The 144,179-nt window shown below is 33.9% G+C and overlaps 8 protein-coding genes and 3 long non-coding RNA genes across 22 annotated transcripts in view; 8 read left to right on the forward strand and 3 right to left on the reverse strand.

Annotated features, from left to right (window-relative positions):
• Positions 1 to 11,576, forward strand: part of LOC128189706 (arginine-glutamic acid dipeptide repeats protein-like) — a 67,478-nt gene extending 55,902 nt beyond the window's left edge. For 6 of the 7 annotated variants that reach the window (XM_052861422.1, XM_052861423.1, XM_052861427.1 and 3 more), the window contains 13 exons: positions 1,872 to 1,970; positions 3,656 to 3,852; positions 4,608 to 4,742; positions 4,903 to 5,070; positions 5,330 to 6,405; positions 6,810 to 6,972; positions 7,137 to 7,305; positions 7,437 to 7,551; positions 7,872 to 7,987; positions 8,147 to 8,350; positions 8,578 to 8,907; positions 10,037 to 10,200; positions 10,323 to 11,576. In XM_052861422.1, coding sequence (XP_052717382.1) covers positions 1,872 to 1,970; positions 3,656 to 3,852; positions 4,608 to 4,742; positions 4,903 to 5,070; positions 5,330 to 6,405; positions 6,810 to 6,972; positions 7,137 to 7,305; positions 7,437 to 7,551; positions 7,872 to 7,987; positions 8,147 to 8,350; positions 8,578 to 8,907; positions 10,037 to 10,200; positions 10,323 to 10,409 — 3,023 coding nt within the window. In that variant the 3' untranslated portion in view covers positions 10,410 to 11,576. Of the gene's footprint in view, positions 1 to 1,871; positions 1,971 to 3,655; positions 3,853 to 4,607; positions 4,743 to 4,902; positions 5,071 to 5,329; positions 6,406 to 6,809; positions 6,973 to 7,136; positions 7,306 to 7,436; positions 7,552 to 7,871; positions 7,988 to 8,146; positions 8,351 to 8,577; positions 8,908 to 8,959; positions 9,143 to 10,036; positions 10,201 to 10,322 lie in introns of all 7 variants that reach the window. The other variant, XM_052861424.1, reaches the window with a different exon arrangement.
• Positions 11,577 to 18,253: 6,677 nt separating this feature from the next.
• LOC128190295 (neprilysin-1-like) lies at positions 18,254 to 49,048 on the forward strand. The gene is made up of 21 exons (XM_052862311.1): positions 18,254 to 19,228; positions 31,647 to 31,691; positions 32,497 to 32,658; positions 32,820 to 32,903; positions 33,859 to 34,064; positions 34,932 to 35,111; positions 35,394 to 35,480; positions 37,526 to 37,650; positions 37,743 to 37,845; positions 39,732 to 39,851; positions 40,001 to 40,099; positions 40,181 to 40,258; positions 41,397 to 41,497; positions 41,756 to 41,814; positions 42,285 to 42,336; positions 46,299 to 46,366; positions 47,131 to 47,261; positions 47,408 to 47,473; positions 47,576 to 47,671; positions 48,318 to 48,394; positions 48,741 to 49,048. Exons 1-21 carry the CDS (start codon positions 18,970 to 18,972, stop codon positions 48,838 to 48,840), a joined length of 2,298 nt encoding a protein of 765 aa, XP_052718271.1. The 5' UTR covers positions 18,254 to 18,969; the 3' UTR covers positions 48,841 to 49,048.
• A 4,074-nt stretch (positions 49,049 to 53,122) lies between these two features.
• LOC128188806 (uncharacterized) lies at positions 53,123 to 61,464 on the forward strand. Its single transcript, XR_008244191.1, has 2 exons — positions 53,123 to 53,761; positions 60,497 to 61,464. It is a non-coding gene; the product is annotated as an uncharacterized LOC128188806 (long non-coding RNA).
• A 2,239-nt stretch (positions 61,465 to 63,703) lies between these two features.
• Positions 63,704 to 66,343, forward strand: LOC128189440 (uncharacterized). Its single transcript, XR_008244238.1, has 2 exons — positions 63,704 to 65,429; positions 65,996 to 66,343. It is a non-coding gene; the product is annotated as an uncharacterized LOC128189440 (long non-coding RNA).
• Positions 66,344 to 68,757: 2,414 nt separating this feature from the next.
• Positions 68,758 to 82,256, forward strand: LOC128186646 (uncharacterized). Its single transcript, XR_008243971.1, has 3 exons — positions 68,758 to 68,983; positions 78,083 to 78,770; positions 81,870 to 82,256. It is a non-coding gene; the product is annotated as an uncharacterized LOC128186646 (long non-coding RNA).
• A 5,110-nt stretch (positions 82,257 to 87,366) lies between these two features.
• Positions 87,367 to 93,046, reverse strand: LOC128188001 (coiled-coil domain-containing protein 63-like). 3 transcript variants are annotated; one of them, XM_052858755.1, is made up of 11 exons: positions 92,921 to 93,046; positions 92,585 to 92,756; positions 91,872 to 92,002; positions 91,539 to 91,720; positions 91,189 to 91,370; positions 90,875 to 91,062; positions 90,513 to 90,727; positions 90,206 to 90,374; positions 89,931 to 90,094; positions 88,819 to 88,913; positions 87,367 to 87,850 (listed from the first exon to the last, which is right to left on the reverse strand). In XM_052858755.1, the coding sequence occupies exons 2-11, from the start codon at positions 92,740 to 92,742 to the stop codon at positions 87,664 to 87,666; spliced, it is 1,671 nt and encodes a 556-aa protein (XP_052714715.1). In that variant the 5' UTR covers positions 92,743 to 92,756; positions 92,921 to 93,046; the 3' UTR covers positions 87,367 to 87,663. The 3 variants fall into 3 exon arrangements, with proteins under 3 accessions (XP_052714715.1, XP_052714714.1, XP_052714713.1); XM_052858754.1 differs by lacking the exon at positions 88,819 to 88,913 and adding an exon at positions 89,075 to 89,169 and having other exon boundaries at positions 92,930 to 92,955; XM_052858753.1 differs by having other exon boundaries at positions 92,930 to 92,953.
• A 3,241-nt stretch (positions 93,047 to 96,287) lies between these two features.
• LOC128188002 (uncharacterized) lies at positions 96,288 to 101,247 on the reverse strand. The gene is made up of 6 exons (XM_052858756.1): positions 101,089 to 101,247; positions 100,024 to 100,146; positions 99,674 to 99,820; positions 99,258 to 99,407; positions 98,969 to 99,089; positions 96,288 to 97,859 (listed from the first exon to the last, which is right to left on the reverse strand). The coding sequence occupies exons 1-6, from the start codon at positions 101,143 to 101,145 to the stop codon at positions 97,711 to 97,713; spliced, it is 747 nt and encodes a 248-aa protein (XP_052714716.1). The 5' UTR covers positions 101,146 to 101,247; the 3' UTR covers positions 96,288 to 97,710.
• Positions 101,248 to 104,580: 3,333 nt separating this feature from the next.
• On the reverse strand, positions 104,581 to 114,177 carry LOC128187959 (uncharacterized). Of its 4 annotated transcripts, none has more exons than XM_052858683.1 (5): positions 114,071 to 114,177; positions 107,422 to 107,519; positions 106,882 to 107,280; positions 105,963 to 106,772; positions 104,581 to 105,636 (listed from the first exon to the last, which is right to left on the reverse strand). In XM_052858683.1, exons 2-5 carry the CDS (start codon positions 107,423 to 107,425, stop codon positions 105,581 to 105,583), a joined length of 1,269 nt encoding a protein of 422 aa, XP_052714643.1. In that variant the 5' UTR covers positions 107,426 to 107,519; positions 114,071 to 114,177; the 3' UTR covers positions 104,581 to 105,580. The 4 variants fall into 4 exon arrangements, with proteins under 4 accessions (XP_052714643.1, XP_052714644.1, XP_052714642.1 ...); XM_052858684.1 differs by having other exon boundaries at positions 106,882 to 107,297; XM_052858682.1 differs by lacking the exon at positions 114,071 to 114,177 and adding an exon at positions 113,661 to 113,704.
• Positions 114,162 to 116,650, forward strand: LOC128187960 (CKLF-like MARVEL transmembrane domain-containing protein 4). Its single transcript, XM_052858686.1, has 5 exons — positions 114,162 to 114,260; positions 114,609 to 114,740; positions 115,405 to 115,599; positions 115,722 to 115,820; positions 115,929 to 116,650. Exons 2-5 carry the CDS (start codon positions 114,609 to 114,611, stop codon positions 116,112 to 116,114), a joined length of 612 nt encoding a protein of 203 aa, XP_052714646.1. The 5' UTR covers positions 114,162 to 114,260; the 3' UTR covers positions 116,115 to 116,650.
• Positions 116,651 to 116,804: 154 nt separating this feature from the next.
• LOC128187962 (CKLF-like MARVEL transmembrane domain-containing protein 4) lies at positions 116,805 to 120,206 on the forward strand. The gene is made up of 4 exons (XM_052858687.1): positions 116,805 to 118,238; positions 118,589 to 118,783; positions 119,455 to 119,553; positions 119,652 to 120,206. The coding sequence occupies exons 1-4, from the start codon at positions 118,107 to 118,109 to the stop codon at positions 119,757 to 119,759; spliced, it is 534 nt and encodes a 177-aa protein (XP_052714647.1). The 5' UTR covers positions 116,805 to 118,106; the 3' UTR covers positions 119,760 to 120,206.
• A 4,814-nt stretch (positions 120,207 to 125,020) lies between these two features.
• Positions 125,021 to 135,722, forward strand: LOC128187963 (T-box transcription factor TBX18-like). The gene is made up of 11 exons (XM_052858688.1): positions 125,021 to 125,332; positions 126,022 to 126,216; positions 126,326 to 126,424; positions 126,556 to 126,728; positions 131,763 to 131,962; positions 132,219 to 132,447; positions 134,263 to 134,536; positions 134,630 to 134,791; positions 134,885 to 134,961; positions 135,072 to 135,175; positions 135,288 to 135,722. The coding sequence occupies exons 1-11, from the start codon at positions 125,111 to 125,113 to the stop codon at positions 135,518 to 135,520; spliced, it is 1,968 nt and encodes a 655-aa protein (XP_052714648.1). The 5' UTR covers positions 125,021 to 125,110; the 3' UTR covers positions 135,521 to 135,722.
• Positions 135,723 to 144,179: the final 8,457 nt, after the last annotated feature.

The following is a 144,179-nucleotide window of genomic DNA, read 5'->3' on the forward strand; positions in this document are numbered from 1 at the left end:
ACGAAATGGAAAAGCTTAAAACTATTGCCACAGTGAATGTTGTAAAGTAATGGTATTGGGGAAAAAAAAGGGATTACACAGGGCGGGATTTATATTTAAAATCAAATAACACAAATGCAATTGCTTTTAAAAAAAATGACTATCTGTAAGAATAAGCCCTATTATATGAAATGAATTCAGTAAAGTACTGGTATCTCACTTACAAACACAAGCACAGGATGGAGAAATGAGTGCATAGTTTTTAGAAGTAACTTTGAAAGTGGTCTTTTTGAAGTACAAGTACTAGAGATTTTGATACTCATCATTTTACACACTGTGCCATTAATATCGCCTAACATTTTTCACAAGAGCCACAGTACTTTGTAAATTCATAACCACTTTCTAGAGGAGGAAGATCTGACTTTAATGTAGAAATACCCCACAGGAAGAGCCTGAGCTCTTGTGAATTATGCATGTCAGGTCCTGGTGATACTATGGGATTCTCAGTGGGATTTTTCTTTTTTCCATCCTCAATTATAATACAAGTTTTGAACATATTGTTTAATGTTGAAATGTAACAACAGATGTGTTGCGTGTTGTGGAAATACTGTATTATGCAGCTGTTTCACATGGAATCCTGTGTTATTGCTAAAGATAAGGTTTAAAAGCAACTGATGCAATGCATGATGGGTATAAGGTCTCGCGCCAAAGCCCTAGGTACAAGCCCACAAGAGCATAAATGTCTAGTGACGGCTCAAAGGTTTTTGTGAGACAGAAACTTTACCTGCTTACAGAGGGATTGCTTTGTAATCAAGATATCCAATTTCTTTCATTGTATACAAATATGGATATAAATCTGTACAAGTGCAGTGTGGAATAACACCCTATGAAACTAGATCCCTCCTTGACAAGGAGAGGGTTGCTTCAGATATTAATGATCACATACCCCCACAAATTCAAAAAAAAAAATTGTTTTTTATTTTCTGTTAAATAAGAAGATTTTGACAAGAGGATGATATGGCTATTCAGCTTAATTTCAAGGCAAGATACATTATCATATTCCTAGTATAATCCCAGTGCTGTCCTCTCACCATTGTTCAAACTCTGATGATAACTCTGCCAAAGCACGCAGTATGCGGCGCTGGGTGAAATAATTGAATTCTTTTTTGTACTCTGCGTTGAAAGTTGTTAGTCTGTGTGATATGTGCATCAAAGTAAGCTATGTGGTAATTCATTACGGTATTGATTTGCTGGTGTATCACATAACAGCTCCTCTCAAAGCTGCTGCATTTATTAAGCAATGCTACACCAATCAGACGAAACACCTAATGCATCATAATTATCGCGATATCTTTACTGATGTGCGAGGTAAAAAGCCCAATCTTCAGAACAACCCCCTGTTTTTGATGCCTTCCTTTCTGCTAGTGCCGCTGGTAAATTGGCGCAAAGGGTAATTTCTGATATTCCAGTAAATGCTGTATTGATCAAAGGATACTTTATAATTTGTTGTAAGTGTATTGTTTTAATAATTTATATATCTGGCGTACTTAGGGAATAAAATTGCCAACATCTATCACGTATCAAAATGCCTATTTCACGTCTTGTCCATTGGATCTAAGAAAGATCTGCTATCACAGTTGTCTGTAGAGATCTCTGAGGGCTATGTGAAAAGAGCAGCTGAATTATACAGTGAACAAACCTGAAAAACAGCAGAGCTGTATAAAAATGGCTTTTTCTGAAGGCCTCTTAATTTATTCTCTCTAGTCCATAGAATAAGTAAATAGTTAATTAATTGAAGAGCTAAACAAGAATGAACTCATTTTATGAGTGAAACATTTAACACTTTCAAGTTTTCGATGCATGTTAATTTTGAGACATTTTGTGTTTTGTAGTGGAGCAGAGTTCAGCCAGTGAGTGCTCGGATGATTCGGATGACAGTGGAGGAAGTCGAGACCTGGCCAGATACACATGTAGACACTGCCTAACTACAGGTAAAAAATAAGTACATAAGTATCTCATGAAGTCAGTCTTGATGGCTGTACTTACAAATGTGCTTGCATACAGGGTTTTATTTTTGTAGCTATATAGAAAGATGATGGAGCTAGTTTATGAAGTACAAATTGAATAATTTAATCAAAGAGTTGCCCAAAAACGCTATTCAAAAGAAGATAGGAGTAGGTGTGTGGTGTTTTCTATTGTTAGTCTATGTATTATGTAGGACAGTGCACCTAGGGTTTCTAACAGATATTTATATCATAACAGGTGCACACTGTTAGTTGTTTTGCCAGCATGCCCACAATGTAAATTGATCTTTGGCTCATAAATAGGAGATACTAAACATGAAATAGTTTGTAAGGTCACTCTAACTATGTTTGTCCCAGTAGGGAAACATCTCCCTCAATGTGCAGGTGTGATTCCGAATGTGGTCTCTCTCTGGTAACATCTCATTTTACACAGGAGAAAAACTCCCATCATTTTCCATACCTACGTGGAAGAAAACAAAGGCAGAAATCAAAACCAGCTTAACGCTGGAATCACTGTCAGAAATGTGCCCTTGTATGTTAGAACAGGTGTGCAGGTCCACCATTAGAATCCCAAATCAATAGAATACCTCCAGGTATGCAACAAAAGGGATTTACCCTCCCCAGCTCAGAATGACCTGTGGGATATGTGTTTTCGAGATGAGTGATGAATGAAATGCCAGGGGTTACATTCAAATACTGGGACAGGTAGCCGGGAGAGCCATCGCAAACAAGGGGATGACTGTTGAGGCTGTTTACATTTCATGCTTTTAATATAATTTTTCATTTCCTGGGGACACACCATCCCAAGTAAAGAACCACTGGATTTCTGTCTGAATGTCATTTTTCCTCCGTGGGGTTCGTAAACACACCGGTTAGAACCCTTCTACACCCCGCTCTTTAGTGGTTGGAGTGCATGCTGGGATAGTGTTATTTTTACACTTAATCTGTCAGTTGTCAGCAAATTCACGGAGGTGGAACTGATTGAAGCTTTGTCGCACCTCAAGCGAAAACTAACTGATTACACACATGAAGGAAATTGATAACAGACAGTTTTTACTAGGAATTTAAACTCTTAACTTGGTATTAATGATTTTGAGCTGACTGATAGCATGGGCTTAGATAGAGAACAGATCAAATGAAGTAGTCTTTATTGCACAGAAATTACCATCACAAAAGCATCTTGTGATGTTGGTGTGCCTTGTTTTATGTGATCCACGAGGTGCAAGGCCTATAAAGAGTTAGTGTAGCAGAGATGGAGGTATTAAAGACAGTTGATGTTGACTTTTATTTCTGCTTTGCCTTTCCCCATGTGTGTGGTAGACTGTTGCAAGATTTTCTGCACATTAATGTTGGCATATCAATTCTTATGGATTCTGCTAGTATTAAGGTAAATAAACCTCTAATGATACCCTGGATCAGCTATCAATTTCCATGATGGTTTGACTTCAGAGAAGCGTTAATAAAACTATATCTCTCTCTCCTCTTTTTCATTTAAATAGATATGATATTTATGATCGTTTTCTGCACAGGAATGCATTTTTGGCGTAAAAGCTTTTGAAGCATATGTCAAGAGCTATCAATGGATTTTTTATTTAATGTTAAAAAAGATTTGTTGTGCAGTTTCTGTAGGACAAGGGTTGTTGTGATTTCAGATTCCAAAGATTGGCACCATGCTGGAAAAGACAAAAGCCTCCGCTGCACCCAGTGTCGCCTTTATTACAAGCGGCACGGAGAAGAGCGCCCCCTAGACAGCCCAGAAGATCCACCCTTCCTCTTTAAGCCTGTCAAAGAGGACCCGGATGCTTTGGGAGGTCGTCACAATATGCGAACACGGCAATCAAGAGAAACAGTAAGCACAGTTCCTTTAGATTTGATTGACTTCTGTTGTTTATATCAAAACTTTGAGGTTAATTGGGATTTTTATGTACAGATTTAGTTCAGATTAAGATGCATGTATATTAACATGTATATTATTTTTGTTTCCTTTGTTTCTCCTCGTATTGCTTTGGCTACATAAGCTCTTTAACTTTCTACCACTCTGAACCATTTTCAATGATCCTCAAGGTCATGCAGTGTTAATGACCTATAAAGTTCAAGGTCATTCAACAATGTTAATGTGATCATAATGGATGGATTGATTAATACTTGTTGTTATTTGTAAATTCAAGGATTCAATCTGATTGAAAGGCGTAATCTTACTCACATTTATTTTTTGGTCAGATTTTTATGTTCCAAGATAAACTTGAAAGAAAAAACTCAGTTTGGATGTCAAAACTAAAATATATTAAAGTTTATCTTCATTTTGATTTTGTATATTTTGGAATCTTTCTCCAGGTTTTTTTTAAGCATAGCATGATAAATGAATCTGGTCAAAAAATCATCAAAGGATGATTCTGTGGTGAAAATACATTTTTAGTAAAGATATCACAGAGATTTTTAACTTTTGAATGAGTATTGCATGAATTGAATATTATCACATTTTCTCTTTGCTATGTTCTGGTATAAGAGAAGTGTCAGTGCTCTTGGCTGTCTAATAGACAAATTTTTCTCAATTCTGAAAAAAAAATACACACGAGGATACTGAAAAATTGATTTCATCTCCAGGGAAAGAATAAAAAGAAAGAAGTCAATGGTATAGATACCGAAGATAATCAGAAGAGTGGAAATCCCAAATCTCCAAGTAGCAACAGTAGCTGTAGTACCAGCAGCTCCGACAAAGACTCCAAGCGTGACATAAAGGTCAGGGTCAGACGGCCATCTCCAATAAAATAACTTTATTCATATTTTTTTTGGCAACAATAATATTGTTCATAACATAATCCACACATTCAGATCACCCACAATATAAATGTTAAAATGATTTCATATCCTTATGCATGTATGGACTTCGAATTCATAGAAAGAGGAACCCAAAGCTAAAGGGAAAAAGAGACAGGCAAATTCTGACAGTGACGATAAGTCTATAAAGAAGAAGAGGGCTGAGGACCGTTCAGACTCAGACTCGATCTCAGACAGCAGCAGTAGTCTGGAGGAGCTCAGTAATGAAGGCGAGGCTGACAACAATCAGGCAAGTCAAACACCTTAATTAGATTAGATACAGGTACAAACACCTGCCCAGGTAGTCATTTCATACCAAGGTCAGGTCAGAGTGCTATTAGTTTACAGAGAGGAAGAAAAAAAGAATGGAGAGGAAGAAATTGTTTGAAAGAGTGAAAATCTTCATTAGATTTGATTGAATTAATAATTAACTAGAATAATCATAACAGTGAAGATTTGTATCGAACAGATCTGTGTGACGTAACTAATGGTAGACTTCACTTTTGTAGGATGATCTGAGTTCCTCGTCCCCACCCAGCACACCTCGGTCTGAGGATACTGAAGTGAAAGCCAGTCAGTCCAACAAGTCTTCATCTGGAAGTTATAATGACAGTGTACAATCCAGGGCAGCAATAGTCCACCCTGAACCTGTGATTCCTCCCTCCTCTAGTCCTAAACCCTCATCCCCCAAATCTCTCTCCTCCACCCCTCCTATCACCCAGCACCTCACCAAAACCAAAACTCCACTCTCACTGCCATTGAGACCTTTCTGTTCCCATCCAGACCCCATTCGTGTGAGTTCCAACTCTTTCTCCCACTCAGTATTTACGTCAGTGAATTCCTTGTCATCTTCAGACAGTCCAGTCTCACTTTCAACGGCCACATCAGTTACATCATCTTCATCAGCCATTTGCCCGGAACCCACCCTGCATTCACCTAAAATTGGCAATAATAAGCAGGAGTCATTCAATCAACCCGGCCTACATAAACCAGTATTTGGGGCAACTCAGGAGTCCAAAACTTCATTATCTGTCCCGGATTTAAAGTTTTCTTCAAACTCCAGTTTCACCCCTGTGTCGAGGTCTCCGTACGTGGAGCAGCAGACAACCCTGGCGTCTACTTCAGTGACCCCTGTGTATCAAAATGCCATCAGCTCCTCAGGTGTGAGGGACCTAACTACAATCAAGAAGGAGAGAATCACACCTCCACCACTGGAGAGCTATACAAGCACTAGCTTCAAAACCAAAGACTTGATTGAGACAGACAATCGCAAAACAACAGAAAGCATTCACTTTGATCTCAACAATGTGAAAACAGAATCTTCCCTGGATTTATCTATAGGGTCAAAACAGTTCCCCTCTATGCTGGAGCTCTCTGGACAGAACAAGTCCTCAGAGAGGCAGAGGACTGAGGAAGCGGGAACAACCCACCCTGAGGTGAAGGTGGAGAAATTCCCAGAAATTGACATGGAGGAGGAGGATAGTGATCGGGAGGGAGGTGTTGTGACACGCGACCCCACCCCTGAACCACCTCCTGTACCGTGTAATGTGGAAGTTCATTGTGGCAGCAAGGAAGCAAAATACCGGTAATCACTGATAATTTGAATTAGATTTATATGCATTGGACATCCATTTTGTTTGCCTTTATAAAAATGAAAAAAAAAAACATCTATGATGGCACATGGTAAGAATATTAATGTTAATTTATGTAAAATTTGTCTTAAAGGTACTGCTGTGATGCTTTTTTTTTTCAACTTTTTAAACAAATTTTAGAGATATTAGATATCGATTCGATACTATGCATACTTCCACCATTCAAAACATGAAATCCAAGTAGATTTATGATATAGTAACTTGTTCCATCTTATTTTGCATGTGATATTCTGTATTAATAATTAAAACATATTTTATGATTAAATAAAGGACAAAAAGTAACTTTAAACATATATTTCACGTATATTGAAGCATATATCTCAATTTCTTTTTTTAGGTTAATCAAAGTGTTTGACAGAGGTTCAAATATCTGTTCTCGGTGTGATATTGTACTGAAGGGTTTACCCGAATCAAAACTGACTCCAAAACCACGGACCAGTGGGTCAGTGTCATCCAGCCACCCCCCTCCCCAGCATACACCAGTCAAAGTGGAGGATAAGGTAATGTTTCCTGTACAGCCATGCAAGCATTACTGATTTTTCTCACTGACAAGAAGCATTTTTGTTGTCGACATGTTGATGTGAAAAAATAAATAATAGATAACACAAACATTCAGCTAGAATCTAGATAAATGATGTGTGTGTTATTTGTTTATTTTATTTAGAAAAAACCAGAGACTCCACCCCCCAACTCTACAGCTGATGCACAGATAACCAGTAGTCTAAGCAATGTCCCTCATCACTATGACAGACAGACGCCCCGCTCCTATCCAGACACGCCTGCTCTCAGGCAGCTCAGCGAATACGCCAAGAAACCCACCATCAGTAGTATGGGTAAGTACATGTATGCTCATCAAAAAGGTGGACGTGTATTAAGCATCAAATTCATTATGTGAAATTGTGAAATATGTGTGCAAGTTGCAAACATGTGGCCTCAGGCTTATGATTCATATATTGCTGTTCAGGTGGTGACCACTCCCCCATGTCTCACCCTGGGCCCTATGGACCTTACCATCCACCAGGAATGGACCACCTCCTGAACTACAGGATACCCATGTACCCTCCGGGCTCCAGGGAAAGGTTTGTAACACAACAGTAACACAATAGGGGTGCTACACAATGTTAACTAGATGCTACACAATGGTATCTCAATGTTACATAATGTTAATTCGACGCTACACAATGTTAACTTGATGCTACATAATGTAAACTCAATGCTACATAATATGAACTCAATGATACAGAATGTTAACTCAATGATACAGAATGTTAACTTGATGCTACACAGTGTTATCTTGATGCTACACAATGTTAACTCAATGATACAGAATGTTAACTCAATGATACAGAATGTTAACTTGATGCTGCAGAATGTAAGTTTAGTGGTATTTTTTTTGCAGACTTGAGCTAGAACTTGAAAGAGATAAACGGGAGAGAGATGCCAGGGAGAGGGAAATCAGGGAAAGAGAGATCCGAGACATGGAAATGAGGGAGAAAATGGAAATGAAAGCACCTGGTAAGCTTTTATTGTGAACTGAAGGATGGTGTTATAAATCATGAAACTTTTGTGAATATTTACTGAAGTCTTCAACTGAATCAGAAAACACCATATATGCAAGAAGATATGGTTTGCATTTGATATAATGGATGAGAATTTTACCCAATGAATTGACAGGATTGGAGCGTTTACTTCCACCCCATGGACCAAACCCTATGGATCCTCAGTGGTTAGAATTCCAGAGGCGGTATGGCAATCTCCCCCCAGGGGCTCTTGGTCACCATGGCGGTCCATCAGGGTCCCACATCCCAGGGGTTTACCCTCCAAGCAGCATTGCCAGTGACTTGATGCAGAGGGAAAGAGAAAGGCTCGAGAGATTGGGTAATGAGAAAAGAATTTCAAAAAGAACTGTTTAAGATACCAGATTTTTAAAATTCTTAATTTTGTTGGAAATGAATAAGTTGTCTTATATTCAAATAATTTTTTTTTTTCAATATATTGATACATCAAGAACTCGAATAAAACTCCTTATTGATATCAGTCAGCCACATGTATACGCTTTGATTGTTTGGATTGCTGTTGTCATGCCATTGCTATGTTGAATTTAGGAGTACCCCCAGGCCCTCATTTTCCATCCGAACTTTTCCATCACGGATCTGCAGCCGTGGCAGAGCGCTTATCTGCCGAGCGTCTCCATGCAGAGAGAATGGCTCTGTCAGCTGACCCACTGGTCAGGCTACAGATGGCCAGCCTCGGACTCCCAACCCCACCGGTGGGGGGCATGAACCCAGGGGCCCACACTCACACACACTCGCATTCACACACTCATCTACACCTCCACCCTGGAGAGACCAACGCTGGAGTTCCGCCTCCACCCCCTTCACCTTTCCATCCTCTCGGGGGACCCCCTCACTCCCTTCTGAATCCTTTTGGTCCAGGTAAGAAGAGTGAGAAATTCATTTCTATTGATGTAAACCATTTCCATTGCAGATATTCTGCGTAGTGATCAAATGACTGGAAGAATGATATACCAAATTTGTACGCAACGTCTCACTAATGAACAAATCTACATGCAGAGGGTTACAAATGAGTGTATCCTCCGCTCCAAACATGAATGGGGGGCAGGAGGAGTTATCGACCCTGCTGCCTCACAATTGGTTTATCAGTTTAATAGTAAGTTTTCATTTGAAACAAAAAAAAAAAAATTTCAAAAATCAGTGCTCGAAGAAATTGATCAAAAAGACATACATTTAATGAGCCTAAGAAATTTGTAATGATTATTTGCTTGTTGCTTTTATATTCTGTGTTGGTAGGAATAATATGCTTCTTTAGATTGTGTCAACAAAATTCTAGCCTTTAAAACAAATCATTATTGTGTTTTTCAGGTAGCATTTGTAAATCTTGATCTAGAACTTGACTTTAAATAGGTTCTAGACTTCTAGCACTGAAGTTTGAGTTACTTGTTGTCTCTAGTCTATTTGCTTCATCTGTAGTTGTGAATTTGTTGCTTTTAGAGAATTAATGTATGCAGTTGATAAATGGCTCATTAAATGTATTTCAAATCAAAAAAAAAAAAAAGAAAAGAAAGGGGTGGAGAAACCTGTTCTTTGATTTGCCAGAAAAGTTGCTGTACAAATTTTGGAATACAATTCTTGCCATCTGATTGTGTTTTATTCATAGACTTTTTGTTAGATGATCAGAATGTCATTTAATATTAGAGCCTTTAAATGTTTATTTTTACAAATGTATTTGCTATTTTAGATATTAATGTATTTAGTCTTTGAGTGACTTTAGTGATGAAAAATGATAAAATGTATCATGAATGAGATTACTCAAAACACAAAACATTCTGTTACTGCTGTTCAAACAGTATTCAATAGGTCTTAAATACTATCCAATAATAAATACTCAGTGATATTCCTAAAAGTAAATATACAAGCTTTTATTAAAAAAAAAAAAAAATTGTCGAGACTTGCAAATGTATATCAGATATGAGAAATCAGGTATCGGAAGCGCCTGATCATACATGCTTTCAGTAGATTTGACAATGGCTTCTTAATTTCTCAGGAGCTGACCCCTTGGCAGTCAGTGCTGCTTCAGGCACACCATCACACCTACCCTCTCTCCCCCCGGGTCTCCCCCCTCATGCCGGGCTCTTGTCCCGCGAACAGGAGATGTTACAGAATGAGTTCTATAGGAGAGCCTACGCAGATCCTGGGCTGGCCCATCAAGTGAGTTTAATCAATTTTCAGGAATTTTTTTGCGGATTTTATTTTATGGATAAATTTTTGCAACAGTTATTCTACTTTGTTGAGCCAATTTGAGATTGATGTGCTTGTATTATCTGTTGCAGCTCTCTGCTCAGGCTGCACAACATGAAGCCATTCAGAGACAGCTAGCAATGGAGAGGGAGAGGTTCGGACACATGCCCCCACACTGAGGGGAGGGTCCGAGACATCCCTACCCCCACACTAAGGGGGACAGAAAAATCACAGAATAAAACCTGTAGTTATGTGACATTCAAGTCTGTGCTACGTTAATAATCCCAAGGAAGGATGTAAAAGATCAGAAACACTCGAGGGAGGAAGTGCTGGCTAATTTTATCAAACCTAGTGTCGAACACTTTGTTTTTATGCTAGAATATCTTTTACTTTTATATCTTATGGGTTCTGTGTACATATTGTGATACAAGGATCTCAAAAACATTTCAAACCAGGTTTGACAGACCATGGTTTACTAGTGGAAGAGTCCAGTATTTGCAATCTAAGGTGTTTTTTCTCAGTGAAGGCAGCTGAATAAGGATTCAAAAATACACAATCAGCAAACATTTTCCTATGTCTGACATGTTACCCAAGAACATTACAGTTGCTTTTTGCTGTAAAAAAAAAGGTTTGCCATCGATTGTCAAGTTGTGAGTAAGATTGACTTGAAGCATTCCGATGAAAAGTGCTAAATTATTGACTATGGAAATCCGCATTGTATGTATATATATGTATATGTACGTTTGTGATATACGAACCTTTTGAGTCCTTTTGATTGCAATGTTTTATATTTTAACTCCTTCTAGTTAGTGTGTGGGCACACTCACGGACCTGGGAAGGACACTGTTGCTGTCCGTAGATTCAGAATCCACAACAGCAAATTATTTCATACAGCTGTAAATGGATGAGATTATCAATACTTATTAAAACCATTAATATAATTTCATTTAAAAAAAAAAAACAAACCCCAAATATGAAAAATGGCAAATGAATTCTGGAATGTTAAATTTGTATTGACAGTGTTATAAGTTTTTAGGAATTATATTGTGTGAAATACTGAGATAGACTTGCACATGAACGTTTCTTTGTGAAACATCACATTATTTTAATGGCAATAATTTATCATACAAACATGTGGCTGTAGCATGAGTTAACATGGAAATCACTGGTCTTGTGAAGTAGTGCTGAATATACTAAAGAATCCATACAATTTTATGTCATATTTTGTAAAACTTGTATCTTGTGTGTGTGTGTGTGTCATAAATATATTATTATATACAAAGTATCAAAATGAAAGTTGAAAAAACAATAAAATTAGATATTCCTCTGATTGAGGATATAATATTTATACAGAGTAGTGTTTTTTTTTATACCATGTAAATAAGTTTCCATTGGCAGACAGAACCACACAAAGAAGCATTTAAACAATAGGTACTCACAATTAAAGAAAACAAGCTGGATAACAGTTAATAAAGCTTTTGAATAGATTTTGAAAGGTAATAAGATACATTTCTCTGCACATATGCCTTTTGCAAAGCACCATCTACTTATGATAATGTGTACATCAGTCATGTTCCTAATGACAAGTAAACGATTTATTCAATGCTGGGAAATCTATGTGCACCTACATTTTCAGTTGGACAGGTCATTGGAATAAATTTAAAGACAGTATCAAATTCATTCATTAAAATTTGGAACTTAAGGTGGAATAACACACCTGAAAAAAGTCACTCAAATGAACAGAACATTATTTGATAATAAAAGATAAAATGATAAATAAACTGTACATATGTCAAATAAGCGAAAAATTTGCAGTTTGGGGATAAAAAATGAATATCTAAAATAATTATTTCAGTAACAACAAAAGCCCCTGCAGGATTCGAACTCGGGATGTACAGATCACAAGTCCGACTCATCCACTCGTCTATGGAGTAAGTTACATGTTGAAGTCGATAAAATCCTTTTAATAAAACGAAATGTCGTTTCGACCAGCGGTCAGCCATTTTGTGATGATGTGTTATTCCACCTTAAACAGCGATATATGATGTCAAATTGGACAGGTTCTCTGCTGTTCATTTGTAGTAAGTTTTCTCGAGTTATTTCCCTTTGATAAAGTTTCTTATACAGACGAAGAGTGAGAGAAAAATAATTGAAATTATTTTCAGAAACAAAATGAGATGCCAAAAACTGCTTTGTCTTTTGAAAAGGAACAATTCTGTTTCAACGTTTATAAAAAGTTTACTTTGCAAAATCTGTAGAAACAAACTGAAAAATGACCTGTCTAAATTGAGATAAGAAATAAGATCGGTCTACTGTTTACAACGAACTGCAAGATAGCAAAGACAGAAAAAGATACAGAGGTAGATAAATAAAAATGTATACTTAAACTAGTAAATACAATGAATACCAAAAACATATATTGCCGGAAAACTTGATTAAACTGTAAGCTAACCGATATGCAGACATGTCGAAGGTGGCTGGTCTGTATTCAGGCTGTGTGTATGTGTACTTCACTAGAACACAAGGAACTTCACAGCAGTCTGATTGAAATTCACGTTCACGGATAAAGCTACAGAAGGTGTAGCGATCTACATGAGAGATCTGGTTTTCTTTAGAATGGTTTTCATATTTTGTATACTATGAAGAGTTTTGATCAAACCTTGACCCTCGAGAGACACGGCGATGTCATGGTAGGTGATGAGAGTTTCATAAAGGGAGAAATACTTTTTGAAAATATTTTTCAAGGTGAGCAATAGGACCACTGGACCTATGTTCTACGTCATGGTGAAGGTATTCCCACAAATGATACATGTTTGCAGTTCATCTTGCTTAATTTAAAAATGAACCAGTTGTACTCTTGTGATAATTCAAGCTGTAAGTTAGATATGTTAACATAGACATTTTTTTTATTTCATTAACCTGAATTCGAATAAAAACGAAACCTCTTTCCCTCACGTGATAAAACTGTTATGCTCTATAATTCAGGTGGTCTTTCCACGTGTGTTGTTTAATGGAGATTGACATATTGACAGTACAAATTACAATATGGAACTATAATTAAGCACGTTGTTGGGGATATTTGATGCAATCTAATCATGAATTGAGTCCAAATGGGTAAAATGACCCAAAGTGTTGTAGGACAAGCTCCTGCCCGAAAGGTTAATGACAATGTACTATCGAACTACACAAACTGTTAAAAAACCATTACACAGCTTGCATATTGCGTAAGTCTATTTTTGACGCGCATAAGGATGGAGCAAATCTAAACCTATACTCATACAGAACGAAAACTTTAATATTACATTTGTGATGTATTTTTCTTCAGAAGACATTAAAATATTTTCATTTCCAGTGCCTTTGTCTGTGATAACACTACGAATTCATTTATCAGTGACGCAGATGACATACTGCTGAGGCGTGCTCAGGGTGTGCATAATTAAAAGAAGTGAAAATAACGTAAAATGTCAACATTTCAATATTCAATCGTACCTGTACAATTGCTGAAAATGATATCAGAACAGTTCCAGTTTTCGATTGCTTCTTGCATATTCACAAGTTATCCCCCTTATGACGATTATCTGTTTAGCAAACAATTTATGTGGGGGTATTAATATATATATTAATAGTTATGGAGCTGTACTCTTATTCTTATTAACCAGTACTTTTTTAATATTGTAAATATTAAGGTAGTACAAAACACCTAGGAAATTGTGATTTAAGTTCTAACACAATTAAAAAGAACGATGAAACTTTACTTAGTTATTTATCAACGAATTCTCAAATAAACCATTACCAACTATATAACATGTATTTTTTTTAATTACAGAAAAAATAGAGACATCCGATATTTGGACCTAACATTTAAAGTACATGCAAAATGTATGAAGAATCAAAAAAGGTATCTTTATTTATCTGGAGCTCAAAAGTAAAAAAAAACAATGACATCGAATGGTGATATCTTTTAAATATTCTTTTAAAATCTCCAAAATATTCGAAATCTCGCAGTCAATTTCATCATTTTTAATTTTTCTTTCATATCAATTATTCTAAAAATCGGCGACACATGGAATATTCTGCGTGTGAAATTGAAAAAAAGGGGGGGGGGGTCAGAAAAGAACCCAAACATTTGATCCATACAATGCTGAAAATATCAGTAACAACATGGCATACCGGACTATTACATGATTATTTCCGCTTTCAGGCAAAAGACTATGATAAACGCAAATTTTCTGCATTAATGATTTGCGCCTGTTTTATTGATAAACTGTCAAAGAAAGATGAAACACATGTTTACACAAGTAAATTAAGCTAACGACCCATCACAAGTATTTTAACAAACACCAAACTAAAGAAACATTTGATTTTATCGGATATCGGATGTCTCTATTTTTTCTGTAAGCAGTTAACAGACAACACATCTAAGTATCTATTGAAAGTTGTCAACACATTCACTGAGGAATAAGCAGTTAACAGACAACACATCTAAGTATCTATTGAAAGTTGTCAACACATTCACTGAGGAATAAGCAGTTAACAGACAACACATCTAAGTATCTATTGAAAGTTGTCAATACAGCCACTGAGGAATAGACAGTTAACTGACGACACATCTTAGTATCTATAGAAAGTTGTCAACACATTCACTGAGGAATAGACAGTTAACTGACGACACATCTTAGTATCTATAGAAAGTTGTCAACACATTCACTGAGGAATAGACAATTAACAGACGACACATCTAAGTATCTATAGAAAGTTGTCAACACATTCACTGAAGAATAGACAGTTAACAGACAACACATCGAAATATCTAAAGAAAGTTGTCAACACAACCACTGAGAAATAGACAGTTAACTGACAAAACATCGAAATATCTAAAGAAAGTTGTCAACACAACCACTGAGGAATAGACAGTTAACGGACGACACATATAAGTATCTATAGAAAGTTGTCAACACATTCACTGAGAAATAGACAGTTAACAGACAACACATCTAAGTATCTATTGAAAGTTGTCAACACATTCACTGAGGAATAAGCAGTTAACAGACAACACATCTAAGTATCTATTGAAAGTTGTCAACACATTCACTGAGGAATAAGCAGTTAACAAACAACACATCTAAGTATCTATTGAAAGTTGTCAATACAGCCACTGAGGAATAGACAGTTAACTGACGACACATCTTAGTATCTATAGAAAGTTGTCAACACATTCACTGAGGAATAGACAGTTAACTGACGACACATCTTAGTATCTATAGAAAGTTGTCAACACATTCACTGAGGAATAGACAATTAACAGACGACACATCTAAGTATCTATAGAAAGTTGTCAACACATTCACTGAGGAATAGACAGTTAACAGACAACACATCTAAGTATCTATAGAAAGTTGTCAACACATTCAATGAGGAATAGACAGTTATCAGACAACACATCTAAGTATCTATTGAAAGTTGTCAATACAGCCACTGGGGAGTAGACAGTTATCAGACAACACATATAAGTATCTATAGAAAGTTGTTAACACATTCACTGAGGAATAAACAGTTAACAGACAACACATCTAAGTATCTATAGAAAGTTGTCAACACACATTCACTGAGGAATAGATAGTTAACAGACAACACATCTAAGTATCTATAGAAAGTTGTCAACACATTCACTGAAGAATAGACAGTTAACAGACAACACATCTAAGTATCTATAGAAAGTTGTCAACACACATTCACTGAGGAATAAGCAGTTAACAGACAACACATCTAAGTGTCTATAGAAAGTTGTCAACACATTCACTGAGGAATAGGCAGTTAACAGACAACACATCTAAGTGTCTATTGAAGTTGTCAACACAACCACTGGGGAATAGACAGTTTACAGACAACAGATCTAAGTGTCTGTAGAAAGTTGTCAACACATTCACTGAGGAATAGGCAGTTAACAGACAACACATCTAAGTGTCTATTGAAGTTGTCAACACAACCACTGGGGAATAGATAGTTAACAGACAACAGATCTAAGTATCTATTGAAAGTTGTCAACACAACCACTGAGGAATAGACAGTTAACAGACGACACATCTAAGTACCTATAGAAAATTGTTAACACATTCACTTTAGAATAGACAGTAACTAGTAACAAGCGACACATCCAAGTATCTATCGAAATAGATACTAATGTAATCCTCGTTACATTTTACATGTACGAGGCCAAGTACAATTTGAGCGTGCAATTTGTGAATAATTGTGTTTTATACAGAATTTTCATTACCTATAACGTGTTTGAGTTGAGAAATTGCGATTTTATGACCTTAATCGTGTAATATATTTAATTGGCGCTTATGACAGCATCGTTTTCCGGTATTTTAAACTAACATTACGCATAACAAGTTTCGAATACTTATAAAAAAGGAATTCCTTGGGCAGAAATACAACTTTAAATAAAAAAATGTGAATATTTGGCGCATTTCTAACAAATTATCACAGGATTTAATAGTAAAAATTTATTATTATTTTCGAGACGACCCCATAGGAAATGGGGTGGTATTTAAATTATTTTAGAATCATAACATAATTGACATAAGAAGTAAAGCTACATGCAAGAAATTTCATTAAAATGCTACTATCTTGGGTAGAAATAACTAATCGTGGCCTGGTAAGATTCAGGCATACAAGGAAAGAAGATGGATCTACCTATATATCAACTCATTCAAAAAACTGTTTTCATGCGTTTTGAACTAAAAGTCGCTCTAACACAGAGGCTTGCTCTCAAAGCAAAAAACGGCTGTCTTCTCTGGTAATCTATTTTAAATCAACAATGTAAGATCTGAGTGTTGTACACCAAAATAGTCTGTCTAGTTTATTTTTTGTTTGCCCGGTTACATACTAGTATGAATCCATATACCTATAAACGATAGATTTGCACTGGGGAAAAAAAGATTAAAAATGATACGATTTATTTCAAGGTAGGATAAAGATCACAAATCAGGTTTAATTATATCAAAATGACATCGTCTTATTTGCAAATCCTTTAATTTTCTTTAAAAAAAATCAAGATGCCAATGCTTCATAACTCCAACAGCAAATGAATCTCCAACCTTTTATACCTTTGTGATCTCTTTACCTGTACGATTTTGATATGGTTTTCCACAATCCCGATCATAAACATCAATGCACTCTCCAGCTCATCAGCTATAGACTCCCACATACAGCTGAGAGTCGTGCAATTGTTTGGTCGAAGCCTCAGGAATCAAGGAAGAAGCTTTGATGATGTTTGGATCAGAAGAGAAATCCAATTTATTGTATCTTATATGATTCAGAAATAACAACCAAATCTAGTTAATTCGCTCCCCCAATAATCACGAAACTATACGATAAGGAACTTAGAAAGTAAACTTGAAAGGTAAATTGGTTCAGAAGTAGATGACTTGACTCACGATTTTATTCTTGTACAAAAGAACCAAAGCACTGACAAAGAAACCGATGTTCTGATATGTTTGGTGATGAGGAGTAGGTTTTGGTGTTTTATTTTGTAGTTTCGGTGGTTTTTTCACTTTTGATTACTTCCTAGCCCATTGTCTTGGAGTTTTTGTGGTGTAACTTAAAAAAGGATCCTAGTAAATGATTTAAGTTAGCAATTTCAGAAATATAACATGCATTAAGTAATCAAAATTTGAACAAGAAATACTTTGGTGAAAGTAAATATTGAGAACATTATAATGAAAAAATGTCAGTTGGAAAGAAACAGTGAAATAATTGCAATACGATAAGTTCGGTAGAATGTACATTAAAAATCGGAGAACTATAAATGAATTGATACGGTTTTAATCAAGGAATCGGACTGACTTAACACGACTGATACCAATGTTTGCAATCATTTTGAGTTTTGTTAAGAGCGCCTGTGAATTTTACATTTATCATGGACAAGTTAACTACGACTTTGGTCCTAATGGTAATAGAAACTGTCGGATCGCGCTCAGCAGCGGCGCGTATCACTCTACTTATGGTACCTTCGTGTGTTGCATTAGAAAAAAAATACTCGCGGTGAAACCTCAACTTCGTTACTCGTCACTTCCAATCGATCGAGCATTATATGGCGCTTTTTCTTAGATTTCTTGTCGACTAAAACTGAGACTTACTGGAGCAAGAAAATGAGAAGTCGGAAGGCCATTGTCGAGGCTTTTACTGTAGGTCAGCTTACTCCTCAGTCATCCCAACAGTAACGATGGAAACCGGACTTCTTTAATCGTATGAGTCGTGCACGAATCTCGCCTGTGTAGTGGAAGTGAGATTGTCATTTCAATACATACCTGAGACGTAATCATTGATTACTTGTTCAGGGGAAATATCTTTCTCATTAACGTCTAATATCATCGCGGTGTTACAAACTCGCTCACCGATATGTACTTTTCTAAAAAGTAAGGAGGACTTATAGAATTTCACCAGAGAGACTAGACTTAGAGCCACTATACCTATCTCCCGTATTGATGTGGTTGTGGCTGTTCATTTTCATTCATTTGAAATTCAGCGAGGGACAGGTAGGGTCAATCCCGCCGGTGCCGCGAATAAACATTCTTGTTAATCGTTTATGGCTGTCATTATGAATTCGGGAAGTTGATTTAGCATAATTATTCGTCCCCGAGTTGTGAATTTTGGAATACCGCAGAGTACATGTGGGAGCTATTTTGATGTGCTCTGTGATCTTCGGATTTCATTGTTAATCCTTTAATTAAAGGAATGGAGCATCCTCGTAAAGATTTTAACTGCAATGGTGCTGTGAAACATAGCCCAGAAGAACGCGCACCTTGTCTAGAACCTACTATGAAAACTAAGAAGAATTCTTTGGACAAAGTGGATGTGACAGTACATTTATACAATAACACGGGCTGCTCCGGCCAGTGGACATCCCGGGAAAAGTACCTGACCGCTGTCTGTGTGCTGCTGTTTTGTGCCTGTATTGCGTTTGTTGCTGTTGCTTTCATCCGGGACCGTGAAGGTACGTACTTAAACAGGGGGCTGTAGGGTCGGGGCTATTTTAGACTGTATTTATCTCCTTATGAAGAGGAGCTCTGTTTAAAATGATATAACAACAAATTCCAATTTCAATGCTAAAATGTATGGATTTTTGTCTATATCAAATGAAAGTTTACAGCTAAACAAAACATATCAAAAACTTTATGGAAGATCCAATGATAATGTATTGACTACCGAGCCCCCTTAACCATAACCTGTAACTCCGCGAGGAAACTGTTAGAGATGGTTAGGGGTGACCGCTACCTTAGTTTGGTTAACCACATTGTTCCATCAAATATGACAAGCATATAATGCGCGTGCAGATGCAAATGCAGTGTGTAGGTTATTTCAAATTGCATCATGTAAAATGTATCTATCTCTCCTGGCTTGACGTGTGAAAAACATCGTTTTGATGTAATATGATGAATTGTTGGGCATTCTGAATTTTACTTACCTGTGAACTAATATTGTAAACGAACGATAATATGATCATATATTTCATCCATCGTATGTACAGTGTGGCCTCATATAATAAAAAAAAAAACTAACGCCCGTTTGATTATTTCCTCTTTACAGAAGATTAGGAATTAATTAAGGTAATCTATTCTATGCCGGAAGAGATCCAATCTTTTATGATTGCGTGTATGCTTTAATGAATGGTTTCTTGATGGCGACATATGTTGTGATATGCAAATTTTTGGGAACCGTAATTTACTATCGGTAATAAGAGAATGTCTTTATTTCTCCATTTCTCCAAGTAAATCAATAACCCTTGGATCAAATACATTTTGTGTTGCAGCTCCTGTAGACATAAGTTAGAGATTAAATTCGCTTTTATTGTCACTTCTTTGGAATTTGGGTTATTCAAAGAATCGTTCAGAGAAGAGTTTTTATTGATAAAAAAGGAAGATCAGCAAAAGTATATAAAATTCGTTACTACACCTTTAAATTTTAGCTGTGTTTTGTATAGGCTATAAAGCAACTTGATTTAACTGGATGCCTATAAGGCATGCATCCAATTTGATTTAGCATAAATTATCCCTCTTGTGCATTCTATGTGCTTAGGAACCCTGACCAACTGTTCGGTATTAAGCCTTTTTTAATTTTCTTTCAAACGTGGTATTTGTGATTTTTATGTAACCATACATGACAACGCATTTCTGGATTTGCCTGTAGATTCTGTGTAATCCTTTTAACAAGCAAACCTACGCAAAACGTACGTGCTCTGAATTTCCTCTGTAAAATGCTGGTATCATATCACTACAAACTCTCTTTCGAAGACTGGAATTTTCCCCCGTTTGCACCGTTTAACAAAGACGAGAAGTGTTTTTTTTTATTTGAAAGCAATATTAACACATAGTTTCGCAATTTCTGATGTGTGATATTGAAAGGACAGCTGTTACTAGTTGTTTACGCCTTTTGTTTCTCAAAATGAGGTTACATAAGGTCGCTCATAATTTATATGAATTAAAAAGAACAAAGACAATATGCGTTTTATGTCATTACTTATCTTGAACACTGAATGAAGACCCATTTCTCACGACCTCATTATACTATAAACCAAATGATTTAAACAGATTTTGACTTATGTTTAAGGCGTATTCGAGTGTTTTTATAACAAGCCAACGTATTGAGAATAAGTTTGAGCACAGTGTACAACAGTTGCTATGTTACACATAAGAATTAAAACTTTATTTTGAGCGTTGAGATTATATTAATGAGATCTGAAGATTAGAATTTTTACGGGAGGAAGCTCCTTCTCCAACTTTTTGTTGCAGCAAACACTTTTCTTAATTTAACGTATAAAAAGTGAATTACATATGTATAATGTTTTTCATATCACATCCTACTTTGATTTATGTTAAAAAGGGAAAATCTATAAGATATATGTCTTTATTCATCATCTAGCGGTTATTGAAACTAAACGATAATTTTCAGAACAGAGTTATCGTTCGTGTTCAACAACTCTACACGTGGTTTAAGGTCAGACGACACGTTCCTCAAAAATCTTTTTTGTATCTCCTCGTAATAAAGAGTTCCAATAAAAAATATTAATTTTATAATTACTTTAAAAATGATCAAAATTTACTTGGATTGGGTTCTATGTCTAGATGGTCGGGTGGTTAGAACCGTGGCCGCTCACTGCCAAAAGCGTATAGGTTCTAGAGCCGTGAGTTCAAAGCCCCGCCCCGGTGGAGATATTGTTCTTATATAGTGAATTTCGCTGTGCTGTAAATGTATTTATATCAGCAATTCAAGTCTATTTTCAGGAAGATGATATAGGATATTGCATACTCTAGTATTTTGCAGAAATGCCTGGTAAGGTACCCTAATTTTTTGCAAGAAAGCTTGTCAGAGTAATAGTAAACCATTAACAAATACATGGAAAAAGTTATCTAAAATTAAGGAACGTGTCGTCTGACCTTAAATTATAAACATTGGGTTGCCTAAAAAAAAATCATAGCCTTGTTTGATGCTTTTGGTGTTCAATAACAGGTTTTAAAACAAAACAATGTGGGTCTGTTTTGTATAAAAACTTAGTATATTGAGTAGTTTTCAAGGAACATTCTGCATAAAATAGTATAGTCACTATTGATGCTATTGCTAGGTAAGGCGCGGATCGACAATAATCCTTAGGGGGGATCGCTACTAAGCATGTTTAATTGTTGCAACAGCAAAAAAACCGTATATTTTCTATTATCACATTTATTTCTAGAACTCATTTTATCCACCAATTAATGAACATTAAGTTTAAAATCAATAAACGTTAGATTTTATATTTAACTAAAAGTACCTAGATTCCAGGAAATAGACTATAAACACTAGGTTCGATTTTGACTGCGAAACTGTAAGGGTCAAATAAAACCACGTGTTCTAAAATATTCGCAGGGGTGATATTGTAAATATGAGAGTTAGTGGCCCATGGATATAACAATTCTCTGTATAGAGAATCGACGAAGTCTATTAAAAAATGCATTAATTTTTAACAATGGTAAACTTGAATAGGACTTACATTTTAATCAAAAATGTATTTTTCTCCCACACTACTGCTTCTCTAAAAATTAGATTAAGTAAGTAATTTTAAAAAATTCGATAAAAAATCAGAGCTTACAAGGACATTTTGAAATTTCACAAACTTTAACACTCTGTAGTCATGGAAATCCCGCGGGATACACGGAACTATCCCGGGGATTTTGCAATCCGCTTTCTTTATAGTTAACTGGAGCGATAACACTTCAATATAATTATCTCTTTTCGACTTAATGATACTTTTTATGAAATAATTTTTAAGACTGATTTCATTTTACTGCCAATAAATGTAGCCATATAGCCGGTAATAACACATTCTTCTTATTACACCGAACAGGAAACGGCCACTGGGACAGAATGATTACATTAATTCTTCCATTACATGTCAAATGATTTCATTACAGCCATTATCTAGATCACGGTCTGCTTACGCTACATAGCAGCAACACACATTTGTATTGCTTTGTTGACTTGCTTGTAAGACCCACGTAGTGCATAAATCCATTCTTAGAGTAAATACCAGAAAAGATGACATGGCTTTGGGTTTGTGAATTAAGGGGGTATGAGACACCTCTGTATTGAGACGTGCTTCCTATCAAAATAAACAGTAAAAGTCAGTTTAATTTTATGTTTTCTTTCACAAGTATGTTACGTAACAGCGTAGAGAAATAGGTTACGAGATTGTCGGTTCTACGTCATAAGTTCAAATTCCGCCGGGGCTTTTAGGCATTTTATTTTTCCAAAGAAAAAAATCAAACGCATTTTTTTGTATATTATCATTGTTATTATCGTAAACATTAAAAATTCTAATTCGGTGAAGGTATTTTAATTTTAATGTACTTAAATCCACATTAATATCGACATGTGTCCCATACCACATTAATTTTGATTAGGTTGTTTACTGCTGCGTCATTAGATTTCGTGGTGGATCAGTCTCCTTGGAATTCGTGGGTACCTCTCATCCACGAACTAACATCATCCACGAAGTGATAGATTATGGTTATGAAGTCACATTTCCCTTTGTCGGTGTCAGAGAATACACGAAATTGCGAACCTGTAATATATAAGCAAACCACGAAAATTGGCCCAGGCGAATTTTAATGATTCAACAGTTTACATATCATTTTCAAAACTTTTGAAAAGCGTCTTAATTGTTTGTGTTTATTATATGTAAAATGAATGTGTATTAAGTGAAAATTTTTACCGTCTTCAGAATCTACGGGCGACACTATAGAAGATTTGCAATGTCAAAACTCTAGCTGGGTGGTTCGTAGCCGAGATAAAAACTTGTTCGATACTCGGTATAAAGATGATTAACTTTATACTAGTAAATACAGTGAATTGCTTCTATACCGAGCATCCAGCCTGTGTACAGTGAAGCGCCTCCATATCGAATGTCGAACAAGCCTTACAATTCTAGTATTTACAGTGAATTGCTTCTATACCGAATCTCTGATAAATATTACAATACGTATTTATAAAGTTAATGGCGGCTTTACCGAATGTTCAACATATCTTACAATACTATTATATACAGTGTCTCGCCTTTATAACGAATGTCCGATGAGCCATACAACACTCAGTAATGCATACACTGAATCGCTTTAATAAGGCCTTCAATACTTATATATACAGTGAATCAATGGCCTCCTATTTTTGTTTTGAATTTTGGTTATGCCGTATGTATGTATATTTATACAAAAATACTCTACAAAAAATACATTTCATCGCAGGATCCAACCTCCTTAATCTTAGTGCAATACTAAGTAATAAATTTTACTACGTACCGGGTTTTTTTTGCTAATGCGATAAAGCTTACTTTACAATACCTGTATCAGTCCTAGAGACTGATAGGGATCATGCATGTCTATGACTATAGATCCTCATGGCTGATATGGATCCGTATTCAACCTCTTTCGCAACACCTACATGTATGTTTTTAAGTCGTTAATTCGCAAACGATTTTTAAAATATGTTCGTGCTACATTCGTTATAAAATTATTTTGGTGTTCGAATTCGAACACGGATAGAACTGTAACTGAAGTTTATACATGTATTTCAGTTGAAATGATAGAAAACGTCTAGTTTTCAAGCAATCGACTACATTAACGATTGCTTTGTCAAACACCATGTAGAGAGGTCTTTGGTGTTTTTATCATAAGGACGTACACCTGATATCATACCAAAACAAAATAACTACGACCAAGTCGTCATTCTTGAGTTAGTCTTTATTTAATTTTAAGATGGGTCATAAGAAAGTCGACAAGTCGTATTGAAATGTTCGAACTGGATTACATGTCAGTGTGTGACCTTAATTTACTGTTACATTCAAAAAACGTCGTTACTAGCAACTTAGTGTGTGTAAATACGATAGCAAAATAGTTTTTTTGGGTTCTTTTAATTTTTTTATTTATTTTTCATTCATTTACACTTTTAACCACATAAGCCATGCTTCCTTATATATATTTGTTGATTCTAAAATCCCTTCAAGGTCGTCAATTGTGGTTTTTCCCCATTTCTAGGAAAATCTGATTACTGTGTGTAAAGATCTACTCATGAATTTTTAATCTTTGCACCTCGGTTAATAAGTATTATCAAAATTGATTTTTTATACGAATGAAAACAGACCTTGGTCTTAAATGAGGCATTCCAATATTCTGACTGTTTCTGGGTTTTTGTCTAATATTTTTCAATATCAACGTCACAGAAAACTGTTGTACTGAATCATCATCTAGTGTTAAAACTTAAAGCCATTAAACGAAAATCTCTCTCTCTCTCTCTCTCTCTCTCTCTCTCTGGTGCCAACTTTCTGTCAAAACTGTTTTAGATCTATAATTTGATTTCGAGCTAATAAGTTAAAATAAAAAAAAATTAGGTTAAGTTATGTTGTTGCACCTAATTTCTTCTCACGTATGTTATGCAAGGAGTAACTATGTAAAAAAATCGGTCTCCTATTATTTGTGCAAGTAGGTTGCTTCAAAAGATGTTTGTTGCATTCTAAATACTAGGTATTTCAACACTTTCTTAAATTGGAAGACATTTGTGTTGAATAAAAGGCTATGAAAGCCAAAATGGAAATAAGGTTTCTTTCACTAAAGAGATCGTTTTCAGGAACAATGCGATCGCAGCAGAAAAAAAACCCCTCTAGATTTGTTTGAGGAGGGAGTTTGTTATCGACAACAACTTATTTGGTCATCAATCACTGGAATTCTTAACGAGAAAATAACACTAAACAAATTGGCAACAAGAATCGATGGTTTTAATTCTACCTAGCTATCCGCCGACATAAATTAATGATGGGGTCCGACCCTGGGATCACAGGTGACGTCGCCGAAGCAGGCCCTTCAATCATTTCTAATTAGTCGGATTGAAATCTACTCACAACTAGATAACATCTGCGGAAGCTATGTAACGTATTGCGTTTTTCATTGCACGTTGCTATCGGAGACGTCCATGTACGTGTATATATGAACATTCATAACAAAAAGTGGTAGACAATGATAGTCAGAACATAAGATTAGCATAAAATAATCAGGAAAGTAAATCTGATTTTTTTTTAAACCTTGCAATGTATAGTATTTAGTATACAAATGACTACCAAAAAAACGAAGTAATATGATATATAATATGTATATGTTCCCAAAGATATTTTGAGACCCGACAGTTTCTTTTGGCAATATGTATGTAACATTTCACATTCTTTGTACAGTTTTAAATAAAAGAAACACTGCTGTGACGTCATTTCTTTATTTTTTCAGTCTTTAAAAGCTTACACTTTTGTCAGTCTGTTAAGTGAACTTACCTCAGTATCGGTCTGACTATACACTTGATATCAGACTGTCGCAGTACTGATGAACTGTCTCAGAAAACTCAACATCTCAACTGATGACATTTAAAAGCAGGATTTTAAATTTGAGTTTCAAACTATATGATTGTTTAAAATATAGAACTGCATCTAGTGTATATATATATATATATATATATATATATATATATATATATATATATATATATATATATATATATATATATATATATATATATATTGATTTGCGTTTGATTTATAAACGAAGCGTCTTGGGCCGTAAGTAATAATGGTAAGCATTCGCGTCTCTCCTAGATCGATAGCAAATTGTGAGAAACGGAAATTTATTTTATAGGACATTAATATCATATTGCTACTTACAAAAACGGAATTCGTCTATAGTGACACATAATAACGAAATTCTTAGTATTGTTTGTACTAGAGAGTGGACCAGGTCTTGATACAAAATGGATTTCTTATGGTTCATAATTGTTTGCCATTCTTGGGAATCAATGCACTTCTCCTCTGACTTTGGCGTACTGTTCAACTGAACATTTACCTTTACTGCATAGCAGTGATTTTGTATGATTATTAAATAAAAAAAAATTAAACATCTAAGAAAAGGAAATGTTTTCCATTTTCTGGTACTAGATTGCGTATTTCGATTAGCTTAATGTCAAGATGTGATCTTGAAATATCTGTTTATTGTGGATCGAACTTTCTTGTAAGATCAAAACCATTAAATCATTAATTTCTATAATTCTGTAAAAGTCAACCGGTATTTAAACTTAAGTCAAAGAATCAAACTGACAATGGCAGAAAATAATGACACAATAGTTAGGTACTATCACAATCATAGCATTGATTGTACGTGTCTTACAAATGTTTGTTTAAAAGGGTCGTTTGACCAAGTAATACTTGTAATCAAGAAAAAGAAAAATACCGATTGTGACATTGAAAAATCTTTCAAATAATTATAAAAAACATTATTGTTTTCAATGCTATTCTAAAGGCGATGTTATACTAGTCCCTGAAATTGATTATATACTTACATGTATCCAAAATAATCTAATTACGATTATCTCTCACACACACACACACACACACACACACACACACACATATATATATATATATATATATATATATATATATATATATATATATATATATATATATATATATATATATATATATATATATATATATATATATATGACAGTATAGACAAAACAATGTATTTAGATATATTTAGGACCTTGATTTTTTCTTACAAAAAATATGCAATCTAATCGGGCACTACAATCTGTGCACACGTTGCCTCAATTTTCAGCAGAACGTGTAATCTCGTATAATATAACGTTTTCTGTATGAAATGAATGCAAATTTATCAACTTACCATTTCATTGTTTATTATAGCTTTAATTTCATGTGTCACTCTCTTCTTTCTTGTCAAACAGGTTTTCTGTTTAAATAAACAGATATGGCGTTATTCTTTATTTAAACACAAGAGCAATAAATGTAAAAAGACATAAAAAGTAACAATTATCAACTTTGATATTGTAAAAGAAGAATACGGTCATTTGCTTGACCAGTAAAAATAAGGTATGCATAAATTAGGCCCAGATTCTCTCAACATCAAATGATAGTTTAAATGATTTGAATCATTTATTATGAGTTTGAAGAAAATGATTGTAGAAAACACTTTGGTCGTCACTAGCAGAAGTAATTAATTTCCCATTTCAGTATCCCCATGTGTTCGAGGCTTCTTGCTTGATTGAAAATTTACAGGAAAGAAGCATGAATAATAAAACAGGAACCATGTGAGCGATTATAAATCGTCCATATAACTGCCTTTAGTTAAAGTAAACATTAAACATTAGATCATTTATGAGATGAATTAGCAACAACTTCGGAAGATACCAGTCGACAACGATTGCATAGAAATGATGACATTTTTTTCAATGAAACATTTGTATTGACACTTTACTGAAAATAACTTTGTTGTAGTTGGTATTTTTTTTTCATCGTAAATGTTGTTTGCTTTATCGACATTTCGAGCTTTCATTTTTTACCTACATATATATTAACCCAAAATTATTTATTGAATCATAAATCAATGATTTGCAAATGTGTAATGCGTCTCAAATGTTTGTGGATAGTGCAATATGTTTTTATGAAATATTATGAACTACTAGACTTTGACCCGTGCGTGCACGCGTTGACATATTGCATATAGCGGGCATTTACGAAATAGATACATCGACACACCGTATTGTTGACATGTACATAACCAAGCTTTAAGCCTACAATAATGCAATTAATTTTAATACACTCTGCTTTGTTAGAATAATCTAACTGTGTATCGGGAGAGGCCTTCACCACAGTTAAAATGCCTCCCATATACCCGTAATGTAGCAGAAAACTGTTGAATCGGTCCGAAACGATTGCGGAGAAAATTAATGAAGCTGCATTGAAAATCAAAAGTCAAATTGTTCAGAACAAACCATTTTGAGGCTGTAAATACCTTTCATCTAAAAATTTAATTCATATTTATGAAGAATTCAACACTTTATCGCCAATCTTTTTACTCGCTTCGAATTTATACACCATGTTGGCAATCGGAACTCTCGGGATTTTTCATATTAAATGCACTATTTAAAAATGAGTTAGAGTTATCTCCCGTATTTCCTTTGATGAACAGAATATTTGATTTTCAATAAAAATTTACACGTATTTGTAATATCTTTTCTTTGTTTATCCATGCAAATGTGATATTGTGGAAAGAGCCTCCCGTGATTTAGCGTGAATGTAATGCGCATGCGCAAGATTGTAAAATCCAAAACATCCAGATGATTTCCGGATTTAAGAAAGAAATTTTCGTTGATTATTACTAAGCGAAGATTGATTGATAAAAATTAAAAACAAATTTGTAATCTTCAAGTACAAATGTTGTTTAACATATATAAAATAAAAGACAGTACTCTTCCGATTTCTCGGTATTAAAGCCCAAAAAATCGAGTATATTATTTTAATATAGTAGTATAGATTATTATATAATAATACAACGCCGAAGTCACACTTCACTGAAAAAAGAATATTAAATTAATGTAAAAACGGTTAAAGGACGGAATCGGTTGATAAGTGAGAATCACATTGATATGACAACCAGACGACCGACAGTCAGACGTCATCCAACGGTTAAAAAAATGACAACAAGACACAACCCACTGGTTATTATCATCTTATAGAAGTTTTCCCGACACTCCTAGAGTTTCTTCAGGTCGGTACATTGGAGTGTATAAAACGGATGGTAGTGGTGCAATAGAAGGGATCGTTCCGTAATAAACAACGTCTAACTAACTTCATTGTTTTAGTATAACAAATTGTGTTTAAAACGGATGCAAAACGCACGAAGAAACTGAGCAAACGGTTTATGACCGTTAGGTTATTAGTTGTATATTGGTCATGTCCAAGCAAGTCTGTTCCCTCTTTCGGTTAAGACTCGGATTCAAAGGACATGAGAAGGGTAACTGGACTTGCTCTGCGTGACCGAAGCACAAACGGTAATTTTTATTAAAAAACCGTGCCGTCGAGCGGTACGCATTTGTTTTCAATGATAGTTGTTCGTTACCCAAACGGGGAAGTCTGTTTGCTGACCATTGTATGTTAATAACGTTTCCGGTAAATTATTGCACGGTGTTTATTCCTTTAATGCTTCAATATCTTGGTCGTGAGATATGCAACAGCAGTGGGGATGACCTTATTTAACGGACAATCAACAAATTGCGTCCAACGGATGAAAAATGACAAATCAATCTAATTGTTTTTCGTTTAATCCAATGTATATTTGTCCTAATTTAATCTGTTGAGCGTCCGTTAATGTTATGTGGCTGATAAGGTGCAATTCTTATCATGTATCTAAAAATATTTTGTTAAATTTTAAAATGCATATAAATTATTGTATTGTAATTCATTGCGCTATTCGGGCCATAAGTTGTGGCCTTTATACATGATATGGAATTTTTAATGCCATACTTTGAGAAAAATGTCAAGCATTTCAAGGCATCACAATCAAGATACAAGGAAATTTAAATAGATTCAAAGAAAGTGTTAAACACTATATAAGAACCAATTAATGCTGAAGAATTGACTTTATATAATATTTTGGTTAAAATAGATATGTGATAATTTCTTCATGTAATTCTTATTGGTTTTCGAATAAAGCTGTTTTTCCATGACCAAAAGGTAATTATCCCTATCATATTCCGTGCATTGACACTAAACTTTTAATATTCCACAAAGCAATATCTTTCGACAACGTATTTGTCGCCATTGTTCATTTATTACTTGTTCTATAGCTGTCGCTAGTAGAGAGGAGTCACCCAATGTAATAAGTACAATACCATCTATTTGTTGTCAAGAATTCCCCATTATTCAGTTAGAGTCTAACAAAGACTTACGTCGAAATTGATTGGTTTGATGTTTTCTAATACAATAATGTAAAAAGTATTTAAATAATGCTAGAATTGGAGTAGAGATAGGTCAATTAGGAGTAAAATACAACATAAGCTTGCATTTACTTTTTAATCTTCTGTAAATCCGGGAAAAATGACCAAGACCGATGACCTTAAGCAATTCATCCGGAATACATTACCCAGTTCGATTAAAAAATAAATAAACCAATAAAATATTTGAAAACAAACCACTATTACAATTGGCAGTCTCTTAGACACAATGTTAGTTTAAAAAATTACAATTAGAAATTAATAAAAGACTTTAGCAATACAAATGCAAATCATGTTATAAAATTAACAATAATACAATTTATATGTAGATTATTTTAAACAAATATCAAATTAAACATCACACATGAAAAATTATACATATTGCAAAGGAAAAAAAACATACAGAAAAAACGTGCATTAAATGTAATCATACCATACAACTAAAAATATGATACAAATGGAAACTATCAAATATTGCAACTTTTAGCATGCTAGTAATTATACGTAAATAATAGTTTTTTATGTTGGCTTTGTGTGATGGAAACTTATCCACTGACTGCAAAATACTGCACCAGCAAATCATATTGATAGGCAAAAAATTATGTGAAATCGTACATAGCTGTATTCATTGAAGCTATCACATCGTGGTGGTTATTCCAAATTATCTGCCGAAATATTTGTGCTTCATGTCTAGATCAATTATTTTAAACTCCAAATAAGGTAATGCATGTTTAAAGAAGAATGTCTTGCCTATTTTTTTTCTTCTAATTTTCAAAGAACTCTCTTTGGTGATAATATATGCAGTTATGAGACCTGAAATCAAATATGTGACATTGCTTTGGTAGTCCATGGGTGTTTTTACAACATTAGAGTTAATTTATGATGGCTTTGGGTCAGGCGTAGAAAAAAATTTGAAAGGATAAGGAAGTCATGATTATTGTGTGTCGAAGTTATGAATTAATTAAGGTTTTTATTAAAGCTTTATCAATGTCAAAATGAAGTAGAAGAAAGACACTACCAAAGTTTAATTAAAATTAACCTGTCATGTTTTTTTGTAGATACATCTTCCAGCGTTTGTTTAACAACTGACTGTATTGAAACTGGTAAGTGTTAAAATATAAAGTAGTCATGAAACAGTTCCAGGAACATGGCACAGCATGTGCGTTTTTGTTGGTACTGTTGTTTCACGTTGTCACGTTGTCAAAGGTTAATACATGTAATTTTAGTCATGATTTTCACTTTGATGCTCCTTTATCAATTCATATTTAAAACCACCATATTAAAAATTATCACATTTCCCTCAGTTTTCTTTTATATGAATAAAATTATGAATTCTAGAGGGCATACAAAAATATAACTGAACAATAAGGCACGCAAAAGCATGAAACACGATTATAGCAGCTGAAATAACATGTTTCAAAATTTAGAATTGTTATTTTTGGTTTAAAAAACATCTAATGTGGTCCAAAGACACATAATCAATACCATTTCTCTTAATAATTTCCAACGATTATTTAATTGAACTCATTGGATGCATTAGAATGCTTCGAATGGCACTAGTACTGCTATAGAAAAATTGTCATGTTTCCTGCAATGAATATGTCTTATGATAACTTGGAGGAAGCAATCTCCTGTTGCTAGAAACGTGATTTGGAGAATCTATTTCATATTAAATATTAAAAAGAAATTCCGATCAATTTAAAGTTGAAACAACGCCATGTATCTCTAGCTGTTGGCGATTATCTTAAAAGTTATGGATCTGTTTCTGATAACACAGGATAACTACAAACCAATAATAAGACTTGAAGTGCGTGTCCGTGACACTGAAACAAAACGTTTCGGGCGACGGTATTGGTTTTGATCTTTGTTTAACAATAACAGTACATTTACGAAATTGACTTTTTACAGCTGCCCAACTGCTCCAGTCCATGGATCGAACGGCGGACCCATGCCAAGACTTCTACCAATACGCCTGCGGCAACTGGAACAAAAAACACATCATTCCAGACGATAGGCCTAGTTTTAATACGTTTGAGAAACTCCATGATGACTTACAGATTAAACTTAGAAGTAAAAGGCTTCCTATAGTACCCTTTAGCTCAAGAGAGAGAGAGAGAGAGAGAGAGAGAGAGAGAGAGAGAGAGAGAGAATTTTATACAAGTTTAACATGTTTGAGATCAGAAGTTTCTGTATTTTTTTTTACTGATGCCTGTATTTTACTTAATGAGCAGGCTTGTTGGAAGAGGGAATACAAGATTATGACAGCGTAGCGACATCAAAAGCTAAACATCTCTACAAGTCTTGTATTAATACAAGTAAGTGCTCTTTCAAATCGCATGAAATGAGAGAAAATACATGGAAGGTTCAATTTCAAGAGATCAAACGAACTGGGTCTCTGTAATTTCTCTTGTTTCTCTCTCTAAAAATATTTAGCAATATTTAGTCTTTAATTGTCTTGAAAAGATCTGGAACAGATTCACATGCCCTGTGTAATAATGTATAACAGAGGTTAAAAGTCATTTCCAGAAAATAGGTCCTGATAAACACCACCGCCTCCATAAATGTTTATTTCTTAAATAAAAAGAAACTCTCAGTTGAGTAGACGATAATTACAGTTTATTACGGAAACGATTAGTTCTGCACAGCTAGTATTTGTCAAAGACAGTAAGTTTCGGAGCACAATTAAGATAAGTACTTTAGAGTCCAAAAGTGTCTTTCGGCGCTATCATAGAGAACCCGGAACGATGGATCAATAAAACCCGATCAAGTACAGGCTACGGAATTACGTGATTTAAATTTCATCAAGATAACAGAAAATATTATTGGCGTAATATTTATGAGTTTTATTAATGTTTAAAAAATATGCAAAAACACTCATATTATTAGTAGCTGAATGAAAAGCGATAAAATGATTTCCTGATTATGATAATTGAAGGTTATAAAATATGATTTCAAAACATGGAATTCAAATTCACAAAACTTTGGGCTTAGAGTAGACTACATTTTATTAGAGATTATATGATCGGTCCCATAAAGCTCCTTCCTAAAACATGTACATATACAGATGAATATGTTCAATATCTTCTTAAACATTTAGTTATCCTTATGTCAAAATATAATAAATATAACGCACCCAATAAATTCAAATATTACAATATGACACTTATTATAGGTACTGCATAGAACAACCTGTATATGTACTGTAAACATTTCAATTTAATATATATGTCTGATTCTTTTCGCATCCAAAATAAAAAGTTTTATGTAAAGGTAGAATAGAAGCGGTCGGCGATGCGCCGTTACATCAGATGATTTCCCTGCTGGGGGGATGGCCGGTTGTTGAGAAAAATTGGAAGGAGGACAGCTTCGTCGTTGAGGAGTCCCTGGGTCTGGTGAGGGCTAACTTCACCAGCATCATCATCATCTTCTGTTCCGTGGCTGCAGACGACAAGAACTCCTCATCCAATATTATACAGGTTGTTTTTTGTTTTTAGATTTTTTGCAACGGGCCGTCATGGTATGTTTTTTTTTTTGATACCAAGATGACGAGAAATCTGATAAAAGCGAAGTGAAACGTCTTGAATGTACACATAAATCACGGGAGAGTGACAGCTTTTCTTAATGAGAGACGAAGGATCGTAAAAATGTTCCGATTGAATTACTTTAATTCGAAATGTAATCTGTGTTTATGTGTATCGCGTTCTGATGTAAGCACGACAGCTTTAGGTGTCAAAAACGCACTCTTACACAACAAAGTATTCAGATGGAGTCTCCTTTCCTATACTTGTTGAACTATGGAATCTGGCAGGTTTTTTATCCTTTCGTTTTTTAGATTTGACAACAGCGTAACACCGCACTAAGTTCAGATGATAAAGTACATCATGTCAGGTTAAAGAAGAAATAAATATACCATCCAGTTACAAGCTGTTCTTCAATTAGTTTCTAATCATTTAAAAAAAAGGGTGGAAAACAAAGATATTGAAGTAGTGTTGTTAAAAACCATAAATAAGAAATAATTACAAACTTCAACCTTTATCTCATGTTTCTCTAGGCTTAGGAAATTGATATAAAATGGATTTTTCTGTACATGTAAGGAATTCTTTGACCTTAATTTGAATTTGAAGGATAATTTGAACAAATCAGAATAAACATAATTAAAATGATACTGTAATGCATCTATATCCAGATTTCTTGTTCATTACTAATGTCGAACGTTTCAAAACACTAACAAAATTTCCTCTAATGTATGATTAACTTGTCTTAGGCAAAGTCAAGGGTTTACATAGCAATCGAAGTAGCGCGATATCTTGGTGCAATGTCTCGTCATCGTCCTGCTATTGTAGATAGACCAGCCTGACTTTGGGATGCCGAGCCGGGAGTACTACCTTAACGACCGGGTGTCTGACTACATCCACGCCTATCTGCAGTACATGGTGGACACGGCCGTTCTGTTCGGGGCCAATCAGACAGACGCCGAGAGAGACATGTATCAAGTGCTGCAGTTTGAAACAAAGATCGCTAATGCAAGTATCACTAGGAAAAAAATCTTTTACTGAAAATTGACTTTCGTAACATAGAGAACATAATTATAGTTAAAAAAAACTTCGGGATCATTAATATTTATACACGAAATATTCGTGTACGTACACGGAACAGTCAATTTATGTTATGTGGTGTTCAACTGAGTCAACCTTTTGAATTAATATTGATAGAGTAGAGAAATAATATTTCAATAAAGAAGACTATCTTGAATTCTTTAAATCAATTTAATTTCTGATTTTCATGAATACTATTTATCAATTAAGATTACCAAACCGTCTTCCGAGCGACATGACACTGGTGCCATCTACAATAAGATGTCTATTGGAGATCTTGCGAGAGATGTTCCGAAAGTAAGTAAACAGAGGGAAGTAACTCTACTTAACCAGGGGCTGTTTTTCTCATGAATTTTGCACTGGTTTCCTTGAACCACAATAATTTTGGTGAATAACAAGTTTGTTTTTCTTGATATGACTGCTGATAATCAGAATCCGAGCAAGGACACGGGAAGATATTGCAGCCATTTGTCATGATTGTCCTACAAGTGACAAGGGCAGATTCCGTTTCCACGTTTTCTAGTTAATACTAATTGCATTTAGACTTAACTACAAAGACATCGGCCGTTATAGTATAAAACCTAAAAGATATTATCCCTTAAAGAAGATAAACAAGGTTTTCCACTGTTTTTCAAACACAATTAAAGAAAAATGGCCTTTTTAACTTTAGCTTTTTGTTCGAAACAGATTTTTTACTCTTTAAGTTTTTTCCTATTAGAGAGTAAATAAAGCGGATTTTTCTACTGAATATGAGTGAAAAATCTTTGTTTCAAAATAAAACTCATCGCAAATTTTATTTCTGGAAACGTACTCTTTTGATGGTCGGTTTTAGCTATATCTTAGATTGACTTCGAAAAAAGAAAGGCTTAAGTTCAAAAGAAATCTGACATTAACACTGACATACATGATCGACCCTGATTAAGAATTGATGGTACGTTTTGTTTATCTGTAATTAGGTCAGAAATCCTATTGAACGGTTACATAAAAGATTGATAGCAGGCTGTACTATTTTTGACAGTAATTAGAACAACGATCCTTTGATTGTGTGTAAATAGAAGACATTTCTTAATATGAACTGGGTGTTTGCAAATAGAATTTTCTAAAATAAACCCCAGTTTACGCTTTCGGATCAGGCTTATCAAAAGCCATTTCCTGTTTTCTAAAATTTGATTCTTTTGTAAATGGTTTTAGAGGGAGTTTTCTTGAATTTAATACCGTTGATAGTTTTATGTTTTATCTATAATTGCATGCGTTTGTCATAACGTGTTGACGTTTAGTGTTAAATTGAAATTCGCCTTCTTTATGTTCTTTTTGTTGCTGCTTCGTCGCCTGTCTGTTATCTGTAGATTGCACAAGTTTTTTGTCTTTGAATCAGCGCAATAACATGCTCAATAAGCGTCTAAGTTTCTGCGTTTGGTACACGATTTGTATCATAAGTGATGGATCTGCCACTAATCAAACTTTATTTTTTATTTAAAATCTTTTTTTGTGATTTTTAAAAAAGTCGATAATGAGTATACTGTACAGGTAACTCATATTATACAAAAGCTTAATTGTAAATTACCATTAAGTCATACGAAATAAAATGTAAAACAAAGTGAACATAATACATTTTGACAGTTAAGATGTACTGTTCATGTGAAAAGATATGTTTTAGTAAATTAGAACGTGACCGAATAATTAAAGTGAACTGTAGACTTGGATTAACTCTATCTACATACCAAATGAGATGAGGCATTAGCTACAACTGTATGACAATTGAATTAAGTTGTCTTTAAATTAGTTTGCAATATCGCAATGATATACTACATTGCTCTTGTAATGTCAATATGGGTCAATATAAATGTATGCGACACTGATTCTATTTCAATTACATGATTTCTATTACATGACGAGTAACGAACCATGGCTCTAGAAAGATTTCGATTAGAAGTTTGTTATTTTTTTTTTTTACTGAAAGTTAGTATAGAAGGAAAAAGTAGATTATATATCATATTAGCAATTATACACTATACTTTAAAGTAAATCAATTTTTTTACAATCCTATCAGTTCCTTTTTTGCATCTTTGGTACAAATATCTTGCACAATATATAATCACTAACTATTGGTATCATGTAAACACAAATTAAACCAAACCAAATAATCATTTGACGTCTTTTTTTTTTTTATTATAATGCATGTTTTATTTGTCCGATTTTACCGTTTGTTTCCCTTTGGAGTACATTAATCATACTTGTTTTTAAATAAAAACCTCTACTCTGTAAACTGTGTTATTTGTTTCAACATTGTCATAGTATTGGTTATATTGTACATGTAGATGTATTTAACTTTTTTTTCTCAGTTTCAATGGATGCAATACTTTTCAAAGTTCCTGCCCTATTCCCTAAGCAATGATGAAAAACTTGTATCCTTTGCGCCAGAATACATGAAAGATATAGCAGACTTGTTGTCCAAGACTGATAAAAGGTACATTCAAAGAGATTTCTTCACAAATATGAAAATTTTGACTCTATAATTTGAGAATCTTAACATCGTAAATCAACTCTTTTAACTTTCAGAACAATAGCAAACTATGTTGTTTGGAGAGTTGTGTTGGAATTTATGCCAGATCTACCTGAGGTATATCAAAAGGTCCGGCGGAACTACAGAGCCCGATCACAGGTGTGTACAGGTAGACAGTTGGTTTTATACACCTGATCAATTTGTCAGACATAGTTTAGATCCTGGAATAAAAGAAGAATATCAATGGCACTTGCTTATTCCTACAAACTTGTTTTTAACAATGACAATTTTTTTTATTTTTAGAGCATTTAACCAACTAATAATGGCAGATGTATAACAAGTGCCTTATATTACCTGAACATCATACTTTTGCATTATACATATCATTATACATGTTTACTTTGATCTCATTGGAATTTATATATATTGGATCTGCTCCTTTACCTACCACACGTGGTTTGCCGTGTGTCCATTCAACATAAACTTAAAATTATATTGATACTTTCTTGAATAGATGTACGTATCAAATATTTCCATGATATTCAGTCTGGTCCAAAGGTCCTTAATATAAAAGTCACCAAATAAACTTTTTCCTGTCATTTTAGCATTTCATGAATAAGACTGCAATAATTCGACCGCTTGTGATTTTTGGGAAACATTAACTGAACAAAATATCTTTTCAAATATTTAACTAGTATTCAAGGCAGAAAAATTTATTGATTCGAGTTGCACTCTATATTTACAAACTGAAAACCGTCATATACATATAGTGATGCAAATAAATAAGACAAATGCATCTTCAATCAACATTTCTACAAAATAAAAAAACAGTATATAAATAGTGCCTGTTTGGGAGGGTAACAGTTGAAATTGACACCCCGAGAAAACCACTGTCAACCGACGCGAAGCGGAGTGTCTTAATTTTTAAGAAAATTTCACTTCTTTTATATAGGAATAACGTGAATTCTACAGCGAACCGTACGCGCATAATTTTCGCGCATGTAACAATTTTTGGGAGTTGATTTTTAATCAACTCTCCTATGCAGTCACTCGGACAAACCGAAAGTAAAACAGTGTTTGGACCTCAGCACAAATCATTGCTCCTGACAAGACTTAGTTCTTGAAAATAATTGATGAATTCGATGTAATGTATGCTTAAGCATTGTTTTTCAAGGAAACTTATTCAAATACCTTAAAAATAGTCAGATTTAAATGGTACGAACAATTTAAATATTTTTTGTAGTCGTATGTATTCCTACGCCAGAGTTCAATATAGTCTCGTTCAACTCGACGCTCGGCTGTCTCCGGAAACCATTGTCGGAGATTTACGGTGTCTGCCGAGCGTTTGGTTGAACGAGACTAGAGTTCAATATAAAATAATTGCTTGGATCCATACAATTTTCGAGAAATATTTCTACCACTGATACATAGTTTGATTGAATTAATTTATCTTTAAATATTATTTAACATGATTCATATGGAGGTTTCTCGACATTCTAGTCGAAAAAGTTAAAAAATTCGTATTATAAAAATATGCGTGATTCAAATTAGAAACTACGTATACATGTACTTGTCATGCAAAATAACATATCATTGATTTTAGAATAAATAAACATCGACAAAATCAACTCCCGTCAGTTCTTCAGTACTTTGATTAATGTTACCCGTTGCTAAATGCGTTGCTTACGCTGAGGGTAATAGAAAGGATTATGAACTGCGTCTGAACCAATCAGATTTCAGTATTTGACATGAAAGTATAACAATCTAAAATACATCAGACCCTCTAATAAATGTTGATTGTAGGAACCAAATTTGGCTGTTATTATGTATATAGTTTGTGAGGTAAAAGATTTTGTTAGTAGCACCTGTCCACGAAAGAGGGCGAATGGGCGATTGTCATACAGTTTAATCTCCCCAGAGCTTGGATAAATATTAAAGAATATCTTGAACATGTTTCGTGAACATGTCTTTTAGTTTTAAAATAATTTTACTTCTTTGAGATTATGCTTATTAAGACAGATTTAGATGGAAATGTAATTTTTCAGGGAATAACTCGAGATAAGCCTCGGTGGCAGAAATGCGTCGAGTTGACGAATGAAGAAATGGGGATGGCAGTAGGCGCCATGTTTATTCGAGAGAATTTTAAAAAAGAGAGCAAAGACGCTGTGAGTAATAGTTGAAATGCTTAATTTTAATAAACTTTGATATTTTTCTATCAAAGATATTATCAATAATATTGCCACAAATGATAACTTGTAATAAAGTTCTGATTACGTCAATTTGTAACTAAACTTTCGTTTAATTTTATAATTAGGCATTGCACATGATTCACAATCTAAGGGAAGCCTTTAACGATCTCTTAAATGAGAATGATTGGATGGACGAGTCTACGCGAAAGGTCGCAAGGGTCAAGGTAAGTCAAGTTATATTTTTAACTGAAGTGTTGATAGTTTTGTTGTCAAATGATAAATATAATTCATTTATCTCGTTTTAGGCGTATGCTATGAATGAAAGAATTGGGTATCCTGATTTCATTAAAAACGAATCCAAACTTAATGAAAAATACGAAAAGGTAAGACTATTTGTAACTCGTTTAAGACAGTTACAATACATGTATATTACATAATTTACGATGTGCCATTGTCGGCTGAATACAATCAGTAGATACTATAGTACTTTAAAAAAGATAACTATAAAAAGTATTACATTCAGAACTAGCTTAAACAATAAAGTAACTAAGGTAGTTTTTGGGTGGTAGAAGCAAAACAATAATATAATTGGATACAAGTGATCTAATTTTACAAAATGTGAATTTGCCGATTGTGGTAAGAATGAGGTAAATGAAGTAGACAAGAAGATGGTCTTCACCAATGTGTACTACTCATCTTCCTTTTGTTCCATTAACGCAAATTTTTTTCAATGTTTTATTTTTATTTCAAATATGCTGGTTTTACAAATAAAGACAAACACAAAAAGACAAAGCACAAACTTAGATCTTTAACGTATATTTGTTTTCCATCAATGACATAAAGTAACGTTCCTACCAAATAAAAAAAATGTAATACGAAAGATATAAGCTATCTGAACTACCCAAAATGTCCATGCAATTTATGATGTTTATGGCACGCTAAAATCACAAAATGAGCTAAACATAGTTTCACAGCCGATAAACTAGGCTTATCGTCTGTTGACTATTAATAATAGTTTACGGATCGTAAACTATATAATAGTTAAGGATGTCAATCTATATCTTATATCTGTAAACCATGGTTAACGCGATAATTGTAAACTTTAATTAACACAGAAAACAATTTTCATTTGGGATTGCAAAACATAGTTTATCTGTATATATAGTTTCACTATTTGTGAAACTGATTAACAACTCTAAACTTAAGGTAACGGATGTATATTACTGTTAGCATATGTTGATTTATATTTACCAGCAAAATCTATTGTTAACGTTTAATAACAGGCAGTTAAACTTAGATTAGCATTCGTAAATTATAATTTACAACCGTTAAATATGGTTTTACAGATGAAAGTTATAGTTTAAAAATCGTTAACTATAGTTTACGGGTCGTAAACTATAGCTCACAGTCGATAAACCTAGCTTTTCGACTGTGAAACTATGTTTAGTTCTTTTTGTGAATTTGACGTGTCATAGATACACGTATGTAGTCTACATATAGATATTCACATTTATTCATTAGCTTCAAGTTGGATCTGATTACTTTTCAAACATTGTCAATACCAAACGGTTTGAGGTTCATTCTGCGATGATCAAGCTCCGAAAAACTGTCGACAAGGACCAGTAAGTCTAACATTCTATTTCCTGTAGAAAATGGCAGAAATTATATCGACAACAAATGTGATATTCTAAAGTAAATCATTTATTAAGTCATTTCATGCATATGTCATGTTGTAAATTTTGAATTTACCGGGTGGCAGTAAATTCAAAATTTACAACATGACACATATGATAAATACAGTATCGTGGACTATTTATTGAGTTTCTCAGTGAATCTTTTTTATATTAAGAGTTATACAATATGTTTTTGTCCAATTGCAGATGGGAGCAAGACCCTGCGGTAGTGAATGCCTTTTACAATCCCAATACGAACGACATAGGTAATCGCAGTCATATACAGCTGTTTATCAGATGATTTTTTATCCTATAATGAAGTGACAAATTTATCTTTATGTCATTTGGAAATATCATTTTAAAAGTAATAGACTTGTTAATTAAAGCTATATTAGTGCCAGATTATTTCTTGTTAAACCAATGGAGAGAGATGTACTGTTCTTATAGGCCAAGTCGAAAATAATAAAAATTAGCGAGTAATAACATCGCTTAGCAATGCACATGTGATATAGCAATGTATTTAACCTTTTTGAACAATATTTCATAATCCATATGAATAATGACCAATCCATTTGGATATCAATAAAATATGTCTAAATTAAATTAATATGTTATAATAGAAGAGACATAAAAGGATTGGACAGCAAACATCGTCTATATAAGTCCTTGCCATCTTATTTTGAATGATCTTTATTTTTATATTTTATTTGAGTCTTTTCCTCTCTTTTTTATTCAGTTTTCCCAGCCGGGATCCTACAGCCTCCATTTTATAGCGACAAGTTCCCCAAGTAAGATAACTCACTTTCGCTTCAAGTACATGCAGTTCAGCTTTGGTTATTTACCCTTTGTTTATTGTTAAACAAATTTCATGCCGCCTTTAATTTACTTTGGTTGCATTTGAAAGTTGATAGCACAGCGTTTCAACTATTAAAAAATCATTAAAACAAATTAATTTAGTACAGGATCGTTTTGGCACTACCATTGATGATTTAGTTATAGCTCTCACATTTTAAGCATCATTTATCGCATTTAATATTATTTAAGATAAATGCATCTTCATTTTTTTTAAAAAGATAAAAAAAGGAAATTATCATCTTAACGAAATGACAAAATAAACCTTTAGGTATCTATTTGTTTATTGTTCATAGATTATATGTAGTTGAAAGATTTTGAAAAAAAAAAATAGGATATTAAATTTTCCTATCGGATTTTATCAAATCCTATCGGAATTGAATTTCCTCTAGGAAGTTCTTGTATTCCGATAGGAAATTTCAAAATACCTGTAGGAATATTGTTTTTCCTATGGGAAAAATTCTTTTCCTATAGGAATTTATTTTTGAAAGGTAAATATCTCACCTGACAGGTGAGATACAATGATAGCAAAGGTGGCTGATAACTCTTTAAGCAATGGTCTATCATATGGCGATATGGTGATGCAGCTATCTCTAGTTTTTAAGAATCGGGCTTATATGCAATTGAATAGTGAACTGCGTTCTATCTAGAACGCAGTTCGCAATTCAGATTTAGAATTCATATCTGGGGCTCGAAATTTTCAGGGGCATCTACTGGTGGTATACCATTACCACCCTGAAAATATGGTGAAGTGGTCATCTCTACTTTTTGAGATTCGGGCTTATTTGCAATTGAATAGTGAACTGCGTTCTAGAACGCAGCTCGCAATTCAAAATTTAGAATTCATATTTGGGGCCCGAAATTTTCAGGGGCATCTACTAGTGGTATACCATTACCACCCTGAAAATATGGTGAAGTGGTCATCTCTACTTTTTGAGATTCGGGCTTATTTGCAATTGAATAGTGAACTGCGTTCTAGAACGCAGTTCGCAATTCAATATTTAGAATTCATATTTGGGGCCCGAAATTTTCAGGGGCATCTACTAGTGGTACACCATTACCACCCTGAAAATATGGCGAAGTGGTCATCTCTACTTTTTGAGATTCGGGCTTATTTGCAATTGAATAGTGAACTGCGGTCTAGAACGCAGTTCGCAATTCAAAATTTAGAATTCATATTTGTGGCCCGAAATTTTTAGGGTCGTCTACTAGTGGTATACCATTACCACCTTGAAAATATGGTGAAGTAATCATTTCAACTTTTTGAGATTCTGGCTTATTTGCAATTGAAAAGCGAACTGTGTTCTGGAACGCAGTTCGCAATTCAAAGTTTAGAATTCAAATTTTAGGCCTGAAATTTTTAGGGTCATCTACTAATGTTATACCATTACCACTATGAAAATATCATGAAGTGGTCATCTCTAGTTATTGAGGTTCGGGTCTCCATTTATAAAACACTATCCATTATAATGGGGTTTTAAACATTGGGCTTGGAATCATCGATGTTTTCTTAACAAGTTTTTTTTTTCGGGGGGTTCACGTCAAAACATGACTGAGGGAATAAAATTTCACAATTTTTCTTTTGTATTTTTGCGGGTATCGGCTCGCTTTAGGGACTAGTATATAAAATGAGATGAAAAACATTTAATTATGTTGGGTGTAAGACTTTTCCATATTGTAAAACTGAAGATATTATTAAATTTTTACGTCAGTTGTCTTTTTGTTGTTTTTTTTTTGGGGGGGGGGGAATATATATATACATTTTACATCAATAAGGGTTTGCTGTAAATATGTTTGTGCATCTTTTGGTTGTAATGTTGGTTTTCAAGAAGCACGGGAACACCAATGCAGATGCTTATTTCACGGTTTCGTTTGTACTTAATCAAATCTAAAAAAAATTTAGGAGCCCCTGAATGCTTCGGCGCCTGGACCTCCTAAACAAACTGGAGTTTCTATGCAGCCCCAAATCCCACTCCCTCTGGAAAAAACCCTGCAAGCGAACATGTACTTCATACATCTAAATTTCTCATCACCCCTCACTACTCTTTTAAAATATTTCTGGGTCTGCTCCTTTTTTCACTATTACTAATAAAACAGCTCGAAGTTCCTCTATTAGTTTTCAAATCCCGTCCACTTTTTTATTCAATTAAACAAACAATTGAATGATGAAATACAAAAACATTAATTGAATTATATTGATATCATTTCCCGGTATAAAATTAATATGTCAATGATAAAAATGTTGAGATACGATGTCTTTTATCGTTATTAAGCATTTTTCAATATATTTTTGCATTGCATTTCATGTGGTTATCTTAATGATTGAGATAATACCAACAAAACACATGCAAGATTACATTGACTTAAATTTAAAAGTTTAACTTTTAATAGTGAAGTACTGTCAAAAATGTTTTAGCAGAAAACAAAATCTGCAAAATTTAAACAAAATTTCCTCTCTTTTGGTTTAAGTCCATTTTTGTTTGAGCCTAATTCCATAATATAGTAAAAAAAATATCGAATGTCATGTCAAGAATAATTTATTTCATTTTTGTGTTTTGAGCAATTATCTTTCATGACATTGATCTTTATAAAAATCAAAGTTTGATAAATTTAGAGATTTAATAGAGTTGAAAGAAGTTGAGAGAAATATTCAGTATTAGCGTATGTGTATTTTCAGTAAGATCAATAGTTTATAAATTTTCAGGGTCAAGGGTAGGGGCCCTCGATGTTTCCGAGCCCGATGTTTAAAATCACAAAATAATTAATATTTAAGTTTTAAGGGCCTCATACCACAAAAACTAGAGATCACCACTTCACCATACATGTGTATTTATGAAAGAAGTGGTCAACTATTAAATGACCCTTAAAATTTCAGGCCCGAAATCTGAATTCAAAATTTTGAATTGCGAACTGCGTTCTAGAGCGCAGTTCACTATTCAATTGCATATAAGCCCGATTCTCTGAAACTATAGATAACTGCATCACCATATTTTCACAGTGGTAGTGTAATACCACTAGAAGATGCCCCTGAAATTTTCGGGCCCTTAATATGAATTCTAAATTTTGAATTGCGAACTGTGTTCTAGAACGCAGTTCACTATTCGATTGCGAAAAGTCCAAAATTTCAAAAAGTAGAGAAGACCACCTCACCAAATTTTCATGGTGGCAGTGGTATACCACCAGTAGATGCCGCTGAAAATTTCGAGCCCCAAATATGAATTCTAAATTTTGAATTGCGAACTGCGTTCTAGATAGAACGCAGTTCACTATTCAATTGCATAAAAGCCCGATTCTTAAAAACTAGAGATAGCTGCATCACCATATTTTCACAGTGGTAGTGAAATACCACTAGTAGATGCCCCTGAAAATTTCGGGCCCCAAATATGAATTCTTAATTTTGAATTGCGAATTGCAGAACGCAGTTCACTATTCAATTGCGAACTGCGTTCTAATAACCGATTGCCTTTTTATAACTACATGTACACTGTAGCAATTTTTAAGATTATACTTTTTACTTTTTATGCAGTTTCTATGTAAAAAAAAAAACCCTCCTTGTATTGGTAGATATACAGAAACAACAGAAATACAACTTTTAAGAACTATGTCTTTTAATTGAATTCTATATTGAATTAAATAATTTCATTAATAAGTCAAAACTTGACTTTTATGTAGTAATAAAATCTGAAATATGTTTAATAATGCGAGTTTAGAGTGTTAACAATTGCATAATTCCCCTTTTAAAAGAAATTCTCAAGCAATTTTATTAACTCAAACTGATAAACAGAATGAAATGGGATTCAAAGATGATCAATCGTGGATGGTTTTTACGCTTAAAGTCATGTATATTAAGCTTCTTTAGTTTCCAATTTTTATGTAATTTTGTATTTCCTCTTGACAGATCTTTGAATTATGGCGGCATTGGAGTAGTTATCGGGCATGAAATCACACATGGCTTTGATGATAAAGGTGAGTGAACCGGAATGTTAATCGGTATTGATGAATTCTGAGAAATCATTTGTCTGTAAGCTATGAAGACGCTGCCATAATTTCCATTAAGAAGATTCTCAGTAGTAATTATTACCACACTGAAGTGAATAATATACATCAATTATAGTTTCCATTTAGGAATATAAAATATATAGGTACAGCAACACTCGATTGAAACGAACGCGGATATAACAAATTAACGACTATAACGAATTCTTACTAATGTCCCCGCAAAGTTTTTATATAAACCTATCTAATAAATTGCCGTATATAACGAACACCACTATAACGAAGTACATGTACATGTATTTTCAAGATCCCAGTTAGCAAACTTTAATCTATCTTATTATTTAATGAATATTTTTCATGACAAATTTCACTGAAGATACATAAATTTTTTTAAGATGTATTAGTACGTATGTAATGAATTAATCAAATATTGAGATTCAAGTGTTGCATAGAAAACTTTAAAATCGTAAAGTAAAAAGATTATATTTACATTTTTTGTTAATCCAAGGATATTAATCTTCTAACTTTATACATGTCGTTTAAAATACTGTCAGCAGACTTAACTATGACAAATTACGGTTACAGCGAAACCTTTTCTTTGGTCTCTCGATCTTCGCTATCAACGAGTTTTGATGTATATTGATTTGATAAAGAATAAGCAAGAATAAATGTTTGCATGATGGTGCAATATATAACAATGATGGAGGAGTTTATATCCATTGATATTCATTAAGGTCGACAGTACGACATGTCTGGTAATTTGAAGCAATGGTGGAAAAACGAGACGATAGACGCTTTTAGACAGCGAGCCCAGTGCATGATTGACCAGTATTCCAGCTACAAGTTGGAGCAAATAGGCCTCAATGTAGGTTCAATCAATGAATGCTCGGACAGAAAGGTTACAATTGTGGTAAAAGTAAAATGAATTTTTCTCCAAACAAATGATATTCTTCAAAAATGTTACTGAAATGAAAACAATCAAGACCAGTTTGCTTTAATATTTGAATGTAGATTGATGGGAAAAACACGCAAGGCGAAAATATTGCCGACAATGGTGGACTGAAGCAAGCTTATCGGGTAAATATAAAAAAAAACGTGATAGAAATAGTCTCGTAGAGAAGGGATTACTGCAGCACTAGGGTTACTATCAAAAGACACGTCTAACAAAATTTCATTTAGGCCTACAAAAAAGGGTTAGAAGAGTATGGTCCAGAAAAAGACCTTCCAGGAATCGGATTGACGCATCAGCAGTTGTTTTTCCTTAACTACGCACAGGTATGTCACCTATACTTCTCTTTACTTTAGTAGTAAAGATTTCTTTTTCCCAATTAGTCATATGAATACCTTATTTATTTCAGTTGAAATTTTTCAGATATTACGGCCTATTCCTTTACAGTTTATTCAGCCAATACTATATGTTCTTTGATTTGAACACATTTTATTGTTGACAACGATTAGAATAAAGATCGATAATCAATTTCACATCTTAAAATCACCTATCCTGATGTTAGCAAGTACAGTTATCCTACTGCCTTGACTTTACTGCATACAAAAATCATTAAAAAAGAGTCAATGTATACATATTTTATCAAATAACACGAATGCAATTGTGCCTCACATGAGAACACTACTTGAATTTTAGATTAAGTAAATTTTGTGTTATGTGACAATTTTGATATCTCGTAAAATTACACTCCATAGCAATGTGTAATAAATTTTAAATGAAAATTTTGCCTGAGATTCCATTGAATGCTCCTTTTCAGGTAAAAATGACACAAACCTTCAAGCACAGATTTTAGCAAAATATTACATGCACAAAAGACCATAACTAACAAAAATACTTGTAATAAAATGTGCAATTTTAAATATAAATGCAAAATGGACAAATTTCTGAACTGTATCAAATCTGTGATTTTTTCAGATTTGGTGTGGAAGCATGCGTGACGAGGAGGCTCTGGAGAAAATTCGGACGTCTGTCCATAGTCCAGGATCTATCAGGTGATTGTTCAACGTCTCTCATGTATGTCCATTATCAGGTAGCACGAAGGATAATTCATCTTGGCTTCTTGCAGTAACTCTGTTGGTTTTCAAAACTTTGTTGCTGCTTACGTTTAAAATCATTTATATATACGTAAACATTATTGAAATTTGCTTTAATAGTACTAGATGTTTGACTCATGAATTTTTGTAATTTAAACTATAGAAATAAAAAAAATTGTGTGCAAAAAAATGAATTTACGAGAATGAATCGACTGCAAAACTTTAGTCCCCGACATCATCCCGATATGCACGTGTTCATAACTCTCGGTACCAGCAGACTATTTACTAGTATATTACTTTGTAGGGTCCTGGGTCCATTGTCTAATTCCTATGATTTCTCTGAGGCTTACCAGTGTCCGCTAGGAAGTCCGATGAACCCGGAAAAAAAGTGTCATATTTGGTGACCTAAATTGTACTCACTTCCCTTCAGTATACAGGGGAGCCCTTCCTTTTATGCCAGACACGCGCTGATTTAGCGATGGCTACTGGCAGCAAGCGACGAGTTTTGAATTGCAATGTAAGAGAGGACGGACTACTTTGTCTAATATCTTGAAGCATTGCTAGCGTATCACAACCAAGTATTTGGTCTCTCATATTCGACAACCAATACTGTCTGTATGTTTCAATGCAATATATTTAAGAGTGATGTAGCCCCTTTAAACACACGTCGATTATCTGTATAAAGTTTTATGAAAACACCATTGTTGAAATATTTGAACAGGATACTTTGCAACGTTTGATTGTTTGTGTTATTCGTTACATGGGGACCACGTCTATATGATTCAGTGGCGAGTAACACTGATACTTTTTTGTAAATATATTCATCCACGTCTCTATACAATGTAAAACACCCCAACGGTTGTGTTGCGTGTAATTTATTTGTAAACATAACATTTTTTTAATTAATGATTTAATATCAGATGTATCTTTTGTACTTCTCTCTCAGTTGTTGCTTTCAGTTATCAATGGATGTACAGTCTATTTTTGTGTACAGCACTTTTGTTTATGTTTTGCTGTGTAGTCACTTCCTTACACTGATAAACCCATGAAGGGTTTCACTGACGGGGAAGTCTCGAATCTATCAAATCATTTATCATGATTTTAATTCATATTCCCGGTATTTTGTATAAAATATGATTTCACTGTTATTATTTATCGCGATATCAAGTTTTATTTATTGTTACTGATATGATTCTTGATATTTCAATGTCGTCCACGTGATTGTTATCATGCAGTTGTTCATTATTTCTACACAATTACAATGTCGGTAAAATTTAGTGATCCTGCTTATACGAATTAATTTTGTAAATAAAAAGTTATGTGGAATAAGTTTTTCTTTGTCTTTTATTTTACCTTGAGACAACAAACATTTAATGTATTAGATACATTACATTTTATATGACAAGGACCCACCTGTCCCCCCCCCCCCAAAAAAAAACAAAAACAAAAACACGCTTAACATGATGTCATTTTTCTATAGCCTAGTTCATATAGTTATCAGAGGTGCAAAAAACAAGTGTTTTCGTTAAATGGTCATAGTTAGCATAATGCCCTGATGTATTGAATATGGCGTTTTGCTATCTCTGTCTGTCTGCAGCTGCCAAAACTTTCACTTCATTTGCTAAAACTTTTGAACGGTTTAAGGTCAATAATAAATATACAGTAAAACCCGTTTAGTACGAACACGAATATAGCGAATTCTCGGATATAGCGAAGTCTTTTAGAGTCCCCGGTAAAATTCTTAACAAATCTTTGCAAGTTTTTACTGTTATAACGAATTCAGATATAACAAATTTACGGATATAGCGAACTGATTTTGAGTCCCGTAGAGGTGAATTATAACGAAATTTAACAATTTTATAACGAATGTCTTTACAGTTTAAAAAAGTTTGCACTACCCTTTAACATAATAGTTTGAATGAATTTATTTTCATATAATTTTTTCGACTTGCAATCCAATTATTAAAGGTATCAAAGTAATGTATTTTCATTCTAAGCCTCATAATTAGCAAAAATTAAAGTCGGGTCTAAGAATACATGTATATAGTGAATTCGCTATAGTTATTATTAAGAATTCCTTATACAGATTTGTTTTCCCTCGGACTGAAATGCCACACTTTCATTGGTTTAAACATAGCACGCGATTTCTTCCTATATCCCTATATTTGTTCGGTGAAAAATAATATTAGGCAATATGGCCGTCATTGGTCGACGTTTCGCTTACTCATTTCGACATTTCATAGTATTTAATACATAAACCGCATGCCGTAAGTTCTTAAAGTATTTGGAGTAGTTGCCCTTTGAAATTCTTTAAAATTAGAGTAGTTGCCCTTAGAATATTGACGTCACATTGTTTTGTCTGGAGCAAAACAAAATGGCAGCGTCGAAATTTGCTCAAATCTCTGCAGAGAAAGAGAGAAAACATTTAAAATTGAATAGCAACAAATCATTGTAGGTAAACATGGTTGGAGCAAAGATTTTTAAAGAGTAATTGAAAGGTGAGATTGACAATTTTGAAGAAATGAGCTAAATTGGACGAGATGTTAGGCATTTTGTACATGGCTTTGCGCAGATCATCGCTATTTGTGAATAAAATATGTCGCTTGATAGTCTTCGGGAAAAACAAAACACTTATTAGGTTAGTTACTGACTCACTGCGGAAACATATTGGGTTGATCAATCTCATAGACGGCTCGGCTTCGCCTCGCCATCTTTGAGATTGATCAACCCAATATATTTCCGTAGTGAGTCAGTAACTAACCTAATAAGTAATAATAGCGAATTATGGATATAACGAAGTAAATCCATCGGTCCCTAGGACTTCGCAATAACCGAGTTTTACTGTATATTCGTTTGTATGATGAACATACTTGTGCAAGAGACTGAGACTGCACGACATACAACCACAGCCGCCTGGTTATAGTACAGGGAAGAATCTTATTATAAAAAGAGATATATGTATTTCGCCTATGTATCCAATATATCCGATCAGCATATATGACATTTTTCTGTCCGATAGAATGATGGGTTCCATACATCAACTTGACCTACATGGATAAATAAAGTTTTGGTCTCTATAATCTCAATTTACTGTTCATTGACTATTGTACACATCATAATTATCTTACTATACATTCGGAGACATCAATTGTGTTTAACAGGCACATCCTTTGTATAGGTCGATAAAGTAAAGGCCAACCTTTAAGATTTTTCTTAAGGTATTCCATCCATAACTATCAAATCTCATATCTAATGGATTGCAAGTTTGATCACAAAAATCTTTATGTGATTTTAAGGAGTTTATTAAATAATAAAGATTCACCTTTGAAATCTTTAAAACAAATTAATTTTAATAAATTTATCATATGTTGAAGTTAACATTGGAGTCTATGGGAAAAATGCATTTTTAAATATATTTCTTTAGTACAAGTAATTTTCTCACATTTCTCTTGGTAAAAAGTTGCAAACGTTTTCCCCGTCTTCGAATATACTAAAATAATTCATAGTTTACCAAACAAATTTACAGAAAATGAATTTTTTAATTTTCTTAAAGGGCAGACAACTCTTTTAAAAAGTTTTAAGTGCAAAAAGTTCATTTAATTGACTACATACATACACCCGAGTTTGGTTTATGTCAGCCTCATAATAGCTTTAAAATATGTATTTGATGTAGTGTAGGTCAATCAAAATGTTAAATTTGCCTTAGTTATAGATGGACTACTTTATTTCTAGTAACTCGCCAAATCGATTTGATTAAGGTAAAGATGAAAATGTGAGATCTGCGAAGAAACCGTTACGTTACGTTTTATCATTTTGTTTAGGTATTATTTTGCTCGTAAAGCTGATGAAGCGGTACCAACGTGTACAAGCAAGAACTTGACAGACCCTGTATGAAAAGATACGTAGAGTACATTCTAACCGCCAGAAAAAAAGTGGTGTAATATTCCGGAAAGACCTGAAAGGTTTCATGATTTATATCAAGTTTTACAGCAACCATACAAATTCCATTGAGACACAAAAACAATAAATGTGATTATTTTCTATCGTTTTGTTTATGATTCGGCGCTCGCGTTCAACAGGAAGCCGACAGAGCCACTGCGATTTTTTGAATTAATGTAATTGTTGTGTCTCATGATAGAAGCTTTGCACGCAATCAAACGTCGGCAATCAGAACTAGTAGCATTTTTTCTGTCACTGGAAAGTACCATCTTATCCGTAATGCTTGACAGGACTAAAATAACTTATTCTGCATTATGAAATTTCGGATTCGTTCTTAATATCGTTTTCAGCATCAATCATTCGACATATATAATTTGATTTTTGTTCAGTGAGTGTGTATCGAGAATAATTTTTCGTGCTCACTCGTGATACATTTACAGATCAGTGAAGATGACGCTATTCTTTTCCAATATTGGTTCACGTTTAATCATCACAAAGCAATCAGTCCGTGAAACATCAGATTCTCTAGAAAAGCGAAATACCCAGTATCTGTGGTCAAATAATATCGAGGTTTGTTTGATCTAGCCACAATATCCACGTAAAACCCTGTATCCTTCTTGATAAAAATGAAAGATCTCTAAATACTCTTTTATAACATGATATAAAAAGCAATGAAAATTTAGAAAGAGATGTCAAGTTCAGCACTCTACTTCCCAGCCTTGATTGATAGTTTATCCACAATTCGATATCTCTCTGGACAATCAATTCGCTGATAACAGTTGGCGACCCAGACTATTTTCAGCAGGCATAAATACCATAAACTGTTCATTGTACCATTATTGGATTTTTAAGCCAGAGCGATGATAACCCATTTTAACTCTACAAGTTGGCCACAAAACCACGCTGATGCAGAAACATATTAACGATCTTATATAAAAGGTTGCGGAATATGTTGATCTACAGCTGTTGGTAAGTGAATAAGAACCTTGCGATAAAATCTACCGAAAAGCTCTTCTCTAATATTTGGTTAAAGTTGCCATTCATCTCAATGCTTCTACTGCTGTTCACGGACTATTTGTACTTCCGGTTTGAGTTGAGTTAAATTTTTCGTCAATCCAGAATCCATTGGGAAGTGACAATCGATTGAAAATTACAAACGTGTGAAGGGAAAACTCCACCAAGGATCAATAGGACTATAAATAATGCATCCACGTCGTTTTGTGATGTTTTTCGGTTTATTATTGAGATAAACATAAACAACTTAACGATGTAGTAATGTGCACTTTGTTACTTGGTTAATGACACGATTGTGACTACAAGACTCCTCCTGTTCGCGGTCGGAAGCAGATGCTGGCGATGGTCTGAGGGTGTGTTTACCTGAAACAGGTGAGTTTACGTCAAACTTTGTCGCTCGCCTTAATGTCTTCAGCAAATTTAATTGCAATATGTGAAATTTTCTTATTAACCGTGAGAGTGGTATAAAATTTGTGTATTATGGAGTTCCTGTTATATAGCATATCATGTTTTCATATTTGCATTTTTTTCTTTTAACGTGAAATATCAAAAACTGATTGGTTCGAGCGTTAAGAGTTTCTTAAATTTGCCTCCAGCGGGCTTTCAATGGTCTGTCATCATGCTTTCATAGATGTATATTAGATTTTGAATTCCGAAGCAAGTGGGATCATTGCAACCACTCTGAACATTCTTGCGTAGAATTCCAACTACAAAAACATCCGAAGATAATATTTTGCTGCGTTTGCTGGCTACAAATGATGAAAACATCCTGTTAGCTTTCAGCTCGGCAGTAAAAGATTGCCAGTTTCCTATGCATGTAATAACTTTCACATTTCGTTCCACAAAGGTCGTGAAAAACCGACTCGATACCTCAGCCTTGGTTTCCTTGTCGTTACAAATGTTATGAAGGTGAACAAAGTCTACTCAGGACAGTAAATCAGGACGCAAGTCACGCGTAGCTTACACAAAGATAATGTTATAATTATCAGAGATGAAACTGCACCAAGTATTGATCATTATATTGATTTTAAGTGCAGGAAATTTTTATCTGCTTAGTAAAAGATTTTTACACATCAACTTGAATTGTACTCAATCCACTAATTGTCCTTAGAATATAGAATTGTAACATAAAATACAATGATAATGAAATCATTTCATTATATTTATTGTGGTTTTAATTGCATTATCATAAAATTGTTTAAATGTCTCTAGTGTATAGTTATGAATAACGATGCAAAACTAAGCGATAAGAAGAGCATCGATTTTAGAACTACACGGGGTAAACGGATATTTAGCGGCTCGTGTGTGAGATACCCCAGTCAAGATAAATCATTACTCTTTATTTATGGCTATAATAGCCTTAAAAAGGGTAAACTTTATATGCTGGGATAAAATTATATACAGTTATTTGAAGTGTACATTTATGTTTGGAAAGTCAGCCTAACTACAACAATATTTTTGTTATGAATGTGCAAAGCTTGGAGAATTAAAAATGATTTAGGTATTAGAGCATAGCAAAAGGTTCCACAAAAATTCCAAAGAACCATTAGAAAATTTAAAAAAAAACAAAATCAATAAATGCTGTCGATAGTATCAATTATAGCTGCCATTCAGATAAATTTAATTTTAAAGGTCTTTATGGAGACTTGCTATGCAGAGACATAAGCGAAAATTATTATAAATTCATGTTAGAACGTAGAGGTTTCTTACCTATGGGTATTGTTTGTTTAATTTTGTAGAAGTTGTGTCTCTGTAAGCGGTTATTGACCATCCAACAGTTTTATCAGTTAAACATATTTTGCATTCTACAAAGAAGAAAAAGCCTAGAATAAACAAAACTCTTTGCAATGAAAACACATGATATCTCTCAATGCTAGTTGAAACAGGGTTGAATTTGTTTGGCGTTCATATTCTTTCACCTTTTATTCATTAAGCCAATCAATAACGTCCCTCAGAATTCAGACTATCACAGAACCCATTTTCAGATTAATGCATGTACATGTAAACACCCCAAGTTTCCGATTTCATTTTTTCTTGGTCGTTGTTTGCTCGAGTCCCTTAACGTTCAAGTATGCAAGTTTAACAAGGTGCAGATAGAAATACACCAGCTGTTTCGGTTCTTTAGCCGTGTTATGAGGGTTGGGTTTGTTATGATGAAAAGATGTAATAAATTTTACATAGATTGTTATATCACAAGCCTAAACATTGAAAAAGAGAATAAACACAGGTATAATGACAGGTGTCTTTTCCTTGTGTTCGGTCTGTGAGTAAGCCCCAACATCAGATTCTTCATTTCCTTATCGGCTTTATCAGAACGTAAGATTCTATGGGCGGGTTATTTTGGAATGCATTAAAAGGGATAGAACAACTATGATGTCGGGGTAATTTCTGCATTTATTTGAATCATAACACCTTTCGATAATGTTATCACAAAAAGGATTAATATAAAGACAAAATGACGTACAAACAGTAAATATATCGGACACAGTTAGAGAAATTTGACTCGGACTTAGAGTCAATAGCTAGAGAGCCAAATGAACATGAGAAATGATCAGTATTGATTGCACAAAAGAATCTTTGTTTTGATGAATGATTTTCAAAGGAAAAATTAACATGCAAATATCATTACAGCGCAAATTTTTTGTAATTCCAGTCAAGTGATAAAAACAACCGTATCCCTATTTAAAATCATAAAAATCAGATTTATAACAAAGAATGACTTTTTAATCTGATTTATAACAAAGAATGACTTTTTGTTTAATCTTAACTGTAAAAAGTAACATTCAATGATAAGAATACCCATAACGACAGTTAATTATATTTCTTGCAATAGGACCACTTTGTGTTGTGATAGGTTTGTAAGTCTGACCAGCGTGACGTCACTGCCGTCATTGTAATAGACTCGTTTTCAGGAAAACCATGATAGTGGACATTAATATAATAATTTAATTCCGACCGCAGTTGTATTTGCATAATTAATCCTTCACAACAAGAAACACAAGAAATCCCAAAAGACAAAGAACTGTAAACTGTGAATTAAGGTACCTGTAAATCAGACTGTAGGAAACAAAATAATATAAATTTTTTAAAAAATGATGAATACATTGATACTAAGTGCCCTTTAATTCACGGCTGATTGTTGACCAGTGGTAAAATGCATTGTCTAACATGACAGCAGGGGAAACCATTTCTTACTAGGGCTTGGTTGGAATGAAACATTGTAGACGAGATAATTTGAAGATGTGAGTTTCGGGTTTATTGCACCTGATGGCAATCAGTGCCATGCAACCATCGACCTAATACAAGTAATGTCTGAAACCAAAGTATTTCATTCGCTGTAATAATCGGAGATCTATAGCTACCGAATGAATGATGTTTTGTGTAACGGAATCCCTCTGTGGACTTTGACATCGAATGCCTCCCCACTTTCAGAAATATTCATTAACCGAAGTATAGGCAAATGTTGGGAACCAATTTCAATGGCCAGGCTAGCCATGCTGGATCCCAGCAGTGGTGGGTATTTGTCCTTCGCCATCAAAGACTTGCGTTTTCATCATGGTGTCGGTTTTATGTACATTTGATAGCATTCATTCAATATCCGGTGTCTACTAGTATCTGAATCGAACGAATCTGTGTGAACCGATCCAATCCGGGTCCTCGTTTGTAGCGGAAATAGGGTTATTTTTCTCTTTTATAAAAGGGGCTAATGTGTCAAGAGTGAGGGGTCGAGGGAGGAATATCCGTCTCCATAGATTGAGTAAATCCAATAAAGTTTTCGTGTTTTGAAGGAGGGTTGAATTTCCGGTTCAGCTAGAGTTGGGTGGAAAGACCAACCAACTGGCTATTGATTGTACAAAAGATAACAATTTCCTAATTTGGATGGAATTTTCGTCTGTACTGATGTGAAGCAGAGCAAGAAGGGTGGTACATCAAGTAGACCTGACTAGACGTTTATTCTGTACAAGTGTATAACATAATTTGCATCTCTTTGATGACTGTAATTAGTCATAGAAAATAGTCATTTGCAAGTTTATATCTCTATTTCAATTGTTTTAATGCGTGAAAAACCCTAATAATCAATTGTAATAATGTAGAAAAGCTGAACCATTTACCTCCCCCGTCCATATACAGCGTGGTATACGGAGGTATTGATTGTGATGCTCGTTATAATATTGTGCCCAACCTGTCTTTTATTCCGCTTTATATTTTACAGAATTAATGTTTGTGTGTCCTCCATCAGATACAATACATTGGACAAATTGGTTCGTCTTCTTGATTAAATGAGCTTCGGGGAATACTCAGTCGGTAACATGGAATCGGATTGCTATTCCGGCAATCTAGATACAATGTAAATGATTAAACATGTGGTCGTTCCGTCAAAAATAAGCTATTTTATATTCTTACAATAAAATGAACATTCTCATAAAAATACCAACGCTTTTGAATGAACTAGTGTGGAGAGAGAGAGAGAGAGAGAGAGAGAGAGAGAGAGAGAGAGAGAGAGAGAGAGAGAGAGAGAGAGAGAGATATCATTGCTATTTGACATGAGTTGAATAAGATACATTGAGTCATTGATAACTGTAGACTGACTATTACATGTACATAATTATGTACGTGTACATGATATCTTTTTGCAGTATAGATATTATCGAGCCCGTGTTATTAATTCATGGCCCGTCATGTACTCTGATCCGGGCACTCACCGTGTCTTCGGAAATATCATTCTGTGTATAGCTCTTAATCGTTCTTCCGTGCTTTGCAAACTTTTCTGCAATGATTATAAATCAATCCCTGAATTTATCAAACCACCGGCCAAATCCCTAATGCTGATAACAGGAATAAAGTGAATTATTTACTTTGTGGGGATCAACATTTCGATTGATAAGAATCTTTATGCTGTTTTATTCTCTTTTAGCACGGAATCCCCGCGGTAGGACGCTGAAAGCCCGACCTACTCGTGCGCGGCCCATTCTGAGATGGAAGCGCATCATCTCAAGATATCAAATTTTTACGTGACGACAAATCTTTAATTCATTAAAAAGATTGATGCCGTTTTGCAGTGCGGAAATCGATCTGGTTTCTGGCTTCTTAAGAAGGGCTCTCGCCTTTTCAAAACGATTTAATAGAGGGAGCGTGTTTTGAGCTTCGATATCTATAAAGATGAGGATGACGTCACATAAAAACGATACCTGAAATCACAGGTATCTTTTGCTGTAATTTGGCTTACATGTTATTCACCATTGACTCTTGGCTCTAAGAGTCGCGATTCCCGTATTAATGAAACACGACAAAAATACCTTTCCTGAGTTTTAGAAATTAATTTTTTATGCACTTTTTCTTCAATGAATCAATTATTCAGTGGCAAAGTTACTTTAAATACTTGTATTTAATAGATACATCCCAGTCTTGTAAAAGGGGCTCAAATCGAATTTTTCAATACCAGTACAAAGCAGTTGGGAGCTCTTTAAGGCTATCGATCTCTACTCGGTATTACTAATATTGATCATTTTTTATCCTTTCTTCCAATGTAGAAGTTACAAAGTTGACATAATTAATCTTGTATATCTGCTGAGTGTATTCATCATTGCTCCCTTTGTAGTTTTTGCAAGAGATACAACCAATATATAAATTATTGACTACCCCTTGATAATTGCATTATAAATGCATCAGTGAAATCAATCAATAATTTGCAAAATTCTTCGGTGTATTTTTTTTTTTGGAGTTTTTTACCCGTAAAACTAGAAAAATTCTTTCTCGTATACTTGTTAAAAATACCGCCTGCTTAAGAACATGCTGGAAACTAATTCCATTTAATGTGGTTTCCATGTTTCCAATTAGCAAAAACGCTCTAGACGATGCCAAACAAATATTCATACATTTCAAGGTTGTTTCTTTGAACATTTAATTAATTAGCAGTAAGTTACAAACTCAAAGATTAAAAATTTCATTTTACAATATGTTGCTGTTAAAAACAGCTTGATGGTGAATATTTTCAGTTTAGAGTGTGTTTGCATTGTTTATTGCATATATGTTTTTAAACAAGTCTGTTGTTAAGTAATCTGAACGTGTTTTCTGATGAGAATAACACTGAATTACTGATACTTAAGCTGAAATCCTGCATTCAAGGATGAGGGTTACTTCTTTGAACATTGAGTTATTTAGTTGGATATAGCAGGTTCAAAGCGAAAGAAACTTTTGTCAGAAGCGGTGAGATGGCGAATATTTTCAGTAAAAGTGCATATCTGAATTGTCTTTTGCATATAAGTTTATCAGAACAATTTGGGTTTTATTTTGGTAAAGTAAACGCGCTTATAATGCGAATAAGATTGAAGTATATTAATTTTAGTGATGCTCTGCTTATTTTTAGACTTTTAACTGACATGACGTCACAAAAGACTTATTCCTGGATTACTTATTAGATAGTCTCCAAACAGAAATAGCAAAATAGTCATTAAACGATTGCTTTAGTCAGGTTGTATAGAACTTTTTATTTATAGCAACAAAAACCAATATACCTCAGAGCAGACTTAGAAGGACTCTTACTTTGACAAACGGTTTAATAATGTGCAAGAGCATTAACATTTTTTAATTGTCACAATTTCAAGGAATGTGAAAGATTTAAGGGGGGGGGGGGTGGGGTGGGGGGGGGGGCGCTACTCAATTCGTTTTCCAATTTATAGAATGACATTTATATCAATAACAATATACCATTATTTTACTAAATGCATTGCTGTATACCCTGATGTAACGCAAAGCATATATCAACACAGCAAACGCAGTTGTGGGGTAACACCAGCGATGTATCAATACACTGTAATGCAATCATTTCTGACAAGGAAAATCAAGTGGTCTGAGCAAAGAGTGCTGTAACAGTTTCAAGGGAACCATACTGTACGGAATCTGTGCGTCACGGACATGGAGTTAATGCCAATATAATATAACTTGACTGCTATTAAGGTTTGAAGCGACACTCTCCATTCACACCACGTAATTGATAATTGTATAAATGGTAATCATGTAATGGAAAACGAGTTTTAGGGGAAATAGCTGTTTTTCCTTGTGGACACGCACACTTTCATAATACATGAATTTCGATATCTTTTTCAGATGAAGTGTTCCTGACAAAATGATTTCTCGAAAAACATTTGAAGTTGAAATTGACATGTTAATTTGGCTCTGTATTGTATTTGCATCGTCTGCTAATAACATCATCACTGGATCGGGCGTTGTTCAAAATGGCGCCCCGTTTCTAGAAGTGAACTTCGCTAATGAAACAAATATTACGTTTGTGACTATTCCAACTACAAGAATTCCTGAGCACCAGAAACTTCAAGTTGTGTGGAAAAATAGCTCAACCACCAGCATAGCTATTTCTTGGAAATTCATCCTCGACCCTTCCATCAGAAATGATACTTTTGACGGCTCAATAGTCGAGTGTTTCTATAAAAATGGGAAATTTATTTCTGATATGCTTCCCCCTTGGGTCAACACTTATGTGTTTCATCGTTTGGAAGTTGACACCAGCTATACGATATGCATCAACGCCTACGAAAGGAAAACCTCAGGGACAATTATCTATCCCACGATGCAGTATTCAAAATGTGTGATTCTGTCTACAATCCCCTACGTCAGACGCGACAGTGTTGTTGTATTGTTATGCACAATGTCTTATTTCTTGTTCTTGAGCCTTCTTGGAGTTTCACAATGGAAACATAAAGTGCGCGAAATTAAAGAACGACGTCAGAGGTACGTCATCGAAGATGATAACCCGGATGAATCCATGCAACCAATCCATAGGCAAGAAAACGGGAAAAGGCTCCGAAGCAATAAACCACATTCAGCAATAGAAGAGACGGCGTATCGGTGATTGATTCATTCTGTTAGGCAGCGCCATTAACTAGATTTATGTCGTAATTAATAGATATAGATAATTAATTAAATGATAATCAAAGTTGCCACGGGATCATGCCGCTCTAATGACGGGCTGTCGGTAATTTTTGTTATTAATTGTCATATGCACGTATCATATTTTTATACATTTCAACAGTTGTTATTAAATAGTTAGAATGCTTGAACCTTTGTTAAGCATATTTCATTTAGGACATGTACATGTATCACTAGAAAATTTATAACTGTACCATGTCATTTGCACTTGTTCTCTATGCAATGACAATGACAATTTCTTTATTCTCTTAACTGCATAAATTACAGCGTTGAGAAGAATCCATTGAACAATAATACATATAATACATGGCATGCATTGGAGAGTTACATCCCCCCCCAACCCCCCCCCCCCCCCAAAAAAAAAAAAACCCAAAACAAAACAAAAAACAAATGAATTGCATAACACGAGATGATAGATGATTTTAGTTGAATTATCTTTATTCAAAATGCCAAGTATATATGGCAAAAAATGATATTCAGGAATAAATAAATTTTGAATAAATACCAAAACGGTTTAACTATTTTGTAGTAAATAATGATTTCGTTTAGATTCTCTTGATTCATCTCAAGGCCAGCCAACCAAAATTTCTCATGAAGCTTTATAAATGCACATATGTAACAACATGCACTAGTGATAGACAGGTTTGGTGAGTCGACGATTTTTAAACAAATCGACATGAAACTGTAAAGTAACAGTGTGTATAACACTGGACATTCAGATTCACTGCCTCGGTTGTGCCTCGATTTAGTATACATGTATATATGGAAAGCGGTTGGCCTGCATCGAAAAGATGGCGTATTTGAGTTTTAGTTATGCCTTCAGCAAAATCTGAATATACATACTGTATTACAGGACGTACTATCATGATAAAGACTCATTACTGTTAGGCTATATGACCGACCCATGATTAAATTCCACGGCATCGGTTTCAATAACGAGATCTAGTTGCGTATATCCTTAAACGTTCAACAACAATACCAAGACAAGCTACCAATCAATCGATAGGGGACTACCGAGCTCAAGCAACTCTCATTCACATTCAGAATGGAACGAAGTTTCGAATTTTGACATAATAAGGAGTCTTTGCAAATGGGCAAACGACGATAAATAGGAATAAATTATCACTCTTTTTATGTCAATAATTGATATGGTGACAAGAGCTTTTTGATGGTCGAATCAAAACAAGTTAGATTTTGTCTCAGTAATCTTCGGCGGATATGATTTTCTTCTCTCTAAAGTATCGTCATGCTATATAACGTATACATGTACAAGTAGTAAACAAGAACATTGTTTCAGTCGAGATTTTAGAGGCAAATCTAGTCTGGTGTTCCAAAGGTGAACTTCAAATTAGAACCATTTAAAAAAGAGCTTGGACTTTGGGTAGTTGTGTCAATCGGCGATGTGTCTCTTTGGAATCAACAAGGTTTGGCTAGCTTTTGAGATAATACTACGCAATCGGTGTATAATTAGCTTGAAATCAGCGTCATTTTAACTTGTTTTGACGCAAAAATAGATAGTTACATTCTATTGAAAGTCCACGGCTTTGTCAAAATGGTTCTAACAAAGCAACCGCACATAAAAGAAGGCGATGTTAAAGTTCAGCTAGGATAGCAATAATATTATCATCTCATCTAATGCTACTCATAAACTCCGCTCCGTTTAATACAAAAAAGGGAAAGGCTTTATGGACATGATTAGTATTTTCAGGTTAACTGAGCGTATGTAATAAAAACCACAATATTTATAAATTAGTAAATCACTGCTGATTAACAGCTGTAAAGCTAACTGTCTCTCCGGACATACTAGGATTTTGTTCAGGTATCAGAGGGGATCCTAGTGCTGAGGTAACCAAAGAGAATTAACATTCCATACGCAATATTGACGACTCTACGACTGATAATTACAGCTCATCGTATCAATGGCTGTGCTTCTTTAATCACTACCTTTTGCTCAATGCTATGTAAAACGTTAAGTCAATAGATACTGCATAATTCAGTTAGTGGATTCATCCTTGGGGAAAATCGGACAGCAAAGATTTTGTTTACTTTCCAAATTAAGGGTCGATGACCCCCTTAAAAGAGACATAACTTTTTGTTCATTTATATATCTGTGTGCTCGCTCCAATAGAAATATTAATATTGTATGTTTATTTTGAATTAAGATTAGATTTTATTTAAATTCTCAATCTTTGAAGCAATTGAATTATTTGAAAAATAATTAACTTTAGTTTGATAATAAAATTCTCTATATGTCTGATCCCTCTTAACGATAATGCATGACTCATAAAGTAATTCTATAAAATCCAATATCGAATTACTGAATACATGTACGATGCATTTGTCAGAACTATTTAGGCCGTGTAACGTAATATCATAATAATCTCCTCTATGATGTAACTCATATTTGATTTTAAGAAACCTCGATGATTCTGAATTTAAAAAAATCAACACATTTTGGATGAGGGGTGGATCAAACGGTTTTCATGTTTCCATTTAGTATCAAACTCTATAAATACGGATGTATTTCAAGTGCTATGTTCTTAAAATTTTGCATAGAGCGCTTATCATTGTCTTTATTGCAAACATCATACGGCATAAGCATGAAACTTGGGCTATTTCAGGTTCACTTGCTGAAGTCGTTTTTGTGAGACTAGTAGAGAGGTTGAGATTTAAAACGTGTACGGGTACGCGTACGTGTGTTAAAACTACATGTACACGTACACGTTTTTGTAATTTATCAGTTGAGATTTCTTAACTTGTAGGATATAAATGTGTACGTAAATCGACGCAGTTTTGTGACATGAATTTATTTAGTTAATTCCAAATAAATGTTAAATTTCTTATCAATTTTCATGCAAATGAAGTTTAAAAATCTATATATTGTATCACAAGAATACATTTACTCATCAATAAGATTTTATTTGTTGTATAAAGCTACACGTTTGTACTTACGTGTAGACGACACTCTACAAGTTTAGAGAACGTGTAGAAACCATGTCGTCACAAAAACTGATGACGTAATACGCAAAGAATTTAGGTGATTCCCCTAGTTCACGTGCAAGTACTCGTACACGTTTGAAATCTCAACCTCTCCAATGCCAACATAACCCGAAGAATGCTGACATCCCTTACTGTCTGACGTCAAGCCAAAATGCACTCTCACACAAAAATTCTCACCTTTCTGTTACGTGAAAATTTTCACACGAATGTTAGAAATGTTCATGTTAATGATAATGACTTTATTTTGAAAAAAAAATATTTTTCGAGTTTTTAAAAATTTCCATCTTCGACTTACGCCATATTCCTGTAAGTGCTCTTGACGTGATAGTTTTACAAAACATGTACAGGTTAATCTTCCTTAATTACGGTCACCTTAAAAATGGATTAAAATTGCAGTCAAAAACGTCCTCTTCAGTTTTTGTTCAGTTTAAACCAAAACTACGGAGGAGGTTTTTGGCTTCTTTTGTATAACCGGATATGTTCCCGAACATCTGGGATTATTCTCTTTTAGCTATAATTCCCTGCATAATTACTTTCAGTATTGTTCTAAAGTTAGAATCTTCAGAAGTCTGAATTGTCATTTCAAATATTCAACATTAAAACATTAAAAGCAATTCTTGTTTAAGATATGAATTCAATTAACAATACTGGTGTTATTACTATCAAATTAAGAGGAACTAGAAGAACTGGACATTGTGTAACCTGAGTTTGTTTGTTTGTTGTTTTTTTTTGTGTTTATTGTGTGTGTGGGTTGTTTTTTTTGTTTAACACTTAGCACGGATGTTTCTTTAAGAATTCTTGAGATGCTGACGTCATTATTTACGAAATAGGTCGACCACTCCTAAGTGTCAACTTCACATTCTATAACTCAGATGCACACCAAACGTAAGTGATCCGTGTATTGTAATTCTTTCGCAAAGTAACATTAAAGTGTTGACCACACAGTTGTTATAACAGATGGGGATGTCTACATATGTCATGGTTACTGTTAGTGTGGCCTTTATGTTGTGTGTAACTATTTCAGTGTGTTACGAACAGAAAGATGAAATTACCGTTTGGGATGAAGTCTTACCCATAAAAGAAGAAGTTTTGTTTGGTAAAGCTTATAGTTTACATTTTTCATTATTTAATTCTAATCTAATCATAGATTTCTAAACGTATCTACTAGAGATAAGTTTAGAAATATTTGATTTTAAACTTTAAATGTAACACATGCAGCAATTTAATTATAATAAACATCGATTGGAAATATGACCTCTATTTTTGTTATTTTTTTCCATTTATATGTTTCTTATTTTTCTTTCTCTGTTCTTAATCCTACAGGAATTTCAACTTATTAAATGCTGCAATGACATGTTTCATATTATATCATGAATTATTATACTTGATATTCTATACTTATTATATAATTCAAATGTAATTGAAATATCAGTTCTCACTTTGATCCTTGGGGAGAGGACTAATATAGGCATAGCCTGATGTCCAATCCTATTATGTACTTATTTCCATAAAAAAAATATTTGTTCAATTACAATGTAAATTAACGTTTGGAAATCAAAGTTTTGTTGATGGTCAGAAATTAATACAACGATAGTTTTAAAAACAATCCCCTTTGATCCTTGCTGTAAATCTAAGTAAAATTCGTATCTTATTCTTTTGCAGACAAAGACTCTGGAATACCTTCAAAAACTCAAAGCATTCCTCTTTCTAGTCTATTGGCGGATGTGTTTTGCCGGATGTGCGACTTCTTTCCAAATAACGATCAGAAAATGATTTGTAAACGTCAACGGTGTATTTACGTCGGCAATGCGAAGAGGTGACTTCCGGAGAACTCTTCTTACTTCTAAACAATGCTACTTTAAATTCCTGTGATTTGTGTAAAGTATCATGTGGATATTGTATTGGCAAAAGCCATCTCATTCATGCGGAACATAATATATTAGAATATTTTTAAATTAACAGAGTATACATTTAAGTCCACTAAATGAGAAATAAAGTCTATACAGTACATTTTTTATTTTCGTTTTTTATTATTACTTTTTTTGGGTGCGCACTATAATTAACCTACGACCAAAGCCTTATCGCTGAAAGTAGTATGAATTCTGTGGATTGTAATATAGTCTTCTAGTAAAACGGATAGTACTCGCATTGGACTTGGTCTCGTGATTCACAAATATGATTGATTTGTTTCAATTAGTTTTTACAGTTTATATAATTGATAGCTTTGATTGCCGGGTATACAAATATTGAAGACCTGAGTTATACCTCATATTAGCCTTTGCTAGTCAGAAAAACATTTATATATCGTCATTTTTTATAGCAATATGCCACCACAGACTTCAAAAGCATGGAAATATTTTAAAGGAATAGTGGATTAAAATTTAGTGAAATATCAAATATGTGAATTGGAACTATCTTATACGGGTGGGATTCCAGATACATCTTTAATTGAAACAGAATTTGGAATACAGCGATATACGAAAACTCCGCAATACCACTAGCAGCTACAGGCTATGTTAGTGTTCCTCTTGTGGGCTGAAAAGGAAAACGTGAACAATAAAATAATTAAAAAAAAGTTTGTTTTTGTCAATAGAGTTCATAAACAGTATTTTAATGTTTTAATTTTCAGATAAGTAAACGAAAACAGATAAATAATAGATACCAAAATCATCAGAGTAACCCAGTACTCGACCGGAAGAGTAAGCGAATAACCGGTTACAACAAATCATCGGATTTGACAACAATAATAAGAAGCATATATGCATTTAGCGTAAATGGATTTTTACTCTACTTGTAAAATTAATAAATACTCTTTCGGATCTTAACCTACATGTATCTCGTGTAATAAATCGTATAAATGAACATAAACCTCATTCTATTGCATATTAATGAATTGTGTCTTTTCTGCATACAATTGATGCATTTTTCTTGGGCAGAATCTAATACTATTTTGCAATAAAATCTCTGTTTGTAATGTCAAATGTTTTAGGGCGAAAAAAGTAATATCATTTTGCATTTTAAGCAAATTTATATCATTATTTCGTAATTTTTGTTTTGCTAACTAAATGTATACGTGCGTTGAACAGCTTATTTTACTATGTATTATCCTCCACATGGCGCATGACGAATGGGGACACTCATCAACCAATCTACCAGCACACTTGCTGAGTGTCATTGTGAGCGTACCAGATAGAAAGTATGGTCAGTTTTGTTGTAACCGTGGCTGTGACTTTGTTTTTGTTGTTGATACCTGTTGTTACATGACACACTACAGGCAGTAGGAACTTCTGGTGTCATTCCCTACCAAAAAAAAAAAAAGGATTCCTTTAGCTAGGTTATTTTGAAATTACATAAATGGGTCTACATTTTTAAAAAGGATTTATAACATTTTAAATATATACTAAATAATTATTTTTAGATTGATAATGATTTATGATAAAAAAAAATCTGTTGTTATATTATGATAATACGAGAGAACCTATATTATTCTTCGACAATCATATTAATTGGGTAATTCCTGGATATAATATATTGCAATTGTAGCTTAGTTTATGAGGGAATGGAATACTAGTACAATGCATATTTTTAAACAAATCTTTGCCTGTTTGTGGAACTTTATATTGGAGTTTAATATACATAGTTATCATAAAGGCAATCTAACCGAACTGGTGAATTTTCATTCCAGAAAATAAAAACAAAATATAACTGCTCGGAAGTAAAAGCTGCTTTAAGTAGGTTGACTTCCGAAGAAATATCCTTTATACAGAACAATGCTACTTAAAATTCCTGTGACATGTGTAAAGAACCACGAGAAATCACACTAACTGTTACTATACAGGGAGAAACAATCACATTGAGAATATTATTTTACGGCGAAAAAGTTTCTGTAAATGATAAATGAATTGGTGTATTTTTAATTTTGATACATTTTTGGGTTTTTTAAGATGCTAACTAAAATTGATTGACTTAGACCCACCTTTCTTGTTGTTGAATGTAGTAGATTCTGTAGTCTTCTATTGAACCAATTTAAAAAACATGTGGAATTGTACTGTATATGTAAAATTAACCAAAGCTTTAGTTTCGGATTTTGGGATATTCCCTGTGCAACATCATTGAATTGAAGAAAATAAACTCATTTAGTTGCAGATTTATGAATAAATTAAGTCAAGTTTCTGCGTACAAGTCATTCATTGGACAGAAACACGTGCAATTCAATCAAGATATAATCATGGTGCTCATTGCGAAGGCAAAAAGACACCCCTTACATGTTTTGTTTAATTTTATGTCATCGTAACTGTTTTTTATATTTCTATTTGTCATTTCTGATCTTTTTACGGAGAAAAATAGCCATATTATTTTGCATTGAAACAAATTTGTGTCATCATATCGTAATTCTTGTATTGCAAACCAAATAACGGGCTGAAACAGCTCACAATTCTTTAATGTTAAACTCCACATGGCGCATGACAAATACCTCCCTCTATTATAAACTGGTCTACCAGCACACTTGCTGAGTGTCATCGTGAGCGTACCATATGGAAAGTATGGTCAGTTTTGTTGTAACCGTGGCTGTGACTTTGTTTTTGTTGTTGATACCTGTTTGTACCACGACACAGGGAGTAGGAACTTCTGGTGTCCTTCCCATCGAAGGTAATTGTAAGATACAAAAAAAGGTTTACTTTTTATAGGATTTACAACATTTTTTTATTATATGCTAATGTTTTGGAATCTTAAACGGACAATTGTTACCAAGTTCATAATGATTGACGATATCACTTCAAATTGGAATATATATTTTTAACTTGTTTAATTACCATTGTTTATTGAAGAAAAAATATATATTTTAGATGCGCTGGTACAATTTTCTTAATTTCATAATTGAGAACAATTTTGTACAGTCATGGCAACATTGCATTATATTACTATACAAAACTGTTCTACTGTGTATTTATTCTCTTTATATGTATTCATAATTGTTAAATGTCATGTCCAATAAGACCTTAATTTGAAAAAAAAAATTATATTCTATTCTGATATGAGAGATACTAGTACTATATCTTTCTCAGATTTCATACAGTATTTGAGAAAAGATGTATGCGGGAATGAAGATATAATCACCACTTTCTCATTGAAATAAAGCTTAATTAACATGGAAAACTACTGCAATGTCTATCATTATACACATACTTAGCATAAGAGGACTTAAATTTTAATGTATTAATCGGACCAAGCAACTTTAAATAAGAAAATAATTCTATAAGGAATAAGGAATAATTAATTCTTTGATTATATTGATGTTATAATTTTGGTCGGGGCGTGATCAAATCCAATAAAGCCCGAAGGGATTGATGATAAATTTGACCACGCTCCGACCGAAATTATCACCTCATAATATTCAAAGAATTATTCCTTACTACTTATATTTATATTATTTCCAATTTGTACACTTTAACGCATTTTAAAATCACTATTTTTCATGTGTGCACATGTTATGTATTACTACGCGGCGCAGCCATTACCGTTTTTCGGTTATTCTATAAGACACGCCCACTTTGTGTCGCTCATCTTTTATGACATAATTGGGCTATAGGCTAATTACATTTATCAGTGTCTTTGCCTGTGATAACACTACGTATCGATTTTGTACAATACAGTCCAATAAATTAAAATGACGTATAATTGGGGCGCAAGCGGGGTTTGCTTATTTATATTCAAATTACAGTCACTGAAAATTGCATAAATATAAGTAATAAGGAATCATTCTTGTAATATTATGAGGTGATAATTTCGGTCTGGGCGTGATCAAATCTATCAAAAAGCCCATCGGGCTTTATTAGATTTGATTGCGCCCCGACCGAAATTCTCACCTCATAAAACTCAAAGAATGATTAATTTTTCTTTAAATAGGCTTTAGAATTGATCCGTAATGTTATCACAGACAAAGACAATTGAAAATGTAAATATTGAAAGTTGCCTGTTGATAAATTTAGAGCAACGGCCATTAATTCTTTATGCTTAATGCTGCTTCAGTTGATGAAAGTTTAGTGCAAGTTTGGTCATTAAAATCAATTTTGTAGTAGCACGTTACAGGTACATGTGTCGCGATTGTATAGTGGTTACACCCTTTGAGTCAGATTGAAATGAAAACACGTCCGAACACTTTGACTGGTTTATCTAGACTAACTTTCAAACATAAACATATTATTAACGTAACCATGACATCATGCTATGATGACGTCATAATAGCAGTGTCTCCCAATGTCACATGCACCTTGACGTCGTACAAGATATTTACCAACATACTCGGGGCCTCAAAATGTACAAAATCACAATTTACAAAAATTAAAAGTTCATAAAAGGTTCTCGTTGTGTATGAAAAATTAATTAGAAAGTCTTGGACTTCTCCCCAACTCTGGCTCTGATTCGCAAACTTCCAAGGGATAACACTTTGTAATGGGACGGTTCCGTTGCTAAGACGTAAAAGTGCAGATCTTGTGAGTCCATCTCTGCCAGTCGTGAGGTCCACCACTAGAGCAATTTTCCAGTTGATACGTTTTGTGAAATCATCATGGACTTGGACGACATCTCTAATTTTGATCTTATTACACGCTGTTCCTGTTCTTCGATGATATTGTCTTAGAGAAGTAAGATATTCCATCTGTTCCAGAAGTTTTGTGAAGCTGAATTTGTTGTTTCATAAATTGATTAGCTTTCTCGTGATTTAATAGAGAATCATTGTTGGTATCCTCTTTATCAACATAGGGTAGAGATGTTAATCTTCTTCCATACAGCAACTGAGATGGTGTAAGTGGCTCCGGATCTGTTGAAATGTAAGTTAGCGGTCTGTCATTCAGCATCGCTTCTTTTTCCGTTACTATGGTGTGAAGAGTCTCCATATTTATCTTTGAACGTCCAAGAACTTTCTGTAAGGAAGTCTTTGTCAATCCAATGAGTCTCTCCCACCATCCACCATACCATGGAGCTCGACTTGGAATGAATTTCCATTGTACTCCATATTCAGATAGTTTTTGATATATGTTTTCTGCATGTGATGATCTAATGATTTCCCTGGATGCAGATTGAAAGGTTGTTGCATTATCTGAGATCATGATACTAGGCAGTGATCTCCTACTAATAAATCTTCTGAATGCAAGAAGAAATGAGCTTTGTGTTAGGTTGGTACTAGCTCTAGGTGTAAGGCTCGAGTTGAGGCACAGGTAAAAAGGCATATATATGTTTTAGAGTCTTCTCCCAATTTATCCTTGACATAAAGAGGTCCTGCAAAATCTATGCCTGTCACGGTAAATGGAGGTTTCATCTGTAGACGGTCCTTTGGTAGCGGAGGGGGTTCTTGAGCTTGATAAGACTTTCCAAAGACTTTCCTATAGCTGATACATCCTCTAAGAATTCCTTTTACACGTTGTCGAATCCTCGGTATCCAATATTGTTCATGGAGTAAGGTAATTGTTGAATTCAAACTGGCATGGGCATGTTTGTTGTGTGTATCAACAATAAGAAGATGCGTCAATCGATGATATGTTGGAAGAGGAAGAAGGTGTGGGAATTTTGTTTTATCCATCGGTGGCGCATTGTGAATTCTTCCTCAACACCTTTAAAATCCTTCGTTATCGAGGAACAGTTTCAGTTCCTGGATCAATGTTGGTTCCTTCCAGATGGATGTTTCAGATATTCCATTTCTTTTGTAAACTCTGTTCTCTGTACATCTTGTATGAGCAGTCTAGTAACTTCACCTAACTCTTGTTTACTGAGAAATCCTGCTCTCTTTTCACTAGAATGTCTGCAGTTGTGAATGAATCTTCTTATGTATGCAAGAACTCTGACCAACTTCATGAGTGAACTCTTATCTTCAAGTTTCAGTATTGACTGTATACTCTTGATGTCTGCAATATCTTGAACCTTCGTTTGATGACTCATATCACTCTTTTCTTCTGTGCTTGTGGAACATAATATTGTCTTACTGAAAATTACATAAATATAAGGCCATTTTTGGGGTTGCATTAACCATTCTGGTCCATTCCACCAGAGTGTATCCTCTTTGAATTTCTTGAGGGCAATTCCTCGTGTGAGATAGTCAGCAGGATTACAGTATGTTGGACAATACTGCCATGTTAAAGATTCGCTGATCTCCCGAATTTCATTTACTCGGTTTGCTACAAATCTGTTTGGCGTTTTCTGTGAAATGATCTAGTGAAGTACAATTAGACTGTCACACCAAAAGTTGATTTTGTTAACTCCTGTTATTTCTTTTACATGTTTTCCCAATCTTGCTCCAATAAGTGTTCCCATGAGTTCTAATCTTGGAAGTGTGACCTGCTTGATTGGTGTCACTCGATTTGGCCATAAGTAATGTTATCTTGTTCTTTGATAACAAATAGACACATGCACCATATGCTTGCTGATTTGCATCGGAGAAAATGTGCAATGAATCACACATACACATCCATTGAGGGACTGTTATTTCTGTTTATTCTGGTGCCCAGTGCATCACATTTCTGATGAGATTTCTCTCCATGTAGTCTGCATAGACTTAGGCAGTTTTTCATCCCATTTCAAATTAGCTTTCCATAATCTTCGCCTTCACAGAAATAGGACTTAATAATCCAAGTGGATCAAACACCTTTGATGTTTCTCTCAATACTTCTCGCATTGTAGTCACGCGATCCTTCTTTTGTCCAGTATCATTCTTTGCATATTGAAAAGTATCTTCTTGTGGATTCCATTTCATTCCAAGAACTTTAACGACAGAGTCTTCATCCGCTGTTTTTTCTGCTTCAGATATGTATTGTAGCATCTCACTGTTGGAGCTCCAGGAACGAAAATTAAAACCTCCTTCTGCAAGTAAGGTTCTTGATTCTTTGTAGAACTTCATAGCTGTTTCCTCACTCTGGAAGCTGGGTAAAACATTGTCAACATAGAGATTTTGTTTAAAAAGAGAAGAAATTTAATTTGCATTCTCTTGAAAATGTTTCATCAGAGTAGCTCTGAGGATAAAAGGTGAACAAGTTGCTCCAAACAGGACAGATCGAAAGCGATAAGTTGTCAATGGACTTGATGCATTACCGGGATCACTTAGCCAAAGGAATCGTGTCGCATCACGATCTTTCTGGTGAAGCTCAATTTGAATGAAGGCCTTTTCAATATCTGCTGTTACTACAAACTTGTTCAGTCTGAATCTGGTCAAAATTGACGTGATGTCATTCATCATCGGGGAGTATGGCTCGATGCAATTATTTAGACTAACATGTCCAGTTTTGTCCTTGCAGCTACAATCGTACACAATTCTAATCGGGTTGTTGTGCTGTCCTTTTTCACAGAGTGATGAGGGATATAATGGACTATATTTTCTGAATTTTCTGGATCTTCAACTTTCGCAATAAACCCTTTGTTTTCTTGATCCTGTATTATTTCACTGTACAGCTTTAACAGTTTTGGATCCTTTGCTAATCTCTGAATAACGTTTTCTGTTCTTCTTTTCACAATCTCGTAGTTTGTAGGTAAGCATGGAGAGTTTTCTTTCCAGGGGATCTTAGCAACATAATGACTATCCTCTTTATCAATTGATGTAGCTGCATAATTCAAGAGTTTCTCCTTGACTTTCATCTCTTCACTGTGATCATCAATTCCCATGGATTCTATTTTCCAGAATTTTTCCAGGTCAACCTCTTCCACTTTTTGATTTGCTAGAATATGGAACATCCCTGAATGCCGTTTTCCAGATGAGTGGATAGGTCCAGATAAAAGATATCCAACCTTTTATTCAACCGCCATGGGTCCATTTCCTCTTATGATTCTGTCTCCTACTATGCTCCAATAGTAGTCTGCACCAATTAGAATTGAAATATGGAACTGCTCATCTGAGCTGACTGGGTGTGCCAATTTCAATCCCTTAAGGTATGAGAGTTCCTTAATATTGACAGGTGATCTGTTGAAGATTGGAGCTACTATTGTTGGAATGATGATGACATCCATTGGAATTTTCTCTCCGGTTTGTGTTTCCAGTTGAACTGTTGCTTTCTCTAGGTTACGAACTTCACTATTCTTGTCTCCAAACGCTGAAATCTTTAGAGTGATGGATCCCGTTGATTTTATGTCAAGTATCTGTGCTAACTCCTCAGTTATAAATGAGTTTTGAGCTCCTTCATCTAGCAATACATTGCAGTTGACTTCTTGATTTCTGTACCAAATTGGCGTCACAGCAGTTTTTAGCAGCACTTCAGTGTTGGCTCTAACATGTGATGAAGAGTGAAGCTGGAATGACTGCTCTCGTTGATGTGGCTGTTTAAATTGCGTGCTCTCGGAATTAACAGCTCTCTCTGAAGTACTTCGTGGGAATTGAAAATTGCGGCAAATACTAGTATGATGAAGCTTTTTGCAATTCTTGCACTTGAAATGCGACTGACATTCGCTTACTTTGTGTTTTCCAAAGCAATTAAAGCAGACTTTCTTCTGTTTGACGATTGATATCCTTTCTTCATAATCAGTTATGACATGGCAAGCTGTTGGCGAGTGTTTCCCATTACAAAACAAGCATTGCTTTACATTAGTCCCTTGCTTGATAGTTTTCTTATGGTTTGCTCCTGCAACAAAGTTAGCAGTTGGTATGAACTGTTGTGATTCTTGGTTAGATCTTGTATTGCTAGCATTTCCAGCATCCTGAACGCAAAGTTCCTTCTTTATTGCTCTCCTCAATGAGTTTAAATCCCAGTTGTCATCTCTTTTGTCCCGAGTAATGTTCTTCCAAATGTCTGCTGGGAGCTTGTTGTAAATCATGGGTGTTAGAATCGTCCCATACGTGGTTTCGTCAATGCCCAAGGACTCCAAACCTCTAATGCAGCACTCCATTTTGTCATAGAAAATTCTCAAACAATCTGGATTGGACTTTGGTAGTTGTATGTTGATAAGAGCCTGTATGTGCGCATTGACGATTTTATGATTTTGGCCATATCTTTCAAATAAGTCATCTATTGCCTGTCTGTAGTTTGTATAGGTCAAACTAAATCCTGAGATAACGCGAAGTGCTTCTCCACACAACAATGACCGAAGGTAGCTAAATTTTTCTACATCAGATAAACTGTTGTTTCCATGGATCCTTGTGTTGTAACAATTCCAAAATGTTTGCCATTCAAGAAGATTTCCCTCAAAAATTGGTAGATTGAGTTTCGGTAACTAATGGGAGTATGCTGATTGAGTAGCACCACTATTAGAGTTTGGATTCAAATTGAGGCTTGTCTGCTGAACACATGAATTTTGAGAAAAATCATGCGTCGAATGAGCATTTTCTCCGATATGAAGATTTTCATTGTGATCCAAATACTGGTAATTGCTGGCAGTTGCATTTAAAGTTGATCCTTATACTAAGAGATGTTTTTTGGTTTTCTTAATTTTTGACTCCATATTAAATTTGTACTCATCTGCCTCAAGGATTTCCTTTTCCACATCTTCTTCAACTCTATCGTCTAGAATTCTGTCATCTAGATTCCTAAGAATTTCTTGCTTCTCCTTTAGTGTTGATATTATGGTATCTATATCTTCTGAATTGTTTTCTTCTAAAAAGGATTTTTCCAATTTTCTCAAAAGTCTTGTTACAGCACTTCCTTGTCCTGAACGAATTGCTCTAAGTTTAGAAGTCATCTCTCCGTTTGGTCACGGCACCAAAATGTCCCGATTGTTTAGTGGTTACACTCTTTGAGTAAGATAGAAATGAAAACACGTCTGAACACTTTGACTGGTTTATCTAGACTAACTTTCAAACATAAACATATTATTAACGTAACCATGACGTCATGCTATGATGACGTCATAATAGCAGTGTCTCCCAATGTCACATGCACCTTGACGTCGTACAAGATATTTACCAACAACATGTATGAATAAGAATTCGTTTTAAAGTACTTCAGAATATACAAACTGCCGTAGTTTTCAGCCTTGATACCACAGCAAAGGTTTTCAAATTTAATTTATATTGTCTTTTCTTTTAATGTTTAAATGAAATTAAAAATTATTTTTCAAGCATTGTTAATGTATTATTAAGCGGCGCAGCCATTACCGTTTTTCGGTTATTCTATAAGACACGCCCACTTTGTGTCGCTCATATTTTATGACATCATTGGGCTATATTTACATTTATCAGTGTCTTTGCTTGTGATAACACTACGTATCGATTTTGTCTTATACAGTCCAATAAATTCAAATGACGTATAATTGGGGCGCAAGCGGGGTTAGCTTATTTATATTCAAATTACAGTTACTTAAAATTGCATAAATATAAGTAATTATAAGGAATCATTCTTTAAATATTATGAGGTGATAATTTCTGTCTGGGCGTGATCAAATCTATCAAAGAGCCCATCGGGCTTTATTGGATCTGATCACGCCCCGACCAAAATTATCACCTCATAATACTCAAAGAATGATTCATTTTTCCTTAAATAGGCTTTAAAATTGAATCGTAATGTTATCACAGACAAAGACAGTTGAAAATGTAAATATTGAAAGTTACCTGTTTGAAAATTTTAGAGCAACAGCCATTCTTTATGCTTAAAGGGGCATGGTCACGATTTTCGTCAAATTCTATTTTTCTATTTCTATTAATTACAATGCTTTAGATATGCATTTCTAATGATCAAATAAAATTTGAGAGTCAGTCTTTAAGTTTTAAGCACGATACAGAGCTCACAAATCTGTGACATGTAAACAAGGCTCGTGCCCTGTTTTTGTTTACATAGGTTCAATTTACCGATTAAAAACCTTTTTCGAGCTGATTTTTCTATCTTCTTATTCATTTTAAGCATAGATAAACAGTTCCTAACGTTTAACACATTCATTTTAGGTTTAAATTTGAAATTTTTACTTCAACATTCAAATTGTAAACAAAAGCTTTGGTTACATGTCAAAGAATTGTAAGCTCTGTAACTCACTTATAACTTAACAAATGGCCCTCAAATTTTGTTTGCCTATTAAAAATGCCTCACTGAAGCATTGTAATTATTCAAATTGGAAAAATAACTTTTGACCAAAATCGTGACCATGTCCCTTTAATGCTGCTTCAGTTGAAGAAAGTTTAGGGCAAGTTTGGTCATTAAAATCAATTTTGTAGTATCACGTTACAGGTACATGTATGAATAAGAATTCGTTTAAAAGTACTTCAGAATATACATGTACAAATTGCCGTAGTTTTCAGCCCTTGTTATTACAGCAAAGGTTTTCAAATTTAATATATATTGTCTTTTTCTTTTTATCAAAAACTTTTAATGTTTAAATGAAATAAAAAAATTTTTTCAAGCATTGTTAATGTAACCTTGGCAACACTTAAATTTTTCATTTTCCCAAGAAACTTTTTTCCATAATTTATAATTAACTATATTTTGTATATGATTTAGTTTATGTAAGGTAGCTGAAATTGCAGCAATCACTTACAATTTGTCTTAAAAATGACATAAAATTGCCTTTTGTTTTTAATCTTTTGCTTGCTGCCGTGTCTTGCACTTTTAGAAATCAAGTTTATCAAGTTTTGAAATAGGAGGAAAATCGGTGATTACGTGGCCATCAAATTCTGATAATCACATTATATACCATGTAAAATTTGTCTTCAGGAACTAAAAAATCGACTTACTAGTATTTTAAAATAGTTTTCTTACGTGTATATTTCTTTTTTTAAACAAAGGGTATCAAAATACCACATGTTGTTTGTCATACATTTAAATGTTTTAATTTACTATATCTTTGTAGGTGGAAAAGATGTTTACAGACACGAATATGCTAGTATTAGTTTTTCTGTTATGCTGAGCGACATCCTTTGTAGCCTGTGTGACTCCATTCAAAGCAAGAAACAGAAAAGACGCTGTAAACGGCAGAACTGTATCTCTACCAGAGACTTGGTAGAGAATGGAAAAAAATAACTCATTCAGTTGCAAATTTATGAATAAATTAAGTCAAGGTTCTGCATACAACTCATTCATTGGACAGACACACATGCAATTCAATCAAGATATAATCATGGTGCTGATTGCTGAGGCAAAAAGACACCCCTTACATGTTTTGTCTAATTTTATATCATCGTAACTGTTTTTATATTTCTATTTGTCATGTCTGATCTTTTTACGGAGAAAAATAGCCATACTATAATGCATTGAAGCAAATCTGTGTCATCATTTCGTAATTTATATATTTCAAACCAAATAACGGGCTTAAACAGCTCACAATTCTCTAATGTTAAACTCCACATGGCGCATGACAAATACCTCCCTCTATTATAAACTGGTCTACCAGCACACTTGCTGAGTGTCATCGTGAGCGTACCATATGGAAAGTATGGTCAGTTTTGTTGTAACCGTGGCTGTGACTTTGTTTTTGTTGCTGATTCCTGTTTGTACCACGACACATGGAGTAGGAACTTTTGGTGTCCTTCCCAACGAAGGTAATTGTAAGATACAAAAAAAGGTTTACTTTTTATAGGATTTACAAATGCTAATGTTTTGGAATCTTAAACGGACAATTGTTACCAAATTCATAATGATTTACGATATCACTTAAATTTGGAATACATATCTTTAACTTGTTTAATTACCATTGTTTATAGAAGAAAATATACACAGATGTTCTGGTACAATTTTCTTAATTTCATAATTGAGAACAATTTTGTACATGGCAACACTTATATAATACCGAGCAGCCCTATAAGCGGTCGTCTGTCAATAGTAAATAAGAAAACGAAAGGTCATTTAAAATCTTTCTCACAATGTTTGCCATAAGGAATTTGCTCCCCTCTTTTCTGAGGCCCATGTAACCTGCTGGTTGACGCAGAGCTTCATCTTTATAAATGACATATTTTGTTTACCTCGGAAACACTGCTTTTTTACCATAATATTCAAAAAGAGCTCATATTACGGGAGATTACTCCCAGTTGGAAAACAATTCAAGAGGGGTAACTCTAATTCATTGTATAAAAGAGAAAATGCAGGTGCGGATTTTTTAAATCCGGAGCACTTCGTTGCCAATGCCCTTAAACAGGTTTTCTCCAGTAGTATTACTACACCCAGTGACCACTCATGCAAGCAAAAATATATAAATAACTCAAAAGTAGGAAATACATTTCAAACAAAATTTAGATACCAGAACTCAACCATAAGTATGGGAGTATGTTTGGAACATAATTGTGACACCGAGAAAACTCGAAATGTTTAGCAGACGGAATCTCATTGAATTTTTTTTCCTTGTACATTCTTTATCAAGCGTCATTAAAAAAGCGTTTTTGTGATTCTCATGTAGAATTTCTTTGTAAAATGTTCAATCAATTTGTTCAAAAGTTTATAAGAAACTTTAACTTTAAAATTATCGTCAATAATAAAGTGATTTTTGGAAAAATGAATAATTTTAATTGCTTGATGTCAATAGTATATATCTACCGTTGGATTTAATAACGGCTAATTTAGCGTAGCGGTAACGCGTTGGGCTTCAAGTTGCAAGTTGATTTTAGCGTCGTGAGTTCGAATCCCGCTGTCGGCACTTGAAAGATTTTCGGTAAAAACATTAATTTTGCCGTGCTCTATTTCGGCATAGTATGCTTACGCTATATTAATTTTTTTGATACTATGCGAAAATAGATGACAAACTGACAGAATGCATAATAATGCATTATATCACTATACAAAACTGTCCTACTATGTATTTATTCTGTTTATATAAATATTAATTTGAATTTTTTTTTATATTTTATTCTTATATGAGAGGTATTAGTACTAACGTTTCTCAGATTTCATACAGCATTTGAGAAAAGATGTATGCGGGAATAAAGATATAGTCACCATTTTCTCATTGAAATAAAGCTTAATTGACATGGAAATTAAAACTACTGCAATGTCTATTATTATACACATACTTGGCATAGAAGTACTTAAAATTTAATGTATAAATCGGACCAAGCACCTTTAAATAAGAAAATAATTCAGAATCCTTTAAGAAATAAGGATTAATTAATTCTTTGATTATTAATTTTGGTCGGGGTATGGTCAAATCCAATAAAGCCCGAAGGGCTTTATGATAAATTTAACTATGTTCCGACCGAAATTATTACCTCATAATATTCAAAGAATTATTCCTTACTACTTATATTTATATTATTTCCAATTTGTACACTGGAAATAATATAAGTTATAAGGAATTTTACTTATCATAAAGCCCTTCGGGTTTTATTGGATTTGATCTCGCCTCGACCGAAATTATCACCTCATAATATTCAAAGAATTATTCCTTACTACTTATATTTATATTATTTCCATTTTGTACACTTAAACGCATTTTAAAATCACTATTTTTCCATGTGTGCACATTTTATGTATTATTACGCGGCGCAGCCATGACCGTTTTTCGGTTATTCTATAAGACACGCCCACTTTGTGTCGCTCATATTTTAAGACATCATTGGGCTATATTTACATTTATCAGTGTCTTTGCCTGTGATTACACTACGTATCGATTTTGTCTTGTACAGTCCAATAAATTCAAATGAGGTATAATTGGGGCGCAAGCGGGGTTAGCTTATTTTTATTCAAATTACAGTTACTGAAAATTGCACAAATATAAGTAATAAGGAATCATTCTTTAAATATTATGAGGTGATAATTTCTGTCTGGGCGTGATCAAATCTATCAAAAAGCCCATCGGGCTTTATTGGATCTGATCACGCCCCGACCGAAATTATCACCTCATAATACTCAAAGAATGATTCATTTTTCCTTAAATAGGCTTTAAAATTGAATCGTAATGTTATCACAGACAAAGTTAGTTGAAAATGTAAATATTGAAAGTTACCTGTTGAAACTTTTAGAGCAACAGCCATCCTTTATGCTGCTTCAGTTGATGAAAGTTTAGGGCAAGTTTGGTCATTAAAATAAATTTTGTAGTATCACGTCACAGGTACATGTATGAATAAGAATTCGTTTAAAAGTACTTCAGAATATACAAATTGCCGTAGTTTTCAGCCTTGTTACCACAGCAAAGGTTTTCAAATTTAATATATATTGTCTTTTCTTTTTATTACAAACTTTTAATGTTTAAATGAATTTTTTTTTCAAGCATTGTTAATGTAACCTTGGCAACACTTAAATTTTTCATTTTCCCAAGAAACTTTTTTCCATAATTTATAATTAACTATATTTTGTATATGATTTAGTTTATGTAAGGTAGCTGAAATTGCAGCAATCACTTACAATTTGTCTTCAAAATGGCCATTTGTTTTCAATGTTTTGCTTGCTGCCGTGTCTTGCACTTATAGAAATCAAGTATATCAAGTTTTGAAATAGGAGGAAAATCGGTGATTACGTGGCCACCAAATTCTGATAATCACATTATATACCATGTAAAATTTGTCTTCAAGAACTAAAAAATCGACTTCCTAGTACATGTATTTTAAAATAGTTTTCTTACGTGTATATTTCTTTTTTTAAACAAAGGGTATCAAAATATCACATGTTGTTTGTCATACATTTAAATGTTTTAATTTACTATCTCTTTGTAGATGGAAGTGGTGTTCGTGGATATTCATCTAGTTTGTCTGTTATATTAGGCGACATGCTTTGTAGACTGTGTGACTCCATTCAAAACGAGAGACAGAAAAGACGCTGTAAGCGGCAAAACTGTATCTTTACCAGATACTGGGGACTATTAGTAGATTCGGGGCGGCGAATTTGATCTTTTGACTTGAAATGGAGATATCAAACGATGTGTCCAGTTATTCTATAATTAAATAAATCGTATTGTCACTTATATGCTAACATTATCTGTACTATGAGAAGCAAAGCAAATGTACTTAATATTTGTGTATGTAGTACGACATAAAATATGTATCAAGATAACGCAACTCGCAATCATGTGGATGTATTTAAGGAATAAGGGATCATTCTTGGAGTATTATTAGGTGATAATTTCGGTCGGGGCGTGGTCAAATCCAATAAAACCCCAAGGACTTTATGATAGATTTGACCACGCTCCGACCGAAATTATCACCTCATAATATTCAAAGAAACTTAAGATTCCATAATACTTATATTATTTCCAATTTGTATACAGGGGATTTCGCCACATATAATTCTCATATCAAAGTGATATGATTCTTATATAATTGCACTGATATGAGCTGATAAAAAGGGCATCATATCAGAATCATATCATGGGTATCATATGAGAATCATATAATTCTGATATGAGAATTATATGATAATGGCATCATATCTAAATTATATTATCGCTATATAATGATTATATAATTCTTATATGACAATCATGTAATTTTGACATGATATGAGAATCATATGAATATACATGTATACGTTGTAATATTCCCCGACATTAGATTATGTAACTTGTTACTTATCATCAAAGCTAGCATCCTCACGACGTCAGGGGACCTGAAATTGTGGCAAAGCTGGAGAACATATACCGGGGTATCTTAATATTTAATCTTTCTAATTAATTCCACGTTAACTTAATTATCAACACACGCAGAAACAGGTATAGTTACTCTACTTTTGATTTGATAAACAATAGAGTTCCCCTTCGCTGCTCCATCTAACACAAATCTCCGTTATCATCGCCGCTCCAATGAACACAGATCTCCGACATAAAATTCCTTTTAAAATCAAAGTACTGAAGTACTGACGGGAGTTGATTTTATCGATTGTTATTTATTTTAGAATCAACGCTGATAGGTTATTTTGCATGGCAAGTAGTTTCTTTTACATGTATGTATTTGAATTACGCACATTTTTTATAATAAGACTTTTCCGAAAAGAATTTCGATAAAACCCTTATGAATCATGTCGTGTAATACTTAAAGATACTATTAACTCCATCAAGGTATTTATCAGTAATCGAAATATTTCTGAAAAATTGTATGGATCCAAGCAATATTGAACCTTATTTTCGTTCAACCAGGCGCTCAGCTTTCTCCGTTAATCTCCGACAAGCAAGAGAGATTCTCTGGTTGTCGAAAATTTACGGAAACCATCGATCGTCTGGTTGAACGAGACAGTATAGTAATCTCTAGCGTAGGAATACATGCCACTACAAAAAATATCTAAATTGTTCCTACCATTTAAAATCTGACTATTTTCACGGTATTTATGAATAAGTTCCTTGAAAAACAGTGCTTCAGAATTCATTACGGCAAATTTATCGATTATTTTCGAGAACTAAGTCTTGTCAGCGGTGATGATTTGTGCTTAGGTCCAAACACTGTTTCACTTTCGGTTTGCCAGAGTAACTGCATAGGTTAGTTGATTAAAATCAACTCCCAAAAATCCGGTTTTGGCAAAAATGATTCGTTGTCGCCCCTGCCCCGACGCCCTTGCCAGAGACAGAATAGTTGGAACGATAATTTGTTTATATTCAAGACATTTCCAGTTTTTTTATTGCTGATTTTCTTAACTCTCATTATTTCATCATTTTTTAAATTAAGTGATATGAAAATTAATTTGGTTCTTTTTGATAGACTTGATAAAATTCTTGAAAATGTTGATTTTGTTTGGTTTTTATGAATTCATACATGTATACAAAGCAAATTTTCATAATCATCATATGATTTAATAATACAATTAATAAAGAACCCACTGATTTCTGCTTTGTAAAAGACAACACGTCCATGATTAACCACGATTTACTATAACAATGGTGATCGTTAATCGTGAGATGGAAGGAAAATCACGAGCTTGGAACATTCGGAAATTATTAATATATATTCTTTATGCCATTCATAATCTTATGAGAGAATAAAATCATTGAGACATAGAGGGTGTTAAATCGTGACATGGAATGGTTACGATTTGTTCTGGCATGCATGGCTTGGTTTGTGTTGGTGTTACAAACCACCTTAGACAATCAGTTCTGGTCAACACATTCAGCAAGACAAGGATACGGTCGTTTAACACTAAATTTAATTTCATGTACTCAATAAAATACATCCCCACCACAATGATATAAAAATTAACAATGAACGCTAGTCATTCATAGAACCAAATATGTAACTTTTTATGCATCAATCCACACTTGATATCTAGTACATTTTAAAAAAAAATATTTTAGGCTGGATATCAATAACAATTTGACAGTTCAATAAATAGTAAATAATAACGTTCCTTTACATAATGGATTAGTTTCCGGAAAGTAAACACATCTTTCATTGACAGGGCTCTTTAGATTAACTATACTGTCATAGGAACCAACCAATGTCTATCTAATAAGTTAAGTATCGCCGCCACAATACACTTTCATACAGTCCACATTATCTTCATGGTAACACAGCTCGCACGGAATATCATTGGATTTGAAAGCTCGTTTAGCTGGAATAAAACAACACAAATTGTTAATGTCAGTCGACCAAGTACTTGGGCGTTTAATATAATGCATGCAATCTCCATCTACAAAAGGTCACTTGTAACATCTACAGATGCATGAAGATATGTTTACAGTACAAAAAGAGGCGCAAACCGAGTTAATCTATTTGGATTTCGTTATGTAAAATGCGTGTTCTAGCATAATGCATGACAATTCTCTATCTACATTACTATGAATAAAGTACTAATAAGCTAGTGTTGCTAAAAGCTGACTCCTTTTAACTGTACTTTCAACTTGGCATAAAATAAAGCGACTTATTCCAAAAATCTGACGCGGCACCGGAGAAGCTTGCAGGAATTGGAAAATACGTTATCCAAACCTTTTGTAGTTGTCTATTAGAAAGGACAACGGGTGCTATACGTATTTTACAATTTTGTCATTGGTAAAGATATACACATAATCCACACATGTTTACAGGAAAACATGTTTTGCGACGTCAAAAATACACATGTACATGGACACCATCAAAGTCGCCTCGGGTCGTAAACAATACCGTTGTAGACCGTGACAGTTTGTATCGCCATTGGATAGAGAAGTCGCCGCCCACTGCTAAATATAATCATCAGGTCATTACCTGCCGCCAACCTTCAATTTACTTATTTCATGGAATGGTTTTTGGTTGACATTAACTGGTTCTGCGACATATAACGGTCGTTTAAGAAAATATACGGCCTCGTTTATTTTTCAGTCGATACTTTTTTAGTTTCTTGCTGAAATATTGATGCCTATAAATACCAGCGATGTTGCTGTCCTTCAGGGTATTACATGATTTCTGGCTAAAGTCAAAACATTTTTATATATACAATGGACAGTCTATTATAATTGTTAAAAGATAGAAAAGTATGTACTATTCATTACTAAGTAAAGACTACACTACTGTAACTGCTGAAAAGTGAAAAATGCAAGCAATGTGAGCAAAATATAATTCACAAACGACATTATAGGCTGTCAAAGAATATCCGTGCATGAAAGACACCCAAAGTCCAAATATTTGCAAGACATCTATAGCATGACGCTGTGCATTATAGTACTTAGTCCATGGGTGTCAGTAAATAGACAGAGAATGAGCAGAAGTTAGAGAGCGCTATAGAAGAACCTACGTCACTACCCTACGTCACTTACGACTTCATAGACAATAAATCTGGGCGCAATCAAAATTTTCCTCTCGCAGACACACAGTGCATGGATAGTCATTAGTACCTAATGACTTCTTTGCTACAAATAAAATCACGTCCAAGTTTTATATATATATACGGTTATAATTTTTTTTTGGCTGAAATGTGCAAGAAACTGTATAACATGTATTTTCAACATCCAGACAATTCTAAAACAGATCTATCAAGTGCTCAGATATTATATATGCACATTAAACCTCATTTATTATAATCATATATGTAAACACAATTAAAATGCATGCGTATGCATTTTCTTCAAATGATTTACTACCATGCATGCGTTAAATTAGAATCATTTTAACATGAGCTTAGACTTTGGGTAGTTGTGTTAAACAGCAATGTGACATAGTACTGTCTATTTCATTGCTGGCCACTCAGCCATGGCTCTCTGAAATCAACAAAATTTGTCTTGCTTTTGAGCTAAGACTACGCAACTGGTGCATATTTCGCTTGAAACCGCGTCAGTATTAACTTGCTTTGACGCAAGAAATAGATAGCTACGTCCTACTGAAAGTCCAAGGTCTTGTTAAAATGGTTCTATCACCTACTTCCTTCTGTATTTTTGTACATATATATTTAAAATGCATTCAAAAAATTTCAACAGTGTTGCGGTTTTCATGCAATATACAGTATTATCGTTTTTAAACTCAGTTGTATCCTTTGTCAGATTTTCTCCCAATATGTTTTTTTATCAATATAAATCAAGGAAATCATATTCAAACCAAAGCGGTGTTATATACTTTGAAATCGAGATTAAACAACGTTGATAAAATACTTCCAATTTCGTGATCCTTTTTCTTAAAACCGTCCAACGCGTAATTCTTAAAGATGGTACGGAACCATTCTTAGTCACCATGGTATGAAATTTCAAAATAACTTTACTATAAAAAAAATATACAAATTTGGAAATGAAAATCTTTCTCACCCCAGTTTGGATCTATAAACGACATAAGAGTGATGACGTCACTGAGGGACACCAAAGACCTTTGTGCCTCTATAAAGCTCAGCGCAGACACGACCAAAACTAGGATCCAAACTGGCTTCATGTTTTCTCCTGGGCAGGCAAGGCACAACTGACCATCTTTGCCTGGTCTGAGGAGGTTAGTTTTAGGTGAGCGGCAGAGAGGGACAACAAATGGACAAATCGTGTTTCCCCTCGGCGCTCTCCCGTGTTTTGGCGGTAAATGTGGCGCATCGACTGCTCCGTTTAGGGCCCAACTCGTACGACGCGACGTGTTCAACGATGTCAAATGAATACAAACATGTTTAGTATATTACCGTTGTGGTCACATATAACAATCTTTAAAAGGCGCTCTTACGTTGCTGGCATTAATTAATACCAGTAATTAGTAATCAATAACAAATGTACTTAAACCTGGTGGTACTAGGGGTCATCTACGGAAATCAGCTGTCCACACACTTAATTAAAACCAGCTCATACCAGTCCAGTTAGCTTCCGAAAAAACGACCGATTTATTCGTACATACAACGTACATAAACATTACATTGTGTAAATATTCAAAAATATTCAATATAAAGTTGAACATTGATAGACATGATTTTTAAAAAATACACAAAAAACAAGAATTTGCAGAAATAAATTATTGGCATCAAGCGCCAAACATTACAACTGATTAAAACTGTCTGGTTTCTCAGTCCTGTCTATTCCAGAGCCTAACAATCACTTGACTGTTCCTTCAGCACTTTCTCTCACTGATCGTCTGCCTCTTTAGATATCCATGTTATTCACTTTTTGTCCTTTTTGTTCTTTTGCATGTCGCGCGCGTTCGGCAGGTCGTACTTGTAGCTGTCCTTCTTGGCGGCTGACTCCCGTTTCCGGACCGTTTTCATCACTTTGTTCTGGAGCTCGTTCCGGGTCAGGGGTCGGGCGTCGTCATCGCTCGCCTCGCTACCCTCGCTGTCGTACTCGTCCCTACAGACAGAGAGACAAAACATGTCAGCAACCATGTCAATTCAAATTCGTTTTATCGAATTTAACAAAACTTGGATTTCATTTAAACATGTTGCGTCCGGATAGTGGTTTATCTTTATTGTCTCTTTTGGTAAGTTTAAATTTACATTGTCCGACATAGCGATAAAACATGGTAAAAAATTAACAAATCGATATAGAAAATGACAACTCTAAAACACTATATATGTATAAAAGCATCTTTGCGTAGAAATAAACAATATCTTCAAGAAAAAGCTTGCTAAACAACAACAGTTTACGAATAGCACTGAGGAAATGGATGTATGAGGAAAATAATTACATCTTTGCAACTTCCAACAGATATTTAACAGTTTATTAAAATAATAGGTAAAATTGCTATATCACATTGACGTGACAATCAAATTTAATACCCTGTATTAGTTTAACTAAACTACATGAATGAGTTATGTACACAACTTCTATGACCATGCACCTATACCCTCTAGAGTTAGTATTTTTGATTATTGACATTAATCATATAACAAATCTTTAGATTTCTGACAATTTATATTACATATCCCATAGCTATGAATTAGTATGGAGCATATGCATGTAGTTTACATACAAATGTATTAAGTGAGAATGAATTAAGGAAGAAAGGAAGAGTCAATGAAAGTTAGTGATATGAATGGATGAGGTACATGCAGAGAAGGAGGTGTGAGGCTGATACAGATTACAGAAGGAGGTGTGAGGCTGATACAGATTACAGAAAGACCAGAGGTTCATCTAGCTACATCATTAAACCATCTACCAGTTAAAACTCATAACATGTCAAATGTAAACACTAATCTGCAGTGTTTTATGGTAATCGTGAGACCCAAAGCCTTCTAATGGTCCATTTGACTTATTATGATAAAAATGGATATATAGCCACACCATATGAATTTTGTCTACAATTTGATCATAAATACCCAAAGCCGGGAGGATGTATGGGCCATTGTTGAGTGGGTGCCCCTGGGCCGCCCCCTATGAGACTAGGAGGCTTCTGGGGGTAACGATCCTCGTCCTGAAATTGTTAAACAAGTCACAGAATGATTACACATAGAACAGTGAGATGCTGAGACAGGTGGATGTGAACAGGTGCTCCAGTCAGTCAGGGCCAGGCCGGTCAGTGAGGCTGAAACAAATGTGTTAGGACATGCTGACATGGTGGCGGGGAGTACCTACCCAATGGATGGGGGGATGACAGGGTACTGCGACTGGCCTGGCGCTGGTCCAGCACCCAGCAACACTGGCTGCTTAGCGTCATATCTATCTTGGTCCTGGACATCGGCAACAGTGCAGATCATTGTCAAGTTTAATATAATACACATACATGTAAATATGAACATTACATTATTGTGTTGTTGACATTTTTCCAACATCCATTATATGAGTATCAAATATATTTCTGTTTATAGTATATTTGATTAGTTATAATAAAGAAAACCAAACAGTTGTTTTGCTAGATTTTTGCCTAATATAGATCATGATATTAAGGTATTCAATGTATAATGAAGGGATATTGAACAATTTTGAATCGTTTAAAACCAGTTAAATATGTACTTCTAAAAAACAATGAAAGCGAAATGAACCAAATTCACAAGACTGACAACATATAAGAATCCGTTCATTTTGCACCTTAAATTTTTTTTAAGAGTTATCTCCCCTTGTTGAAAAAAAGAAAATTTTAATTTCGTCAGAATACCTGCGGTAAATGATTCATTTTAATTCATATTTTGATAAAGAGAAAGTTTATGCATGTATTAACCAAGAGAGTTTTACAAATTTTAAGTTTCTTTTTACAATATCGCATTAAAACATACATTGCCCATAGACTTCAATACAAAATTCAAGGTGTAATTAGTTGGACCATAATTGATATTTTGAAAATTCCTTTGGTGGAGTATTTTCATTTGATAACACCTTCAAAATGATACTATGATTAGGAATACCGGACCATTCATTTCTTAGGTACAAAATGTGGTCGTTATACATCGAATACCTTAAGTAATAAAATGATTAATATAGGAGAATATGTTACCTTGGAGTTAACATAACTCTGTACTGCTAATAATTCATTAGTTCTCTGCTCTATTATTCCTAAGTACTGTATCATGTTGCTGTCTGTCACGCCTGACTGGGCACCCAACATGTCATCAATGGCTGATCTATCACAGTTGATTTTGTTGAACAATGAATCAATACCTGCAAGTAGTCGAAATAAAAATCATTTCAATAAATACAGTTTTTGGAAAGTGAACTACAACCAGTATGTAATTCCTAATTAAGGCTTAAATCAATTAGTTTGCAGCATACCTGCTCTGAGTTGATCAAGAATTTTATATATTTCTTTATTCTTTTTGGAATATTCATCAGCTTCTTGAGAGCACACCAATTGCTGTTCTTCCAATTCTTTGAGAATTTTCTTTCTTTGGTCCTCAAGTTCAATGCCTTGCAGTTTGAATTTCTCAATCTCATTATTTTTCTGAAATACATTTTAATAAGATATATAATTCTTACATTCCTATGTTAAGAGGTGGGAGCATAGTAGGTGTAGGCAATTCAAATTTGTATGAAAGATGATAAAAAACAATAAAGTTAAAAAATGACTAAAAAAACCGACCTCTTCAATTTGTTCATGCAGGGTCTCAATTTCATTATTCTGTTCATTGACAAAGTTGAACAATGCAAAGTTCTTGTCCTCTGTTTCAATGAATCGCTGCACCAGTAGGTCAAGGTCCTCTTCTCCCGTCATTTCTTTGATTCTCTCGAAAGCCGCCTCATACGTCTCTACTGAGTCTTCCTGACTTTCCTTCTTACGCTCGGCCTCTTGAGCCTCTGTAAAATTAAAATTTTTGAAAAATAAAATCAAATATTCTTAATCTTCAAAAGAAGAGCTTTTACCAAAGTATCAAACAGACCTAAACATAATTGGGATATTTTTTTCTTAGTTATGCAGTTACGCTATAAATATGGTAAGCTCACCCTTTTTCTGTCTCCAGGCAACCAGCTGGGGGTCGTCCACTCTCTCCTGACCTTTGATCCCCATGAACTCTCTCAAATTCCTGTCATGATCAATGATTCTCAGCAGTTCCTTCATTTCAGCATTGTGCTGCTGTTGGTCCTTGTCTGCCCTCTCCTTCAGAAGAATCATCTTGGCCTGGGCCTCATCCCTAATGAATGTACATAAAAACAGACGGTTCAAGATTTCAGCCAACGAATATAAATATACATGTAATATAGTTTGAGGTTGATAAAATGTTTTGAGGTACTCGTCAATAGATTATTGGTTTCCTTACCTGGCATCATAAGCCTGTGTGGACTTTTCAATCAGTTCACCCTTCTCTCTTCTCAAGTTGGACAACTCCTTGTCTAGTTTTCTATACAGGTTGTCAAATCTGTTTCTCTCCACTCTCAAACTCTCAATTTCTTCTCTGTACACTGCATTTTGTGTCAGAATAGCATTAAACTGCTTCTTGGACTAAAAAGTAAATTAAAACATATAATTAGAAATTAAAATCTAATGATTCAGATTAACGAAGATACATATATATGTATTGGCAATAAATCTTCATCACACTATCTGTGTACATCAAAATTGATCAACAGAGTACATGTATACGAGTGAATTAAGTAGTAAATTCCTTACTTGATCAAGTCTGTTTTCTAGTGTTCTAATGGTTTTCTGGGTCTGTACTGTGTGCTGTGAGCTCATATGAACTCCTCCCATGTTTTTGTGCTGATTCCTTATTTTTTTCTCCCATTCACGAATTTTGGCATCTAATTCGGTATGCATTTGTTTCTCTTCATTAATTTCAGTGTCATAATCCTCTGGAAATATAAAAATAAATGCTTATTTACTACCATGAAAAAGCACTAAGAGTAAATGTGGTAACATTTTAGGCATAAAAAACTCATAGATTTGCTTCACTTGTAGTCAATATTTAAAGAATATGTAAGGTAATTGATTAGTGAAGACTACCTTTTGCTTCAGCAAGCACCACCAAGGTGTCTGTGTTTGTTTCATCTAAATTCTGGTTAAATCTGCTTTCTGCCAACCTCAGCTCCTTCAAGAGCTCTTGCTTCTCTGCTTCAAGCTGAGCAACTTCAGATCTGTAATTTAGATACTTGAAGGTTTAATCAGTACCGGTATTTGTATAGCTGGAAAGTGGTCAAATAAATCCAAATAAACATATTTCAATGCCACAGTTGGTGGAAAAATCATGATCCCAAAAAAACTCTGCTTTACTGGCATGCAACCAATTCTCGCAAAGAACCATTTCTTGCCAGAGCATATTTGGTCATTTTTTTGTATATAATTTTATGTGTTGATAAGATGACATACACTGTAGCAATGCACAGTAGAGAAATGGGCCTTTGCAAGAACTGGTCATATGCCAGATAAGTACCGCTAATTTCCTATTCTCATTAAAAAATTAGACCATTATATAACATTCATTTCATGTACACTACTCAAAGAGAATAATGATTTTAAAAGATAATTATAATATCTAAATCAAAGCAGTGAAAACTGCATAGCATGATCATTGAGCATTAATAAGTGTGTTTGAAATTTGTATTATTAATTCTTTCTAATGATGTACATGTAGGCCTACAGGATTTTTCACATTAAATATCGACGTTATCTCTCTCTCTCTCTCTCTCTCTCTCTCTCTCTCTCTCTCTCTCTCTCACTTTTGTTTCCTGATGATATTCTGAGACTCCTCGGTGTAAGCAGCCCTGTCTCCTTCCATTAGGCGATACTGTCTCTGGAGTTTGACAAGCTCCTGTTCCTGGAGCCCCTCCATATCAGCATCGCTGGTGTCCGACCGGGCAGAACGTGGTCGCGGCATTTTGGCTACAAATCCTTCAAAAAACCAATTATTGACAGTAATTGGGACACTGTTGAAAGCTTAACGTGCACAACTATTACGGTTGTAAGATTAAGTATGTTGGTAAAGAAATCACAAATTTTAAAATACACTAAAAGACACTTTGACGTGAACAGAAAACAATTAAATATTTATTTACCTTTCCTACTTGTCAACGAGAACCTGCTGTTATGGCCGACGGATGAGTCCTGTTGCTAAGGTGATAAACCGGAAGTGATGGGAAACCACATACTTTTAAGTTAACTCGTTCTTAAACACATTCGCGTCTGCTTGCGATTCTTTAACAGGTCGACTAGGTCAATATCATATCAATCGCCCAAGTGGTATATGACGGCATAGATATTCTTAGATTTAATATTAATAATATGTTTTACGGTGTGACCGTTGGGGCGAGCGCAGAAGGAGTCACACATCTGTCATCATTGTTATAAATGCAACCCGTGGACTTAACCAAACCAAAAAACTTTGGCTTTGTCTCGAAAACTTTTACCACCGCAAGGAACCGGAAGATATCAAACTTTAATTCCAATGGTCCCTTCCTAGGTTTATACACTTAAACAAAAAACTACCACAGCGCATTAATAAAATGTTAAACAGACTTATTAAAATATTTTGATAAACACAAAGCCGGTTTTTTAAAATTTTTTATCTCTTCTTTACCTTTTAATAATGATCATTAAAATCAATAAATTGTGTGTCTGTGTTATTTCTCATGTTGTACCTTGTTGTTACCGGTGTTTTAATTTTCCTCTGTGACATCAATTTTGTTTTTAATTTTTGTACGCTATATAAGCGTTGTACACATGTGCCCTCCCCCTTTTTTTAGTGTGTGATATCCAATATTATTGAAAGGTTTGACCACATATGCAACTATAACAAATACATGTAGATATTTTAACAGTTTAATTTTTTTCTTTTATTTATTCATTACAAAATGACGTGGCTACACGTAGATCTATTAATGATTAGACTTTTCTTTTTTAATAATTTTTTGTCACCTACCTAACGTATACAATGATTGGATCAACATGACAATGAATTTAGCATGGAACTTGCATGTGTATTTACTGAGCAAAAAAAATCATCAAAACAAAACTAATCAGCCAAAGAGTCACCGTTAATAGTGAGCGCAGTATCAGTATTAACGGTGACTCCCTACTGTGTACTTCCTACACGTTACATTCAGTACAGATGCTTGATCCACCTCTAAATGTATCGCGGGAATATAAAACGCGAGATCACTGTGACGTCATACTTAACTTTTTGCGCTCGACAGTTTTCGTAAATATTGTCGTACAAATTCGGGGAAGGAAATGACGTCATAGGTACAGTTTTTTACGTAAGCATATGTGTTGTTTACTTTAATGGTTTTAAAAGGATTTTTTATTGTTAAATGAAAATGATGTATGCGATTTACAGGTAAGAATATTCCGTTGAAACGCTTCCTGTTCCGCCAAGTTGCTATGCACCGCAAAGGATCACTGGGATAGTAGAACTTTTTCACGCGGGTCCACAAAATTTTCTTTGAACAATGTGCAGATTTCAACTCGAATTTCCTCCGTTCGCACACGTTGTCTATGGAGCTCGCTACGCGAGCGGCGCTTCGCGCCGCCTCGCTGCGCTCGCTATTAGTAAATAAACATTTTTTTGCACTTAATATTCATATTTCACTTGGGGCACTTTATCTCAAATGTGGCCATTATAAACGAATTGGTCTCGAACATTATTGAAGTTTAAAATAATAAAATCTTAATTCTTAAGAACCTCTGCAGGTTATTGTTAACAGATACCATTATAAAACCAGTACATAGGTTTAAAAAATAATACTGCAACAGATACCTTTGTTTTAAAGTAAAAGATAATATTATTTCAAAAACAGGTGGGTGATATAACTATAAAGGCGCTATATACCTCTTTTATGTGAATCTGATTATTCCTCACAAAGCATCTGTCTTCTTAACACAAGTTTTCATTGATCACTTAAAAAAATTAAGAAATATATTTACAGGAACAGAATCCAGCTTAAACAGAGGTGAACAAGAGGCCAAAAGACCTTAACGGTAACCTGAGTACCATAGCCCATGCACAAACTTGTCGAGGAGTCTCATAAATGCATTTAATTTAGTTTCATTATGAGTAGAAGATTACAATATTGTAATGACATCCATCTCCCTGCCTGATTTATTTAAAAAAGGCCTCCTAACACTATAGTAAGTTTAGCTCACGACTGAGAGCTCTTAACAGAGTGTATGACGTAATATAGAAGATGTGCACATTATGTTTATATGTTTTCATAGATAAACTAAAACAAGGTGGCTAGTATACTACTTATTACTTTACTATTAACAAGTCTACTTGTTTATTAATATTTTGAAAAAATTGAAAAATGTTTTTGTTTTTAATATGAACAAGCCAAGGAAGATAACTCTATTATGAAGAAGCAAGGGAAGATAACTCCATTAGCTGTTATAATCCTCTTTTCTGAACTCTTTTCAAATGCTTTCACAATATCTTATCGACAACGTTGACGAACAGCTTCAATTTTTCTTTTCTAAACATATGAATCAAGTAATTTTTTCATTGAAATTCCTGAGCAGAATAGAATAATGAGACAAATATACCCCCCCCCCTCCCAGCCTTAACCCTTGCCTTACATGCAGGCAACATAAAATATTATTAAAGATCACAGGATAATTTTTTTCAACATATGCAGTTAGTTTTTATTCTGTATTTTGTGTCTGTAGGAAAGAAGATTTTTAAACATTATATGCATTAACACTATATGGCCATACCCCCCCCCAACTCCTACAACCTGAACCCCTGACCCAGGGGCCATGAATTTCACGATTTAGGTAGAGGAGTTTGTGGACATCATAACCATGCATTCAGTATTTTCCCCACATGTGTGGGAGCAAAGAAGATTTTCTAAGATTTAATACATTTTCACTATAAGGCTAAATTCGCCCCGTCCTAGGGCCTAATACCCTGTCCCAGGGGCCATGAATTTCACAGTTTAGGTAGAGGAGTCCGTTGACCTCATAACCATGCACTCAGTTTTATTGAACTATCTATGGGAGAAGAGAAAAAGATTTCCTAAGATTTAATGCATTTTCACTATATGGCCAAAGTGGCTCCACCCTAGAGCCTGGACCCCTGACCAAGGGGACATGATTTTTACAATTTTTGTAGAGGGCTTCATGAAGATCATAACCATGCATTCAGTTTTTTCCTCACATGTATGGGAGTAGAGAAGAAGATTTTTGAAAATTTGGCTTTTTTTGGCATATTTGGCCCCACCCCTGGGGTGGTAGAGCCATGGATTTTACAATTTATATTCTTCTTACCATAGAGATGCTTCATACCAAAAAGGGTAACAATTGGCCTTGTAATTTTAAGGAGAAGTAAAAAAGTAAAATTGTTAACGCACAACGATGGACAAAGACCCACTGCATTAGGTCACTCAGGTGACCTAAAAAGTCATTAATGGAGAAATAAAAAACAATCGCTTCAGTTTTAAATTTAATCCTCTTTATACTTCAATAATTACAATTGTTACTACAAAAAGGTCACAAAAATGACACACAAAATTGGACACTCTTATACACACACACACTTTTTTCTAAAATTGGAATTGAAAACCTCCCAACAGGAAAGAAAGAGGATCCTATCTCTGCCAGTTGGTAAAAAATTGTTTGATGTGCTTTGATTTTGTCAGATTATCAGCGCTTAAAACACAGCAATCCATAATACAAACATAAAAAAAATTTAGATTTTTAAAAATAAAAATATCCATTATAATAAAATAACACAGACATTGTTCATGGCACTACACTAACAAATACAATCACAGATGGGGTGATTAAAAAAAATAGGAAAGGGTAAGTTTTAATATTGGTCCCAAAATGACATATGTAGATTCCATGCTTGGACCTACCAGTATGTATCTTTAGACCTTGCTTGAATATGAAAACATTAAAATTGACCGGAAAAATCTAGAATTTGATAATAACAGTGTATACAAAACAACATCAACAACAAAAATAGCCCATATAAATATGTTCAAAATTAATATATTTTAAGTCTATATTTATTATCTAACTTGTAAAGCCTACATCTTCATTACACTAACAAAAATATCTAACAGAGTAGAAAAGTCACAGTCTTGTCTCTGACAAATTGTACAACACACATTCAATTGTTAATGTGGCTTTAAAACCAACTAACACTTATCAAGTATCCATGTATAAAGAACCCAGAAAATTACAAAAGTCAAAATCATTAAAAATTAAAAGAACAATAAATACTCTAGTGGCAGAGTGAATTTGAAGCAAACCAGATTTATCATGTACTAAACATTTCATTTAAAATCAAGAGGAAAAAAGAGCTTCAATACAAATTAGGGTAGGAGGACAAATTAGAGTACTAGAAATTGAAAAGCTGAGTACAAAAGTATAAGTATACTTTTTAAAGTACATGTCAACAGACTCTCAAACTAAATACAAACACACAAGTGTGAAATTCAAGAACTTTTGTACCATGAAGAGAAATGAATGAGGATTAAGATGATTAATGGAGATTGACATATGCCCATATCCTAGCTCTCAACCATATTGGAATCTAAAGATGTATTGAGTACAATTGGCATACTGATATAGGAACCAATGGCAGTAAAGTTTAGACAGTGGAAAAATATTGTGGTCTTTACAATTCGAAAACCAAAGCATTTCTCAAATTTTTGACATATTCATGCATAAAAATTGATGTTTCCATTCCAAAATCGTATAGAAATATTATACCTCTATCAAACTGAATAGAAAGGAAAAATGCTGCCATAATGTATAATACTTCAAGACAAGTTAACACTCTGCCTTGTCGTATTTGAACAGTTACCAAGCCCTGCCTTGTGTTAGTAATGTAGTGTGGGATTGTCTAGTTGCCTTTCTTGGACCTCTTCAGGAAGGCTTTTCCTTCAGCAGCAGTGTTTTGCATTGTCCCCTCGCGCTTAAGCCCTGCTTTTTTATCAGCCGAGCGCAACTTTCTTCCCTCATTCACGTTGATTTCTGGAACCACCGTCTTAGCTAGAAACAAGCAAACTTATAACAGCACTTGCACATAATTTTTTTTTATAAAAAGATTCTGCAAACAAAATTACATTTAAATCATTTCACCAATGCATTAGAAATGTGAAGGGTCCAATATGAAGTTATGAACCATTCAAGAAAAAACTCTACATGGGATAAATTATTTTTATTTCAAATATTTCATCCCAACAGTGCACTTCTATTTAAATACAGATTTTTTTTGTGAAAAAAATTTAGAACTTGCAAATGGGACTATACCCTTGCAAGGCTAATTTCAAATGGGACAAATAATTAAATTGAATAATAAAGGTTTGAGACTCATAAATAAAAAAATTTCTAGAATTGTAAAAAAGAATTTAGTTAAAAAAGAAAAATCAAAATTGTCAGAACTTCACTGTAAATACATTTGTAATACATTTACAAATTTCTGTATCTAATGACAAATTGACAATAACCTCTCCCTTTTCAGTAAATTAAAAAACAGCCAAGTAATGCTCCTCTGTGGATAAAATCTTAAATATGTTTTTAACATTTTAATGGGAGTCTTGACAGATGCAATTAATTGTTTCAAATTTTCCCTACTTTCTCCTATAGTACATCCAACTCCTTATCAGAAAATTGATCCCATAGGATTATAATTTTCTTTGACGAGCTTGTTAAACTTGGATTAACTCCCAAAACATATCATAATTAGCATACTAGGTAAAAATATGTAAAAAGGAAAATTTAATATTACAAACAATTTTAAAATTGCCAAAACACTACAATCATATCAATGATTTTGAATTTCATTTACAATAATGCCCTATAGGGTCACTTCATCAATTTCCTTGACTAATCAATTTAAAAAGCTTTTGAAAGTAGTTAAATTCTTTATTAATAAGGATATAATTTAGTTCCTTATCATGATAGAAAACTTTTAGTTTATATGAAACTAAAACAACCCAAAAACCACTGCCCATTTTACAGATTATCAATTTTTCCCTATAAACACATGCTCCATTGTGAAACCAATATACCCCCTGCCCCCTTGAACTTCATTTGCAGGGGTATAAAAAACAAACAATGGTGTGTGTATCAGGGAGATAAGGAGAAACTATCTTTACCTTCTTCGATAGCTTTGTTGATTGTAGTGGATCGTTTAGGAGCTGGCTTGGCTTTTTTGGCCTTTGTTTCTGCTCTTGTGTCCCCTAATTTTTCTTTTCCTATAATATGATCTTTAGCTTCCTTCAATACAAATAAAAACATGCTGCTTAAGATCAGAGTTTTCATCAATAATATTCAAAATATTAAAGTTTTCCTGTTCTAAATTACAAGAACAAAATTAATATGAAGCCAAAAAAAATTGTTATTTATGTCAATGACATATTTTAAGGTAGCAAGAAGTTGATATACCTTTGCTGTAACAGCCATGGTACCCTGTTTCTGCATCCTAGCTTTCTTTGGCGATGGAGCTTCTTTTGAGATCTCTTCAATCTTTTTCTGCTGTCCACGGGTCATTGCATCAGCATCTGGTTTGTCACTTCCCAGTAGCTGTTCAGCTTCCTGTAGGAAAAATAAAGGAAATGTTGAAATTTTCTATCTTGTCATTTTCAGAAGTCCAGTACTGTTGTGATATGGATACATTGTTTAAAATAAGGATGATTGCATTTCTCAAATTTGAGTAGAATTCACCATTAATATTTCTTTAAATATGATTTAAATTCAGCATTAAATAATTCAGATCATCAAGCAGACACAAGTTGATTTAAGCTTTTTTGCATGCAACTGATGGCTTGTGTGTCCTAATTTACCTCCCTTTGAACATTTACCTTCGCTGTTCCAATCATGGTGACCCCTTTGGCCAGGCGGCCTTTTTTGGCTGGTTTCTCCTCTTTAATCTCCTCAATCTTCTGCTGCTGCCCTCTTGTTTTAGCGTCTTCATCTGGTTTATCCTTGCCCAACAACTGCTCAGCTTCCTATGAAATGATAATATCTCACTTAACAAAATAGAGGCTACAGTATAAAACATTGCATTATGCAGTTGATTTTTATCCTTCAAATTAGTCAAGATGGATGAACACGAGGAATTATTGATAGGATTTCAACTGATTGCTTCAAAAATCTCTTGGGAGTCCCCCCCCCCCCCCCCCCCTTAGAGCTCTAAACTTGTGTTATTTACCTTTGCTGTAACTGCCATTGTTCCATCTCTTTTCAGAGAGTTCTGTGCTGGTTCTGGGTCTTTCAAGCCCTGCATCTCCAAAAGCTTAGTTTTACCTTCTGATTCAAGATAATCAATTCCTTCCTGAAGAAAAAAGCAAAGTATTATCACTCTGTTACATTACATAAGAAATGTAGAGCTTTTTACAATCTGCTGCATTTAAAAAAGTAGTAAGCAGTATATTTTCCATTCTACATTTGTCAATAAAAGTCAAATGTAACAAGATTTGCATGTTTATTTTAGTTCAACAATGTTATCTGTTGGAGAAATATTTTCATCAAACTACTTGGAACCTTTTTTTAATGGCAAACAAATATTATTTATCTAAGTTATAGAGCTTAAACCTGCACTAAATAATGTCTTAACTATAGTAATTGTTTATATAAGGTACCTTTCAATGTTAATTACAAGCACGCAATCTAGATTAATTTCCTTTATTGAATCTTCATCTAGATACAGTAAGGTAACAAATAAATAACTTTAATGCACAGTGACCGGTGCACGTTACAACATGCATTATTGGAACCACCCTGGATTACTCCCTGCCCCGCCCCCTCGTAAGAAGTCAGAATTAAGAACATGAACCCTTATCTTGTACTGAACTTATTTATAACGATTTAAAATTAGTAAGAGCCGAGTCTAAGTAGGCAGAATTCATGGTAAACTCTGAAGCATCATAATTAATGTTTGAATAATCTGCCATGAGTTATGTTTCCTTGTCAGGATCAAATAGAAAAGCCGGTTTTTCTCGATGTTTCTGTGTCGGCCATTTTGGATAACATTAAAAGTTTTCTAAAATTAATCTGGGTCTAAATATTGCTGGTTCTAAACGAGGGCATCTATGTGCAACCGATGTCTTACTTTGCATCATGCAATTTACATTTTTCAATGTCAGTTTTAATTCGCTATGATATTGGACGGTGTAACAACACGCTGTTGTGTCAACATAGAAACAAAAAACATGCATGGTGTCATTCACTTCGAATCGAAAAATAAAGGCTACAGGAGTTATGATGGGTTATTTACCTTTGCAGTCACCTGCATTGTACCTTCACGGTGGAGATGGGGCTTCGCTTCAGCCATTTTAAGATAAACTCTCTGCAATAAAGAGTGAAAAATATGAGGAGAAAATGGGCCTCAAACCACGAGGAAAGACGACTCAGCAAATGTTAGCGTTGTCATGTGACAGCAAGACTGAAAATGGTTGGATCATGATGTCGAGGTAAACACGGAAGCGGGTAAAATGAAAACAAATACACGTGCCAAACCGGACTTCAATTTGTATGGTTTTAATCAATTGCCTTTGTCATAGTTTTGAAGTCTGAAAGGTTACCTAAAATGCGATACGAAACAGAACAGAAGATTTATATCTATTTTATAATTTAGAGCCCAGCATCAGAGACATAAATAACATTAATATTATTTACGTCTCTGCCAGAATAGACAAGTGTGACATCGCAAAACATATTACAGACATGACAAATGAAAGATATGCCAGTGATTAGTATAAACATTATTAAAAAGTATAGCAGTTATAGCAAATGACCATGTTAATTCCAACAATATTGTACCACAGGGGCTTGTGTAGCTAAAAAGGTGGGTACCTCCAGAGACATAAATAACATGTTATTTATGTCTCTGGTACCTCAGAGAAAAACTTTTTCCTTCCAGATACCCAGTTTTTAACGATGTTTTTTTCCTGCTCAAGCCCCTGTGATTGTACCAATAGTGATGATAATTGTATTTTAAGCAATATTTTCCAAGATATGGTAAATGAATGTGAAACACAGTAATATAGCCTCTAATATTGTTGGCTCTCGTACTTTAAACTGTTGATTAACAATTTAAGTTTTGGATATATATGGAACTGTAATAATGAACATGTATTCTTACTTGCGGTGAAGCAGAGATTGACCGACATGTTTATACAAGAAAGTCATGGCTACTTTGAAAATCCCCTAATGTATAAGCACTTATGTAATAATTTTTAAGTATATACAAGAATATTTAACAAAACCAATACCAACTGTATAATACAATTTTGAAGTAAAAACCGTTTATCCTTGAGATTGAGCGTGGCAGATTTTATAATATCCATAGAAATGAGAGAGTTTGTAAACTATGTTCACCATCACAGTTTGAAGATAAGTTTCATTTTATTTTAATCTGTCCATTCTATACAGAAATAAGAAAATTGTATGTAAAAAAAATATTATTATGAAAAGTTTTCTTTAAACTTATTCAATTACTCTCAACAAAGAATATCAAAGAGTTGTGTAATTTGGGCAAATACCCGTATAAATGCTCAAAATTACGATAAAAATATAATTATTGTTTTTGTTTTGAGAATATACTCTTCATTATCCAGTTTACTTTTATTATGTACATTCTGCACACTGCTATGTACGCTGCTATGTGCACACGCAGTCTAATCCAAGATTGTGATGTTTTAAAAAAATGTCTACATATGTTTGTTCACATTACTTATGTATATATGTTAAACCCATGCGCGGATCTAGAGGGGGGGTCGGGGGGGGTCCCGACCCCCCCTGGAAAATGAAAATTTATTAAATTTACATAGTAAAATTATCGCGAAAATATGCCTCGGACCCCCCCTGGCAAACACAATTATCCTTCGGACCCCCCCTGGAAAAATTTTCTGGATCCGCGCATGAAACCAATGAATCGTATGGTCGATATCACGTTATCATTTAACGTTATAGATTAAGAATTTCTTTGTCTTCAATATTGAGTACCAAAAAAGTTTTTGTTCATTAATCTAACGCTAAATATTTAGGAAATTTGCTTATAATTAACTGAAATACTTCTTTACTTTGGTGACCTATTTTTCCCATGTAATCAAATAGAATTTTCGATCGAATAGAATTACATCTATTACATAATCAATCTTCTCTAAGGATGTTGGTAAATTAACTACTTCAATTTGCAACCTGTCACAGAAAATTCTCAATTCACATAGATACATGTATTTTCTGTGATCATTTTTTTTTTACTTCTGATAAATAATTCTCATAACTCACAATTTGTCTGAGTTTCACATATGTGCTTAATTTGCCATCACAGAGGCGGATGCAGCAATTTGGAAAAGGGGGGGGGGGGTCCATTTGATGAAAATCAGTATGTGTAAAATTCATCATTTGTCAATAAACAAGGACTTTTTGAACGTTTTCCGTGCGTATACAACTGTATTTAATAAACATTTATCTCATCACTATCTATGTCACATTTATTTCAACATCAGAGTGCACTGCATTATTGAGCGTTTTGCCGTTTTGGTTTAGGTTAGGAAGATTTGCATAATATCTAGCCTCAAGAAACCCAAGTTTCCAGCAATGAGAAAGTGCGTCAATGCTTGATAGAAAAGAAACACTAAGAAACAAAAAATAACTCAGACTAATTACGACAAACTATTATAAAAATGGATATTTTGGTAATTTTGTTTTATGTCTTTGATGTTTTTAAATTCTGAACTATATATTTATCGATTTTGATTTCTGTCGATTGCCTTCTAAAATAAAGGTCTAAATGATAGGATATGACAAAAGAATGGGGGTAATTTATCTGCTGAAAAGATGGTTATTGTGTAATACAATGGAAGAAGCAATTGTCGTTCCATGGAACTTGATGTGACCTCTGTAATGGGTGCGCTACATCATCCGACAATAGTACAGACGCGATCATATTAAATATTTTAGAAAAGTTTTAAAAAGTTGTGCATTTTCATAATAATTTACGTATTAACCCCTTAAACGGTATTTTTGTTACAGAATTTCCAATTCTTGGAAACAAAACGAGAAAAGCTTTCTATTGTGTTTCATGTGGGTATGAAGGTACATGTAGCTACCATTCCAGAAAAATAGCATTACCTGCATTCATAAGCGGGTCATGTAATTTTCTTTGTATTTTTCCTATGAAACGAAGTAAAACTCATCTATTATATCTAATTATAATTAATTAATCAAACAATACATTTAAAAGCGGCCGCTTTTTAAAGTAAAACGAATGCGTGTACTCGTACTTGAACCTCGTTTTACAAATTACACGATGGCTTGTCAGTTCAAAACTGTAGGAACTATAATTGATTTTTTATTAAAGATATAAAGTAGAAAATACATTGTAGATATTATCATAAGTCTGTGATACTGCTTAATTTCATGTATTTTTTCTTTAATTTTCCACATGTTCCACATGATAACTCAGTGTAGTAAACACTGGATGCTGAAGGGGAGTACAATGTACTTTATTTCGATAAAGAATCGATAGGGTTTTTTCATATCAGAACAATATTATGGGACGTAGTACGAAATTTTTTTAATAAACAATTTTAAAAGCATTCATTTGAGATAATTACTGTATTTCTATTATAAATTGGAAAAATTGCCATTAAATAAGTATTAAACGTTTTCAAAATAAAATCATATGTCCCAGAGAAAGGGGGGGGGGGTTCGACCCCCGGACCCCCCCCCCCCCCGGATCCGCCAATGCATCAGGGTCCAATCACTATATACTGTATATCTTTTATTTAAGTCCAACAAAGGATACAAAAGTGCAACATTTGTACTGAATACAATATTCAACAAAGTAACAAACAAGAAATAATTAAGAAGAGTTATGAGCATGACCCCTTTTCAATTATACTGCTGACAAATTTTACAGCATCATTAACAGTATCTCATGCTTTATCCATTCAAAAAACTTTCATCAATGTTTGAAAGTTCAAAACCTGACACGGTTTTAAAATTTAGCAATTATACATGTACATACACTATACTACTGTGCAGTAAAATAGTATATAGAAATGCTTGTTTACATTGTACCTTTTGTAATTTTGTTGCAACAATCTCACGAATATGAAGATGTATATCAATGGGACAGTAACTTTTTTAAAGCTTAAACGCATTCATGGAATACAGTTTTTGTAAAAGCAATGAGACAAGCCAACTTTTTTAATGAATATTTTTTTTGTACCGGTCCTATCATTGTGATTTTTCCTGGTCCCTTAGTATAGCTTTGTCGACTTGTAAACCAATTTTAATTTTTTTTTTACATAATAATCTTATATTGTTTTATGACAGACTGACTTTAATAATTTATGTAATCAATAATATTGAAATTATCACCTAATAATATTCAAAGAAAGGTTTCTTATTACTTATACTTATATTATTTCCAATTTGTACACTTTATAACAGAATTATTTTAAAACCATATTTTTCCATGTAACACATGGTATGTATTACTACGCGGCGCAGCCAATACCGTTTTTGGTTTTGCTATATATAAGACACGCCCATTTTGTGTCACTCATGTTTTATGAAGTTATTGGGTTTTAGGGTTCAAAATCGATTCATAGTGTTATTACAGACAAATACAGTTGAAAATGTAAATATAAAGACATAATTATTAAGAAATGACAAACGTGTCCACTTATATATTTTCAATTTTTCAGACACTGTCAGGCTTTACAGGGTAGGTGTCCTTTTCTCCATGTCCTCACTTATTCAGTGTACGGGGGTGGGGCTTCCGTGTAGACAGGTGGGTCGGATACTTCACCTAGGTGACACACAATAATAAATACTGACAAAGTTATACGTACAGAAGTTCAGTACTATTCTGATTCAAAGTTCTGTCATTCCAACACGGTTTACACTATTATTATATATAATTTCTTTTTAAATTGATATCTATAAATCTTCGCCCTGGCAAATACGGGAATCTTTAATATAACAGAATGTTTTGTACTGTTCTAGACATCGTTGCTGGTCTAATGCTTCTGGTCCTCTTATCTTTTCGAAAGAAATATATTATAACATATACATGTAAGTACATGTCATATCAGAGAAATTTGGCTAGCGACGATGATACACAGGAATACATACCAGAATATCCATAAACAGGAGTTGAGACGATGGGAGGAACTGGCGGTGCCATGGGGTAGGGCCCAGTCATCGTCGGGTGGGGCCCAGTCGTTCCGCAGTAGGGCTCGGTCGTCGTTGGTGGTGCTGTTGGGTAGTGACCAGTCCTTGGTGTTTGATATGCACCATTGTTTGGGGGATTTGACATCGTTGTAGGATATGTTCTGTGTTCTCGAGGTTCCTGGACAATAAGAGGCGTCATGCTAAGCCGTTCATTATATTCTCGGACCAGACTCGGGATTCGACACATGTCAACAAGCCAGCCTATCCCGAATAATCCAAAAGTAAAATGGTAAAGAAAGCCCCAAACGTACCGCCGTAAATAGAAATGATGAAACCCATGCAAGCCAAAAGGAAACCACAGAATATAAGCATCGTCTAGATAAACCTTCTGTAGTGTAGGACAGTTGTACTTCTGATTGTGTACTTTCTCATTGGCTCGACGAACGAGTACAGGAAGTCGGAAAATATCCAAAAACCACCCAAAACCAAGGAGTCCGAATGTTATGAAGTAAGCGACACCGAAAAAGTATCGGCCTAAGTAAAAATGTTGCCCGCCAAGTATACCGGTAATGGGAAAGAGATTAAATGTATATGCCATGAGGAGGGAATAGTCCTCAAACTTGTCCAACCCACTTCTGTGTTTTGCATTTGTCTTGCGAACTACTGAATGGAGGCGGAAGAGATCCACTAACCACCCGAGTCCAAACAGACCACATGTGAAAAAATAGAGGAAACCCAAGCTTTTGTTCCTCAGGTAGAAGTGATGAAAACCTGTGAATACGTAAGGAAGATATTGTCAGGCATTGAATTTAGTGCAAAAATTTATGTACACGTTTTAAGAAGTATCTATCGTATACATCTTTAATGAACATTTTCTTACCAAACAAACCGAAGACAAACCAGAGCAGATACGCGTCGTCCAATCGTTTGTCCTCGTTTTCAGCAGATCTTGGATTCTGCAGACGATTGTTTGCTTCATGAACCAAATAAGGTAGCCTTACCCAGTCAAAAACAACGCCAATTCCTAGGAGACCAAACGTAAATAAATAAAGCACTCCAAACCCTGGTCTGTGTAAGTAAAAGTGGTGAAATCCTAGAAGACCAAAGGGTATGGCCAGCATGTAAGCTTCTAAAACAGACTTGGGGGTAAATGGTGGATGTTGATTTGGTTCAGGTGAGGGTGGATATGACGTCATCACATTCCGATATGACGGTTCCTCAACGTGCTGATACCGCTCTGCTCCGTGTGAATTTACTTCCTGTTGTTTGGAAGTCATCTCTAGTACATGTATATCACTTAAAAATAAATCAAAAATAAGCAAGAAAAATGTATAAACAAAACAGAGAGAGAGAGAGAGAGAGAGAGAGAGAGAGAGAGAGAGAGAGAGAGAGAGAATAAGAATACGATTTAGCGACTCACCCATGAAAGTATGTTATTTCTTGTTTTTAAGCTTGCAAAAATCAGTGTTGCTTTAATTCTTCCCTGTGTACAATGTACAATGATATTCCTCCTTTTTTCTATAACATAAGAGGGTCACGTGTCTCAATTGCTTGAATTATCGGGGATTATTAATGACTCACGTTCTTTTATGTACATTTATTTCATAAATTTAAAAACCCACTTGAAGCTAAGTGTATATGTGATTTAATGATAAAATTAAAAAATTAACGTAAATTATAATTTAAAAAAATGAAAATCAGCGCCTCTTTTATTACATATTCCTATATTTGCTATAACTTATATATTTACATTCAGCGTGTAGCCTTGGCACAGCGCATGAGCACACGTATGAACGCCATTACGAGTTTTCGATATGCTTAAATTATTGTAAGATTAAATGAAACGTTCAAATTTAAATGACCAATTTGATATGTACTTGTAAACAATAATCTTTAAAATTAATAAAAAAAGATATTTATCGACAAAGTTTCTGGCACTATATTTTTAGTAGCAGAAGCAAAGTAAATGACATGTTAATATTGCTCTTCCATTATACAGTGTATTTCATATCCATGGTTAAGAACGTATATAAATGCTTTAAAGCGAAGATGCACAAATATTTCCTACAAATAAACATCGATATGATATAAGCACTGAATGCCTTTTTTTTTTGGATGTCGTCGGTCCTATAACTACGAAAGACGAATAGGGCCACATAAATAAATATTTTTATCTCGTAATTACGAGAAAAGATCTCGTTATTATGAGTTAATTATCTCGTAATTACGAGAAAAGAACTCGTAAAAACGAGAAAAGATCTCGTTATTACAATTTAATTATCTCGTTATTACGAGAAAAGATCTCGTTATTACGAGTTAATTATCTCGTTATTACGAGAAAAGATCTCGTAATAACGAGAAAAGATCTCGTTATTACGACATAATTTTCTCGTAATTACGAGAAAAGATCTCGTTATTACGAGTTACTTTTCTCGTTATTACGAGAAAAGATATCGTTATTACTATAAAAGATCTATATAAAATGGTGCGTTTCTAAAAAGAATTCGACTGGATCGCCCTTTCAGTCTATTTTTTTCATTCCAGAAACATTGATTCAATTTTGATTAATTTTTAAAAATAACAACGATCATTATTCATTAATTTCTACAGATCATAATGATTGGATTTGACTTTTTATCCTATCTGAATAAAAGGAAAGAACTTCATGTAGTTTTACTATTCAACTTATATATAATTTAATCCCACTCCGAAGTAAATACCATGTAGTCCTATAGTCGTAAAAACACAATTCTATTAGTTACAGATATCTTTAGTGACTATATATTATAGTTTCAGTCATGGATATGTATATGCAGGATTTACCCGAATTTGTGTTTTATATGTTCATACACAACCTACATGTATATTGAAAATAATTGATTTTGTATAATAACATATTGAAGTCTAAAAACAAATTACACGTATCCTTCTTAATTATTGATAAATAGTTCAATTAATTTACTAATCAATCTGCTTTGCTTCTTCTTCTGAAATTTCTTTAAAACTGCTTGGTCCGATTTCATATCAAATTATGCGTACGCTTTTAAACGATAATTATACTAAGTATGTGTATATCAATAGACATTGCAGTAGTTCATACACTTTACATGAAAAGAATAGATTAATGATTCGTACCATTTCAAATAGATCTTTTCTCGTAATTACGAGATAATTAACTCGTGATAACGAGATTTTTTCTCGTAATAACGAGATTTTTTCTCGTAATAACGAGAAAATTATCTCGTAATAACGAGATCTTTTTTCGTAATAACGAAATCTTTTCTCGTAATTACGAGATCTTTTCTCGTAATAACGAGAAAATTATCTCGTAATAACGAGATTTTTTCTCGTAATAACGAGATAATTAATTCGTAATAACGAGATCTTTTCTCGTAATTACGAGATAAAAATATTTTTTTTAAGTGGCCCTATTCGTCTTTCGTATATAACGCACTAAGCGGCGCAGACAAAATGAATACCGCGCGTTATGATAATTTGTCTGCATCGCTGTGTGTACATGTTATAGGACCCACGACATACAAAAATAAGCATTCAATTCTTATATTTATATATTCATAGTTACAAAAATATATGTCTATTTGTATGAAATTTTTGTTTATCGTCACTTTAACGCCATTATATAAGCTCTTAGTCAGGGATATGAAACATACATGGAACAGCCGTATTAACGTGTTATTTAGTTCGCTTCCGCGACTTAAAATTTAGTGCAAGAAACTTTGTCATAAAAATCTTTTTTATTAATGAATAGGTATTATTTAACGATTATTTTCCATTGGTGCATATCAAATTGATCATGTAAGTTAGATCGTTTTAATTAAATTTAATCTTACAAAAATTAATCTAGTACTCAAAACGCGGGATGAAGTTATATAAATTATAGACGTTTTTTCCAATGCAAACAAAAGGGAGCTATACTCTGTTGTAAATATTATCAACTAGAATTGACCCGTGCGGGGTTGACATTGCATAGCGGACATGAACGACTGAAATAGATACATCGACACACCGTATATTGTTGAGATTTACATAACAAAACTATAAACCCACAGTAATTATATTAATTTCACTTCACTCTCCTTAGAATAATCTGTGTCTCGGCACAGTAAGAATGCCTCCCATGTACGCGTAATGTTACAGAAAACTGAAGAATCGCTCCGAAAAATTTTGGAGAAAATTAATGAAGTTGTATGTAAATAACAGTCAAATTAATCATAACCAACTTTTTTGAGACTGTAAATACCTTTCATCTAAAAATTTAATCAATATAAAATGGAAGAATTCAACATTTTTTCACCGACGTTTTTACTTGCTACTAAATTTACATACCATGTTGACATTCGGATTTTCAGGATTGTTCATATAAATGCACTGATTTAGAGTTATCTCCCGCATTTTCTTTGCTATAGAGACAATACACGAAACGCATTGCTATCGTTAAACAGGGTCCGTATGACAGTTATCATTTTAACGATAGAGCATTCTATCTACACTCTCCTTAGAAATAAAATGTGAATTTTGTATGTAATCATATATTTTTTTGCCATCATGAAGACAAAAGTAATTACTAAGTTGATGTTTAAATTATTTGTAGTTTCTCTTATAAGAAATCAATTTAAACTAACTCAGTATCTTCTTAATACTATTATCAACAAAAGAAAGTTACATTTGATTAAAATTTACACCAATACAACGAATATGTAAAAAAGACAATTTTCGAGCTTTGTTTACAAAACAAAGAATTATAAACTCTGTATCTTGCTTATAACTTGATATTTGAATTTCAAATTTTTACATAGCATTATAAACTTCTATATTTATCAGTAGGCTATAAACATTGAAAATGGAAAAATAAAATTTGGAAATTTTAAGTCAAATCGTGGCCAAGTCCCTTTAATCGAGAAAAGATAAAAATAAATCTACAATCTTCAAGTAACAACGATTTTTTGAAATATTTAAAACAAAAGACAGTACTCTTCCGATTTACCGGTATTAAAGGCCAACAATTCGAGTCTATTATTTTAATATAGTAATATAGATTTGTCTGCACTACCTGGTGTGTTATTGGACCGAATAAGCATTTAATGCTTAATAAAAATGTGCCGCTGATAGATCAAGAAAACTTGAATGGGTTCGATTACTTAGTACTTTTGTTACATTGATTCATTTATTGATACTAATAAATCATTTCAACTGAAAAATTGTACTCCATGGGACTCGCATACCGTAGACATACAAAACAAACAAACAAACAAAAAACAAAACCAAAAACCAAATAATCAATCCCCTCCACCAAAAAATTTAAGGTGGCTCACTACACCTTGAAATATTTTCTCAAATCAGCAGAAAATTACTTGGTTACGATAGATATCACAATGGATGAGGAGTATTTAAAGGGGAATGGTCACGATTTTTGTAAAAAATTATTTTTTCGATTTTAATGTATACAATGCTTAAGTAATGCATATTTAATAGGCAACCAAAATCTTAGGGCCATTTGTTGAGTTATAAGCGAGTTATAGTGCCTATAATTCTAAGCTTTTGTTTACATTTTGAATGTTGGAGTGAAAATTACAGTTTTAGACCTAAAATGAACGTGTTAAACATCAGGAACTGTAAATCTATGCTTAAAACGAATAAGATAGACAAATCAGCTTGAAAAAAGATTTTTACTGATATCTTAAACCTAGGTAAACAAAAACAGGGCACGGGCCTTGTTTACATGTTCAGGAATTCTGGGCCCTGTGTCTTGCTTATAACTCAACGACTGAATCTCAAACTTTATTTGATCATTAGAAATACATTCCTAAAGCGTTATAAATGATAAAAACAGAAAAATAGAATTTCAACAAAATCGTGACCATGCCCTTTAAGTCAATGAGGCCAAAAATTTTCAATTTCGGATGAAAAATTACATTTTCGAAAATTTAAGTTCAGTGAACATGAACAAAAGCTCCAGGCGGATTCGAACTCATAATCTCCGCTTCAGAAGCCCAATACTTTAGCCACTGAGCTACGAGGATCTACAATCGAATCGAACGATATAGACAGTTTAACAAAATATTTAACATCGTGTTACGTAGTGTCTTAAAAAGTATAAGTCTGGGTGTAGCGAGGTACCTTAAACATACAATAACTTGAACAGCTATATTTTGAAATAAAATTTGTAAAAGTATTCGACGGTTTTATACTTTAAAAAAAGGGGGGTTCAGACTTCCAGGTGACATGGTCGTGCTTCGTATATACAATTACGTTTTTATTTTTTTATTTTCTGTGATACGTATTTTCTACGTCAATGAATAGAAGATGTTATGACATACTGAATAGATTATATGTTATCTATCTAACAAAATAACCGTGTAACAACAGCGTTTTGTTTCAATACTTAGCCCTAGGTTTCTATTCTTTCACTTTTTGTCGATTTTATATTTATGACACCTATCAACCAATGAAAAACGATTTTGATACTGGTATTAGAATCAAGATTTCTTCGTTCGTTACTCCCCTCTTTTTAACCCGAGGAATTACAGGTGTTTGTAGAGGATGTAGAGATATACACACAAACACAACTACAGCAATAGTTACTTCCTCATATTTCGTAAATCATTCATTCATAAAATTAGAAATTATCGAATAGAGTCTAGTAATGTGTTGCAAAAACATTATAAATACAAGACTATGATTAAGATTTTGTGGATAGACACAATGCTGTACATTTCTCAACAACAAAAAACCACTTTAGGTAATGCCTAACATTCATTTTGTGAAAAAAGCACACCCTTTTTGGGACTAAAAGACTGAAATTTATATTATACAAAAGAATTGTATTAATCAGGAAAATTACATTAACTGCTTTAGTGGATAATATCTATTTTGGCTCATCGACATATAGATGAAACGTTCTGGACTGGGTCACAGGTGCTTGAGGACAGGACCCCCCCCCCCCCCCCCCCCACATTTCCCTACCGCCATGTATTTACAATCTTATTTATACATCAGTTGCTAAAAATTACTTAAAAATTTTGGGAAAAAAATCATATTTCCTATATATAATTATACGTAGAGGGGGTATGGATTTTTTCAGTATGTTTTTAAAGTATAATTTTGTGAAATGAATGTAAACATTAGAGTATGAATATGTCATAAAAAGATGATTTAAAGAAAAAATGAACAAAGTCCCGGGGTCTTGATACTTGAAGTGGGGGATGGAAGGGAGGGGGGGGGGGGGGTCGTCCTGTCCTCAAGCACCTGTGATATCTGAAGCCCCACTGTATTTGGATATGCATGCATAAAAGTAACATAGTTATATTACAATTAAAAATTTAAAAATACGTCTGATTCATTAATTGTTTATGTTGTGTCAAAATTATGACAAAAATATCTATTTTCTCAACTATTCTTGAGTAGTCTACTAAAATTTACATCAACAAGAAGCAATGATCTACTTATATATGTTTAACCACTGCTAAAAAAAAAACTTGACCCAGCTGCAGCTATGCGAAATGGTTAACTTTGGCCAAAAGTTTCACAAAGAGTTAACAATATTATAATCATATTATAGGACAAAATAAACAACAATCAAAGTAAAAATTCTAACTAAATAGATTTTGGTGTTTTTTTTTTATAAAATGTATTTATTACCGGTATCTGTGGAGGTCTTTCTCGGTCTATTTTGTTAGGGGTTTTTACGTGGGCTGATTGCACTTTCTGTGAAAGAAGAGGGGGAAAATAGTGAATGGATGTAGAATACGTTTTATATAGGTATCCGACTGCAGACAGTATGACATTGGAATAACTAATAGCTAATCTGATACTTCATGCATGTATATAGGTCGTATCATTCGAGAACTACTTAAGTCTATCGACCTGTTACTGGATTATTTACAGAATTTATAAATTTACAATATGATTACAGCGATAACATAACTTAGCCTTTACAATACCGAATTGACCACTTGATGATTTCGTCTTTGAATCATTAGAAATTCATTTTCTGTACACAATACACTGTTGTTTTAAAGTACATATATGTACATGTATACGTAATTTACCTGGCTCTCGAGGGGTCCAACTTAAAACATGATTATGCACGAAAAGATCGTACTTTATCTATGCAGCTCCAGATGCATATCTCCCCTTTATCAGAACTTTGCACGCCCCCTTTGTCACGTGATTTATCGCTTAATTTAAGGTAGAGTGTATCCAGTGAGGAGACAACTAAACATACATCAATATTACCAGGTCAGTGGATTTGTTTTTTAATGTTCTTGCTTAGTTTCATGTACATTGTATGCTTATGATTCCCTAAGCTGAGTACTTTTAACGTGTATAAAAAGCAAGCCTAGGGTTAGCTCAGTAAAAGAACACCGAACCCTTTTGTGTATTCGATATTTTTTTCCAAAACCTTCCTGGTTATAAATCTAGTTTTAGGTGTTGATCAATGGGGGGTAGGGTATAGAGTTTTATATTATACAATGTATTGATGATAGCGGTTATTATATCTAACGAGGGTCAAGTCTTTTGTACTAACCTGGAGTTGCCTTTCTTTCCTCCGCTAAAGTGTGATTATTATCATCATTTACCCGGCAGATGGCGTCCACCGAGGAGAGTAGCCAGTCCGCGGAGAGCCAGCGTCAGTCCATACCCATAGGGTCAACCAGCATCTCCATTAACCTAACCTTCGTCAAAAGTATTCTCGGGATTTTCGAGGGAACTATCATCGTACGAATTACTGGGGTTTTATCACACTATATTTATACATGGAATGTGACTTGTGTGCTAAATTATTAGATATCCACGATTTTTTAAGGAATAAATCTGTTTTCCTTTTTGGGAGTTGATTTTAATCAACTCTACTATGCAGTTACTAAGACAAACCGAAAGTGAAACAGTGTTTGGACCTCAGCACAAACCATTGCAGCTGACAAGACTTAGTTCTTGAAAATAATTGATAAATTCGATGTAATGTATGCTGAAGCATTTTTTTTCAAGGAAACTTATTTATAAATACCTTGAAAATAGTCAGATTTAAAATGGTACGAACAATTTAAATATTTTTTGTAGTCGTATATGTTCCTACGCCAGAGTTCAATATAGTCTCGTTCAACTCGACGCTCGGCTGTCTCCGTAAATCCTTGTCGGAGATTTACGGTGTCAGCCGAGCGTTTGGTTGAACGAGACTAGAGTTCAATATTGCTTGGATCCATACAATTTTCGAGAAATATATCTATTACTGATACATAGTTTGATTGAATTAATTTTATCTTTAGATATTATTTAACATGATTCATATGGGGGGTTTTCGACATTCTTGTCGATTTTTGCGCAGTTTTCGTAAACTTTTTGTGGTTTAAACAACTTACGAACCTAATTTTTTGTCTTCCAGATTCTGTCACTCATTTGTTTGATCTGCGCTGGGGCCGGGGCTAACGTGGTGTGTGACTATGCCTACGGGTCGAACTATGGCTTCTATGAGTTCGTTGCGGGCTCTGTGTTTTTAACATACTTCATAGACTACTTGATTTTCACTATTAGTATCGAAGAAAGATGGTGTATGAAATTTGTACCGTGGCTAGTATGGGTAAGGAGTGTTTCTTGTAATTTTTGAACGAATGAAAAGGTGCAGTGTTGATATATGGTTGTAAATTATGTTCGTATATTGTTAATGTAAAACGATGATGTTTGTCTTTTTGGGTTTTGTAGCACTTTTTCAGTGGGGTTATATTCACCTTTCTGTACCTGATAGCGTCCATAGTAATGGCATCTCACACGTGCGGACGGGGTGGATACGCGGCGGCCGCTGTAAGTAAAACAGAGGGGGGGGGCTGTTCATTGTAACTTTGTTGTTCAATGGATATATAGCAACAACTATTCAAACTTCTTCAATATGATCTGTTCTTTCTTCTCCAGGTGTTTGGGTTTATCACCACCATCGTGTCCGGTGTGGAGACGTACTTCCTGTTGTTGTCTCTCCGTCAGGACCACGCCCCCACCGATAACAAGGTCCTCAATATGTTGGGGGTCCCCCAGGGTAACAGCGCGTCCCCACAGAGCCCAGAATACGATCCAGAGAGCGTTCCGGAATCAAAGTATTGAGAACAATACTAAAATAGAAACTAAATTTAGAGCCACTCATTGTGTGAATGATAGTTGTCCAAAAATTATGTGTTCTTTGTTAGAGATTCGTTATCACGTGCCTGTAGAACATTCATTAATATTACACACGTGTCATTTATACCGATAAAAAGACTTTGTGAATGAGGTGCGCAAGATTCTATATTCATTGTATATGTGATAGCTATTTTCATACACCAAGAAGAAAATGCAACATAAATCTAATATATATTAAGATAAAATTTTAACGATCGTGTAATTACGAAGCATGAATGCATAGGTTTTTGTGAATTGCAACGACGTCCATTTCATCGGACCCTAAAACGTTTTCACTATTCAACGAATATGAATTCAATTTGTAAATTTTAATGAATTTCATAGACATGTATACAATGTATATCCATTTTCAATTAACATGATATCAGCTGTTTTGCTGTTTTCAAAAGTGTTTGTTTAATTATAACTCAAGTTTTACGAATTTTGTGTCATGTCAACCAAAATAAAATATATTCTAAATAGGTTATTTCCAGTTTGTGTACTTGGAATGATGTGCTTCTTCTTTTTAAAATTAATTATTGAACAATATTTACACTACCCAGTGTTTTTGTCCGTGATAATAACAAACTACGAATAGATTTTGTAATGTATAGTTCAATACAGTTCATCAATGACTATTTCAATATCTAATTGTACAATTGCTAAAAATTGTGTAAATATTATGTAAGTAAAAAGGAATCTTTCTTTGAATATTACATGTATGACAGTCGCGCATAATCAAATCTATCATAAAGCCCGGAGGGCTTATTAGAATTGATCATTCCCGACTAAAATTTATCACCTCATAATACAAAAAAAAAAATGATTTTTTATTCCTTAATTTAAGTAAGCAAAATCGGGTTATGTTTCCATCTGTACCATGATGTCGTAGACTGTTTACTGGGGACAAAAAGTATGTATCTTAGATCTTAGATTAGCTCGGACATTTTTACCTCAACGTCCACTCCCCCCCCTCCCCCCTCCCATTTAATGTAAAGTAAATAGTATTAGCAATGTGCATGTTGTCCGTTTTGATTCACTTGTGTCAATGACATTTATTTGTTAAATACATATACAGTTAATGTGTTCTGTTTATGTAACATTATACAATAAATATTTATTGTGCGATCTTGCCTGAAAACCATGCATGGCCGTTTTTGTTTACTTGAATGGATGTGTACGAACTTATATGTGGCACCATCTTATTTAGGCCCTACGATAGTATTTACAATGCTACAACGATAATCCTAACAACATTACATATACTATGTGCCATATATATGTATACATGCATGTTGCCAATGAATCTGCAGTATGTATTAAGTGGTGATATATTTTTTAATTGAATACATTAAATTTGTTAATTCATAAACGCGTATTCTTTGTTCATAAACTGTGCTGTGTTGCACATGTATACTAGTAACTTGTGAATAATATTTTAATCGCATAGACTTTATAAAAGTATATATGCTCATTTATTAATTAACTGAACGTTACGAACCAGGCAGGTATATGTAGCATTTTTCTCGAAACAATTTTCTTAAATTTACACAAAGGAAATTGAACTTTGGAGGAGCTACCCTCTCCTTTTCGTTTATTTATGGAGGATCCCCCCTCCCCGAATTAGGCTTTTGAAGGTGTTCTTTTTTTGGTTGTCAAGATTTCATATATTCGAATAAATCTGCCTCCTATTTTCAAAAACGATATAATGCTACTTGCGTGCAAACGTTTAAACGAAATTGAAAAATGTTTGCTAAATTTCCTTTTGTGTCTAGAGATGTAAATAATAAATTCTGAAAGTGTCTTTCTTCCCTTTCTTTCAAAATAGCCAAGTTGGAGTTCTCTTTCTTCTTCCCTTTTCACAAAGCAATTAATAATTTACCTTGTAAATTATGTAAATTACGCTCGCTTCGTTTGTGATGACTTTGTCAAATAAAAATGGCGTCCACCGAGGGAGGGGACCAGCCCCCGGAGAGTAAACAAGACTCCGTCCGCATAGGGTCCACATGTTTTTCCATCAACCTCAACTATGTGAAGAGTCTTCTCGGGATTTTTGAAGCAGCCATAATTGTAAGTATAATATGTTTAACACCATCAATATATTTAATATAAATAGCAAACTTCACTTTCCTTTTTGTAATTGCGATTTTCATGATGGTTTAAAGGATTGTAGACAAATATCTTTAATTAATTTGAGCACACCGAACTATAACCTAACTTGAATAAATAAACATCACAGGGGCTAATTTCTTAACATTGGAAACATACAAAATTGAAAGGCTTAAAAAATAAAGGAAGAGCCTACAACGGAACATCTTAAAAGAACGTCTCTCTCTCTCTCTCTCTCTCTCTCTCTCTCTCTCTCTCTCTCTCTCTCTCTCTCTCTCTCATCTGATGATATTTCTGATTTTATTTTGCAGATTTTGTCGCTCATTTGTATGATCTGCGCTGGGGTAGGGGCTAATCTGGCGTGTGATTACACATACGGGTCGAGCTATGGGTTCTATGAATCGGTTGCAGGCACTGTGTTTTTGACAGATGTCATAAACTACTTGATATTCGCTCTGAGTATCGATGAAAAATGGTGCATGAAATTCATTCCATGGCTTGTATGGGTAAGACATATTTTGAATTATGTAAAATATTTATTATATACATTTTATATTATAAAATTTAGTATTTGATAAAAAAAAAAGTTGTTATACAATAGGATATATATTTATATTCATTTATTCACAAATCAAGGCCCCTCAGGGGGCATATACATTAAAAAAAATATCATGATAATAACAAATAATGAATGAAATAATAGCCTAGAATGTCCAGGTTCATATTACAGGTAACAATATGCAAAATAATTCATCAGTACAATGAAATATATGTATGGGATTTACGCATTAAACTGTGTGAGATAATGCGTGAACACAACAGCTATACAGAAACAAAGTGGCCTGAAAAGAGAGAGTACCAAGGGACGGTGCCTGCACAGTCAATTAGACTGGTCCACTTGTACAAAGTGCTCAAGCCAGTTATGCTTATACGTAACATAACACCCCCTCTAAAAGTAAATACATTGCTTATTATATATAACTACATACAGGTATAACCATTATATTCCACCTTTAAGAATCATTTCACTGAGTTGTACAAGAACAGGTAAATCTCCATTTGTCCTAAGCCAGTACTGTATGATTTTTGGTCATTGTCCATGTTATTATGATCACATGAGAATGTATATGCTAAGCTTAATTAAATATCTTTAACTTTTTTTTACTGCGTTTTGTAGCACTTCTTTATAGGGGCTATTTTCACCTTTCTGTACCTGATAGCATCGATTGTCATGGTAACTCACACGTGTGGACGGGGTGGATACACGGCCGCCGCTGTACGTATAACGAAGGGGGGGGGGGGGCATACTGTTAATTTGCAGTACTCTGTTCTAAAATCAAATTTCGTATATGTTATGTTTTTTTTCATCGTTAGGTGTTCGGGTTCATCACAACCATCGTGTCCGGTGTGGAGACGTACTTCCTGTTGCTGTCTCTCCGTCAGGACCACGCCCCCACCGATAACAGGGTCCTCAATATGTAGGGGGTCCCTAAAGCGACCCCTCAGAGCCCTGAATACGACGCGGGGAGTATCCCGGGGTCAAAATACTAACACGAGCGTGAAAAGTTTTTAGAATCATAAATAAAAAACTAAATACTACATGTGTACACGTACATGACGTAACTATGTGGAAGATTTGTGACCTCTTTAACTAAATGTAGCTCATTAATCATGATATACCTATGTCAGGTATTTATTCATCTGCTATGTCTGAGTGAGTAAGACGCACGAGAGAAATATCTTTCATTTACATGTGTTTTGTTGTTTTGTTTAACCGTTGATTATCTGAAAGTATGTGTCGCATGTTTTAAATTACGAAACGCATAAAATTATGCATTTCATACATGTATATTTACTTTTTTGTAAATAAAAGATTTTGCTTAAATCTATTTTGAACTTTGATTCTATCTCAATCCGAAAATTGTGGGAACTTCTAAACAAAGACGCATATAGACAACTGTTTTTACTTAATGAATATGGAGGGTAATCGTGTTCAAAAATCCAGACATGTAAACTTGTAAATCCGAATATGTAATCGTGTTGGTGTGTGAGTCTGAGTATGAATATGTGTAATTCTGATCATGTAACCTATAAAACTCAGGGATAAACACATGTAAGATTTGACTCAGTTCCTTCGCATGATGCAAAATTTGCAACTTTATTGCTTTCGTCAGTTAATTAAACCTTCAACTTTGCACACTTTCAATCCGTAGTTTCTGCATTTGTATCTTCAGGCTCGGCAATAGCACATCTGACATAATACAAATTGACAAATGTAAAGTCTACAAATTTGTCGCATTTTGACATGACCTTATATGGCAGCTGCCTTGCTGCGGGGAAACGGCATGCCGTAATCGCCGGAATGGATGAAAAATAAACATAATATTCAGCTTAACTGTTGCATTAAGCTTTTAATGACCGACACTTTTTCTATCGGAAATACTGGTATCATCTTTGGAAAAAATTTTGAGGTATGATTGAAACTGGACCAAACAGGAAGAGGGTCATGATAATAAAAATCGTCGCCGATGTGACGAATGCGCTAATTTACGATAAGGGTTAAAAAGAAATATCTAATATCTTATTTCTCTAAATAATTTGACATGTAATTTAAAATGGAATATATTAATAAGTTAATGCGTACTCTTTTCTAGAAATGATACGGATCAAGAAATTTTCTACGGGATCAAATATATTTTGAGCGGCATGAGGTTCGGGGACCGCCGTGAGGTCCCATGTAGCTCCATTGCCTCTGAATTCTAAGAATTTTTCGAGAGAATTTTTAACCGGGTTTTTCGATTATTGAAATAGTGAAATTGGCGGGCGAGTGTCTGCCAAATAGGTACCCGTATTGTACCGAAAACTCCTCGTCGATTTTCGTGATAGGAAATTGTTCTTTTACATATCAATTATAAATATATCAGAGGTATGGTAATTGCTAGGATTTTTATTTCTGATAATTTATGAAAAAAAAAATATCAGCTGTTGAACTTAGTCATTTTTGGCAAAAACATTGCATATAGAGTACCCCATTTCTTTGGATAGTTAGTATTTACCAATTCAGGATTGACAAATGGATTATGAATTCTATTCACACAAAAGAAAACCCAGTTTGCTGTCACATTGACAGCCTTTCTCTTGTTATTTTTCTGAATTAGTTAGAATAAACAAAGATTTGGTAATTGTTTGCGGTAAAATGTATGTTACTATACATGTATTTATACTTTTTTTAAAATATCAAAATGATTTTGTTGTGCAAGTGAAAGATAAAAAATGAAACAATCTATACTCTGTCCCGAGTTTTTGCTTCCATCACTTTTCGCTTGATATTTCGATTATCATAAATACCTTTGAGCTCAAACTACGTTCATCCACTAATATGAAAAATGTCCAGATTATTACGGGCCGCCGGAAGGCGGTCCGTTATTTGATACACATTTAAATATTGTTACTGCGTTTCTGCGGGATAGTTCTTTTTTAATAGAATTAATACTATGCTTATTTTTATGAATTTAAAGTAAATTTGCATGTATAAATATGTTTTATGCCTTTTAGAAAATATCACATATTTTTTGTTTTACTCGTAAATGAATAGTAGGTCATACTTAGTAGATTATGGTATTTGGCGCGTTTTTATCGAGATTATAATCTATTCGGAAAACTTCGGAGTTCTTCATTCTTTTCAAAACAATGCACCAGGATCGGTGTACGGGACATACTAAAGACCTGAAATACTAAAGACCTGAATGTCATTTAATTTTATATCAATGATATATTTGAATTTCTATGTGCCGTGTCAAATAAAATGACTTTGCGTGTGTATTTATTATATTTCCATGTAAAATGTGGTAGAAAATATCATGAAATGACATTATATGAATTATTTACGCAAGAATATGACAGAAATTAAAATTTGAATTGACTGGAAAATTTGAACTAATCAATTTTAATTTTATTATGAGGTCCCTTGAAATCATATATTAAACTAATGCATTTGTTTTCATTCAATAAAATGCAACAAAAAAACCCAAAATGGTTTGAAATACATAATTTTCAAGAGAAAAATGATGAGTTGAACTTTGTATTAGAGTAATGTACAAATCAATGTGTTCTCTATAACTTCATACTATGGCAATGATCATACAATTTCCGTTAGAAATGCTTACAGTAACGAAAGATTCTTTATGATAATAGTAAAATGTTAAACTTCAAAACAAGTTGCTGAAAGTATATTAAAATTTACCATAAAAATTAGTACAACCAACTCTAATTTTCTTCTTTGTTGTGTGTTTTTATGTAAACAACCAATGATTCATACAACAATTATATTTTTTGCGGCCCATTTGACGCTTGCGTCAATAAGATTTCTTGTCTGTTTTGAAACGCGCCTCTACCGCTTCAGGTTTTAATACACATCCCAAAATAGAAAGTCTAGGTGGATTTTGCATTGCATCAGCCATTAATAAGCCCGGGTGATAACGTTGGAAAATTGCGCGAGGTGTCCCGAATACTTCCGAATGGAGAAAAGATGTAAACATTTCACATCTCCGTAAGAAATTTGTTATCGTTCCTGTAAACTTTTATGAGTGAAAAGGGATAATTTGTCAATGAAGATATCTTGGATATTTTCCATTTCATCGATTTCAATTGTACTTCTTTCACAGTTATGTGTATTTTTATCTAAAATCAACAAAAAGTGGCGGAAGTAAAAACTCGGGACAGAGTATAGAACTGTTATTAAAAAAAAAGATTTCTGAAAGTAAGGAACGTGGTGGGTCATATGAACTTGATCGTATATGAACTGGTAGAGTTTAAATCATAAACTATTTTAAAATATATACAGTATAGACGATAATTTTACAAAATTAAGTAGTTGCTTTATGGTAAACAGTACATGTTCACAAGTGGCTGTAAAGCTGTATTATAATAGCTCTCCGGAATTTTTTTATCCACCAATTTCACAAAGTGAGTCTGTATTGAAACGACATTCAGGACGTCATGCTCATATCCCGTAATAATTGCTTGAAATTTTTTAAAATACCAATTTCCACAAGCTTGATAGGCTTTTTCCCCTATACATTGCCGACAAAGCAAAATGAAACATTTTTTTAAATAATTTATACACATTTTAATCTCACGACAGTTAACCTTATCTTTGGAATTTTTATTTATTTTTTAAGGGGGTGTCGTTTCTCATGTCTCATATTAATCAAAATCTCAAAACCAATGTCTTTAAATTCTTTGTTTTTCTTATCGATAACTTTCCAAATAATAATACTTTCTAAGAAAAGTTGTTATCCAGAGATAATATGATTATACCTTATATATATATTTTTTTATTTATTCCGTCCCTATTCCGGCGATTACGGCATGCCTTTACCTGCAGCTTGCTTTTCTCTTTCGGTGACGTCACTGTTTCCATATATGGTCATGTCAAAATTCGACAAACTTGTAGACTTTACATTTGTTGATTTGTAACATGTCAGCGGTGATATTTCAGAAAACAGAAATACAAATGCAGAGACTACAGATTGAACGTTTGTATTATAATGGCAGGTCACATGTAAATAACAAACAGCATTTTACAGCTGCAATTGGCATCTGTAGGAAAAATTAGATCGAAGGCCTGCGGGGTCAACTCTAAAGTGTTTATCCCTAAGTTTTATAGGTTACACGATCAGAATTACCCATATTCATAATCAGACTCACACACCAACACGATTACATATTCGGATTTACAAGTTTACATGTCTGGATTTTTGAACACGATTACCCTCCATAAATGAACACCTTTGGATATTTTTCAACTTTACGAATAGATGAAATGGCAAGTTTTGTGTTTGAATGTTTGAATGTTTATGATATGTTTGCTGTTTGAAAACATTTTTGGGACACCATTTAATCTAAATATTTTTGCAAGATGAAAAAATCTAATACTTTACATTTACGTGTAGTCTATCCTTACATTTTTTATTTTATTTTTTGATAGATATTTTCTCTGTTCTTTAGCCTGGGAACCTAATTCGTAGATTGTTTACATATACAAAAGTGTACATACAAATTATCTAAGACATCATCTTATCAAATACATCACACATAGAACTTCGCACTCTCGTCACCAAAATATAGCAAACAAAACAAAACGAAAACAAAACTAGTTTGTAGGGTTAAATTCAGTGACCTGCATCGATGTATGTAAGAACAAATGTATATAGTAAATTATAGTTTTTGTTTGTTTGAGGAAGTCGCATTCGTTACGACATTTAGAATTGCATTTAACGAATTATAACAAATTTTAAAAAAGCCGGTATATACGCGCACCTGTCATGATCACGATCCTACATTTTATCTACAGTCTATGAGCTGAAGACTTATAACATAGTATACAGCTTACATGTATGATATCGTATGTACATGTACGGGGAAAATTCACTCAAATTCCTTGAATGTTTTTATTTTTTTTATTTTTTATGGTTTTTGTCTTTAATATGATAGCAAACTATTATTGCATTTTATTTTTCATGCATACTTTGAATAGTACAGTGGCATGTGAACACAGACGGTAGTTTCTTTAATAAAGTGTATAACTTACTATTGATGTAAATAATCTTCTTGTATGATTGATACATGCTTGCAAGATTAAACGCCTCTGTCAGCATTATATTCGCGCTCGCGCTCTCTCTCTGAGATTGAGTTACCTTTCTTTCCCCTTCTTTTTTAGCGCAAAATAGATCTATGTTCTATTTTTGTAAATTAAGGAAATTACGTTCTGTGCGCGTACACAACATTAGAGTGAGAGAGGTTCATTGTGTCACCACGTGTAACCCGGGAAGATGCAGTCCACCGAGGAAAGTGACCAGTCCCCGGAGACCCAGGGAAACATCAGGCGTATCGGCAACACATGTGTCTCCATCAACCTCACCTTCGTCAAGAGTCGGCTCGGGATATTCGAGGCCGCCATCATCGTAAGAATATTATTATGGCTGTGGTATTTCGAAATTCAAGATTCTGTGCAACATTCCAAGGCAGGTGTGGATCAGAAACCCTCTGATTTGGTAAGGTGGATATTGTGGAGGGCTGCACTGTTTTATTTTTATAAACAACTTTATTCGCCCTACAGAGGTGGATCTAGATTGTGTATCGATCGGGGGAGGACCGGAGAAGTAGAGTTTCACGGGGTCTAGTAGTATCTGACGTTATTCTGGGTTTTAAAAAAAAATTATTACGATATCAAAATCGTTAAAAAAAACAGGAAAACGTCTGAGATTTTGGATTAGGGGTCTAGTTAACGTTCTGACTAACTTTCCAGAAAGCTTGATGTGCCTAGTTGACCCATTTAAGGCTCGTGATTGTTTTGCCCGAAGCTGTGTCATGTAAGACCGACCAACCCTTGTCAAGAATTAGAATTCGGGATTTTTTATTTTTATTTTATAAATTTGACAAGCTATAAATATACATTAAGTGTTTTGATGGCAACTAAATGAAATTACATATGTAATCGAACTATGAATTTTGTATGTATCAAGATAATCAGCATAAATACTCAAGATTTGAGAAAAAATATATTTGCAGTGATTTGGGGGGTGGGGGGGGGGGTCATTATTTATAATATTACCTCAATGATTTTGGAGGAAAGTGTTTTTCAGTTTTTTCCGACCCACCGATAAATTACTTTGGAGAACTTCTTGAAAAACAACTACGTAATATAAATATAGCCTATAATATTGTGTTTGGATTTTTTCAGATTCTGTCTTTCATATGTTTGATCTGCACATGGGCCGGGTCTAATCTAGCGTGTGATTACACGTACGGGTCAAGTTACGGGTTCTTCGAATTTGTTGCAGGCAGTGTCTTCTTGACATACTTCATAAACTACTTGATATTTGCCTTAACTATCGATGAAAAATGGTGTATGAAATTTGTGCCTTGGCTTGTGTGGGTAAGACAAAATATCAAATATTTTTTATAAATCTTTTGTTAAACATAAAATTCAATTATTGATAAAATTGGGTATCATATTTATTGATAAACTGATTTGCGCATTGCAGCACTTTTTCATCGGAGCCATTTTCACCTTTTTCTTACTGATAGCGTCCATAGTGATGGTTTCTCACATGTGTGGACAAGGTGGATACGCCGCGGCCGCTGTACGTATAACAGGGGTGGGGTGGGGGTAAGAGGGTGAAGTGGGGATGGATGGGTAACATTTGTTACATAAAATTGATCTATATTAACCAAAAGGTAAAATTCTCGAATTTGTTCTGTTTTACCTTTACAGGTGTTCGGGTTCATCACCACCATCGTGTCCGGTGTGGAGACGTACTTCCTGCTGCAGTCTCTCCGTCAGGACCACGCCCCCACCGATAACAAGGTGCTCAATATGTTGGGGGTCCCTAAGGGCAGCACCCAGTGCCCACAGAATCCCGACTACGACCGGGATATTTTACCAGAGTCAAAATACTAAGAAGTACATGTATGTCACGGGTGTTGACGTTTACACAGTAAAACAAAAATCCAAGAATCCTCAATAATTACAGCTGAGTTAAAGATCTGTGACTTCTCTTGAAATACGATATATATACCTTGTATATCCGTGTCAATTATTCAAAAATCTGTGTTTGTAAAATGTGCCATAATTTGTTAGTTTATTTTCAAAATACTCAGCAATATATGTTTTTATTGTGTTTAATGTTAGTTAAAAATTTTGTCAGATATATGAAACAGGTGTCGACAGTTTAAAAATGTATGGTGCATGAATGTGCGCAGATTGTTGTGTTTTCCGAAGTCTGACTAAGTGACGTCATATGAAGTGGCCGACTAGTCTATCTACTCATGTTCTACTTCAATGAAATTATGTGGTGTTTAGTGCTCATTCCTTTAGTTTTATTAGAAAAGATTGTTTACAATATATTAGATGCCAAATATTGACAAATCTTCAATCTAGGACCTTTAAGAGATATATTTTTTATTATGATATTAGTAATCATACTAAATACAAAAAATGCATGTAATTATTATATATAAAATACAACACAGGGTTTGTAATAGGAAAACAAGATTTTTATGAAGGATATATTTTCAGAATACACAAGTTAAAAAAAGAAGTTTGCCTTGAAGTAAGAGAGTACATTTGTACTAGGGGACAATGTTTGTTTACAGTCATATAGACTGGTGGACGCATACTCAATGTAATCAGACAGCCATTTATGATATTGCATTTTATATTACAATCTTAAAAACCATTAAACATATTTAATGATCTCCATTTTGGTCTAGTTCACTTTTGGTCACTGCCCATATAATGACATTTGTATCAGGATTTATTGGTAAATATAGTCTTCTCTCTTTCCTCTAGGATGTCAAATATCCATAATCTCTGAATGGATATTCGTTTCTGTGTAAAAGGATTATGAATTTGGTAAAGTTCTGATGAGTTGAATCAAACAGGAAGTTTTTGCAATGTGAAATGTCGATACTTGTACGAATGTCATTAATTTTTTAAATTTGAACAAAATCTATATTTTTATTCGAGTGTGGTTAAATTTTTATTTTATTCTGTACTCTTGCCATAGAATGTGCTTACTTGTTTATTTACATACACACCTGTATGGGTTTATCTGCGACACCATCTGAGTTATTTACACTCCTGAGAAAAAAATCAATTTTATAAACTGTTATGTTACCATTTTGTGGAGCACATAACAAAGGCAACCATTTTATTTGTTGTGCTTTGATTTTTTGAACTGCATTTGTGATTTATAAATGCGTACTTGTTTTACAGGTTAAGGGTATAAATCTCACCATGAACTTTACTCCAAAACATTTGGGTGTGTTGTTATTTTATTGTTTGTCAATTTAATTTATTTAGTATTAACAGATATTCTAGTGGTAAAGAGTTGCAGTTGAAAACTATAAAAAGTTGGATTTTTTGAATTTTGAAATAAAAGATGACAATACTGGTTCCCGCGCTGTTCCTTTGATGTTACTATAGAAGAAATACAAAAAAAAGTAAAATTTAATTTATAGTTTAATATGACTTTCGATCAAAGGATAATATATGTATATTATAATAGTATTTTATTTTGCTTGAGTAAGTCTCATTTTTATATCTATACAACGTGTAAAATGTATCGAGTATTAGATTACTTTTGAAAAGTTAGAACACAATTTGAAGTATTTATGATATTTTTTTTAAAGCTGATACAAAGAATAGCGATTTGCATGACATGTTTTAATCAAAAAATTAAAGAAAACCCCTAAAATATCATTTTTCTTCTATTCAAAACGCCGGACTAAACCCTTTGGCCACTTGCTTGAGGTTTTGATTGGTATGAAAGCAAAAAACTTAACAAGACTTACTTTAGTCAATGAATAAACACAAGCATGTTCTACAATTAGACCCATACAGACCAATTTTCATTGCAAACTGTCTAATCCATGAGTAAGTAGAAAAGCATATTTTTTTCCAAGTGCGTTAATTGAGGTGTTTTCTGGATGAGGTAGAAAAAATAGAGATACAAATAAAATCGTCTTCTGTAAATTACCAAACACGTTACCAAAGATTCAAAGGAATGACAGGAAACTCGTGAATACGCAATTGGTTCAAACAGACAATGGAGATAAAGAAGTAAACAAAATGCAAGGTGATTTTTGGACAGGATCACGCTTGTCTTAATGTTAGATTAAGAAGTTCACCAATGTAATTTTTTGTTATACATTAATTGTTTTTTTCCCCTATCTTTATCTGTATACTTACCAATGGTAATTAATTTATAGAATGTTTATGTCATGTTATGTATTCTGATGAGTCGTATAACGTAAGGAAATTGATTGAATTAAATGTTAGAACGAACTAATGGCGGGTACTTTAGAAATCGAGAAAAAATCGGCTAAGACTTGGAATTTTTCTGAGCCGTTTCTGCAGGAAAATATTCATTTTTGGTAACAAAAGGGACAAAAGATATGTTACATTTAGGGAATACAAAATTGGCTAAATGTAGCTGAGATATCTTCATGGACTTTTGTACATCAGAATAGAATATATCAGACAAAATAACTGCAAATTTTATACAAAGTCAATTAGAATCAGTAATCTGTATAAAGTTGAATAAAATTATAAAATATTACAAACCAAAGATACCAAAAAAATCGACTTATGACTCTATTCGCAATACATGTAACGGACAACCATAGTGCTTCAGTATGAATTTTAACATACATGTAATATCTATAAGGTAAGTAATTTCACTTTTTTATTCATTGGATTTGCATTTGATAATTATGGCGCAAGTTTCATTCCGATCTTCTACGAAGAATAATTTTCCTCAAATGTATGATGTAAAGATAAACATATACTCAGTAGATGTATATAAATACAAAGTACATATTGATGTCTGTATTTCGTGCATTTAGAATTAAATTCACAATTACGAAAAACAAGAAAACGTTGATAGAATACCCATATATCGTGATCATTTATTTTATCCTTCTTGCAATATTTTACATACATGAGCTCAATTAACCCATTCAGAATATGAATAAATGAATCTGTGAAAAAGGTATATACAGAAAGCATATGAGTTTGAAATAACGAATTCAAGAATTCGTTATTTCAAATTCAATTTGTTAAAATAGTTTTCAAAATCTGAAATAACGAATTCAGCGAATTTGTTGTAACAGATTAAATTCGTTATAACGAATTCCTAAAAATTGTTATAACAAATTTAATTCGTTATAACGATTTAAATTCGTTTTAACAAATTCAAGAATTCGTTATATCAAATTCAAAAATATTTTTTGATAGGTCCTAAATGGGCTTCCGTACATATGTGATTTTTAGATTTGAATTATTACCTTTGCATGGGAATTATTTAGAGCTAGCAAACTCTTACAATAAAATATCAAAATACACAGATATACAGATAGATTTGATCACTCAAAGTGGACAGTGTAATGGTGCTGTGGAGGGGATCAAGACTGTGTTACCTAACACTTCATTACCCTAATGGCAGGAAACAGGGGCGACAAATAAACCCACATCCATCAGCTGATGTGTTTTATCTTAATAAACTCCTCAACTTTATTTCCATTTTAAATTGGATTTTTGGGATTAAATGACGGAGGGCCTGTCCTGGAGCGCCCTGGGTCATCATTTGTCGCACCTTTTCTGTACTAAATCGACACCTTCATTATCTGTTATCGCTACTATCTACAGGTATATACATGGTCAGGTGAAGCCCGCCCCGCCCCCTTCCCCGGCTCGGTAGCGCGGGAACCGGTATTGTCATGTTCCATACTTCGGATGTCAAGTGTCGTTCGCGCGTTTTCACCATCGATGTATAAAAAAATTTCCATATTTACACGGAATTTCAATTGCTGGTAAACTGGTTTTTATGTGATTTCGGGAACTTTTCTCTGCGCTAACATCGCTTGTTTCTGACACATTCTTAAACAAACATACCATTTAACAATATAAGTAAACACAATTTTTGGATAAAGCACCAAAAAAAGAACGATGCCCATTGTTTTAAATTAGAATTAAAGAAATGTTGGAGATTTCACACAGTCTTCTACATTATGATACTCAACAAAATTGAATATATATAATTATTGAAGAATTCTATATTTGACATTAATTTTTTTTTTTATCTCTTTGTAATTTTCATATAGCATAGGTATGTCTGCAATATATCGTATAAAAAGTTTGTAAATATTTAAACATTTTTTATATAACATTTTATGTTTAAATATTTAAAAATTTCTTTTTTTGTAAATGTCTACATAATTTCATAACATCACAAAACATAAAACTTTAAGTAGTGAATACTAGTAGTTATTCATTTGTTTGGCATATGTTTTATCTACATAATTTGTCAGAATTTTGAAATTCTTATTCCCTGTCGATCACTTTACGAAACAAGACAATAATGTCCTTGGCCTGTTGAATATATTTGTTCATGCATCAAATTTTTAATTAATCTTTGATAAAAGTAAAAGGTTTTGATAGAATATTCCAAGGCTGAAGTAGCACGATTTCAAGAGAGTTGTGAAATAATACGGCCGGGTATATATAAACAATAACTTTTTTTTCTATCCTTGAAATATACCTATTATGTTTTAATTGATTTCAAAACACTGGTATAAATACATGTATTTCCATGTGTAAAATTTCAGTTTTATGATCACATGCATAAATTCAATGACTGATAAACAGTAAATAAAAAGTTAATTTAAGATCAATGGAACGGAAAAATAATTCACGGTGGCTGACTCAGCTCATTGCAGAGAGCGAGGAACGCCCACCGTGTAAGTTAACCGAAACGCAACCAATCAAAATTCACACCTCGGAAACGGCAGACGATTAAAAAGTGCGCATTCTCCAAAATATTTTAATCACTTTGCAAAGTGTTTCAGTTGATATTTCATGCTTGGGACTGCTTTAAATCTTAATCAAAAGTGAAATATTATCAAATATACCTCTATAAGGATGGATTTATCGTGTCGCGGGGAAAGAAAAGCAGAGTCACCAGTATCCAGACTCTCTCAGAAGGCCAATGCTTTTTCCATAGACTCGCTGCTAGGACAGAAAGTACCAAAACAAACAGAGGATGATACATTTAGTGGACTTCAGTCAACTTCGTCATTTTCAGGACCAACTAATCCAAAACACGCAGATTTACCACCAGGTAAACATTTGCTTACTTACATAGATTCTCAATATTTCATACTTTATTATCTTGTTGAAAATTTAATGGAATTGATTTCAGTAATTAAAAAAATTATTTCATTATATCTTATTTCACGTTTATTAAAATTCAGCGATAAATTTGATATCTACTTGCTTTTTCCAAAAAGTTAAAACATATAATTGACGACGTAAAAGTTGAAATTTCTTTCAAATTTGACGATGATTGAATTAAATTGAATTTATAATTTCACCAGGCGACATTAACGACACCCACCTTCCCTGCATATCTCTGGAGGCCCAGCAGCCCAGCCCCTCCGTGTCCCCTTGTAGAAGCTCGGACAGCGGCTCCCCCGTGGTTCCCATAGAACACTTTGCCGAGGATTCTCCGGAGTTGGCCGACGTCAGATGCCGTCTGGAGTCCAAAGATCTGTGGAAGAAGTTCCACGAGCTGGGCACAGAAATGATCATCACGAAATCAGGAAGGTTTGTAGATATTTAGCATTCTTTAATCGATTCCGTTTTAAAAATCATGGTAGTTTTACGAAAAGTGGACGCAAATGAACAAACCCTTTCTGTTCTTTTAAAATAGGCCTTAAGCATGAATTACAGCTGGGTATAAGGGTATTTATAAACTAAGAAATATATATTCGAGATTCTTTTAAACCAGCCGTCTCATTTTAAGTTATTTATAATTTATGATTTAATCTGTAATAAATTTTTGAACAAAAATATTCGTTTACTCTTTTAATTCTAAACCCCATAAAACTTATGTCCTAGCATTAAAAAATTTCAAAATACATTGCATATTTAATGTTGTGAATAAACGTTGAACAGTTAAAAACATTTTAATAAATTTGTCTCTCTTAAGTCGGACCTTAGTTATACATTTTTATGACCACAAGAACAAATTCACACACCGTTACATGTATATATCGCCGATTGATTTTTCACCCAAGCAGAAACAATGTTATTGACACTCCGAGAGATGTCGGACTTGAAGCCTCTGGCCAAAATATCTTGTTTATATTTGGTGACATTGACAACAGAGTCGCGAGATGCTGAGATGATATCAGCAAAATTCTCGGCATTGGTGTCAAATTCAACAAAACAATTCATGTATTATCTTTAAGGACTTCAAGTTTATTTTGATTTAGTACAGCCTGGGTTTTTTGGGCGCAACAGCTATCGCATTGGGAGCTATTCAGAGACGAACACGAGATACGTTCTTCTTATCATATGTATTTTGCCAAAATTACTCGGACTCAAAATACAGTTTGTTCAACGCAGGGGAAATAGATATCATTTAATACGATTGTTATTCGAAGACACAATAAAAAGATATTAAATGTGATAATGAACACGTCAACAGACCTAAGTGTTAACTTGGTCTTATCAAACAAAGACAAAGGCGGCATTCATTAAGACTACTAAAGCGGCCATTTGTTGATAGGCTGAATAAAAACAGATATCATCAGCTATTCAACTACCAAGAATCATTCTGATAGATTGCAGGATTCCTAAAAAAAATATGGAATCGGTCGTCTTTGTTGTTGGGGCAGTCAGCGCCTGCGCCTTGTCAACGCCGGGGTCTCGTCCCAAATTGTTACAGACTTAACTACACATTACAGGAAAACAAGCACCTGTTTTGTCTTCTCTTTCAACAAGAAAATCTCTCCGTAATTTCTTTTCCTTTTCCAAATTGCATTGCTCAGTGTAAGGTTAGAGATGTCAACACATGAATGCAGATACAATCGGAGCCATGATCATTACATAAAACGCGATACCACTCATCCAAACGATGCATTTACTTGCGCTGGCGACCAGAATTGAGTTTGACTACCCAGCATGTAATGACTTGGTCTATTTTAGCCCTGAACATAACAGCAAGGTTAAATCTCCGCACCCCCGCTCCAAAGATGTGGTGTTGTGCACAAAAACTGTCATTTACAAATTAGATCGGACCGGAACGAGTTCCCTCACGCAAAGCCTACACCCGATCTCCCCCGGCCTCCCATCACTTTCGACAGAGGACGGTATTTAGTGTGACCGCGAAGAGGATAGAGTTCTAGTTTATGGGTGGGGGCGGGACGTGTGAGCATTTGTCTTATGTTTTTGTACAAAGTTGACGTTTTAAGTAGCGAACGGTGATATAAGACACGGATGCCACGACAAAATTTACATCTCTAATTAGAGTCTCTGAATTGTTCAGAAGGAAAAGATAACAGACTATATGCTATTTTGGTTTGCTGACTATAATTATCCCAAAATTCTGGTTACAGTTTATTTTCTTCGTTTCAGACGCATGTTTCCTACTCTGCGCGTGTCCTTTAGCGGACTGGAGCCTGACCAAGAATACATCGTTGCAATGGATATCGTACCCGTAGACAACAAGCGGTACAGGTACGCCTATCACCGATCAGCGTGGCTGGTGGCGGGAAAAGCCGACCCTCCTCTCCCCTCCAACATCTACGTCCACCCAGACTCCGTCTTCACGGGAGCACAACTTCAGAAACAAATCATCTCCTTTGAGAAACTTAAGCTGACCAACAATGTACTGGACAGGGCTGGACATGTAAGATTTCTACCAAACAATTAAGTGTTGAGATTTCATCATAGCCTTTTTTCCCCTCAAATCCACTTTACGAATTTTTGTCAATCTTTCCAGATAATTTTGAATTCCATGCACAAGTACCAGCCTCGAATTCACATCATCAGGAAAACATCAACTACACCTAATCCTCTGACGTCACTGAAAATGACCGACCATAAAACGTTCTCTTTTTCTGAGACTGGATTCATTGCAGTAACCGCTTACCAAAACCAGCTGGTGAGAACAGTTAGTCACTTCAACATAAAAATATTGAATGATATTATTTTTTAAATTTCGTATTCATTTATTATTTATTTTCTACTGTTTCAGATTACAAAGTTGAAAATAGACAGCAACCCTTTTGCAAAAGGTTTCAGAGATTCCAGCAGGCTATCAGACATAGAAAGGTACATAAACTACAGCTTATTCCACTTGCTGAATACTGATCTAAAGTTTGCAAAGACACATAACGGCAAAATACGTACTAGTATGTATACATGTACATTTCTTTTTGCAGAGAAACGATGGAGAGTCTTTTGCAAAGTCAGACACAGGCAAACATGATGCCTTTCAGTGATGAACTGGGCAAACAAAGACAAACGATCTTTCGAGGTTTAGGAGGTGAGTCTTTCGTCTGCATGCGAATTTAGGACGTAAACAAAGTTTAGGAAAATTTGATTTTTCTCCACTGTATAATCGACGTTTAAATCCATGGCTTTTTCCTCTTTTTCAGATTCAGAGCTTGCCTTATCTCTGTTACACGGAGCTAATTTAGTGGCGGGCTCCGGGTCACTGAGTCCATCATTGGGAAACTCAATCAACAGAAGATTGTCCCTACCTATGTCGCCTCTCTATTATACCGGAGCCTTACCCAATCAGGAGATCCTACGTCATCAGTTTGTCAACCAATCAGCATCGTCTCCTATGTTACTATCAACACACAGATATCATCCGTATCTCAAGTGATGCAGTTTTTCATATTGTTAAAAACTTGGATTTATCCAAATGCTTATTAGCATAAAAACACTTAAATCAAAGGCTGCGGAAACCAATGGTGCTGGACATTGTCACGTTAAATATGCGAATGTATGGATGTCAATATGATTTGTTATATTTTCTAGTCAAAATACATGTATGATTTCATTGTCATGAAAATAAAACCTGATGAAAAAAGTCGGTGTTTGATAAATGATGCATGCTTTCCAGACATCACAACAAGCAGTTTGATGTAAACATAGCATGACTTCTGATCATCTTTGATAATGGCGAGGTTAGAAAATGATATGCAAGTACAACTACATGTATTACCCATGAGAAATAGAGTTTATCTAGAATAATACACTGTTTGATCAACTTGAATTATCAAATCAAAGTACTGAAGTACTGACGGGAGTTGATTTTATCGATTATTATTCATTTTTAAATCAACGAAATGTTACTTTGCTTGGCAAGTAGTTTATAATCTGTTTTTGAATTACGCACATTTTTATAATATGAATTCTCGGACTTTTCCGACAAGAATTTTGAGAAAAAACCCGTATTAATCGTATTGTGTAATGATTAAAGATAGAATTGATTCCATCAAACTATGTATAAGTAATCGAAATATTCAAAAAATTTTATGGATCCAAGCAATAATGAACTCTCGTTCAACCAGATGCTCGGCTGTCTCCGTTAATCTCCAACAAACAAGAGGATGTGTACACAAGATCACGTGATGGTTTGATGACGCGACCTCTAAATATAGAATGACTCTCTGCTTGTCGGAGATTTACGGAGACAGCCGATGCTTAAACAAGACTTTATTGAACTCTGGCGTATGAATACATACGACTGCAAAAAAATATCTAAATTGTTCGTACTATTTAACATCTGACTATTTTCAAGGTATTCATAAATAAGTTTCTTAAAAACCAATGCTTCAAGACACATTACATCGAATTTATCGATTATTTTTAAGAACTAAATCTTGTCAGCGGTGATGATTTGTGCCTAGGTCCAAACACTGTTTCACTTTCGGTTTGCCAGAGTAACTGCATAGGAGAGTTGATTAAAATCAACTCCCAAAAAGTGTTGCATTTGCTTATATTAGCGAACACAGCAAAAAAATATTTATTGTTCTAATTCTTATCCATATTTGTCAATCGAAGAGTTGCTCGATGAAAACGCCAATTTCTTTCAATCAATCTTTCACAACGAAATGGTTTTTTTTTTTAAATATTCAAACGTATTTAGATCATGGTCATATAGTTTGCTTTAAGAACCCAAATTAAATCCATGATATCTCAAATTGAGACATACTCTCGACCTGCATGTTAAGGTGATATGCCACTGATTTGTTTAAGGATGTTGATCTAGTTGTTGCTACTATATAGCCATTGTAGGTATGCACAATTCTACATTAAAATGAGTTTACACAGAGGTAAAACGCAAAATCAATAATAAGAATTAAAACTAAAAGTTTTCTAGTTTATTTTTTGTAGGTGTTTAATCTGAAATTTGGGATTACTCCGAGATACTAAATAAAAAATATATCATTACATCCATGCATACAATAAATAATGATACAACCAAGTAGATGTCTTAGGTAAACATGATCGTATATATGCGACTGAATGGTCAATTATTTCGGCACCACTTGCTTCCTAAATATATGTATGCAATTTTTTGCCGAGATGTTTCCCTAAATTTGGAAATGTATTTGGTAAAATTGAGGAATAAAAAGATAAAAAGGAAAAATGTCAGTTTCTAAATCGAATGGAATATAAATGTTTCATTACAAGTTATCAACATAACTGATCTCTAAGCAGTTTTAAGCGTTGAATTCTAAAAGAGTTTTACTTCTGAATCTTTTTTTTTCTTCTTTTTTTTTAAGAAATAATTTCAGTTAATAATGTTGTAAGCAAATGTTACCCTCGATCCTTTCCGATTTCTGTTTGTGTGGATCTTTTTACCACTCGTGCTCTTTGTTAAAACCCGTATATTTTCGTTGTGATCTCTTAAATTGTATAACCTGCATTTTTTATATTTTTTATGAAATTCGCACTCTCTTTATACATACATGTATTGTATACTTTTCCAACAACTTACAACGTTTCAATCAAGATTTATTTATCTTAACTACGGATTTGATTTTGTTTAAAGCAGGTTCTGTGAACTTGAATACCTCAAATAGCCACAGAATACTTAAAAACGACTTGTTCCCCGATTGAACATAATGGTGGAATACAAAGTGTGCTTTGGAAACAACAATATAAATTCTAACTATTTACAGCATATTGGTTGGGTTTAAAAAAGAAATGAAACTAGAAAACTGGATCTTCGAAATCTTTGAAATAGATATTTCATTTTATTACATAACGCTTGATAATAGACAAAAATAGGTGTATAATACGTTTGATAATTTCCTAAACATGTAGAAGTCATTGGAAGTTATCCTGTGCTTTCTATTGATGTATATTGGTTTACGAATGTATATTAATTGGGCATGTACAATATCTCCGTTTGTTAAAACACCCCTCAAAGCATTGATTTGATGATTTTTATCTTATATTCTTTGCAAAACTAAAGTTAAACGTAACCTTGAACTCACAGTGTACATAAAAAGTAGTCTTTTACAGCATTATTCCATAATAAATGATAATCAAAATGTATTGCTTTGTAAAATGTTAATATTACCACTTTATTTTTAGAAGTGGTATTTCTTAATATGATGCCAAAGCAAATAAAAATATTGAAATTGTGCATTAATTCCTTTTATAGTCAAGTATGGTTTTTATCCAAAGAAATGTTTAAAAATATTGTGCACATTTGTAAACTTTATACGTGTAAAGCTTTTATACCATTCATGGTCATTTCTGAACCTAACCATTATCTCAATCCCAGTAGAAACACGTGCTCTTTCCCTTGCAATGACCCAAAGTTTTCTCGCATGCTCCCCACGTGTATCATCATTAACGAAACCATCGACACCTGTTTTCTACCTGTCAGGTAATTCTAGATAGGTAAGAATCCCCGAAGTTTCAATCAAGCCTTAATGACAGATGCACACGATGATATCTCTTTGCCAGAGTAGAGGACCGCGCAACGGAATGGACGGAATACAATGGGGGTCCATGACTCGAGTCAGCTGTTTCCTCTGGCCTAAGACAATACCGGGCCTGTTTCTGAATGTGATAGAAGATTACAATCAATTAAACGATTGGCACTTTATAAAACGCATCGATCGGTATCCGATTAAATGATTTTCCGTTAATATAGTTTAAGTGACTAAGTTTTGTGGTATTTGATTTGTACAAGTATTAACTTAGGCGGTGCGTCATCCCCCCATTCATGGTCTTTTAAAATCCCACTCCGAGAGTAAAACACAAAATGCTAGCTAACCTTTAAATCACAGATATTTGTAAGATTGATAATTTCAAATACAATCCCGTTTTTGAGATTTTTTTACACTACAAATTACGATCTCTTGATCAAAGTTGAGGTTTTTCTCTTTGTTCGACTTTCGAAATTCTTTATATTATTGATATGAGCATGTGAGCAGGATATGTATTGTTCAGAATTAGGGATAAAATGGAAACATTTTTTGGAATTAATCATCGCCGTTGCTTCATGGTTTTTAATCTATTCTATTAAGTAATGCATTTTTAGAATATTAGATATTCATTCCCATTATCAAGAAAATATCAATCTAAATAAAATTAGATCTTTCACCCGCTCCAAGTATATCGCTTCACAAAACTCTCTGTGTAGCGATCTACTTGGAGCGCATGAGAGAATTTATTTTGATTAGATTGAGAAAATATTAAATGTTTATACTATCCACCGTAGATTAGCGATGAGTCATCAAAACAAAATACTACTAAATGAATGAAATAAGTAATCAAAATTGATTTTCGAAAAATGGGGGCGGGGGGGGGGATAAAAAAAAAGACCCACATCAAATAAAAACAAAGATATTACCAACCGGTTGATTTCCAATCGTGTCCGATACCTACCTCTTTTATTTTGGTGTGTACATATGCACTTCGCATGGACCATGTATATATTTATGGAAAAAAAATGATACCTGAAGCGCGATTATCTATATACTAGTATATATAAATTCTATTCAGGTTTCGGATTATCTTTTTTATTTTCGATGTTAAGGAAGTTCAGTGGTCAATAAATTAACCATTAGATTTACCTTAAATTTTTATAAATGATTTCTATAACTATAAGCAAAGAAAAATTAAAGAAATCTTTGCTTTAAAATTTCAATATTTTTCTATATTTTTATACAGAGCTTTTCTTCATAAGGAGATTAATACAGTCTACAAATGCCCACGATCATCGAGCCCCTTAAAAATCAGAAGCTACTAATATTCCTATTGTTTCTGATTTTCTGTTGTTCGGATTTACAGGAAGTTATATATTGTTATCTGTTACGTTGTATGGTGTCATCTATATAGCAGCAGCAGAAAGAAAACAACTTGCTTCATTCATTTAAAATGATGTTATATATATTTCAGCTTTTACTCAAATATATGAGGATTAATAGATTAACAAAAGGGTATGCTATAAGGTTCTTTAATTCAATTTCTTCGAATTGGAATCCATAGCATAATATCTACAGTCTCTTCAACGTGAAAGTAATGCCATTTATGCGCACATCACAAACATGCTACTACCACATGTTTATACTCTCAATTTCTCTATAAACACCATAAGAGTTTCAAATTAAACTTCTCCAAAAAGGGAGTGAAAGAAAATTTTCAAGGCATCTTGTGAAGGTAAGTGTGATTTTCCTTACATCTATAAAAGATAAAACTACAATGTATTGCGCTGCTCGACGAGATGAAATGCAATATGTTTGAACATCGTTGACGGTAACAAACGGCCTCTGTTTCCGCTCTCTGAAGTGTCTAATTGCCGATAAGTGTTTTTGGCACTGACAACCAGACATGGATTTTCTCTGAGGCTGCAGATAAGTCCCGTCCTCTGGGGGTCCCGGCAATACTCGGGGAACATCATCAACACTGGGGGTCAGGATCCTTTAGGGGTGAAGGCGTCTGGGTGCTCTTACCCTAATTCCTTGTGATGACCTTTCAGTGTTAAAGAAATGCCAATTTTGACGTAACATCTCTACTGTTTATTAATAATATGTAATATTGTTGATAACTTACTAGAGCATGGAAGGAAATAGACGTCCTCAGCACATGCCCTGTGTGATAAAATATTGTCTGCGAGATATATCCCCTAATTGCAAGATATTGAACATATTTTGTTCCATGATGTTGCGAAGGAGTTTTACGGAAATAAGAAATGTTATCATGTTCTTTGAATAACTATGATAAATTGCGGTTTCCCTGATGATAACAAAAGGTGAAAAACATTTTTATTTCAATTTAACAATCTTATGCTTTGCATTTACAAGGTGGGAACGATTATACTATAATTTGCGTGCAAGGTTTCTGATATGGTGTAGAGAAAATGAACCACAGGTAAAGCGATTGCAAACTTTACACGTCCATGCAAAAGGTAAACATTGACAAGTTAATTGAGCGAGAAATTCGGGTAGATTAGCGTGCAAGACAATTTCTAAATCCAACACCTGCAGTTGGTGGTTTTCAGCAGCCCCGGATTTAGTGGGACACACATGGTAGCCACAGTTGCCTTCTATTTGTACAGACAGTGAATACAGTATGTGTTAGAATTCATCACACCTGGGCTTATCTTGGCGGGCTCATATCGTCGTCGAAATCGCCCTCTCTGATGGCCCTGATAAGTAAGAACGAGGGAACCACAATCACTCATTTTCGCTGATTTTCTGCTCTGACCCTGAGGTGGCTTCGTAATCAGCTTTTGTTTGAAGTACAATTTAAATGTTCACACCTTACTCGGATTTCCAGGTGAAATTAACTTTACCCTAACATTACAGTAAAGTCCATTCAAGCACTCCGCTTATTCCCACGTGTAGCAACCACTCTGACAGGGTTCTTAATTATGGGGGACACGGGATCAGACTCCACACACGGTGGTCTGGGGGACACTATACCTTCGCCCCACTTCGCACTTTCATTTCAATCAAACATGCAAAGTGTTAAAGATTGAACACAAACATTGAACACTTAATTATAGTTTTCAAATTTGGTACGTTCCTGACACGCAAAAAGTAACCAAATTTGAAATCTTAACGAATAGATTTGCATTTGTTTATTTCCAAATTTCACATGAAAATTCTTCATGATCATCATATATAGAATCGCACAAAAAGTATTATCTTTATTATATTGTATACGTTGAATAAAAGTTATCGTTCATAAAATTAAAAAGTTTTTGACATTCTATTTCTGAATTACAGGAAAATATTGTGATTATTTTTCACGCATGTATAAATTTCTATTTAGCTGAAAAATTATGATCATAATTTATACTTTTGACAGTTTTTGTAATTGCATTTTTCTGATAAATTAAAAACTGCAAACATTATGTAGAAAATATAAGCTATTGTAAAATTTACAAGATAGATCCAGTTCTGATTCAATTTTATATTACTGATCTACAACTTTTATTTATACATGTACTTTGCTCTTTTTTGGAGCTTAGTTATTCGGCATCCATAGTTTTAATATTTAAGAAAAGTTTCAATGTGAATACGCAATATCAATTATAAACGAGCCTGTCTATACTCAATGGTTTCATTAATTAGAATTAGTATGCTGCTAAAATATACTAGTTACAGAATATTATCCCTGGAAAATTGAGGACTTTGATATAAACTATCAATGATAATAATGACAACGTGATCTTTAAAAAATCATGTATAAAACATTATCATTTAATTTTCTTTTAATATTAAAATGGATAAAATAGATTTTTTTTTAAAACACTGCCCTGAATTCAAAACTGTCAAAATTCAAATTCAAATTTAAATTCAAAACAATATCGTTTAATTTTCTTTTAATATTAAAATGGATAAAATAGGTTTTTTTTTTAAAAAACACTGCCCTGAATTCAAAACTGTCAAAATTCAAATCCAAATTTAAAAATTCAGAACTGCCCAAAGTGTATAGGTGGTTTAAGCATCGTTTTCAAAGGAAGCATCTGGATTGGAATCGGATAGGTGTTTCCTTCCCCCTTCCTTGTTTATATAAGTACATAATATAATACTTATCATAAATTTTAGCAGAACGAATGAATGTTTGGACTTTACTACCTCAATTTTAATTTTGTTGATGTTGGCGTTTTCTTTTATGGTATTTTACCACAACTTTTATATTTGTATTTATTAATTTATCTTACTTACTTTATTAATTCTTATTTGTAATTCACTATTATTTTTGTTTATCTATTTATTCGTTTGAATTTTATTTATTCATTGTTTTTTATTATTGAATTATTATCAATATAACTATTGCTTTTCACAAAACAAATCATGAAATCAAAGACAAAAACAGAAATTTCTTTGAAAACCACTTACGCATTTTACCCTTTAATATTGTTTGAAAGTGTGCACTAATAAATTTAGTAAACGTCACAAAACGAAAATGTAAATAAATAACCCGTCTTTCATACTTTTTAAACATGTACACTTATTAATATCCTTTTCTTGGCATCATGCTTAAATAGACAAATAATCCATGTCATCTTATTATATACATAACCAATTATTTAAGATAAATGTTATTACACTTCCTGTTATTGCATATGAATCTACATGTAATTTCCGTGTGTTTGTTTAAAAATATGTAAAATTTTATCACATTTGCAAAGGGAGAACTAAACACAGAGGGGTTATCTCTCTTTGAATATCATCAGAGCTCTTGTATTGCATAGCTCCACCAACATGAGATTTCTTTTTCAAAAAGGTATAATATAAAATTCAATAGATAATGCCAAATAAGTTTTATGTCTACTGCAATGCAACACAGAGGCGAATATGTAAGAAAAGTAAACCAAAAACGTACATATATGCTGTAATTCATCGTCAGATTCAGTGTCACTTCAGTGATGTATGTGAATATATTATGTTTGTTCGGTATTGTTAAATCTGAATTTCATAATTTCAATAATAATGTCTAGAAATTTGACATGAACATATTACATTGCACACTCATCTTCTAACTAGACTATTTTCATCACTGTCCTATGGGACCGACAGGCACAGGTTGTGTGGTTCTTCAGCAGACATCGCGCTCCACCCACGGTCAATTGTAATATCGTCTTTGAAGACTGTTTGGGTTTTTTGGTTTGTCGTATAAACTTAACGGTGCCAGAATATGAAGAAGACAATGTCAGGGTCAAATTCATTTGCCAAGGTCAATACCCGACAGTTAATGTGAAAGTAGTTCAACGACATAGTGTTACATCATGCTCGCTGCAGGAATGTAAAAAATGATAACAGATTGAATGGTCATGTATTCATGGCGTCTAAAACTTAACACATTCTTATAAATCCCAGGAAGATAGTTTATGAACAATATGTGTATGGAGGAGAGTTTGTTACAATGTTGTATATCAGTCTGGAACGAATAAAACTCCCTTCAAGTCATTAAAATAGTGTACAAGACATGTTAACATAACAATAAAGATGTTGAAGAATTCAGCGGTCGCAACCCCTGATTGTGATATAGAGTTCTTAAAG

Source organism: Crassostrea angulata, chromosome 6, assembly GCF_025612915.1.
Source record: "Crassostrea angulata isolate pt1a10 chromosome 6, ASM2561291v2, whole genome shotgun sequence".
Classification (NCBI taxonomy): domain Eukaryota; kingdom Metazoa; phylum Mollusca; class Bivalvia; order Ostreida; family Ostreidae; genus Magallana; species Magallana angulata.

Coding starts and splice junctions, on each gene's coding strand:
- LOC128190295 (XM_052862311.1), top strand. CDS start 18,970: ATGGAGCATCCTCGTAAAGATTTTAACTGCAATGGTGCTGTGAAACAT. Junction 40,259..41,396: donor TTAATGAAAAATACGAAAAG/GTAAGACTATTT, acceptor TTTATTCATTAG/CTTCAAGTTGGATCTGATTA. Junction 41,498..41,755: donor AAAACTGTCGACAAGGACCA/GTAAGTCTAACA, acceptor GTCCAATTGCAG/ATGGGAGCAAGACCCTGCGG.
- LOC128188001 (XM_052858755.1), bottom strand. CDS start 92,742: ATGCCGCGACCACGTTCTGCCCGGTCGGACACCAGCGATGCTGATATG. Junction 91,721..91,871: donor GGTGCTTGCTGAAGCAAAAG/GTAGTCTTCACT, acceptor TTATATTTCCAG/AGGATTATGACACTGAAATT. Junction 91,371..91,538: donor TAGAAAACAGACTTGATCAA/GTAAGGAATTTA, acceptor TTTACTTTTTAG/TCCAAGAAGCAGTTTAATGC.
- LOC128188002 (XM_052858756.1), bottom strand. CDS start 101,145: ATGGCTGAAGCGAAGCCCCATCTCCACCGTGAAGGTACAATGCAGGTG. Junction 100,147..101,088: donor CAATGCAGGTGACTGCAAAG/GTAAATAACCCA, acceptor TTTTTTCTTCAG/GAAGGAATTGATTATCTTGA. Junction 97,860..98,968: donor CAACAAAGCTATCGAAGAAG/GTAAAGATAGTT, acceptor GCTTGTTTCTAG/CTAAGACGGTGGTTCCAGAA.
- LOC128187959 (XM_052858683.1), bottom strand. Junction 106,773..106,881: donor GTTTGTCTTCGGTTTGTTTG/GTAAGAAAATGT, acceptor ACGTATTCACAG/GTTTTCATCACTTCTACCTG. Junction 105,637..105,962: donor TCCTGTTTATGGATATTCTG/GTATGTATTCCT, acceptor TGTGTCACCTAG/GTGAAGTATCCGACCCACCT.
- LOC128187960 (XM_052858686.1), top strand. CDS start 114,609: ATGGCGTCCACCGAGGAGAGTAGCCAGTCCGCGGAGAGCCAGCGTCAG. Junction 114,741..115,404: donor TTTTCGAGGGAACTATCATC/GTACGAATTACT, acceptor TTTGTCTTCCAG/ATTCTGTCACTCATTTGTTT. Junction 115,821..115,928: donor GTGGATACGCGGCGGCCGCT/GTAAGTAAAACA, acceptor TTTCTTCTCCAG/GTGTTTGGGTTTATCACCAC.
- LOC128187962 (XM_052858687.1), top strand. CDS start 118,107: ATGGCGTCCACCGAGGGAGGGGACCAGCCCCCGGAGAGTAAACAAGAC. Junction 118,239..118,588: donor TTTTTGAAGCAGCCATAATT/GTAAGTATAATA, acceptor TTTATTTTGCAG/ATTTTGTCGCTCATTTGTAT. Junction 119,554..119,651: donor GTGGATACACGGCCGCCGCT/GTACGTATAACG, acceptor TTTCATCGTTAG/GTGTTCGGGTTCATCACAAC.
- LOC128187963 (XM_052858688.1), top strand. CDS start 125,111: ATGCAGTCCACCGAGGAAAGTGACCAGTCCCCGGAGACCCAGGGAAAC. Junction 134,537..134,629: donor TACTGGACAGGGCTGGACAT/GTAAGATTTCTA, acceptor CAATCTTTCCAG/ATAATTTTGAATTCCATGCA. Junction 135,176..135,287: donor GATCTTTCGAGGTTTAGGAG/GTGAGTCTTTCG, acceptor CCTCTTTTTCAG/ATTCAGAGCTTGCCTTATCT.